General features: G+C 49.8%; 37 protein-coding genes and 3 non-coding genes across 40 annotated transcripts in view; 19 read left to right on the top strand and 21 right to left on the bottom strand.

The window, feature by feature from the left end:
- Positions 1–422: 422 nt before the first annotated feature.
- B0T23DRAFT_t199 lies at positions 423–550 on the bottom strand. The gene has a single exon. It is a non-coding gene; the product is annotated as a tRNA-Met (tRNA).
- A 559-nt stretch (positions 551–1,109) lies between these two features.
- On the bottom strand, positions 1,110–1,198 carry B0T23DRAFT_t198. Its single transcript has one exon. It is a non-coding gene; the product is annotated as a tRNA-Tyr (tRNA).
- A 986-nt stretch (positions 1,199–2,184) lies between these two features.
- On the bottom strand, positions 2,185–4,834 carry B0T23DRAFT_316727 (uncharacterized protein; the record flags this gene model as incomplete). The annotated part of the gene is made up of 2 exons (XM_062834950.1): positions 2,185–4,395; positions 4,454–4,834. The coding sequence occupies 2 exons, from the start codon at positions 4,832–4,834 to the stop codon at positions 2,185–2,187; spliced, it is 2,592 nt and encodes an 863-aa protein (XP_062693153.1).
- Positions 4,835–11,805: 6,971 nt separating this feature from the next.
- B0T23DRAFT_147949 (ABC transporter CDR4) lies at positions 11,806–17,036 on the top strand. The gene is made up of 3 exons (XM_062832477.1): positions 11,806–12,797; positions 12,868–16,594; positions 16,685–17,036. The coding sequence occupies exons 1-3, from the start codon at positions 11,999–12,001 to the stop codon at positions 16,800–16,802; spliced, it is 4,644 nt and encodes a 1,547-aa protein (XP_062693154.1). The 5' UTR covers positions 11,806–11,998; the 3' UTR covers positions 16,803–17,036.
- An 850-nt stretch (positions 17,037–17,886) lies between these two features.
- On the top strand, positions 17,887–18,325 carry B0T23DRAFT_147936 (uncharacterized protein). Its single transcript, XM_062832476.1, has one exon. The coding sequence runs from the start codon at positions 17,957–17,959 to the stop codon at positions 18,251–18,253; it is 297 nt and encodes a 98-aa protein (XP_062693155.1). The 5' UTR covers positions 17,887–17,956; the 3' UTR covers positions 18,254–18,325.
- On the bottom strand, positions 18,325–19,454 carry B0T23DRAFT_147925 (UBC-like protein). Its single transcript, XM_062832475.1, has 3 exons — positions 19,287–19,454; positions 19,151–19,230; positions 18,325–19,084 (listed from the first exon to the last, which is right to left on the bottom strand). The coding sequence occupies exons 1-3, from the start codon at positions 19,311–19,313 to the stop codon at positions 18,397–18,399; spliced, it is 795 nt and encodes a 264-aa protein (XP_062693156.1). The 5' UTR covers positions 19,314–19,454; the 3' UTR covers positions 18,325–18,396.
- A 600-nt stretch (positions 19,455–20,054) lies between these two features.
- B0T23DRAFT_147965 (mitochondrial outer membrane beta-barrel protein Tob55) lies at positions 20,055–22,300 on the top strand. Its single transcript, XM_062832478.1, has 4 exons — positions 20,055–20,189; positions 20,270–20,383; positions 20,465–20,651; positions 20,759–22,300. Exons 1-4 carry the CDS (start codon positions 20,157–20,159, stop codon positions 21,988–21,990), a joined length of 1,566 nt encoding a protein of 521 aa, XP_062693157.1. The 5' UTR covers positions 20,055–20,156; the 3' UTR covers positions 21,991–22,300.
- B0T23DRAFT_338400 (Aldo/keto reductase family-domain-containing protein) lies at positions 22,140–24,020 on the bottom strand. Its single transcript, XM_062835843.1, has 2 exons — positions 22,360–24,020; positions 22,140–22,300 (listed from the first exon to the last, which is right to left on the bottom strand). The coding sequence occupies exon 1, from the start codon at positions 23,874–23,876 to the stop codon at positions 22,575–22,577; it is 1,302 nt and encodes a 433-aa protein (XP_062693158.1). The 5' UTR covers positions 23,877–24,020; the 3' UTR covers positions 22,140–22,300; positions 22,360–22,574.
- Positions 24,021–26,676: 2,656 nt separating this feature from the next.
- On the top strand, positions 26,677–27,556 carry B0T23DRAFT_404725 (uncharacterized protein; the record flags this gene model as incomplete). The annotated part of the gene is made up of 3 exons (XM_062838928.1): positions 26,677–26,740; positions 26,799–27,072; positions 27,223–27,556. 3 exons carry the CDS (start codon positions 26,677–26,679, stop codon positions 27,554–27,556), a joined length of 672 nt encoding a protein of 223 aa, XP_062693159.1.
- A 205-nt stretch (positions 27,557–27,761) lies between these two features.
- B0T23DRAFT_380296 (major facilitator superfamily domain-containing protein) lies at positions 27,762–30,098 on the bottom strand. The gene is made up of 2 exons (XM_062837198.1): positions 29,808–30,098; positions 27,762–29,723 (listed from the first exon to the last, which is right to left on the bottom strand). The coding sequence occupies exon 2, from the start codon at positions 29,685–29,687 to the stop codon at positions 27,906–27,908; it is 1,782 nt and encodes a 593-aa protein (XP_062693160.1). The 5' UTR covers positions 29,688–29,723; positions 29,808–30,098; the 3' UTR covers positions 27,762–27,905.
- Positions 30,099–31,334: 1,236 nt separating this feature from the next.
- Positions 31,335–33,383, top strand: B0T23DRAFT_442379 (general substrate transporter; the record flags this gene model as incomplete). Its single annotated transcript, XM_062840819.1, has 5 exons — positions 31,335–31,432; positions 31,575–31,898; positions 31,986–32,069; positions 32,118–32,676; positions 32,786–33,383. The coding sequence occupies 5 exons, from the start codon at positions 31,335–31,337 to the stop codon at positions 33,281–33,283; spliced, it is 1,563 nt and encodes a 520-aa protein (XP_062693161.1). The 3' UTR covers positions 33,284–33,383.
- A 100-nt stretch (positions 33,384–33,483) lies between these two features.
- Positions 33,484–35,168, bottom strand: B0T23DRAFT_396024 (putative rhamnogalacturonase; the record flags this gene model as incomplete). Its single annotated transcript, XM_062838226.1, has 2 exons — positions 33,484–33,513; positions 33,576–35,168. 2 exons carry the CDS (start codon positions 35,166–35,168, stop codon positions 33,484–33,486), a joined length of 1,623 nt encoding a protein of 540 aa, XP_062693162.1.
- A 277-nt stretch (positions 35,169–35,445) lies between these two features.
- B0T23DRAFT_148056 (uncharacterized protein) lies at positions 35,446–36,665 on the bottom strand. Its single transcript, XM_062832479.1, has 2 exons — positions 36,586–36,665; positions 35,446–36,559 (listed from the first exon to the last, which is right to left on the bottom strand). Exon 2 carries the CDS (start codon positions 36,419–36,421, stop codon positions 35,723–35,725), a length of 699 nt encoding a protein of 232 aa, XP_062693163.1. The 5' UTR covers positions 36,422–36,559; positions 36,586–36,665; the 3' UTR covers positions 35,446–35,722.
- A 2-nt stretch (positions 36,666–36,667) lies between these two features.
- On the bottom strand, positions 36,668–37,082 carry B0T23DRAFT_404729 (40S ribosomal protein S28; the record flags this gene model as incomplete). The annotated part of the gene is made up of 3 exons (XM_062838929.1): positions 36,668–36,729; positions 36,813–36,896; positions 37,022–37,082. 3 exons carry the CDS (start codon positions 37,080–37,082, stop codon positions 36,668–36,670), a joined length of 207 nt encoding a protein of 68 aa, XP_062693164.1.
- Positions 37,083–37,944: 862 nt separating this feature from the next.
- B0T23DRAFT_148146 (glycoside hydrolase) lies at positions 37,945–40,110 on the top strand. The gene is made up of 9 exons (XM_062832480.1): positions 37,945–38,089; positions 38,277–38,380; positions 38,438–38,622; positions 38,694–38,929; positions 38,987–39,145; positions 39,199–39,306; positions 39,377–39,610; positions 39,665–39,921; positions 39,977–40,110. Exons 1-9 carry the CDS (start codon positions 38,050–38,052, stop codon positions 40,019–40,021), a joined length of 1,368 nt encoding a protein of 455 aa, XP_062693165.1. The 5' UTR covers positions 37,945–38,049; the 3' UTR covers positions 40,022–40,110.
- Positions 40,111–41,145: 1,035 nt separating this feature from the next.
- Positions 41,146–43,030, top strand: B0T23DRAFT_404731 (ABC1-domain-containing protein; the record flags this gene model as incomplete). Its single annotated transcript, XM_062838930.1, has 2 exons — positions 41,146–42,912; positions 42,986–43,030. The coding sequence occupies 2 exons, from the start codon at positions 41,146–41,148 to the stop codon at positions 43,028–43,030; spliced, it is 1,812 nt and encodes a 603-aa protein (XP_062693166.1).
- Positions 43,031–43,853: 823 nt separating this feature from the next.
- Positions 43,854–45,461, top strand: B0T23DRAFT_148199 (cytochrome c/c1 heme-lyase). The gene is made up of 3 exons (XM_062832481.1): positions 43,854–44,190; positions 44,284–44,978; positions 45,070–45,461. The coding sequence occupies exons 1-3, from the start codon at positions 44,095–44,097 to the stop codon at positions 45,317–45,319; spliced, it is 1,041 nt and encodes a 346-aa protein (XP_062693167.1). The 5' UTR covers positions 43,854–44,094; the 3' UTR covers positions 45,320–45,461.
- A 947-nt stretch (positions 45,462–46,408) lies between these two features.
- On the top strand, positions 46,409–48,703 carry B0T23DRAFT_148218 (uncharacterized protein). The gene is made up of 2 exons (XM_062832482.1): positions 46,409–48,355; positions 48,461–48,703. The coding sequence occupies exon 1, from the start codon at positions 46,514–46,516 to the stop codon at positions 48,347–48,349; it is 1,836 nt and encodes a 611-aa protein (XP_062693168.1). The 5' UTR covers positions 46,409–46,513; the 3' UTR covers positions 48,350–48,355; positions 48,461–48,703.
- Positions 48,704–48,952: 249 nt separating this feature from the next.
- B0T23DRAFT_396028 (uncharacterized protein) lies at positions 48,953–52,244 on the bottom strand (the record flags this gene model as incomplete). Its single annotated transcript, XM_062838227.1, has 2 exons — positions 48,953–51,932; positions 51,988–52,244. 2 exons carry the CDS (start codon positions 52,242–52,244, stop codon positions 48,953–48,955), a joined length of 3,237 nt encoding a protein of 1,078 aa, XP_062693169.1.
- Positions 52,245–54,357: 2,113 nt separating this feature from the next.
- On the top strand, positions 54,358–56,780 carry B0T23DRAFT_442405 (Cupredoxin; the record flags this gene model as incomplete). Its single annotated transcript, XM_062840820.1, has 7 exons — positions 54,358–54,546; positions 54,601–54,676; positions 54,891–54,942; positions 55,037–56,072; positions 56,155–56,211; positions 56,333–56,557; positions 56,622–56,780. 7 exons carry the CDS (start codon positions 54,358–54,360, stop codon positions 56,778–56,780), a joined length of 1,794 nt encoding a protein of 597 aa, XP_062693170.1.
- B0T23DRAFT_380317 (uncharacterized protein) lies at positions 56,690–58,427 on the bottom strand. Its single transcript, XM_062837199.1, has one exon. The coding sequence runs from the start codon at positions 58,233–58,235 to the stop codon at positions 57,066–57,068; it is 1,170 nt and encodes a 389-aa protein (XP_062693171.1). The 5' UTR covers positions 58,236–58,427; the 3' UTR covers positions 56,690–57,065.
- Positions 58,428–58,873: 446 nt separating this feature from the next.
- B0T23DRAFT_317173 (glucosidase II beta subunit-like protein-domain-containing protein) lies at positions 58,874–60,871 on the top strand (the record flags this gene model as incomplete). Its single annotated transcript, XM_062834983.1, has 3 exons — positions 58,874–58,970; positions 59,205–60,149; positions 60,213–60,871. 3 exons carry the CDS (start codon positions 58,874–58,876, stop codon positions 60,869–60,871), a joined length of 1,701 nt encoding a protein of 566 aa, XP_062693172.1.
- Positions 60,872–61,143: 272 nt separating this feature from the next.
- B0T23DRAFT_316807 (Rtf2 RING-finger-domain-containing protein) lies at positions 61,144–62,050 on the bottom strand (the record flags this gene model as incomplete). The annotated part of the gene is made up of 2 exons (XM_062834959.1): positions 61,144–61,164; positions 61,217–62,050. The coding sequence occupies 2 exons, from the start codon at positions 62,048–62,050 to the stop codon at positions 61,144–61,146; spliced, it is 855 nt and encodes a 284-aa protein (XP_062693173.1).
- Positions 62,051–63,614: 1,564 nt separating this feature from the next.
- On the top strand, positions 63,615–71,494 carry B0T23DRAFT_316394 (phosphatidylinositol 3-kinase tor2; the record flags this gene model as incomplete). Its single annotated transcript, XM_062834927.1, has 5 exons — positions 63,615–65,157; positions 65,310–66,199; positions 66,239–67,639; positions 67,698–70,943; positions 71,003–71,494. The coding sequence occupies 5 exons, from the start codon at positions 63,615–63,617 to the stop codon at positions 71,492–71,494; spliced, it is 7,572 nt and encodes a 2,523-aa protein (XP_062693174.1).
- A 421-nt stretch (positions 71,495–71,915) lies between these two features.
- Positions 71,916–73,222, bottom strand: B0T23DRAFT_315976 (uncharacterized protein; the record flags this gene model as incomplete). The annotated part of the gene is made up of 4 exons (XM_062834895.1): positions 71,916–72,386; positions 72,462–72,723; positions 72,812–72,928; positions 73,023–73,222. 4 exons carry the CDS (start codon positions 73,220–73,222, stop codon positions 71,916–71,918), a joined length of 1,050 nt encoding a protein of 349 aa, XP_062693175.1.
- A 13,919-nt stretch (positions 73,223–87,141) lies between these two features.
- On the bottom strand, positions 87,142–88,775 carry B0T23DRAFT_442424 (uncharacterized protein; the record flags this gene model as incomplete). The annotated part of the gene is made up of 2 exons (XM_062840821.1): positions 87,142–88,474; positions 88,583–88,775. The coding sequence occupies 2 exons, from the start codon at positions 88,773–88,775 to the stop codon at positions 87,411–87,413; spliced, it is 1,257 nt and encodes a 418-aa protein (XP_062693176.1). The 3' UTR covers positions 87,142–87,410.
- Positions 88,776–91,158: 2,383 nt separating this feature from the next.
- B0T23DRAFT_404741 (uncharacterized protein) lies at positions 91,159–95,750 on the bottom strand (the record flags this gene model as incomplete). The annotated part of the gene is made up of 8 exons (XM_062838931.1): positions 91,159–91,535; positions 91,636–92,707; positions 92,775–92,903; positions 93,049–93,387; positions 93,444–93,637; positions 93,676–94,024; positions 94,123–94,268; positions 94,328–95,750. The coding sequence occupies 8 exons, from the start codon at positions 95,748–95,750 to the stop codon at positions 91,159–91,161; spliced, it is 4,029 nt and encodes a 1,342-aa protein (XP_062693177.1).
- A 1,571-nt stretch (positions 95,751–97,321) lies between these two features.
- On the top strand, positions 97,322–98,345 carry B0T23DRAFT_283949 (uncharacterized protein; the record flags this gene model as incomplete). The annotated part of the gene is made up of 2 exons (XM_062834244.1): positions 97,322–97,711; positions 97,959–98,345. Coding segments are annotated over 2 exons (777 nt in total), but the record flags the coding sequence as incomplete, so codon positions are not given.
- Positions 98,346–99,613: 1,268 nt separating this feature from the next.
- On the top strand, positions 99,614–100,825 carry B0T23DRAFT_404744 (uncharacterized protein; the record flags this gene model as incomplete). Its single annotated transcript, XM_062838932.1, has 1 exon — positions 99,614–100,825. The coding sequence occupies one exon, from the start codon at positions 99,614–99,616 to the stop codon at positions 100,823–100,825; it is 1,212 nt and encodes a 403-aa protein (XP_062693179.1).
- Positions 100,826–101,169: 344 nt separating this feature from the next.
- Positions 101,170–102,720, bottom strand: B0T23DRAFT_380327 (S-adenosyl-L-methionine-dependent methyltransferase). Its single transcript, XM_062837200.1, has 2 exons — positions 102,280–102,720; positions 101,170–102,176 (listed from the first exon to the last, which is right to left on the bottom strand). Exons 1-2 carry the CDS (start codon positions 102,478–102,480, stop codon positions 101,376–101,378), a joined length of 1,002 nt encoding a protein of 333 aa, XP_062693180.1. The 5' UTR covers positions 102,481–102,720; the 3' UTR covers positions 101,170–101,375.
- A 201-nt stretch (positions 102,721–102,921) lies between these two features.
- B0T23DRAFT_148340 (uncharacterized protein) lies at positions 102,922–104,424 on the top strand. Its single transcript, XM_062832483.1, has one exon. It carries the CDS (start codon positions 103,152–103,154, stop codon positions 104,235–104,237), a length of 1,086 nt encoding a protein of 361 aa, XP_062693181.1. The 5' UTR covers positions 102,922–103,151; the 3' UTR covers positions 104,238–104,424.
- Positions 104,425–105,494: 1,070 nt separating this feature from the next.
- B0T23DRAFT_315551 (PR-1-like protein) lies at positions 105,495–106,734 on the bottom strand (the record flags this gene model as incomplete). Its single annotated transcript, XM_062834865.1, has 2 exons — positions 105,495–105,658; positions 105,969–106,734. The coding sequence occupies 2 exons, from the start codon at positions 106,732–106,734 to the stop codon at positions 105,495–105,497; spliced, it is 930 nt and encodes a 309-aa protein (XP_062693182.1).
- Positions 106,735–107,759: 1,025 nt separating this feature from the next.
- B0T23DRAFT_148351 (uncharacterized protein) lies at positions 107,760–108,539 on the top strand. The gene is made up of 3 exons (XM_062832484.1): positions 107,760–107,798; positions 107,871–108,018; positions 108,088–108,539. The coding sequence occupies exons 2-3, from the start codon at positions 107,961–107,963 to the stop codon at positions 108,306–108,308; spliced, it is 279 nt and encodes a 92-aa protein (XP_062693183.1). The 5' UTR covers positions 107,760–107,798; positions 107,871–107,960; the 3' UTR covers positions 108,309–108,539.
- A 1,345-nt stretch (positions 108,540–109,884) lies between these two features.
- Positions 109,885–116,409, top strand: B0T23DRAFT_148381 (uncharacterized protein). The gene is made up of 2 exons (XM_062832485.1): positions 109,885–115,996; positions 116,062–116,409. The coding sequence occupies exons 1-2, from the start codon at positions 110,192–110,194 to the stop codon at positions 116,122–116,124; spliced, it is 5,868 nt and encodes a 1,955-aa protein (XP_062693184.1). The 5' UTR covers positions 109,885–110,191; the 3' UTR covers positions 116,125–116,409.
- Positions 116,410–117,167: 758 nt separating this feature from the next.
- On the top strand, positions 117,168–117,982 carry B0T23DRAFT_442451 (uncharacterized protein; the record flags this gene model as incomplete). Its single annotated transcript, XM_062840822.1, has 3 exons — positions 117,168–117,366; positions 117,513–117,791; positions 117,884–117,982. 3 exons carry the CDS (start codon positions 117,168–117,170, stop codon positions 117,949–117,951), a joined length of 546 nt encoding a protein of 181 aa, XP_062693185.1. The 3' UTR covers positions 117,952–117,982.
- Positions 117,983–118,761: 779 nt separating this feature from the next.
- B0T23DRAFT_148394 (uncharacterized protein) lies at positions 118,762–120,108 on the bottom strand. Its single transcript, XM_062832486.1, has one exon. It carries the CDS (start codon positions 119,927–119,929, stop codon positions 118,949–118,951), a length of 981 nt encoding a protein of 326 aa, XP_062693186.1. The 5' UTR covers positions 119,930–120,108; the 3' UTR covers positions 118,762–118,948.
- A 952-nt stretch (positions 120,109–121,060) lies between these two features.
- Positions 121,061–121,155, bottom strand: B0T23DRAFT_t197. Its single transcript has one exon. It is a non-coding gene; the product is annotated as a tRNA-Ser (tRNA).
- Positions 121,156–121,787: 632 nt separating this feature from the next.
- Positions 121,788–126,546, bottom strand: B0T23DRAFT_380340 (uncharacterized protein). Its single transcript, XM_062837201.1, has 3 exons — positions 125,801–126,546; positions 123,918–124,993; positions 121,788–123,856 (listed from the first exon to the last, which is right to left on the bottom strand). The coding sequence occupies exons 1-3, from the start codon at positions 126,237–126,239 to the stop codon at positions 122,126–122,128; spliced, it is 3,246 nt and encodes a 1,081-aa protein (XP_062693187.1). The 5' UTR covers positions 126,240–126,546; the 3' UTR covers positions 121,788–122,125.
- Positions 126,547–127,580: 1,034 nt separating this feature from the next.
- On the top strand, positions 127,581–128,853 carry B0T23DRAFT_380344 (mitochondrial import inner membrane translocase subunit tim-17). Its single transcript, XM_062837202.1, has 4 exons — positions 127,581–127,888; positions 128,056–128,176; positions 128,246–128,481; positions 128,552–128,853. The coding sequence occupies exons 1-4, from the start codon at positions 127,820–127,822 to the stop codon at positions 128,591–128,593; spliced, it is 468 nt and encodes a 155-aa protein (XP_062693188.1). The 5' UTR covers positions 127,581–127,819; the 3' UTR covers positions 128,594–128,853.
- The window catches only part of B0T23DRAFT_380345 (putative 20S proteasome subunit alpha type 2), a 1,827-nt gene continuing 91 nt past the window's right edge, over positions 128,854–130,589 (bottom strand). Inside the window, exon 1 of the mRNA XM_062837203.1 lies at positions 128,854–130,589. This exon is cut by the window's right edge and continues 91 nt beyond it. Within this exon, the coding sequence (XP_062693189.1) occupies positions 128,953–130,419 (1,467 nt within the window). The 5' untranslated portion in view covers positions 130,420–130,589 and the 3' untranslated portion in view covers positions 128,854–128,952.

Below are 130,589 nucleotides of genomic sequence, written 5' to 3' on the forward strand. Positions count from 1 at the left end.
TCCTTAAACTGTCTCGAGATTGATGACCTATTCAAAACCCCATTTCATGCGTTCGTGTCGATACGGAAAGTTCTCAATCTTAACTCCAGCGGCAGCGCTTCGACCAACTTGGAAAAAAAAATCTGAAAAAAAAACCAAAAATTTAAAAAAAAATTGAAAATAAAAAAAAAAAAAGCAAGCAACGTTAAAAAGTCAACCCTCCATCCAGCAAGTACCATAATACCTACGTTACGAAGACATGTCCTCCTAGGCAGCAACAGGACGCTACACTAATTGAGAATGAGGAATATCTAGACTAGTAGGTAGGTACTGCATGTATCTATCGCACAGCTGCAACAAATTATCCAACCAACCAACTCTCTCTGAGTATGATGGGGGAAAAAAAAAAAAAATTTGATCAAGTGCAAAAAGTGTAAAAAGATTGGGACCTGGGAGGCTCGAACTCCCGACCTCAGGATTACTCTGAAACTGTTTTTGGTGAAGTCACCCAGTCAGATCATACATGTGAGTAGTATGAGACCTGCGCGCTAGCCAACTGCGCCAAGGTCCCAGTTGATCATTTGCTGTTGAGAAAAATAAAATGGTAAAGTGGCTTATAAAGGAAAGGGAAAAGAATGAAGAGTGAGGTGGACCGGTTGGTGGAAGAAGTGATGAGGGAATTTGGAAAATGTGGTGGAGTGGAATGCGATGGTTGAAAGCGGAACCGCCGAGCCGGGAGCGGGAAGCCGGGCGATCGAGTATGAGATGGAGATCGGGGATTGGATTGGGACCAACAGTTGGAGTGGACAACGGACAATGGGACTGGAGTGAGAGTAGAGACAATGGGAAAGAAGGAATCTGGCGTACCGGCATATATGATGGATACAAGAACTTCAGCGGTGCCTAGGCTATTAGTCAAGAGAAATAAAGTTTCACTGTAGGCACCTGAGAATAGTCAAATCACAACTTGATCATGGCAGATAGCAGTTTGGAATCCATGGGCGATCAATGCACTAAAAAAAAAAAAAAAAAAAAAAAAAGGGAAAAAAGAGGGAATACCTGGTCGAAATGCGCAATAACGGCAGCCAAAGTGTAACACGACGAAAGGGAAAAAGTTCAAAAAATGAAATTCCCCTCGACCGGAATCGAGCCGGTGACCTTTCGGTATACAATCTAGACAATTACAGCCGAACGTGATATCCAACTACACCACAAGGGGTTTTATTTGTTGTATTAGCGCTTGCAAGATAGCACCCATAAGCCCTACACAATGCTTCCCGCATCAGCAACAAACAGGGCACTGTCAACGTTGCCTCGCCCATCACTCCTTCCTCCCTTGTTCTGCACAAGGAACTCATGTCAGACTACTACTTGACACAGAAGATACGGACATGTTTCGGAAAGATAATACTTCACGAGCCTAGGTCAATTATATATGACTCATTGCGTGACGACCCATCATTGTTCCTGACACATTCGAAAACACACAATCTTCGAAGCCACACAATTTTGATTGTCGCACGCTGTTGTTTGTGATATGGTCGAATCTCCTTCCCTACTGACTCACTCATTACCTTGAACGTGGTAGTTCTCCGTTCTCCTATCCATAGACTCCCCTCCCAGTCTTCAAATGGGGAAAAAAACGCAATGGCAACCTATCTAACCACTTCCACGCCAAAATGCCAAGCGCAAGAAAATCATCCCTGTTAAGTAACCATGTGCAAGACTCCAGCAAATAAATTCGTCAATGGTCAATGAGCAACCATGAAGCTCCTTATTATGTCCGTCTCTGGGTGCTGTTGAAGCTGTCCTACTAAGAAAAGAACCGAAAAGAACCCTTAGGGGTAATGTGTTTGACAACAGTGGCGGGCAAGACAAAGTTGGTAGTAGGTGGTTGTGGGATATACAAAATCAATTGGTCCTCCTAGATGTTCTTTCTCCTCCCTGGCACATACAGACAACCTTGACGAGTCAATGGTGGCATTGGTAATGGTGTTGCTCTTCCATACGCCTAACATCCTTCTTTGCTTCCTTCCTTCCTTCTTTTCCTTCTCAATGTGATCAATCTTCGCACTTCCTACTCCTACACCAAGAGCTTATTGTCTCTTGCGGTTTGGACTGTTTCTGTGATTCCGGGTGCTCTTCCTAGCCTGTGTTTCTGTGTTTGTTTTCTGTGTTTCTCTTGTTTTCGCTGCCAGTAACTGATCACAGCGTGACCTGTGTCGCATGCTCCACAGTCGTCTCGTTGCCGACATGCTTCGAGTCGCTGGCAGTACTGACGTCCCCGACCGATGTCGCTGGCGAATCGAGCGTGATAGTTAACCGGGGAGGTTGCGGGTTAATCTCCGAGTCCTGCTCCGAAATACCAGTCGTCTGCGAATCCAAGACATGCTCTACATGCTCGCCAGCACCTTCACCAGACTTCGCCGTCTCATCTTCTTCCTCGATCGCTTGCCCGTCGGCATTGATTTGACTGAGACGCTTGCCGGCGTGCTCGCCCTCGATGCTCACGCCAACTACCTCGGCCAAACTTCTAAAGTTGAACATGGGCTCAGTGCTGGTGCTTGGGTCCCTGTCCTGCTCGTCGCCGTCTTCGCTAACTCCAGAACGGCCACCTAAACTGAGACCGCTACCGCGAGGATCCTGGAGGTTAGAGGGCGGCACATGTGTGCCGCCCTGGTTACTTTCCACCGCAGACGAAGATGCAGACGAGGCACTGCTCATCTGGCGAAGATGCGACGGTCCAGCCATCGGCTGGGGGGACGGAATGGGGCGAGCAGAAGGCGAGGAAGCAGAAGCGTCATTGCTCGCTGCGCCCGCATTTCTATCAACGGCTTTACCCTTGTCCTTGGTGCTCGAGTCTGGCGCTAGCGCTCCGGGAGCTGCTGGCGTTGTCATGGCGGCACCTGTGGATGCCATAGCGCTGGCTACGCTGGCTTCGACTCGGAGGTTGCTGGCAGCACTATTTCCACGCTTCCTACCGAAACTCAGCCCAGGTAGACTCAGGCTACTTCCACTAGCCGAGCTGTGCCCACTGCGGCTTGCCTCATAGGGTCCGCCCTGTTTCGCTGCGGCTTTGGCTGCTGCCTTCTCTGCCTTCCTTTCTGCCTTCTCCCGTTCCTTCTCGCGTTTCTTTGCCTCCTTCTGTTCCTCCTTTTCAGCCTTCTTCTTGCGCTCCTCTTCCGCAGCCAAGGACAAGCGAATGGCCTCGGCGAACATCATCTCTTCTAGATCTTCCAACCGGCTACGTCGGTTTCCGTTGCCACTAGAACCGGCGGCGCGATCTGTATTGGCAGTAGCACCAGCATTAGCAGGAGTAGCTGGGCCGGTACCCCTATTCTCATCGCCGTTACCAGGAGTAGCCGATGCTGACCCAGAGCCCCCGGTATTCCGACGCCCGAAGCGACTCCTAAGCGCACGAGACTCGTTGTTGTTCATCAAGAACGCTGCTGTGTGTAAGGCTGTCGCAGCAGCAGCGCGCCTCGCCAAGTGTGCTCGTGCGGCCTGCAACTTGGTTGCCCATTCTGGCCGGACTTTATCCGTCAGAACGACATTCGGTGCGTTGGCAGACAATGACTGGTTGCGACGACGGCCACCTGGTGAAGCGACACCGGGAGACAGAGATCCTGAATTGACTGAACTTTCGGACGACATGGCTGCGCTTGTGCTTCCGAGCGCTAGGGGTGAAATGGCATAGGTCAAACCGCGACGGAATGGTGGCGGCTCATAAGTGACGCCAAAGTCGGGTTGCGTGCAGTAGGGGCAGCAAGCGGGCTCAGATACCAAGAGCCCCGCGGACTCTTCAGGATTGTTATTCGGATCGTTCTCGTTGTGTCCCTCTGGGAAATGCGGATCCGGCCGCTTAATCTGGACGAAGCATTCGCTGCAAATGGGCTGGTCGCAGCAGCGGGTGTGGTTCAAGTATGGAGGGTACGTCAAGAAGCAGATCGGACATTCGGTAGCGTTCTTGTAGAGGAAAACTTCGAGGGGTTGTCCGTTGACAAAGGGGTCGTTGGGTAACATGATTTCGCGGGGCGCAATTTCTGTACTCGAACCATTGCGACAAGATCCTCCTCCCAAGACAGCAGCAATAGCCTTTCCTCGCGTGGGCTTAAAAGGCGAACTGCTCCCTTTGCCGGAACCGGGAGAGGGCAGCGCAGAGCCCGCATTGGATGTGCTATGCTCAGAAGCTGTGGAGAGGCTGCGACCGCCGATCGGGACTGTCAGGTGGTTGGTATTCGAGCTCGCGTCGGTCGGTGAAGCAGGTGAGCGCGGTCGTGGGATCAACTCATCCGGGGGAGTTTCGCCGGCAGCCGGAATCGGCAGGCCTCGCGCGGCAGCGATGATTTGAGGCTCAGTCCAGTTCTCGTCGAAGTCGTTTAGTCCTCGCCAAAATGGAGCAAGTTTACGCTCAATCTAGAGGGATGATACGAGTTAGGAATATGCTTGATACCATGGCTTTGAGCGCACATACCATCAACTGCCTGACGATCTGTTTGTTAAAGTCCTCAGGCCCGACGTAGGTACCCATGGTGACGAGATAGCCACCGTCAACATGCTCCTCTTTCATGCTCCGCTCTCGCTCTTGTAGCCGGGCAACGCGCTCCCTCTCCAGCCTCCTGGCCTCCCTCTCCTGCTTTGTCTCCTTGCGTTCATGGCGCTCATCGGCGTGCGAGCTTGAGCCTCCTGCAGCGCGCCCCAAAAGTCCACTGAGATCGTGTCTGGTGTTGCGGTTCCTCCTAGATGACTCCCTGCCAGACTGTGTCGAGGAGCCTATACCGGCGTCAAGGGCGGAGTGGAGGCCACGGCGGCCGCTGTCATCGCCGCGGGACTCCTTTGTGTTTGCGTTCCCCATGGTGGTATTGACGACAGGCGCTAATGTGACCCGCCGGGAGCCGATGAGAGATGCAAGGCAGGATGGCGCGAAACAATGGGTGTGTAGTGTCTGTCGTCGTTGTCTTGTCGAAAGAGGTGGTGCATTCGTTCCGGCTGGCGGGGCCGCTAATCAGAATGACGGAGCAGATCAATCAAAGCCAAGCCTGCCAGCAGCAGCAGGGGCAACCGCGTGCAGTGGGTGCGCTAGGTCGATGCTCCCGGCTGCTGGGTTGTCAGATGTCAACAAGCTTCAGTGCGCGGGGCGGACCAGGTAGTGTACGGCGGCAGGGTGGAGCGCCACACGACGATGTGGTCGGCAAGAGGATAATGTTGAGATATTGGGAAGCGATCGCAGGGCTACGGGACAGAAAAAAGAAAGAGTACAAAGCAATCGAGATTCGGGGTCCAAGGTGGGATTTTTTCGCGCTCGGCAGTTGACGGGATGCAAAAGCTTGAGGGTAAGGTAGGAGAGAACGAAGCAGAAAGCAGGGCAAGGCACAGTGACGGAGGGCCGTCGTTGCCGGAGATGGCGGAGCTTGTCGGTGCGTTTAGATCCAATGGGGTGCTACAGCACGCGCGCTCATCCTGGCGGCGTCCAACGAGAACTTGCTGTCAGTCGCCCTGGAGCAGAGAGAGCGACTCTGGTCTGAGGCAGATGGAGCGATCTCCGGTCCGATGGGAGTCCGATGGGAGGTTCCAATCGAAGGAGGGGTTTCGGGTGCTTGTACGGGAGCAAGTTGAGAGAGACCCAATGCCGATGGTCACCTACTTAGCTGTCTATCAGTCTATTACCCAAGTTGGAGGGATGACGGACAGACGGGCGTCCTGCCAGCTAGAGAGGTAGACAAGGTCAAATGCTTGACAATCAACACGACAAAAAGACCGAGGCCAGCACGGTCGCTTGTCGTTCTCGTTGCTCGTTCCGATGACGACAGCGCTATGAGCGTACAGCGAGGGTATCACGTAGAGCCCGCTAAGAACAAATCAAGATGGAAGCTGAACTGAATGACAAGAAAACAGATGGATAAAGTTTGCCTGGAGAGTCCAAAAATTTGCTTGCTTCTTGCGTTGCTTGAATGAGGTCGGGGTCGGGGTCCAGACTGAGGGTTACGTTCAGGTAGGTTTTGTGCGGCATAGGATTGCCTGCCGGTGAGGGAATGGAACCCTTCCGTTGAGGTACCTTATCTGCCAGCAGCATTCAGGTCATCACTGCCGTCATCTCCTTCCATTGCTCTCAGGTGTTACAGTCATGCATTTACCTCTTCTCGATCAAGGCATCGAGCAATGAATCCTAATAACTCGATGGTGTTCTTCCACAAGGGGAGATGGCTAGATTCTCTAGTGTTGGGCGTTATTCGACGCACCATTTGATAAAGCACTAACAATCATACACCCATTTTTAGCCTGTGGACGATCTCCAACTAATAGGACCGGCAACAACACCCTTGAGCCAACACTTTGTTTTGATCATCCTGACACTTTCCTCGCATTCACGTTCTGTCTTCAAAAAACCCATAGTCATCTATTCGAAAGAGCTTGGGAAAGGTCGATTCTGTCACGCCTTCAAGAAGATATACGATATGAGGAAGACCCAGTTAGCTGACTTTTTCACGTCACGCTTCGTTCAGCTCCGTCAGCAAGCACAACGACTCAAGCTTGGAAAATGAACATCGGTTCATGGTTATCCAAACGTAAGTTTGTCCTCCAAGGGTACTAAGATATTAAGAGCATGATTTACAGGGTAAACATCGACGAGTCAGCCTTCGTCCCGCATCCTAGACTTCAACGTGCGACGGCCCTCGGTGATAGTATTGTTTCACGCGGCGGTAACAGTAGCTCAGTGACACTCAAGATAGGGTGAGCTATTAAGGCGGCTAACGAGACGATACAAACCAGGTTGTTGGCATGGCTCCCGAGATATGTTCACAAGGCGAGCATGCAGATGTTGTGTGTGTCACCAAGTGAACAATGAGTTCAAGGGCGTCAGCAGCCATTCACGATGCTTCTTTTAGAAACAAAACCAACACTTCATTTTCATCATACCTACACCATCGGCACGAGGTTGATTCCATCAGTATATATGGGCTGTCCCTACATATGGACTTCGGACTCTTGTATATTGACCATTTGCTTGCTCAATACAATGTTCAACTGAAGCTGCAGGCTTGCCGCAATGTTCTCTTTATACAGAAAAACTCTGTCTGTAAATCTTTTGCTGCCCCATGGGTAGACAACGTATCATAGCCGTCGGATTGATACAGAATCAACCATTAGTAGAGACTGAGTAGGTATGGCGCTTCTGTGAATCCTTCCACAGTCCTCCATGCCCTGCAATATCCTACCAATGCTCAACTGCTTTTCTCACTATCCCGTATAGACTCCTGGCATCCGTTTCCAGCTAAGCATTTCAGACTGCGCAAATCTCTTCCAAAACCCAAACCCTAAGGCACGCCAGTTACATTTCTGTGATCGCCATTGTGTAGCTGCCAGTTAGGCCCTGGAACCTAGAAACGGATGCCCCGAGTCTATACGGTACATATCCCAATGGGTGATGGAAAATGCGTCTGTCCCTGCTTACTGCTCATGTTAGTGCAGCTTTTGCATTGTTATGTTTCCCACAAATGTCGGGATCAACTCAGAAGAACATGCAGTGCATGTACCTAGAAGCAGATTCACTGACCTACAGAAGTGAACACGGGCATCACAGCATCTATCTCCAGATTGTCCTGTTAATGGAGGCAAGAGCTCCTAGACCGCCGTACATCATTTTCCCTCTCTTTGGAGCTTATACTGATAGAATCATCTATAAAGGTGGATTCTACTTGGAGCCGCTTCTCCTTTTTAGAAATCACCACACTGGACGACTTCATCGTGCTTCTGGACTTATTACGCTGTGCTGGTGTTGTTGCACCAGCCGTGCTAACACATCTTCTGGGAAGGAGACTTTGCAATGATTGCTTTCACCTCGTAATCTATCATTCTGCTGTTGACGGGTCCGCAATGCATGCCCGAGTAGGTAGCCATGACTGACCGTCTGTGGCTGTCTCGGCTATCTCTAGTCATGTCTATACAGTAGGGGAATCTGATAAAGCGGCCATCGAGAACAATAACTTTTTCCCCTAGTCAGCGCAAGCCACTCACTCTCTTTTGGTAATTAAGGTGACTGGGACGGTCACTGCAAGAAGCGAGGTCCATCCAATATTAACTCCAGGAAAAGATATAAGCACCACCCGCACGTGACTGATATATACAAACAGACGGGCATGGCATGCTCGATAAGTTCAGCTATATCAAGCGCAGTAACACTGATTCGGTGACGAATCGAGAACAATTGTGATTCTGTGCCTAGAATGGAAGCCGCCACTGTTTTTGCGCGATCCTCTGATGTGTGTCGCGACATATGAAGCACCCACACCACCACAATGTAGTATGACGTCCTGCAAATCATCTGGTGTGCGTGCTACAGTGCGCATGGGCGAAGGATCCGCGACTTTCGTGTATGTAGTATATCTGGATGGTTTGGACCAGGTCGTTGGTGATGTAACAAATGAGAGAATTCAAGATGCAAGATGCCCAAGGAGCGACCTAAGGACGATATAAACTTGATGTTTGCTGACTGGGCAAGTCTGATGGATCGTTTGATGTTGGTAATGTCGATGAACTTCCATTTATACAGCTGTTGGTTCAGCTGGTCAGGTTGGCACCGTGCAGCCCGGGAGCAGGCGCACTGTCTATAAAGATGAGCAAAGGGTTTTTGCTGATTTACCTACACTAAGAACTGTCTCCGTGGATGATCATCTTGTAGAAAGGTTAACAAGATCTCACCAAGCCGTCCGATTCGATCAGCAAACGTGCTGCGTGTGTAATACGTTTAGTGTAAAACGTGGCAGTCGACTCGGTTCCAGGTGTCTGGTTGTAATAATCTATGTATCCGCATCCGTATTCGGACCTAGAGCTGGATCTAGAGCTGGATTATGCTTCAATTTGTTTTGAAACCATCGAGATACGAACACTTTGCCAAACTGCCTTTGGTAGATGGAAGATTTTACGTTTTCGTTCTGGAACATCGGGGAGAGGGCCAGGTCGTTGAAACACAGCGTATCCAGGGTCGAAAAAAGAAAAAAAGTGAGCCGCAATCGACGACTTTGTGCCGACTTGGAAGAGTGCGGAAACGGTGTGGAGTTTTTCGGTTTCGGTTTCGTAATCGCTGTGCGAGACCTCGCATGTCCCTGATACATAGACTAACGAAGAGTGAACGGGAAAACGCCTAACGAAATAGGGTTAGAAGCTGTGGGGAGTTTAGTGGAGGCGACTGGCTGATCATGGATATTGTGGATTCTTAAAGGTTGAAGAGTTGGCTGATGACGAGGAGACTGTTGCCGCCGGATGATGAAATAGGAAGAGAGTCGGTGACATATCCGCGTAAAGTAGAGAATGGTATGTGTTTCCGAGAAAGATCTGTCTAGAGCTGAGATCTTCAACGTCCGGAAAAGGGTAGAGTCCGCCAGCCCGAGAACGAGCCTGCGACGCTGCCTCTGGAGGGTCCGTTACACCCGTGACGCCAAGAACTAAGCACAAACTGGGGAATCCGTCTGTCACCATGTCCAGTGGACCATCACGGCGCATCCGCAAGTTGTGGTGCCGGGGGAGAGAAGACAACGGTCAGAAAGTTTATTCAAGTCAAACGGTCAGCCAGGCCACGCCAGAGTGTCGGGATATTGCAACTCTCCGTGCGCGATATGTAACCTCTGCTTGTTTCCTATCCCCGCCAAAGGTAACGGTGAGTCCACGGGGCGGCAGATGGTTGTAGTATTGAGGGGGGATCCCGGTTTAAGGCAGGCAGTGCCAGATGCCGGATTCTCATGATGCGACGGGCAGCGACAGGGCAAGTTCTTTCCTACATAGATCCATTTTGACAGTTTGTCAAGCCTTGTGGGGTTACTCACTGCCTGGGCTCCCGCTCTGGTCCGTGCTTGTCACCGAAATCCCGAAATCCATTCGTTTGATGGCTGGTGTTAGCATATGAAAAGGGCGACTGGATCCTTAACTGTCAGGAGGTATTCCTGTGCGGTTCTTTTGTGAGATTTTAGGTACGCGTCACATCGAGGAGGGTTGGCGGGGATAGCGGCCGGGGCTGATGTTTGATTGTGGTAATTGGAGGATGTTGCGGGTTCGGACTGGTAAAAGACCCCGAAAAAATCCAATTTGAGTGTGTAGGAAAAAAGTGTGTCTGGCGGGAGCAAGGAACTGAATCAATTGTCCAGCACGTGGGGGATCCAGCGACCTAAGGGAACATTCAGCGAAGCGGGCTCTCCCCACTGGGCAGGCACTGGCGAGGGAGGGGACCCGGACGGGATTTGTTCGAATTTTAGGTTTCTGTTTCAGTGTTTGTCGTCTCCCTTCCTCCTGCTTGAATCGTTTTTTTTTTTTCTTTCTTCGGATAGCCCTAGATCCGACCCAACATGCAGGATCTGATTGGGGTGCCAAACTCTGGAGATCAAATGCAGCAAGCCCAGCAACGGACAGCCTCTAATCCGACCTATTCTAATTGACACCACTGGCTCATCTGAAGGATCGCCAGAATTATATGATTTTAGTGCATCGGTATGGACGCGCTTAGTGTGGTGTAGAAGCGTCTCTGCGGTACTGAGGACGGTGGAGAACGAGCACTTACACGTATTCGGAACCTTGGGCCATCCCGTCACCACCGCCATTCACCCTCCAACAACATGGGGTGCAAGATGGATGTATCGTCGACAAGTTATACACTACATGATGTCGGGGATCAGCAAGTCCCCTCACCCAGTTGCTGCGGCGGCGCAAGGGATCGGAGCGGAGCGGCCGCTGGGAGTCAACTACAGTACTATTGCATAGTACATTGAGCGGTGCTCGGCATCGCCAAGAAGCCCGACATCTCTGTGGCGGGAGTGGTTGAATGATTTTCGGTCAGTATGAATCATTTTCCCGTCATCACCATGGACGCTAAAGTCTTCTAGCCAACAAGCTCTAGAACAAATGCCCGACTCCGTTTCAGTAGGGTCGGGCTACTATGCAGTAATTCTAAGTACTTACTAGTGGTGTAGTCCTCAGGGCATGCTCCACATGGCAACTTGAGCGGGCTGCCTTTGCTGCTCTTCGCGACACCATTTGTGCAGGCGGCTCACTTACAATGATGGATGGCCCTCTAGTGTATTAGCCCAGAATGACGAACGAGAAGGGTAAATATCCATTGGCTACTCTCCCTAGTAGTATCCTCGTATACGGGGCTCTCTGATTGACGGGAGGACGGGAGCGGACGGGCTTAACGGGGTCGCTGCCATTTTCGTCCACTTCTCCAGATGTCGAGAACCCCAAAAATCCCGTACAAGGCAGCTGTACCGGGTACTTCAACTTGGTAGCAGTGTGAAGCTCGAGACGAGGTACCCAAGACTCCAGGAACGGGGAAGGCCCTCCAACAAAGAGTAGACGGCTCCACTCTCTCAGACCTTCGGAGCCTGCGAGGACCCCGTCTCCCCTTTAGATTCCCAAAGGCCCGGGTTCTTCGCATTCCATCTCTGGTCGTCTCTTATAGTCCTGCGGTCCGGCGACATTCTGACATGTTGCCGCTGATCTCTGGACCTGCTAGATCTCGACCTCTTCTTTTTTCGCCAGCAGATCCTCCCTTCCATCCGCTCCAGGTCTCCCGGTCTAAAGGTTCATCCGATCTATACGGAGTGAGGTACGTACCCACGGCTCTGTCGCTACTTATACGGCAATAGAGAACAGTCCGGGGTGCTACACACACTTTCTTTTACACTATCAATTCCTCCACTTCCTCAGCTCCTTCTCTCCCTCTTTCTGGTTTAGTGGACAATTGTGAATCTTCTTGTTTGCGTACATATAATTTCTGGACCGCCCCCTCTGCCTTGTAAGTCCTCTTTCCGTTCAGTCTCAACTTTCTTCGGACGAACCCCCCCACACCACCCCAGCCAACCTAGACATACCCGACATTGTCAAAGAGTCCAACTAAACATAAGGCACGGACCGACACTTACACCAATATCTTCGGGGTTAGGGCACAAGTTGAGACCATCTCATCAGCGATTTAATACATAACCGTATTGTAATTGGAGCAAGTCCTTCGGACACAAAAGAAATCACCACCATGTCCTTCATGGTGGGCACTGGTTCCTTCGGGAACTATGACCACACAGCCCGGACTTCTGGAGCACCTCTTGGGCGCCGGCAGACACACGACTTGGAGGAGGAATCTGTCGCCGCCAACCCTTCCGGACCTACTCATCCCGAGCCGGGCTCTTCACATTCTCATAACGACCAGATGACGGGAACAGGGGCCACATCCATGACCGATGTTGACGGAAGCACCGCTCGTTCTGAGAAAGAGAAGGACACCCAGCATGCCAACGACAGCGACAGCACCTGCGAGGAGGACGAGGACCGTATCGAGGAGAACCGCCGCGCAAGCCAAGTCCTCGCCCTGGCACGAAAATACACTTCGCAGTCCCACGCTGCCGTTCCCGAGGGAAAAACTGTCTTCCAGGTCGACGACGAGAACTCACCACTCAACCCCAATGGTCCCAACTTCAATTCTCGTGCTTGGGCCAAGGCCCTCGTTGAGCAGATCAGTGGCGATGGCCTTCAGTTCCGTACCACCGGTGTCGCTTTCCAAAATTTGAACGTTTTCGGTTTCGGCTCTGCCACGGATTACCAAAAGGATGTTCTCAATGTTGGCCTTGAAATCTTCAGCCAGGTCCGCAACCTCATTGGTATGGGGCGACAGCGCCGCATCGACATTCTCCGTGACTTCGATGGTGTTGTGCGCAAGGGTGAGATGTTGGTTGTTTTGGGCCCCCCTGGTTCCGGCTGCACAACCTTCCTCAAGACTATTGCCGGCGAGCACGACGGCATCTTCATCGACGACCAGTCCTACTTCAACTATCAGGGTATGTTGTGCATAAATTGAGCCATGTCGTTTTGTGTCGAGTTGGTTTCGCTAACACGACGTCTACCTAGGTATGACCGCCAAGGAGATCCACACACATCACCGTGGTGAGGCCATCTACTCTGCCGAAGTCGATACCCATTTCCCCCAGTTGACGGTGGGTGAGACGTTGACCTTTGCGGCTCGCGCTCGTGCTCCTCGTCACATCCCCGATGGCGTCACCAAGACCGACTTTTCCAACCATCTCCGAGATGTCGTCATGGCCATGTTCGGCATCAGCCACACCATTAACACTCGTGTCGGTAACGAGTATATCCGTGGTGTTTCGGGTGGTGAAAGAAAGCGTGTCTCCATTGCCGAGGCCGCGCTCTCTGGTGCTCCCCTTCAGTGCTGGGATAACAGCACCAGAGGTCTCGACAGTGCCAATGCCATCGAGTTCGTCAAGACCCTCAGACTGCAGACTGAGCTCTTCGGAAGCACTGCCTGCGTGTCCATCTACCAAGCCCCTCAGAGCGCCTACGACCTCTTTGACAAGGCTGCTGTCTTGTATGAGGGTCGCCAGATCTTCTTCGGCCGTGCCGACGAGGCCAAGCAGTACTTCGTCAACCTGGGTTTCGAATGCCCTGCTCGCCAGACCACTCCCGACTTCCTGACCTCTATGACCAGTCCCACAGAGCGTATTGTCCGCCCCGGCTTTGAGGGCAAGGCTCCTCGTACACCCGACGAGTTTGCTGCTGCCTGGAAGAATAGTGCCGAGTACAAGTCTCTCCAGGCTGAGATTGAAGAGTACAAGAAGGAGCATCCCATCAACGGACCTGATGCTGAGGCTTTCCGCGCCTCCAAGAAGGCTCAGCAGGCCAAGGGTCAGCGCGCCAAGTCTCCCTTCACACTCTCCTACATCCAACAGGTTCAGCTGTGCTTGTGGCGAGGATGGCGACGCCTGGTAGGAGATCCTAGTATCACACTGGGTTCTCTTATCGGTAACTTCATCATGGCTCTTATCATCTCCAGTGTCTTCTACAACCTGCAACCCAACACGGACAGCTTCTACCGGCGCGGCGCTCTTCTCTTCTTCGCCATTCTCATGAACGCTTTCTCGTCGGCCCTCGAAATTCTGACCCTCTACGCTCAACGTCCGATTGTTGAGAAGCACGCTCGTTATGCTCTGTACCACCCGTCCGCCGAAGCTGTCGCTTCCATGCTCGTCGATATGCCCTACAAGCTCGCCAACTCCATCGTCTTCAACGTTACGCTGTACTTCATGACGAATTTGCGCCGAGAAGCGGGTCCGTTCTTCTTCTTCCTGCTCGTGTCCTTCGTCACTGTACTCGTCATGTCGATGATCTTCCGTACCATCGCCAGTTCCTCGCGTACGCTGTCTCAGGCCATGGTGCCCGCTGCCATCATCATCCTTGCGCTCGTTATCTTCACCGGTTTCGCCATTCCCACCACTTACATGCTTGGCTGGTGCCGCTGGATCAACTATATTGATCCCATCGCATATGCCTTCGAGTCGTTGATGCTAAATGAGTTTGTCGGCCGCAAGTTCCATTGTGAAGCCTATGTTCCTAGCCCTAGTATTCCCACGTACGCCAACGTCGGTAACTTGAACCGCGTCTGCTCAGCCGTTGGTTCCGTCGCGGGCCAGGACTACGTTCTTGGAGACGACTACCTCCGTGAGAGCTTCAACTACGTCAACAGCCACAGGTGGCGCAACTTTGGCATCATCATCGCCTTCATCTGCTTCTTCCTTTTCACCTACATCGCTGCTGCCGAGGCTGTATCGGCCAAGAAGAGCAAGGGTGAGGTTCTTGTCTTCCGCAGGGGCTACAAGCCCGCTTCCTTCAAGGAGAACAAGGGCGATGCCGAGTCTGGTGGCGTTCAGGTTGCCGGCAAGGGCCACGTCAGCGATGGCAACACTTCCGACAAGGAGGCTGGTTTCTTGCAGGCCCAGACTAGCGTCTTCCACTGGAACAACGTCTCCTACCATGTTCCCATCAAGAAGGAAATTCGCCAGATTCTCAACAACGTTGATGGCTGGGTTAAGCCTGGTACTTTGACCGCTCTCATGGGTGTCTCGGGCGCCGGAAAGACCACGTTGCTCGACTGTTTGGCTGACCGTATCAACGTCGGTGTGATCACTGGTGAGATGCTGGTTGATGGCAAGCCTCGCGATACTTCTTTCCAGCGCAAGACCGGTTACGTTCAACAGCAGGATCTCCACCTCGAAACCACTACCGTCCGTGAGGCCTTGAACTTCAGTGCCCTCCTCCGCCAACCCGCCCACGTTCCCCGCGCCGAGAAGCTCGCTTATGTCGATGAGGTTATTAAGCTCCTCGATATGGAGGAGTACGCCGACGCTATCATTGGTGTCCCTGGTGAAGGCTTAAACGTCGAGCAGAGAAAGCGTCTTACTATCGGTGTCGAACTTGCTGCCAAGCCTCCTCTTCTTCTCTTCGTTGACGAGCCTACTTCCGGTCTCGACTCTCAGACTTCGTGGGCTATTCTGGACCTCCTCGAGAAGCTGACCAAGAGCGGCCAGGCTATTCTATGCACTATCCATCAGCCCTCGGCCATGCTTTTCCAGCGCTTCGATCGTCTGCTCTTCTTGGCTAAGGGTGGTAGGACCGTTTACTTTGGTGACATTGGCAAGAACTCCAAGACCATGGCTTCTTACTTCGAACGCCAGAGTGGTGTCAAGTGCCCTCCTGATGCCAACCCGGCCGAGTGGATGCTCGAGGTAATTGGTGCTGCTCCTGGAACTCACTCCGAGATTGACTGGCATGATGCTTGGCGATCCAGTCCCGAGTACCAGGCTGTCCAGGAGGAGTTGCAACGTCTGAAGAACAACTCCAATCACACGGACGCTTTGGAAATGGATGGTGACGCTGGTGGCTACCGCGAATTCGCCGCTCCCTTCTTCGAGCAGCTCAGAGAGGTTACCTACCGTGTCTTCCAGCAGTACTGGCGCACGCCGTCGTACATCTACTCCAAGACCGCCCTCTGCATCTCCGTCGCCTTGTTCATCGGTTTCGTCTTCTACAACGCGCCCAACACCATCCAGGGTCTCCAGAACCAGATGTTCGCCATTTTCAACCTGCTCACCATCTTCGGTCAGCTCGTCCAGCAGACCATGCCTCACTTTGTCGTCCAGCGTTCGCTTTACGAGGTCCGTGAGCGCCCCTCCAAGGTCTACGGCTGGAAGGTTTTCATGCTCTCCCAGATCATCGTCGAGCTTCCGTGGAACGCGCTCATGGGTGCCATCATGTACTTCTGCTGGTACTACCCCGTCGGCCTGTACCGTAACGCCGAGCCAATGGGCCAAGTGACTGAGCGTGGCGGTCTGATGTTCCTGCTCCTCCTCGCTTTCATGTGGTTCACTTCAACCTTTACCGACTTTATGATTGCCGGTTTCGAGACCGCCGAGGCCGGTGGTAACATTGCCCAGCTGCTTTTCTCCCTCTGCCTGATCTTCTGCGGTGTCCTCGCCAGCCCCGAGGCCATGCCCGGCTTCTGGATCTTCATGTACCGCGTCAGCCCCTTCACGTACCTGGTCAGCGCCATGTTGTCGGTCGGCGTGGCCAACACGGACGTGCATTGCTCGGATGTCGAGTTCCTCAAGTTCAACCCCCTCAACGGCACTTGCGGGGAGTACATGTCCGACTACATCAAGGCCGCTGGTGGTTACCTCCTCAACCCAGACGCCACGGACGAGTGCAGCTTCTGCCCCATTGACAAGACCAACATGTTCCTTGCTAGCGTGTCGTCCGACTATGCCGATAGATGGCGCAACTTTGGGTATGTTTTTTTTGTTTTTTTTTTTCCCGCTCTTTCCTTTCCCCTTGTCATATTTTCAACAACGGTTACTAATATACTCTTCAACAATAGCATCCTCTTTGCCTACATCGCCTTCAACATCCTCGCCGCCCTCGCAGTCTACTGGCTCGTCCGCGTCCCCAAGAAGAACGGCATTTTTGGCTTCCTCAAGAAGCAAAAGAAGGAGTAAACTCTCTTTCGCCAAATCCCAAAACACCAAAAAATAACGAAAAAAAAAAAATAAAAGCTTATAAAGTAAGGCACATACAACATACTTTTATAGACCGCCCCCCCATATTTACACCACCACTTACGAGGAGACGATTGAGGATGGGATAATTCACGCGTCGAAGAAGAGAGAGAGGAGAGAGCGACCTCGTTTCGCAATGGGTTTTTTGAAGTTGATGGTCATCATGCATTGATTTTACGGTGTTCCGAATTTTCACATCTCATCTCTACTACACCTTTGTACTACCTACACTAGGTATACATCTAAACACCCCCCCCCTCCACCTTACACATCTTTTCCTCTTTTCATTTTTTCTTTCTTTTTCTTTTGGACATACCCTCCGCGGTTCCAATTGGCTTTTACCTACCTACCTACTTGGCATTTCTCAGCGATTTGTCCTTTATTTTTGATATCAAGGCTCTAGCGATATGCACCATTTTATCTTCTTCTTCAAGACTTGCGTTACCAAGCTCGACAATTTTGTACAGATGACATGTAATGTTTTTTTTTTTCCCCTCATATATAGAGAGATAATGATGTTGGAAAAAAAAAAAAAGGAAAAGCGCATCGATGCGGGCGGCGGGGACGGGAAACTTTTGGAGGGGGCGGATGATTGATTTTTTTTTTTTTTTGAGCAGTTGATGAATAGAATAGAATATGAATACCTATTATTCTTTTTCTGGGGAAAATGTCTGTTTGCTATGGCTAAAATGGCTAATAATCTTGGACATGTGCGCGTATGAACTTTGGATATAGAAAGAAATGCCCTGCGCCATGCAACTTCGAGAGATTTGGGATGGAGAGGATGAGAGACAGCGAGACGTCGACTTCTTCGCTTGATTGGTTGGTGTACTATCAACGCTCAAGTTCATGTAATTAGGTAGTATGATTGTTGATTGGGAGAATATCTGTGTGAGATAAGATAGGTCGAGGAAGCTGAGACACTTGATGAAGGAACGACGTGTCCAATTCCCCCGACTAAGCTGAATTAGATAGGGTATGTCCAATGTGACACATCACTCATCGCATCGGTCTTTTTGGGCAATCCATTCATTCAATCCTATCCCACCAATCCTCTCGTTATGCTCAAGTCACACACGTGATGAACTGCGCCCATGCTCCAATTCTCCAGTCCAACTCCGGTACATATTTGCTCTGGAAACCCTGTCACTTTTGCTCTTGGTTTTGGTCTTGGTTTTGGTATTGTTGGAAATTGCAATTACGTTGTGGTCTCTTTCTTCTCGCCTTGCCTGCCTGTATGTCCAACGCTGATGATGCCCGTGATAATCACGTACGCTAACGATCCTGTCCTCGGCCTGCATTGCCCCCCCCTTCTCCCGAAACGCCGATGCTTGTATATATATATGAAAGAAGAAAACCGTATTCCATATGGCAATAAATGGACGTCTTGACCCCCAACAATCCACTGACTGACGGCCGCGACTTGGGTTCGTTTCGGATGTTCGGTGGTATTGTCGGATAATGCAGGGTATCCTTCGCTGATAGTGATCGTTCCTCCTGCTTGCTGGTCCTTCCTCCCGGGATTTCTCATCCCTCAAGCCTCGCCAAAGATCCTCACCATCAATACGTAAAAGAAGAAAAAGGATCCCGCCAGCAGCCACTTATGCCTCGACATCCACCCCTGACCCGCATCTCTTTGCTGCATAACCACGTCCACGACAGCGTGAGCCTGACCACCGCTGCTGCCAGCGATACCTAGCTGAGGCCCGCATGACGACGCGTTCGCCGGCTCCGGCCTGTTCCCCGTCGCTGGGTCAATGTTGTTTTCCTTGATCCACCTCCAGTTCTCAGCGTCCACCTCGGGCCACTCCGACCTGAACTTGGCGCCCCCATCGCCAGCCTTCACGTTGCCTTTTCCCGCTGCGCCGTTCGGTCGGAGATGGGAGCCGCCACCCGTCGAGTTCCACCACCGTGAGCGCGCGGCGTGAAACTTGCGTTCCGTTTCGGTGGCCGAGACGGAGCCCGTTGTCATCTCTTCGGAGGTCATGAATGATAGTAGGCCGATGAGGATCGTCGAGACTTCCCAGGCCGGGTTGAAGGATTTGGGGTGGAAATCCGAGATGGAGAGACATAGTCGGCTCGAGGGTGTGAAGCGGCCGGAAGGAGTGTGCATACGGATCGCAGGAGGAGCGAAGGGGTAGTTGGGCGGGAAGATGAGCGTGCCCCAGTATTGACCGCCGTGGTAAGGAGTGTTCTCGGGTCCTGTGATGATGTAATGCCATCTGGAGAACTGTATGTCAGCCGCTGACCACATATAAGCGAAGCTGGCAGTGGTAGTAGATGCTTACTCCAGGATGTTGGACTCGGAGGGGTGGGCAGTGATGTACGGCGGGGGGTTCTCGGTGATGGATTTGTATTCGCGCGTCAACTAGAAGAAAACATTAGTCCATGTTCAAGCAAGACCATGGAATTTGGTGGACTTGCGCGCTTGTGTGCCGCACGTGTAGCCATGGTGAATTGCGCAGATGGCGATGTCTCGAGATGGTATTGGGCCGCGACTGTGTGGCAAAGAATGAAAACACAAGAAGGAATCGGCGGCCGTGGGACAAGGGGAGTGAGTGCCTTGAAACGAGCGATCGAGAGTCGGGTTTACTGCGACTTTGTAGACGGCGGAGCGACGTGATTCGAGTCTCGGGTGAGTGACGATGGCGATGAGTCGTACGTTAAGTTTGGAGGTGGATGGATTGGTAGTAGTTTGTTATTAAGTAGGTGGATGTGGTGATGGTGGTCTGTTTAGTTTAGTTCTAGGATGGAAGGTGGAAAGTAGTGGGTAGGTCCAGTCAAGGTTAGCGACAGAATGTCAGTGAGAGCAGTGCAGTGACGGACAGTCGGGTGGTGGCACGGCACGGGGTATGGCATTCATTGTGGAGTTGGGGGAACACACGGCAAGCGACCTCCCCCAATCTCCATTTCCCAAAAAAGTGAAACCAACAACTGGACTGGACGCTGGACCCAATCGGGGTCTAGTCCAGTTACAGTGGGTCTGCCGCAATTGTGGTTCTCCCCCGGAAAGGATCTCCACGGCCGTCGGCTTTCCATCTCAATGTAGAGGTACAGTAGTGTACGTCAGCCACAGCCTGCCGTTCGAACTTCGGCAGTCCGCCAGCAGCACTAGCCACACCGTTACGTAGGTAGTGACGACGGTAAACTGATGGATCCCCCGATAGCACCCGAAGCCGAATTGACGTTGCAGTCAGTTCGGGACCAAAATATTGGCAAGAGTAGAGAACATCCCGACCTCAACAAGTCGCCAACCTGTGATCGGGATCCCGCCAACCCAGGCGAGAAGCTGCAATGGCCTCCTCTTCAAGTGCCCCCGGCAATCCGGTAAGAACCTGCCCCTCGTGGCCGTCTCAATTGCGCCAATTCGAGTGGCCAATTCCTGATCCAAATCTTGGAATCTTCAGGTCGAGGCTGCCACCGCGAAGATCGACAAGGCCGCTGCCATCGTCCACCAAAAGGCCGCTGCCGTCGTTACCGAGCCCAAGGAGCCTCAACCCTACCAGGTGCCGAACCCCATCGTATGGGATCCAATCCTGAGGTAGCCCTGAATACAAATGCCAGTCATCGTCCCGCTAACCTCTCTCTCTCCCGCAACCCAGATCGAGGACCACCTGCTTACCCCCGCTACCGTCAACTCCATCGAGATCCATGGCGCCAACAACACCCGCCGCGGCCTTCTCGACCACGTCTTCAAGCCCGTTGTCGAGGAAACCACTAGCCCCGCGACTACCCTAGGCGATGCCCTCGCTCGCATCAGCACGGCCACCCAGAAGCTTACCCGTTTCGGTGCGCGCCCACTCCTCCTCCATCTCCTCTTCCCACCCGAACAGCGACCGAATATCCTACATTCTCCACAAGTCAGCGCGCTCTAACATACGCTTTACGCCCAACAGGCATCTTTAAGGAGGATGGATTTGGTGTCTTTATCTCGGATGCCCGCCAGCAGCAACAAGAGCAGTTCCAGTCCCCCACCGACCGCACCGAGCTCGACGTCTCCATCCGCGTCAAGGAACAATCCCGCCTCGTCTTCAAGGCCGGTACTGATTTTGGCAACGCTGAGGGCTCCGCTTACACCAATGCCGTTCTGCGCAACATCTTTGGTGGTGCCGAGACCCTTTCCGTCAACGCTGCTGCCGGTACCCGTACTCGGTCCGCTTACAACGCCGTTTTCTCCACCCCGGTGAACGGCAACCCCGATATCCGTCTTGCGCTCGAGGCTCTGCGTTCATCCACCCACAAGCCCTGGGCCTCGCACGACGAGCACCTTACCGGTGGCAACCTCCGCCTCGCTTGGTCGACCGACAATGGCGATGACCATGCGCTCACTTACTCCGGTGTCTGGCGCCAGCTGACTGGTCTCTCCGCCTCCGCCTCGCCCACCGTCCGCGCCGATGCCGGTGACTCCCTCAAGAGCTCCATCACCCACACCTTTACCCGCGACCGCCGTGATAATCCCATGCTCCCCCAGGCTGGCTACCTTGTGCGCACCGCCTCTGAGCTTGCTGGTTGGGGTCCTCTGAAGGGTGACGTTTCCTTTGCCAAGTCCGAAGTCGAACTCTCTGCTGCCCAGACCCTCCCACTTCCCGGTGTCTCCGTCGGCGCCGGCTTCCGCGCTGGTCTCCTCTACCCTCTGCCCATGGGCTACTCCCTCTCCAGCGCCTCCGTTGCCCCTAGCCGCATCAACGATCGCTTCCAGCTCGGCGGCCCCACCGATGTCCGCGGTTTCAGCATGGGCGGCCTCGGCCCTCACGACGGCGCCGACTCTGTTGGCGGTGACGTCTTCGCTGCTGGATCCGTCAACATGCTTCTACCGCTTCCCAAGGCTGGTCCTGCCTCCCCCTTGAGGTTCCAACTCTTCGCCAACGGTGGCCGTTTGGTTGCGCTGCAGGGAAAGAAGACAGCTGAGGGTTCGGTGTCGCTGGATTCCGGCGCTGTTGCGAGTGGCATGAAGAGTGCGGTGGCGGAGTTGGCGAACGGCCTGCCCAGCATCGCGGCTGGCTTTGGTCTGGTGTATGCGCACCCCGTGGCGAGGTTTGAGTTGAACTTCAGCCTGCCGTTAGTGGTAAGGAGAGGCGAGGAAGCGAGAAAGGGACTGCAGGTCGGTGTTGGTATTAATTTCCTGTAAAAGGTTTCGATGCATGTGTAGGAAGTAAAGGATAATGGAAGGATCAGGCATCAAGAGGTTTGACGCGTTGTCTGCCTGTGTAGTATCTATGTATAAATGACAAGCCTTGCTGTAAGAATAAAATTGCGAGAGGACGCCGAATTCTTCCCATATTGCCCTTGAGTTCCCTGCCGGTAGTAGGACATTTTCCACTGTGCAGTCGGAAGCCCAATTCCGCAGATTTCACAGTTCGTTTGTTGCTTAAGCGCCTCACATGGCTAACTCCCATCTTGCGCATGTCAGATCTGCATCACTCAAGAGCTTCGGAGGCCTGCGATTAATGTCAACATTCCTTGTCCTTGGACGGGTGATAAAGATGGGTTTACGTACTGACTGTGCATATATCTCGCTGTCGCATGTGGACTTATAGATCTTGTATTCGCTTGCGTTCTACAGCATGCTACGGATTGCTCGAGTAACTACGCCTGAATCTAGTCTGAAAAAGTCCGAGTGCGGGAGAGAAACCAGCTTGTAGCTCATCTATTGATGACATGCCACTCACCTACCCTCTTTTTTTGCACCACATTTACATCCAGACACAACGGTTACTGCTTGTGCTTGATCCTCTCCTCATGCGCAGCTATTACGCCATCATTGGGAACCCTACCCTTATCTTCGGGCCGCCTGGTATTGACATAGCCATCTCCTGGGCTGGCCCAGGCAAAGTCAATCCATTTACCCAAGGCTGGCCACATCTCATCCTCCACCAACTTCAGGATCTTCTCCTGGCGCTCTGTTCCGTATACGCGACCGTCTGCCTTTCCATCAGCAGCCGCCACCTTTTTCAATCCTTCCAACACGTCATTCCACTCGGTGACTGTCTCCTCCAACTCGGGAATGGATGAGACACCGCACACCGTTGCGCCCACCTTCAACGGGGACCCAGGTTCAGCATCAACACCAACCTCCGCCTCCGCGCCCACCCTCGCCCACTCCTCCAGCGCCCAACGGATCGCCACACTCTCCAGCCTCTCGCCCTTAGCCGCCGCCAGCTCGCCCAGCTTCTTGCATGCAATCCTCAACTCTGGCGGCGACGGATGCCACTTGACCAACGGGCTCTCCTTCGATTCCGGGTTAGGCGGGATTCCCTTTTGCGTCAACAACCCCATGCCCAACATGGACGCATTGAGAATGACCTCCACCCCCGCCTTCTTGAACCTCTTCAACACACTGCTTTCCTCCTCCTCCTCCTCCTCCTCCTTTTGCTCCCTCTTCTTATCATCAGAAACGTACTCCTCAACACTCAACAGCCGATTCTGCACCGTAAAATGCCCATAACTCAAGACCGCATCCAACGGCTCTCCCGTTTCCTTGAGAATCATCTCCGCCAGCTCCGCCAGGACCTTGACGGGGAACCCACTTATCCCCACATGTCTAATCAACCCTTCCTCATCCCGCAACCGCCTCAACTCCTGGACCGCGCCCAACACTTCGGCAGGGGAAACGAACTCGACGTCATGCATGTACACCAAATCGAGATAGTCCGTGTGCAGCCTTTGCAAGCTCCGGTAAATGCTGTAGCGCACCCAAGAGGGGGAGTAGTCGAATTCGTCGCCGGCGATGCGGCCGGCTTTGGTGACGATGAAGACGTCCTCGCGCGGAAGCGGGTTCGTCTCAGAGGTGAATAGAGTGTGGAGGGCGTCGCCGAGGAGAATCTCAGAGGGGCCGTAGTAAGGCGAGGTGTCGAAACCACGCACGCCCAGGGAGAGGGCGCGCGCGACGATGGAGCGGTAGGGGAGCGAGTGAGGGTCGGGGACGTATTGCGTGTTGAAGGTGGCGGTGCCGAGGAGGAGCGGGGGGAGGGTTGATTTGAGGGGGGCCTTTGGGGCGGTTGTGGATGGCGCCATGGTGGTGATGTTTTTGATGAAGAGCCGTTTATGAGTAGGTTGTTGCTCTAGGGCGAACGGCTTCTTCTTCTTCTTCTTCTTCTTCGTATTTTCAGATTGAAAATGAAGTTGGCGAGCTGTCGGGCTGAAAGTGAAGTAAAGCTGAGAAGCTGTTATGAGTGGGTTGTCACTTGGTGAAGAGAGGGGGAGCTTCAGTCACTTTTATTGCGGGTCTCTCCGGAGCTGTCGGGTCGTGGCCGGTGGTACATACGGGAAGTGGGGTTTCTGTTCGTGAAACCTCCACAATCGGTGATGCGCGAGCGCCGCGAGGATCTCGTGGATCACCAAATAGCTTCATCGTTCTAGCCCCCATTTGGCCTGGTGTCCGACGGGTCTGGACCCAGCCGGGGAGGGAGGATCTTTCAACATGCTCCCTAGCATGATGTTGGAAGGATATTGGCGGACTAACATAAACTTTCACACTCGTGAAGTGCACACATACATGTTGGACTTTCAACTGATGTTATTGTTACGTTGAACCAAACAACTGGATCGAAATTTCTTGAATCAGGGATCAAAGAATGGTGCTCTCCTCCTTCGTGGTTTGTAATTGTCTCTCATTCTTTCTCTTAGCAGTGCTTACATCTTCTTCATAGTAATACAACTTCATTGCACAAGGTCATATCGGGGAATGGAACGGCATTGTTATGGTTGGGAACGTTTCAATTACTAATAAGCCACGGTAAGAATCCATTGCTACTATACGCGAGTGCCGGCATTCGTGAAAAGGGCTTCTTTTTTTTAGTGGAGTGGAGGGAGCAGAAAAGTGAAGTGGAATGAGTGGAAGGAGCGGCAGTGGTGGGTTCAACGTCCAAAATGTACACTATCAGCAGAAATGAACATGAACAAGTACTGTAGAACATGATTTAAACTCCAACAGAGTCACGAAGACAAATTGACAGAAGACCATCGATTGGGAAATTGATTCTTCATCCATCTTTTACCTTGACAGACGTCCAAGAAGCAGGTGTTCGTTGTGATGAGAACCTCCTCCAACCACTCAAGAAATGCCCCTGCCTGAATTGGGGAATCCTAGGCCCCCAGTTCCCTGAAGAATTGGCGCCAAGTGGAGTGGAAATGCGGAGGAGCGTCCGCTGTTGGAGATGCCCCGCCCTCGGGCACGAACCAGGCACACACAACCTGGCTTTTGGTTGTATGGTTTCAAAACGGCAACCGATTTCTCCCCTCTTCACCTTCGACCACTTTTGGTGCTTCTTCACGCCTTTCCACCCGAAACCTTCCTAACGCGATGATCTCATGTCAGCCACAAGCTCGGTCTTATCATGCTCTCACATCATTTCCAGAGAGACGCCCCCGTCTTAACGTAGTGTCTCTCGTCAACATCGTCTCCGATTTGGCTTCGCTTCACCACGACGAGAAATCTGGATGTTGAGATTGATGACAGGCCGAATTTGGGAATTTCAGTGCCGATTTTCTTTTATATTGGCAATAACATGCCCTTTTCTATCTCTCTTTTGTTCTCCTCTGGCCTTCCACTAACGCTGGATTCGGGCAACCCTTTTCGTTCAGTGCCCGGACTGCGACAGTTCCTGTCTATATCTGACGAGATGTCATTATTGGACACTCAACGATACCGACAGAACACTCGGGAAGACGACAAACTTTGCACCCATGTCGTGATCCAGAGAGGAATATTCTCACATATTCAAACCAACAACTGCTTGCCCTGTCCGTATTGGACTCTGTCGCTAACGAAAAGCCAGCAAAGAAAATGGATGCCACTGCATCTTTTGTCCTCCGGGGAGCTCGGCACTTTATTTCGAAGCAATGCCAAGATGTTATACGCAGTAACTCCTTGCATCCCGCCTTCATGTTTCCCTACTCGGGCTATATTAGAGGCTAGAGGTACTTCATATATCGGAACCTTCTTCAAGAACCGCATTCATTAGCCTAAACCGGGTGAAGATCCCCATACGGCTACATCACTTCCTCTCGTCCCGCGTCTCATGGCTCAGTTGCTTGAAAGTACTGCTCGACGCAAATCGAACGAAGTTGAGGTCTTTCGTCCCGTCTCTGTCTATTCACGGCATGATCAAAATTCATCTATATCCTGGAGATAATCACTTTATCCTTTCCATTCCACACCGAGTCATATCAGTTTCTTTAAGTAAAACCTAATTTTCTCACGCTGACGTGTTGAAATTTTCTCAAAATATTCATGTGAAAGTGATGTCGAGTATGGGTTGTGATAGCCCAAGTCTTCAAGAGGCAAGCTTCAAAGGAGTCAGGAAAAGGAATTCGTTCATTTCCTGAACCCGGTGAACAAGTGGCAGACTATACATGGCGACGAGCATGTTGATGTCAGTCACGCTGCAAACTTCTCAACCCTTGACCGAGAACCACATCTATCAATCTTACTGTGTCAGCCGTCTAAACTGAAGTATCCTCCGAGTCTGGATCAGCTCCTCCCTTCATATTCCGCATGGCCTCGACGGTCTGGGTGTCCGGTCACAAGTGCATGCTGAAGTAGCAGCTCCAAGCCGGGCTTGTTGTCTCGGTAGCATCCGGACATGGTTCATATGTCACATTTTTTATGCCTTTTATATCAACGGAAACGATCCTCCAGGCTTCCAAACACTTTTCTGCCTGGCGTTGTGGTCTTATCACTCGGCCGTTGATCTCTTAAGCGCACTACAAAACTTCCATGTGGCCTCGATTCCCACGTCTCTTCCACACCTTACTCGATGTCCTCTTCGCTTTTCCTAGGTGAACTGTACGTAAGAGGACCATCGACTCCAACATGCATCTTCCACGAGTAGCAACGAGTCTGGCTAGTCTCCTGGGAGCCAGCAAGCCAGTTCTCAGTAGGATTCCTCATCTCGAACCTTTTACTGAAGAAACATATGTAACCTTTGCCGAAAGCCCCCAGACAGTTCGAACCAGACTCCAGCGTCTACATAGATGCCGACACAGGCCTGACCTTCGCCTCTTACACCAGCGACCGCAGCATCATCTTCCGCGTCGCCATACCCGACATCATTCCCGCCGACCTCATTTACGACACCGTCCTCCAGATCGTCGCCCCCATCGACGTCGGCTGGGCCGGCTTTGCTTGGGGCGGCCACATGACTTACAACCCGCTCGGTATCGCCTGGGCGAACGACAAGGAAGTCGTCCTCTCTCCAAGAATTGCTTAGTACGTTAGTCTACGATCACCTCCCCATCCCATCCCATCCCATCCCATCCCATTTCACCAACAAACCAAGCCCCTTTCTGTATATCCTCTCCCCCATCATCATATATATCTGAAACCACCCACTAACACCACACTGCACACAAAAAACAGCGGCTACTACTCCCCGCCCGCCTACACCGACTCGCACTACACCGTCCTGAAAAAGGGCACGCACGTCAACGCGACGCATTTCCAGGTCACGGCCAAGTGCACCGGCTGCTCGTCCTGGGGAGATGAGTCCACGGGTATCAGCAACATTGACCCGGAGTACCAGACCACGCTGGCGTATGCGTACGGGAACACCAAGGTCGATATACCGGCGGACGTACAGTCTACGTTTGGCATTCATGATAGTTTGGGACACCCGATTTATGATTTGGCGGTGGCGAAGAATGCGGCCTTTGCGAAGAAGGTGGCTGCGCTGGTTGCGGGTGAGGAGACTTGAGGGAGTGATGATGGAGGTTTGTCAACCTGAGTCTTGAAAGGGGCTTTTTTTTTTTCGTCAAGAGGGTGGTGGGTGATGTGGGAAGGGTATATTATTATACAGGATGTGAAATCACTGTATTGGTGAGTTGAATGAGAGGACAAATCTGTACAGCTGGCGACTTATAAAGACTTAAACTTAAGCTATGTCGCTTATTGTTCTACTATCCTACACACGTTCCCGAGTCGTATACTGCTAGTTTTCGTTATATATCAGAATGAAAGCTGGACTCATCCATGAGTTAGAAGTGAACCAAATCCCAGCCATAAACCCCTATTCAATGCTTTCACACATCCAAAGTCACCGATATCTACCTCTTTTCATCATCCACGGGCTCCTCATACACTCTCCCTTGAAAGCATATACACCACACCGCCGCCGCAATCGCCACAACGGCCAGATAAAACCACCAAGCAGCACCTACTACTCCCTCTCGCACCCCTTTCGCATACACCACTCCTCCAACAACCGGCCCAACCACGCTCGCCAGGCTCGTCACCATATTTCCCACCACCTGTACCTTCTCCTGCACCCCCTCCTCCGACGATGCCGACCCAGCAAGCAGAATCTCAGCACTAGGCACCGCCATCGTCATTGCCAGCGTCTGTCCCCCTATTACCACCCCCAAAGCAATCCACTTCATGATCTCGGCGCACCCTTCTGTGGTATCCTGGTGACCCCAAGAGAACAAAGAAAGGTAAGGAGTTACCAAGTACACAAAAGGAAAGATGGCCAGCGAGAGCTCGAACAAGCCCACAGTGTTGAGCCGGTTCTGCCACCGGGGGTAGATGAACCCTCGAAAAAGGAGGCCGAGATACCCAAAGAGGGAGAGGTAGAGAGAGATCACCAGGGGTGGGAGGGAAAGTCCCCCAGTGAAGCGGAAGAGGGTGGGCACTAGGGAGTGGAAGGAGTTCGACAAGAGGGGACTGTAAGGTGAAGAAGGGGTGGAGATGTGGAGGGGGAGAATGAAAGTGAAGGCGGAGGTGTGGAGGGTTAGTAGGAAGGAGGAGATCAAGGGTGGGAGAGTACGGGCTGTGAGGGCGGAGAGAATGGAAGATATGGGTGTGGGCTTTTCAGTGCGGTGGAAGGAGAGAATTGTAGAAGTGTTGCTGAGAAGGATGTATGGTGTCTGTGGAAAATGCTCAGTGCCATCTTCGACCTGGTCTTGCTCAGGCATCGTCTCCCTCAACCATCCTGTAGTTACCGCCGTCACTACCCCAATCAACAGGGCGTTCACCACCGAGGGCAACGCAAATGGGTATTGAACCATCCACCTCACTCCCTCCTCACTCCCATTCCAGTTAAACGTCCCTTCTGCACCAAAAAACCCCGGAAATGCCTTCACCGGCTCGGCCAAAAGCCCACCCATCGCCAGCCCAGCCACCATTCCTAGGCTGCTCACCATTGACAATACTCGGTGTGCCTTGTCTCGGTACTTCGTCTTCCTGCTAGCAAATTTATCCGCCATACTCCTCAGCATGCCTTCATTCCCACTCGCCAGTCCCATCACCATTCTCCAAAACAACAAAGCCCAAAACGATCGACTAAGCCCAAACGCCAGGCTTGCAACTGCCGAGATGGCTAGACTCCATATGACGGGTAGTTCTCCCCCATGTCTCTTCCAGGGAAGAAATGAAGCAAGTAGTTGAGCCAACGGAAAACCAGCCACTAAGATGCCGGAGTAAGTCGACACCAGGGCCGTGGTGGGGATGGCAGTGTAGTAAGTTACTATGTCATCGTTTCCCGCGGCTAAGCTGGGAGTACTGGATGGGGAGACGGCGGAGTGGACGAGGCGAAAGAGGTAAGGGAGGAGAAAGAGGTTGGATAGAGAATCGGAGAAGCGGCAGAGGGAGAGGATGAGGAGCTGGCTTTTGTTGGGGAGGTCGGTCCAGGAGATGGATTCGGTTTCCTTGGGGGTTGGTAATAGAGGTAGAGCCGACTCGGGGTCGTGATGGTCGTTGACATCATGTTGGGAAGGGTGTGCTATGGGGTGGTTAGTGACTGGGGGCGCAAAAGGAAGAGAATATGTGAATGGGGTAGGTAGGTGATGTACTGTATGGTAGACCATGCCGGGATCTATCTCCATCTTCATGACTGAAGTCTATATTGGAGAGCAGGCATGATTGTTCTGACAATGAGCGTGAGTGTGGCATCTTGGAAACAGCAAATCGTACAGCCAGTCGTATAGCAACTTTGGGATGACAGAACTCACAGAGCTCATCAAAGGAGAGGGACGAGGCTCATGATGAGTTTTGTTAAACCTGTCCCGGCCATCCCTTCCCTTTCACATCTATTGTACCTGAGGATGGGGGAGGGAATAACACACAAAGAAGAAGAAGGGGTGTTGGAGCGTTTGTTCCTGACCTCCTGCCTCCTGCCGTATCCAACAATGTATCCTGCTTCAGTCCACTTTCCTTCATTGGTGACGCCATCCGCAAGCCATCAACCAACATGTGTACCTGCAGCAGTGTTTGACTCAGGTACTCGCCGTGCCCGGCTTGCCATCACGCCTGAGAACTAAAACATCCTGGACTTGGCATTGTGCCTTGGAATGCAATCTTCCGAGACCGCGAACTCGCAAAAACTTCCCGTCCCAGACATGCCCCACAAACCTTGTTGACGGATGCAGGTACCGAACCGACACCTGTCCGTCACAGCATCGTGAAATGCACGATACATATGGGGCGAGCCAGGTAAACCATTGGTTCCAGTGCCTTTTCCGGATTGTAAATGGCGTGAGCTTGCGAAGCTGCCAAGTGGATGCCTTGAGCAAATGGAAAGCATCAAGTATAAGCGCCTCCCCTCACTCCAATGTTGGTGATAGTTATCGAGGGGTCTGCATGAAAATTCTCTACTTTTCCCCGTTCAGTTTGGAAAAGTTCGTTGGCTGTGATGCATAGTGGGCTGATGCTAACTGGACGTTGTCATTGCCGCCGTCACGTATCAAGTTCACAAAGCGGGACAGAAAAACATCGCGAGTTCTCCTATGAAGAGGTGCAAACATCACTTTTCGATTCGGGAATGAAACCTGAAACCAGCCACTCATCAATCAACCAAGGCCTGGCTGGAACTCTTGCAAACACAAAAAATGCGGGGAGCTGTCCGGAACGGGATTCCGCACGTCGTTCAAATGCGAGTCCTATTACAATCCCCAAGTACCAACTGCTTGTCGATGAGATGTGTCAGTCAAAACCCCCCGCACCTTTCGTTCCGATGGATTTTTACAGACGTCGTCCCAATCGGTTCGAATCAGCATCTTCGTCAGCTCAACTACCTACCAATCCCGTCGCTGTGGCGGCACACACGGTGCGCGGGGATGAGTTGCATTCATTTGATTCAGGTGACGCAACTAGGGGCGCAAATCCGGGGGAAAAGCTCATGGCAGTGCGCAGTCTCGACAGTGTCACCAAGTGGTGCCCCCATTCCCCGTCCAGTGCTCATATTGAAACCCCACGAGTCTTATGGACAAGTCTCGTTGGTAAAAAAGCTACCCGGCCACTCTTGGAAATCAAGAAGGAAGTTGGCAGGCCTTTTCTTCTATCATCATTCAACAATCTCATCACGGAACTACCATTCCGATTGTTTCAGGTTTGAGTTGCCGCAGTTTGTTGGTTTCCTCAGAGATAGGAAAGGTACCAGTGCCGCCAACCATCGAATCGGGTCTTTGCCCTGCTCCCAGACCACTCGGCGGCACACAACAAAAGGAGTGCATTCGGAGGATAGGAATTCGTTGTCGATCATGAACGGGATCAAGGGCCTGGGCTTGGGCTTCTCCAAAGCCTCGTCGCGCTTGCATTTCTTTAGTCTGTTGCTTGCTCTTGGCTCATTTGTCTGGGGGTAAGACTTTTCGAGTTCCAGCTCTCGCCAATACACGCGAACATCGTGGTACCACATAGATCAAGTCCCTTTACGACGTGAAGTTCATCGATTTGGGGATCGGAGAACTGGCTCCGGAGTTACACTTACTGAGACTGCACAGATACAACGTTGGCGTTCTCGCCTCGGTCCTCGCCCATCCAGGCTTCCGCGAAACCATCCCTGGCTATGGTCCGTATAGGCGCGGCCTCATCACGGCCATCTACTACCTCGGCACATGGCTGAGTTACGTCTTCTTCTCCCGTCCCGCGACGGACCTGCTCGGCCGTCGCTATGCTGCCATGGTGGGCATGTCCGTGCTATGCGTAGGCCAGGCAATTCAGGCTGCTGCATCGGGATCGGTGGCGCTTGGTATGGTGATATTTGGACGGGTTGTTTCTGGCTTGGGCACCGGTATCGTCTCGACGAGTGTGCCGCTGTATCAAAGGTATGTGACAGGGATTGTCTTGTTTGAAATTCATCACAAGCGAGATGATCTTCATGTCATAGGGCTGACCCGTGGTTTATTGCATAGTGAAATTGCCCCGGCCCAACAGCGAGGCAGACTTGTTGTTTTGAACCATGTCGGGTTTGTAGCCGGACTTGCCTCTGGATTCTGGTAAGTAGTATCCATCACAACAACGTCGAGTCACTCTGACATTCCCAGGGTCGGCTACGCCATAACCTTCTGGAACGACTCACACGGCTACCTCAACGGATGGCGCCTGTCCGTCTCCCTCTCCTTCATCCCCGCCCTCTTCTTTTTCGTTGGTGTCCCCTTCCTGCACGAGTCTCCACGATGGCTCGTCGAGCACGGCCGCCCTGACGAAGCCCTCAAAGCCCTGCAGTTCTACCGCGAAGGATCCTTCACCCCTTCGCAAATCCAAAGCGAACTGACAGACATCAAGCGCAATGTCTCCGCCTATCAGGCCACTAGCCTAAAGAAATGGACCTCCCTTTTCACCAACCCCAGCTGGTTCTCGCGCCTGTGGCGAGCTGCACTGCTCCACTTCATGGCGCAGATGTGCGGCGCTACAGCCATGAAGTATTATCTGCCGGAACTGTTTAGGGTGTTGGGACTGAGCCCGCGCGTGTCGCTGCTGGCGGGCGGGATCGAGAGTACCCTGAAGATTGGGTGCACGGTGTTGGAGATGTTTGTTATTGATAAGGTGGGAAGGAGGGTGACACTGGCTGTTGGGGCGGGGATTATGGCTTTTGCGTTGTTGGTGAGTTGCACGTTTCCAATTGCCTGTTGGACCTAACTAGGACTTGGACTGGGACAAAGAAATGTGAAAGTAAAGTGTTGACTGCTGACTCCAAACCCCGGGCATCAAGATCAACGGCGCCCTCCCCCTCGCTTACCCCAACAACACCAACCGCGCCTCAGACTACACCTGCGTTGTCTTTATCTTCATCTACTCGCTTGGCTACAGCATGGGCTTCGGCCCGGCGGCTTGGGTCTACGGATCTGAGATCTTCCCCACTGCCGCTCGCGCGCGTGGGTTGAGCTTCGCTGCTTCTGGGGGCGCTGTCGGGTCAATTATTGTTTCCCAACTGTGGCCTATCGGGATTGCAGAACTTGGCTCAAAGATTTACTTTTTTTTTATGGCGGTGAATTTGGCGTGCGTACCGATTATCTTCTTGCTCTATCCTGAGACCAAGGGACGTCCGCTAGAGGATATGGAGGTGCTGTTTGGCGGGTATGAGGGTGGAACTCCGTCAACTACGTCTTTGCTTTTGGCTGATGACAGGGAAGATGGGAACGAGGAGGACGAGGAGAATGAGACACTGGGTAGGCCTTTGCTTAGTGATGGAAGTGGCATCGCAAGGTAGGTCTTGTTACTCCGCAATTTGTTACTTGATTATGATTTGAATAGGCTGCGGGACCCAGGAGTCGATATTGTATGTGTGAATGAATAAAGCCTTGTGTACATAGGAGGCTGCTTTTATGCCAAAAAAAGAGACTACAGTTGAAGGATGCAGAACCAACTTGTAGTAAGAAGACAAAAGGTTGCTGCCACTCCGCCACGACTCTAGTAAAAGAGCTCAACGGCATCGAAGATCTGAATTCATCATTAGCAAACGCCCAGTGCGCAATCAAGCAAGCCCGAAAGGAAATACTCACAAAGTTAGGACTCAAAAACGTGGCCCCACTGCTCCCCGATAGCGCACTAATGGTGATCGTATTCGTCCCACTAACCAGCTTACCCGCCGGCACCGCCACATCGTAGACCTCTCCATACCCCCTATACGCGCCTCTGGTGACACCACGGCTATCAATCTTGGCAGGAGCAGCGGGAGCGGGCGCCGACCACCCATTCACCACCACCTGCGGGCGCGCACCAGCAAAAGCCAGAGTAGTGGCGATCCTCAGCGTGGTCGCCTGGCTCGGCGCGCTGCCCAGGTTGAACTTGATTGTAACGGGGTTATTAACGCTCTTGAACACGGCCATGGGGAAGTCGTTCAGCGAAGAGCTACCGACGGTGTACGTCAATGGGCCCCAGCTCGACATGCGGCTGTCGGAGGGGTGCATGCGCAAAAACTTGTCGGCGTTGCGGAACCCCGTGGGCTGGCCGTCGTACTCGCCGATCTTGAACAGCGTCGTGTGGCTGGTGTTGAAGGTGCTGGCGATGCTGGCGACGGTGGTCTGACCCGCGGAGACGGTCACGGTCGAGGTGGCTACCTTGAACTCGGTCTGGTAGAGCACCATGGTGTAGGTGCCCGGCTTCATCTTGGGCGAGGTGAAATCTCCGTTGGGGGCCGTCCTGACCCAGTACTGCGCCGCAGCGTTGTACCAGTGCACGACGCCCTCGAAGCCGGAGGGGATACCGGAGGCGCGCCCGATGACGGTGCCGCGCTGCGAGTCGGGCACGTAGCCGGTCACGCCGAGCTCGCCGAACCAGGAGACGTCGACGGTCTTGAGCTTCGGGATGCCCGAGCGCGAAAAGGTCATCAGGTACGGACCGTGCAGACCCATGCGGCGGTCTTCGGTCTGGACGTGCCCGCTGTTCATGTAGTTGTACAGGTTGGTGCTGTCGCCGGCGTTGTTGGAGTCGATGTCGCGGAAGAAAGGGCCGCCCGAGGAGGATTCCTGCTGGGGCGTGATGATGCAGACGTGCGTGAGGTCCGAGCCGCCGTAGACGCAGTGTGAATCCTCGTCGATAAAGCGGGTGGAGGAGTAGAACTTGGAGCGGGTCTGGCCGTTGACGACGAATACATCGGAGCCCTCGACGGTGGAGGACGATCCTTTGGTGGTGGAAACCTCGCCATAGGGGTACTCGTACGGGAGTTTGTCGGACAACAGGCGGGCAATGAAGCGAAGCTCGCCGATCGCGGGCTCGGCCGTGATGTATGTGGCCATGTAGATGGTGCTGTCGGCCTCCTTGACGATCATGTACTGGGTCAGGGTCGAAGTGACGCAGGTCACTTTGATGAACTTGGACTTTGACCCATTGATCTGGCTGACAGAGACGGTGGCCTTGCCGAGGCCGGATCCGATGTGGGTGCCCTGCTTGCTATACTGGAGTTCGGTGCCTCGGTACTTGATCGAGTTGATGTCGCAGCTGGACTTGCTCACGGAGAAGATCAAAGGGTTCGCGGAGCCGGCATCAATGATGAAGTTGTTGCCGGAGGTGGTGTACCCAAAGGCAGCAAGTGCCCCCGAGATGAAGAGGGAAACAGCCAAAAAGGCCATATGAAAGAGAGTGAGGAACCCCATGTTGCTCTCCTGTTAACTGCAGTAACAGAGACGATAGAGCTGGCACGTTCAAGGTTGCCGTGAGTAAAAGGTAGCACAAGAGCACATCGGAAATGCTGGTGTCATGTTATATAGGTCTGATGGGCTCGGCGGGGACAAGAACTGGCACTCGTATGCCGTGCCATGCCTCTCCCGCGATCTCGGTTCTCGGAATGAAAACCGTTGTTCCCAGTCATATCGACAGTCATAAGAAAGACTCGATTGGCGGAACAAGACTGGAGGCCGTATGTCCATGGCCGTTGATGGCAAGCTGGCTGCGTAGCGAGAAGGTAGGCTGGTCAAATGAGGTTACATTCAATGGCTAAACGACAGGAATTTCCGAGAAAGGCGTGTGTGTTCATGCTGCCAAGACGGTGGATTTGCGGTCGAAACCTCGAAGCGGCGGTTTCAGGTACCGAAGACCAGAATGGTAAGTGACAGGGGAGGGCCTAAACCCCTTTAATTCAGGAATACAGTACCTCTGTGGAGTATGTGTCCAAACAGAACAAATGCTGGCTCCTTTATCCCCGTTCGCCTCATCCTCGCTTAATGCCCAAATGCCTGATGATCCCAAGAAATATCACCAGTTCAGAGGGGTCACCTCCACGGCAAACACGAGATGTGTGCGGGGTTCGTGAACTCTCTTCTAGACTGCATGTCTTCGATTGTTCGGTGTAGTAACAAGATATTATGGATAGCGTTTGGGATACCTGTTTGGCGGTTAGCGAAAGGCTTCGAAAACGAGATTTAGCGCCCAATATCATTGCTTCACGACGACTAGCACAAGGATCAAGCAGTCCCAGTTGGCTACTACAAATCTCTACGACCCTACCACATTTGTCATGATGCAATATCAGAGGGCCCACGGTCGTTGTACCTTGACGCCTCTCGTCTTCATGCAAGGCAATAACCGTCTGGACACAGGAGCCCATTCCGGACATGGTAGGACGGAGGGATTGGACTTCGGTCGCAGGGCATGGCGGACGGATTGGAGCTGACGTTGCCTGAGGGTATGGCATTGCTTGACTAATGGGCGCGCGAAAAGGCGTTGTTGCTGATCGGAGTCGGATCTCGACTGCCACTGTTGGCGCTGGAGCAGGACCTCGGAGGCCTCGACAATTCGAGATAGAGCTGCCTGTAGAGATCCTCAAGTCCATGCCCGCTTGAGTTTGTGTTGTGCTGAAAACCTCCGTCCTCCTGAACCCCCAAGAGAATATCCCAAGTGCATCACCCATTTTCCTTCACGAGAAAGAACACGATTGCAGCGAAATGGAGCGGTCCAGAATCAATGCAACGTCTGCGCCGAGCAGATTTTTGGGGAGGAAATAATCATGGCAATGCCGTTCTACCGAGCTCCCAACCCAGAATGTTCCGTAATTCCCTGGCCGCAAGTCATGATGTAATCGTTCCTCGTCGAGACAGGCCAAAACCGAGGTCGCGCTGTAATTCTCATTCCTCCCTTTTTCGTCACATCGAACTTCTTAACGGAGACGGCGGGCCTCACGCTCGGACTCGAGAAGGACAAGGATGTCGTCCTCACGGACTGTTGGGCAAGTTGTTAGTTTTTGCTGCTCTCGCTGTCTGTTTGTGTTTGTGTGTGTATGCTCGGAATGGGCTATTATTTACCAGGGCCCTTGACGTTACGGATGATGGAGCGGGTCTGGTCGTCCATGAACTCGACGCGGACCTGGGTAACACCACCGCGAGAGCCTGCAGAATTCCACCATGGTCAGCATTTCCGTGTTGTTGTCATCGCAAGAGTTTTGCCCGTCACATCGCCTTTCCTCGTGGGGAAAAATCGACTTTGACAGCATTTCGGCGGGGGTTTCGCATACCGGTACGGCCGAGGACGCGGGTGACCTTGACGAGCTTGACGGGGGCCTTAGAGGAATCCATTGTCGCGACTGATCGAGTTGATGGGTCGACGTGGGTGGGTTGTGTGTGAAGTTGCGGAAGATGCGAAATTTCACCAAAATTGACTGTGTGCGGAGCCGAAATTCGCTTGGGCTGCCGGAAAATCTACCCTCCGCCCTAATCGTGGCCTAGTCTGCCCTATCCGGATATGCTTGGGGAACCTTAACGGCCAAGGCCAGGTGCCCCTCGCCTGTGCATTTTAGGGTGGAGGTCTGTGCTCAGTCTTGCCTTGCTCCCAGCTGCGGGCCGGGTGGTCTGGACATCGAGTGGGCCTCAGCTGAGCTTCTCCAACTGCAAGGGCGACTTTCACGTTCTCAACATCGAGTCAGAGCCAAGTGAAAGGCACGACGGTCCATGCTCCACCATGGGCTCTCCAATATCAACCAGCAGGTGATTTACAAGAACACGATCTGTCACCAGAATAGGACTTGGATGATTTGTGGCAGATGATGACACTCGCTGCTTGCCAGGATGATTTTTTCAATTGTTGACTGTCTGTTGGGTTCAGCCAATCTTCATTCCAATGTAAGGCATTGTTTGTGTCACAAATTCAGAGCTTCGAAGTATGTATCACGGCTAAAAACCGTGGCTGATACGTGGGACCTTTTTCCTATCAGTGCCCTCATAGTATTTCTCATCTTTCCTCCAAAACATCCGTTCGAAACCCTTACACAACATCCAAGTAGGTGGTCTGGCGAATTCGCATCCGATGTTGCCGACTGAGATCATCTTGTTCATCTCCCAAGAGCCTCACACATCTTGGTCCATGAGGCATGGCCGCTTGGGCCATGCACTAACGGCTTGGCACGTCTTTAGCCCCCTATTCTGTTATCGCACTTCCTTGCTACCCCCTTTCCAACCAAAACATTTAAAAGGTCAGGAACTGTTCTGGAGCCAGCTGAACAAAGGGTGATATCTACATAATTTCGGATTAGCCTTACCCGTAACAATGGTGCCATATTACAAGAGAACTTGGAGGGACTTCATCGGTCAGTTACAGCCGTCTCTATTGATGGGAGACATCCAAACCACCAATCACTCTGGGATCACCGGTTGCCCCGGAAACAATCGGTCATCATGACATTCCGGTTGTACCCATGATGAAGTTGGCATTCCCGCAATTCCTTCATTGATAGATGCAAGCCGACAAAAACACTAATCATAATTTACCTCTAGACTCTACCCGCGATGCCATCGCCGAACTTGGTGCCGAAATCGGCATTTCCGATGAGCCAGAGAGGAGGGTGAGATGCGACAAGATGGTGTTTGCTCACTACATGGTAATAGGCTTTAAGTTTTCTTTCATGAAAGGGTCACGCAGCTAACTTACTTTGCAGCTAGGACTCACCTTGAATCATACCGCCAGGGACTGGGAGGATGAAATCAGAGCCGCCAAAGAGTGCGGCATCGACGGATTCGCACTAAACACGGGCTCTCAGGATCACTGGCTTGATGAGCAGTTATCTTTGGCTTACCAGGCCGCTGAACGGGCTGGAGGCTTTGTCCTTTTCATCTCTTTCGAGTAAGTGTCTTTTGTGTGTTCCTTCTTCAAGTTCTCTGGCAAGATCAGCTGTGGCTAACCAGATTTACTAGCTTTGCGTTTGAGTGGACAGTTCAGCAGGTGGTAGACTTGATCAACCGGTTCAAGTATTCGCCCGCGCAATGTGTAGTTGATGGGAGACCGTTTGTATCGACGTTCGAGGGCCCTCAATGGGCGGAAAACTGGGCCTTAGTCCGTCAAGCGACGGGCGGTATCTTCCTCGTTCCGGACTGGGCCAGTCTTGGACCTCATGGGGTTGCCCAGAAACTCGACATCATCGATGGTGCCTGTAAGTTCCGCTGCGGTGTCATACTTTGGATTTTTAGAGTGGGCTAACTGTCTATAGTTTCTTGGGACGCATGGCCAAAAGGATGCAATCACAAGATGGGCCCGGATGAAGATCATCTGTACTTGCAAGCCCTTCAAATCGAAAAGCCAGGTATCTTTGGGACACCAAACAACAAGCATAAGTACATGATGGGCGTCAGTCCTTACTTTTATACGAGTGAGTTTGAGCCTGCCTGTGCAAGCTGAAAATTGTGCTAACCTTGAGTATAGACCTCCCACAGTGGAACAAGAACTGGTACTGTTCTAGCGAATCTCTCTGGTATGACCGTTGGCAACAGATTCTAGAGGTCCAGCCGGACTTTGTCGAGATCATCACTTGTTCGTTCCCCTCCTTGGCCGGTGCTAGTCTTGGGCTGGTGCCAGAGACCGAGAGCTAACAACCTTGCAGGGAACGACTATGGTGAATCCAGCTACATCTACGACCCTCATCGAGATGACCAGGTTGTGCCAGGAGCAGACGCTTACGTCAAGGGCCACTCACACGACGCCTACCGTGCCATTCTGCCTCATTTCATCCAGGCTTACAAGGCAGGAAAGACCAAGGCTAAGCCACGAGAGCATCTGGAAGACGTGGCAATTGCATGGTACCGCAGGACACCGGCCAGTGCAGGTCACCATGGTGGTAAGTTGTTCTTTGGCCGACTTTTTAGAGATATTGCTAACACGACGCCGCCAGAAACCGTATGGGGGCAAGGAGGCGACGCCTTGGCAGCACATGGTGCGAAGGACGTCATCTCCGTCGTCGCCATCACCAAGGAGGAGAACACGGTGACTGTGACGCTCGGAGATGGGCAACCGAGGGAGTTCCAAACGGCACGGGGATCTTCGTACTTTGAGATTCCGTTCGATGAGACTACCCTTGGCCTCGTGAGACTGCAGTTGAACGGCCAAGTCACAGAAGGACCGGATATCCATTGCAACTGTGAGGACAAGGTGAGTTTCAACGGCAACTTCAGTAGCCCAACTCCATACTAACGGTTGTGCCTAGGTCAATTTTAATGCGGTGGTCATCCAAGTTCCTGCTAAAAGGTGATGTGGGGCGCGCAACTGAGGGTGCAATGGGTTGAGTCAGCGAGGGGGTTCATGAAGCGATGAACCGAGGATGTAATGGCAGCGAGGGTCGAGGCAGATCAAGATTGGAGGAGACATAGTGCTCGGTCATAGACGGCCAGGATAATCCTAAGGTAATTTACCCATGATTGCGTAAGACAATGAACCTTTCGCGTCTCCCAAAACAGAAGAGAAAAATTTATACAAAAACCAAAATCTGCGGATCAGGAGTAGAAATGAAGAAAGTGTTGGGTTTGTTGACTTCACTTGGAATCTGCACCGGGTCAGGGGCATCGTGAAAAAGATGATGGGACGGATGGTTTCCCGTCTGTCGGGTGCCCTTCTTTATAGTAGATCGGCTACTGTAGATCCGTCCAATCAACGCCCGGAAACGCTGGCATGCCCCTCTGGCGGGCGCGCGTTGCCGGGAAAGCCTGTCTGCTACGTCACAGGCGATCTTTCTGTCAATCCGGGCCACAGTCCGACAGGGCACATCGACCAAGCAACAACTTCCCGCCGATTTCCGCCAGATCTGAATCATGTCACTTACGACAACAATATCAACAACGCCCGCAAGGACCTGCGCATTCCCCGGACATTGGGATTGCCATTGAAGCGATACCGACAAACCTTTTTTTTTTTTTTCCCCACGCAAACCGACCGTTCTTCGTCTAGACAGCGGCCCGGCGCCGACGGAGTGACCCCCTCTCGCCTGATCACATGCCCGCCATGCGGCTGGCAGCCGTCGCCGTTGGCCGGCTCTCTTGTCGCGCGCAACCGCCACCGTCACTCTCGACCGCAACAAGGCGGTGTTCCGGCCTTCTTTCACACCACCTTCTACGGACATCGTCGAAACAACCGATACGCCCTTCTTCTTGTTTTTCTACTGCAACCCGGTCAATACCACGTGCCCCGCGACCACGACTATCACAGACATGGCAAAAGACAGGAGGAGGAGGAGGAGGAGGAGCAGGGAAAGAAGGAGCAGGATATGGTCGGTATTCTAGACCAAGGGTAATGTTATTGGCAAAAGCTGCCAATGGCGTACTGGCGACCGCCGCCTTCGTGTCGCTCTCGGAGGAGGATAATACCGGGACGGAACTGACGATGGAACAGCGGATGCTTCAAGTGTCGCGGGAGGAGATTGAGAAGAAGGTCGGGGAGGACGTCACGGGGCTCAAGAGAATTGGCAAGAAGATCGTCCTGTTTTTGGACTTCTACATCTGGGAACCTCTATGCACAGGCATACGGTTCCTGAAACTGGTCGCCATTTTCGCGCCGGTGATCATCACGGTACCAGTGATCTGGTTCGGAGAGCGCCAGCCGGATCGTGACGATGAACGATCAGGAACGCTGTGGTGGTATGGGTTCTTGGTGCAGGCTATGGAGTGGGCTGGTCCTGCCTTCATCAAGCTTGGACAATGGGCCGCCTCGCGATCAGACATATTCCCCGACGAGATGTGCAACATCATGTCGAAGCTGCACGACGACGCCCCGGCTCATTCCCTCCATGCTACAAAACGTATCGTGGAGGCGGCATTTAATGGTCGCCACTTCGACGAGATCTTTGAGGAATTCGACGAGAAGCCTTTGGGTGTTGGTGCCATCGCGCAGGTCTACAGGGCCAAGCTAAAACCAGACCTCACCATGCCTGCTGATGCTGACCTTTCCAGCTCGACTCATCGGTTTGTCAAGAACGTTGGGACCGTTTTGAAGGCTACGCCAAAACGGGTCCCATCGTCCCACGTCGCCATCAAAGTGCTGCATCCTGGTGTCGAGCGGACTGTACGGCGCGATCTCCGGATCATGCGATTCTTTGCTTCCATGATCAATGCGATTCCTACCTTGGAGTGGCTCTCCCTCCCCGACGAGGTCGATCAATTCGGTGACATGATGAAGCTACAACTCGACCTGCGGATCGAAGCCGCCAACCTCTCCAGGTTCCGCAAGAACTTCAAAGACCGAACAACCGCCTGGTTCCCCTACCCCTACACCGAGTTCAGCACTCGCAACATTCTCGTCGAGGAGTTCGCGCACGGCGTCCCACTAGCGGACTTCATGGCCAATGGCGGCGGCGTCTTCCAGCACGACATAGCTAGCGAAGGTCTCGACGCTTTCTTACGCATGCTCCTCCTCGACAACTTTGTGCACGCCGACCTGCACCCGGGCAATATCATGGTGCGCTTCTACGAGTCCGAGAAGCCCCCCCTCAGCCTGCACTGGGACAAGCCTAGTGACGCGCACCCGACGGGTAAAAATGGAGATGTCACAGAGCATGTCCTCTCGCGCCTGCGGCCATACAGAAACAACAAGGAGCTGTGGGTCGCCGAGCTGGAGAAGATTGATGAGGAAGGGTACCGCCCGCAGCTGATTTTCATTGATACCGGTCTGGTCACGGAACTCAACGCTACCAACCGCCGCAACTTCCTCGACTTGTTCCGTGCCGTGGCCGAATTCGACGGGTACAAAGCTGGCCACCTCATGTGCGAGCGGTGCCGGCAGCCGGATGCGGTGCTCGATAAAGAGGTGTTTGCGCTCAAGATGGAGCATCTCGTGCGGGACGTCAAAAACAAGACGCTGGCGCTAGGGAATATCAAGATTGGCGATATCTTGGAGAAGGTGTTGAATATGGTGCGCCAGCATCACGTCAGGCTCGAAGGCGATTTCGTCAATGTGGTCATCAGCATCTTGCTGCTGGAGGGTATTGGGCGTGCTTTGGATCCTGATGTGGATCTGCTGAGCAGCTCGCTTCCTATCTTGCGACAACTCGGTGCGCAGGGCGGCAAGGATATGTTGATGGAGGGGGATGTGCATATGATGGCTGTTTGGCTCGGGTTGGAGGCCAGAAGGTTTATGCAGGCTAGTATCGAGGATGTGAGTATACCTGACCCCAATAACGAGGTTGAGATTGATTTGCTAACATTCTTTGTTTTTTTTTTTTTCACAGGTTGAACGGTGTGTCAAGTATGATTTGCTATCGCCAAATGTGTAATGGAGGACATGGGGATTTGTGATAATCTAATCATGGTGTTCATACCTACTTGTGCCGAGGAGACTGGCGTCATGGAGATTGAGAAAGGGATGCATCTAGACGGAGTTTTGCCAGAAATGGATGTTTGACGGGATGGGTTTGTGATGGTCTTTTCGTCGGGTTTTTTTGTAGTGATATCCTCACTTTACCACTCATACTAACAGCTTGCACATTCATTCCTTGGGGTTTCTGAGTCCCTCAACAACAACGATTTGAGTCGGTACCTTGACGCGGTTGCGCCTGTACACAACCAAAGTTGAGATCTCGATGGAAACAGCGGACGACAGGAACTGACTGGAACAAAAACCGGGCAACGTTGAAAATGGAGACTTTTCTTGCTGGACTAACGACTTGAGCTCTGTAATTCTGGCGATATCATTGGATCAGCCGGACGTGTCAGGATCGTTTTTAGTGGACTCTCTTCAGCCTAGAGTCCAGGTTCGAACTGTGCGATCCATGTCTCCCCTGACGGTCTGTTAGTGGGAGACATTGAGGTATCAATTACCAATGTAAGCAGTACGAAGGAGCCGGCTTCGTTGGAGCCTGGGAAGTTTCTTGGAGACCATGAATATAGGGAAGGTTTCGTAAGACACTTTCTGTTCATTTACAGAGCTTATATAGCCATAGATGGCTGTATAAGTAGACGGTGAAAAAACCACATCGAAGTCTTAAGCTAACAAACAGACCGATCTTGCGTGCAAGTCAATCCTGGTCGGGCGGGGCAGCCATCAAAGAAACGATGGCCCCAAGCGCGTCATGCCCGTCCGGCTTTATCCGCTCATATCGAAATTTCTCTTCGCCCATATTTTTTTTATCTTCCATCCTCTTCTTGTTATTGACGGAAGCTTACATTGTTCTCGCGCTATCCTTAGACTTTTTCCACTTCTGTTTGATATTGAATCTACATAACCCTAACTGTTTGTATATATCATCAACCACTCAAAGCAGTAGCCGGACTGCTCTTTTCTGCCCGACATCTACGGACATTTTACTTCGTCAACGACATTTCTTTATAATCAGTTGCAATGGGTTGGTTTTGGGCTGACGGAAACGCTTCCGCCGCTGCGCCGGTCGTCCCTCCGTCGCATAAGAATCTTGCCGCCAGCGGTGCTGTTCCTCCTGTATGTCATCGTCGTCTTCGAACCTCGCCCTCACCGGGACCCTCCCCACTGCCAGTAGAGTCTAATCTAACCTCTTTGTCGCAACCATGTTAGCCTTCCTGCCCTATGCACAACAAGACCATGGACGCCTTGAGCGCCCACAAGCCCGTAACACCAGCACCCGAACCGACTCCCGCCGCCGCTCCCCCTTCCAAGTGCCCCGTCAACCATGGCGCCAAGGATACCCTCGCCGCTGCGGCCGCCGCCGTTGCGCCCAAGCAGCCCCAGCCAGAAAACCATCAACCCGCCGCCGCCTCCGAGTCTTCCTTCTTTTCCAAGCTCAACCCCCTCAACTACATGTTCTCCTCCATCTCCCAAGAGCCTGCGCCCAACCAGGCCATCGCTCTCCCGACTGAGCGCGACCCTTCCTCCATCCCCAAGGGCACCGGCGACGGCAACTGGGAGTACCCTTCTCCCCAGCAGATGTACAACGCTCTCCTGCGCAAGGGCTACACCGACACCGACATTACCGCCGTGGAGAGCATGGTGGCCGTACACAATTTCCTGAACGAGGGCGCGTGGAACGAGATTGTCGAGTGGGAGCGCCGGTTCGGCAAGGGTCTCATGCGCGGCTGGGAGATTATGAAGCGCGGCGAGGAGAACGCGCCCATGATGTTGCGTCGGCTGGAGGCGCAGGAGAATGACCCCGAGCCCCAGCCGACGCTGATCCGATTCCAGGGCAGGCCGAAGGATATGACGCCCAAGGCGGCCTTGTTGCAGGTTTTGGGCAGGATAAACTCCAAGTATGCGTAAGTACAGTCCTTCCTTTGTTATTTTCTAGATGAGGTTGGAAAAAAGAAGCTTTTTTTTGCTAACCAGGTGATTTTACACACTATCTAGCACCGAACCTCCCTTTGATCGCCATGACTGGTATGTCTCCCGCGACGAAAACGGCCAGAAGAAGGAGGTCCGCTACGTGATCGACTTCTACTCTGCTCCTCCTGAGCCCACTGGCGAGCCCGTTTTCTACCTCGACGTCAGACCTGCCGTAACGGTTACTGGTGCTTGCGAGCGCTTGTTGAGGTGGGGTGGCGATGTGTGGTGGAAGGCTTCCGGCGGAGAGGTCCGGGAGCGGGAGAGAAGCAAGTAAAGACGCAAGTCTGTGGTTAAGTGAGTAGTGACAGCTCAGCTTTGCTGCGCAACACTCAAAGACTTTTGTGGAAAAAAAGAAAATGAGTTGGGTGGACGGGCGTGGGTGTCGGCGTGGGCGTGCAAAGGATGTGATGGTGGACCAAGGCGGTTTGGATTTTCGGTTTAATCATCTGTTTTCAACGGCATATCATGCATATCATGGACGGCGTCTTGGGAACACGGGACACGGGTACGTGCTTTCAAGCCGTTCTTCTCTTTTACCATTATCAATGTGGATCTATACTCCCCTCATTTTTGAAGACCAACTTTGTGTGTTATTTTGAACTTTGGTATGTTTCCGGGTATTGTAGGAGTCTTTGCACGTATGTGACACATTCTTTTCACATTCCCAGCCATTCAATTTCTGTCACACTGACGACGAATGTTACCTGCTGATGAGCAGCACCATCTTCCATCTTTAATATCCACCACTTTACCAGCCTGACCCAACCTTGATGACCAGTTGGCAGGAAAGAAGAACATGCACGTTAACCGCACACTATCACGAGCGGCGGCAAGGACAAAGGAAACATGGCGCCCGTCGGTCTTGTCGAGCGTTATGCATGAAAGCCGTACATATAATGCTGGTTGAATTTCTGTTCTGTTTCCGGTGTTCCACTTGATGACCCTGAGCGAAGTCTAGTTGCCAGAAATCAGAAATCAAAAAAAATAAAAAAAAAAAATAAAAAAAAATAAAAAAAAATAAAAAAAATAATAGAAAAAAATGGTCAACATGATGCTCAAGTGGCTCTTGTGGTCATGATACAAGCTTATAAGAGGCTCAATGAAACTATTGTTGTCACTGTATTTTGACGATGGACAAGTCCTGTTCGTGGTGGTCATGTTTCGCTTTCAAATGCCATTACATGTCCAGGCCTATCACTGATATCGGGCCAATCAGCATGCTTCACCAGTGCCTGCCGAGAATGCAGCTCTCTGTGTGTGGGTTGTTGGGTCCAGACTCCTGCCCCCCCTGTCACTGTCGCATTCCAATCCGACCCGCTGCTGCAAAGAGCTTTCAGTTCCCTTTTGCTGCCATCGGTTTGGCGGCTAAAACACGCTAACAAAACATCACCAAAAAGTTCAATTGGCGACCGTCCCATCGCATGGCACTTTGGTAACCGCTCTGTTTCAAACGGTCACACCAACAGAAATGCCCAACCAAACCCCAGTTGCTGCCGCGACACCTGACAGCAGCAGCAGCAGCAGCAACGCCTACGTCCGGCTACACGTCTCTCCTCTAGACGCCGAACTTCTCCCCGTCGTCCTCAACTCGACCTTGCTTCCCAAGGCTCGCAACGTCTCGTTCCATACCCTTGAAACTTTTCCCGAAAAGCGCTACGGTTTCGTCGAACTCCCCAAGGAAGACGCCGAAAAAGTCCGCAAAAAGTTCAACGGCGCCGTGCTGAGAGGAGCCAAGATGAAGGTCGATCCCGCCAAACCAGACAAGAACCCCGCGCCGTTGGGCGAGGAAGTCGCCCTGGCCGATGAGAAGAGCTCCAAAAAGTCAAAGAAGTCGCGTGATTCCTCCTCGTCTTTGGGAGAAAAGAAGTCCTCCAAGAAGCGCAAGCGCGACAACGCCGAAGAGATCACCGGAGTCGTGCTACCGGAGGGCAGACAGGTCAAGCGAGGATGGACGTCTGCCGACGAGCCCAAGAAGGAGAGAAAGGACAAGCGCGACAAGAAGGGCGATAAGAAGGATAAAAAGGACAAGAAGGACAAGAAGAAGCAGCGGGTCAAGTCAAAATACACAGAACATGACGAGTGTCTTGTCAAGACGGTGCTGCCACCAAACAAGGTCGCGAACACGGAAGGCATGGAGGGTATGGTCAAGAAGAAGAAGAAGAAGGACAGCAAGCGCGAGGTGGTGGTTCATGAGTTTGCCAAGACGACCAAGTTCCCGACGTTCCTAAAGGCGGCGGCGACTTCTGGCTCAAAGAAGGCTCCTTCACATTTTGATGAGGAGAAGAAATGCTGGGTGGATGAAGATGGTAATGTCGTTGAGGAGGTCAAGGCTACGCGGAAACCAACAACTGGCCTGCTCATGCTTGACGCTGAGCCCCAGCCCGAGGACGACTCTTCCTCGTCGTCTGAGGATGAAGGTGAGACGCGGATTATCAAGTTGTATCACGAGTCCAGCAGTGAATCCGAGGAGGAAGACGACGAGGAGGAGAAGAAGAACGACAAAGAAGAGGATGAGGACGGGAACGAATCGGGAAGTGAATCTGAAGAGAAGTCAGCAGACGAGGAAGAGACCGAGAGTGCTCTCGAACTCACAAAAGAAGAGTCAGCGTCCGATGCTGAATCCAGCGACAGTAGCGACGACGAGGACGCTTCTTCTCCCTCAGACAAGAAGAAATCGACACCTCCACCAACCGAAAAGGCGGCCTCCTCTTCCAAGGTCACCTCCAGCCCCGGCAAAAATCTCTCAATCAGGATTCCTCCTCCCGCAACTCCAGCCACCAAAACCGAGGTGCACCCCCTGGAGGCGCTCTACAAGAAGCCTAAGGACGGAGGAGAAGCCGCAGAAGCCCAGCCTACCACCGGCTTCAGCTTCTTTGGCGGCAATAATGACGACATCGAAGAGGAGGAGGAAGACGTTACTACTACCGCCACACGCACCACCTCTCTCCAGGTGCCTCTGACTCCCTACACCGAAAAGGATTTCGAGTATCGCGGCCTTAGAAGCGCTGCGCCCACGCCTGATACGGCTCACCCGAGCCGGAGGTTCAAACCGTGGGAGGACGATAATGAGGATATCCAGGAGGAGGATGAAGATGAAGATGAGGATATGGTGGATGCCGCCGCGGCAACGGGAGCTTCCGAGACTGGTGCGGACGGAGAGAAGCCCACTAGCACCAGCGACTTCCAGAAGTGGTTCTGGGAACACCGTGGTGACCTTAATCGGTCGTGGAAGAAGCGGAGGAAGTTGGTGGGTAAGGAGAAGAGGTACAGAGAAAATAGGGCGAGGATGGCGAGGGCTATCTAGGTCGAGGTATTTCTTACCTTTTCTGTTATTTTTTGGTTCTGTCTCCGTCTCTCTAAATCACTTGATTTTGTCAGAGTAGCTAGCTGATCGCGAGTATCGCTATGGGAAAAGGCTTCGTGTCAATACATGGTTCAATAAGCGTCCCTATGCCGGCCGATCATCTCGTTCCTACTTCTTGAACTCTTTTACACCTGTAGGTGTCTCTATGCTACTCTTTACATCATTATTGACCTATGTGGTCCTCCTTCCTTTCTTGATTATTGAGCCAAGACTATAATGGCTCTATCCTGGCAGCAAAACGATCCCTATGCGCCCAAACCGTTACACCATCCTTTGGGTATCCGCTGAAAAGCAAGTGTATGGACAACGCCATGATGCAAAGCTAATCCGGTGAGGTATTATCTCCCCTTCCTATTTCCTTTTGCTTTTCCATGTGATCCCTTCAAGTTTCCCTGTTTCGATATCATGAATGACCCCTTAACCGTGTGGAAGCCGTTATTCCATGAGAGCGCATCTTGCGCTGCAACACATGCCGACACACCCGTACAGCAAACACAAACACAGTATACTCCAACACCATTACTCAAGCAACAACCCAGTCTTTCAACGACCTTCACCACCACCACCACCATTGTTAGGATCAGCAAGAAACTCCATGCCCCTTACATCCTCCCTCCGGCTAGGCATCCTCCTAAACGTGCCATAATAAGCTCTCTCCTTCTCGTTGCTCGAGGTTAGCTCTGGGCTAAGGTACTGCCGCCGCCGCTGCTGCTGCTGCTGCTGAGGTCGCGTTGCCGCCATGTCGGGCATCTGATGATGCATCTGCGGCGGAATCTGCGGTGGCATCGGCTCCTGATCCTGCTCGTGGTCCTCGTGCTCTTCTTCAGGAGCAACATCACTTGCCGTGACGGCTCTCACCCCGCCCACCATTCCCTTCTTTGGTGGCATTCCGTGTTCCGTTCTGATCCTATCACTCTCCGCTGCTCCTGCTCCCGCGCCTGCTCCCGTGCTCGCAGACGACGAAGTCCCCACCGAAACCGGCACCGGAACCGGAACAGATGACCCCAACGGCGACTGCGAGGGCCTGGGCGAAGGCGAAGGCGTCACCCTGTTATTGCTGCTGCTGTTGTTGTTAACGCCCGCCTTCCTCATCGCTCCCGAAATCTCGTCTCTACCAAGCGGACTATAGCCCTCAATCCCACCGACTTGGTTGGTGCTAGAGCCAGTACCGGAAAGACCGGAAAGGGTCACGGCCTCGCAGAGCTCGGTCAAAATGCTGGATTGGGTTTGGGAGATGGGGACGCCCATGGTGACTCCCGAAGGGGTGGTCATTACGTAGGCAGTGTGGGTGTGGGTGTGGGTGTGGTTGTTGGGCAGGATGTGGTCGCCTTGGGCGTTGTGGTTGTGGTTGTTGTTGTTGCGGTGGCCGTGGTTGTCACCGTTGCGGCTGGGGCTGCTGCAATAGCCGTGAATATGCAAATTCAAAGACGCAATGGTCCCGCCGCTGTTACTGGCTGGAACACCTAGACCTGTACGTTGGAAGTGGCCGGAATCCAACTCGGAAGGGGGGCCAAGGAGACGGTGCAGGGACTGAGTGGCTGTGCCGGTCGTGTTGGAGCGCGGGCGGCGACCGCTCGTGTAGTAGGTTGGTTTGTTGTATGCGATTAGGGAATCCCTGGGTGCGGTTTGTGTTGCTTTGGAGGCTTTGGGCGTAAGGGTGATGTCTTCGTCTTCGGAGGGCCGGTTGCTGGGGCAGTCAGGGCAGTCTTCAACGGTGGGTTGTTTGTAGGAATTGGATTTGGAATCGGGCGTTTGGTCGCCGGTGGAAATGGCGGTACCGATGGGATGCAGCTCCTGCTGCTGCTGCTGCTGCTGCTTCTGCTCTTTGGCAGCTTGTAGCTGCTGTTGTGCAGCATATAGCACACCTTGCTCCTCTTCCCGCTTCTCTTTGATGTCCAAGATCTCCTGCTCCAACTTCTCGACATACTTCCTCAGCTGCTCCTGATCATCAGCAAACTTCTTCCACGCCTGTTCCGTCGCAGCCTTGTCCTCTTCCGCTAACGCCTTGCTCTTCTTGTTGGCCTTGCTGTCGCCCTCCTTTTCGGCAGGCGGGCGCGGAGGAAGAGCCCGAGCCAGACGGTGCATCTCGATCCAGGGGTCTTCGCCGGTCTCCTGCTTCCTCAGACGTCCGACAGCACAGGCGCCAAAGAGAAACGTGGCGAGGGAGGAAATAAGCAATACAGCGCTGATGCTGATCCAGACGATGATACCTGTAGCATTCGTGGTCGATGCAGAGGACCGAGAAGCCAAGACGGCGATGCTGGCTACGAAGGAGATGATGGACACTTGGAGCACGCCGAAGGAGACGGGGACCAGCCACTTCTGAAGACGCATGACGCGCCGAGTCTTTTCTTGCTGGTCCGGGTCTTGTTCTTCGAGGTCGTTCAGTTTGTTGCCACTGCCGTTCCCGCCAAGGATGGCTAAGTCTGCGAGGGTGTTGACGGGCGGGATGATGCCGCTACGGGCAGGGGCTATGCCACCGGGACCATTGCCGCCGCCGCCGCCACCACCAGGCTCCGGGATAACGCGGTGATGACGGATCTTGGGGCCACGACGGATCGAGTCGATGTTGGGGAGGGGTGTCCACATGCGTGAGCCGGAAGTGACCCGCGAGACGTTGTGGTTGGTGAGATCGGCGGTCACATTGGGATCTATCAGCATGATACCGCGGTCAGGGGTGCCACCGCCTATGTCCACGTTTTCATGGAAGCCGAAGGGGTTGCTGCTGGCTCGCTTTGCGCTCACGACGCTTTCGTCTTGTTGGGTAGAACTGTCTAGGGTGATGTTTTTGTCGGCAAAGGTCTGGTCATCTGAGCTGTCCCGAACAAACGCCATGGTGCGCTCCAGGTCGAATGTGTTCCGCATGTCCATGCCGTGGTCGCCATCTTCCTCGTCAACTTCGTGGACGGTTGAGAAAGTGGAAACCTGGCGACTACCTCCGTACATGGCATCGGTCGAGTCGCTTTGCGTGACGGAGAGACGGCGAGGAGGAGTGAGTGGCTCGGGACTTGGCGCATGATCGTGGATGCTGATGGTTTCGAAATATTCAGCGGTGAATCGTGGATCCTGCAGCGCTTCAGACTGCTTCGCCAGGCCGGCGTGGGGAGTAGGGTTCGTGGGCCGTTCAGAGGGCATGTCATCAGGGACAGAGAAAGGAAATGGGGTCTTTGGGCGGCTGGCGAGCGAAGAAGCAGAAGCTCGCGTGAGAAACTCCGGGCGCTCTTGACGAGGCTGGGGTCTCTCTTCACCATCGTTCATCACCACCCCGTTTGTCTGGGATACATGGATAGTGCCATTGCCAGTCTCATCAGAATCGCGCTCCTCATCTGGGGTCGAGGACTCCCGGCCGTTGCGGAAGGTCTCATTGCGCAGGGAAGACTCGTGAAAACTGCCCTGGCGAGAGGGGGCACTCGCTACCGCTCTCATTACGGATCTCTGAGCAAATTTGCGTGTCGGAGAAGTCTCTCTGTGAGCCATTCTCACTGGGCTACCGTTGTCAACAGGAACACTGCGCATGGATAACCTGAGTTAGCTGGATAGACGACTGGGTGATTTCGTACAACAACAGATAACCTTACGGCAACTTGGATTTGCTGTTTTGCCTGTGGTGGCCTTTGGGAAATGGCCAGCTGGAGGGCGAATAACTGCTGGTCGATGCGCCCGACAAGGACGGCGCGAGGGGCAGGCGAGTGTCGGTTGGGTCGTAGGGAACCGCGCGAATCGAACTCTTGCGAGCAAGCGATGCGGAAGGCGGGCGAGGAATCGAGTCCGTATCGTATTGTTGAGTGGACATTGAAGGCATGCTACGCGCGCTGATTGAGTACGCCGCTTCCATCTTTGTGCGTTCACGACTGAGTCGTGGTTTTGCGCTTTTCTCAAGCGATTGTTCACGGAAAAGGAGGGGCTAGTTGGGAGAGAAGCCTTTCTGGCGGAACGAAAGACTATCAGGACGAGCAGCCGCCAAGAAAGAAGACAGACAGAAATATTTGCCAGTGCCCTGGCTGACGGGAAACAAAGTGAGCGCGGACACGGTCAGGTTGGTTGCGCCAACAACGAAGGCGGGCGGCAATTTGGCGGTTCTCATCCCAACTTCACCTCCGACTCTGCTTGGCATGTCGCGTACCTGGATATCAACAAGTGGTCCGCGATAAGGGTCCAACAATTGTAAAACCTTTGGCTCCCTTCCGCCCATCTCTTTGATCACACCAGCTTCTGAAGTCAACCTAGTAAATGCTGTCCATTGATCTCCAGCCATTCTTGATTTGAGGCTACATCCAGCCATTCCTTCACGACAGCCGCCAGTGCCCCGTGATTGGGGCCCATGATAATTTGGATATAGGTCCCAGCACTTGGACTTGACGTCCTGGTTGGATGACTTTGTATGGCGAGGAAAACAACGAAAGAAGTATCCTTGTCCTTCCATATGGATTCATTTTGTTACAAGCATTTACAGGTTTCGGACGAGCAATCTTGATCTCCTCCACCTCTTTCTACTCTTTGTTCTAGCATCCTCCCAGCATTCTTCAACGGATTTGGCTGGTGTCTTGGAAATCCATGTCTCCATGTCTGAGAGGCTTTGAAGTTCAAGTGTCTTTGGAGGACTACTACGTACTGACATTCCAATTCATCACGTGAAACGCCATGTAAGTGCTTTTGACGCTTGCACGATGTGAAATTCGATGCTCCTTTCTCAACTCGGCAATTGTGCTTAGAAATTTCCTCCTGCACTGACATACATGCTGAGAAAGCCCGATGCTTAGCCGACTGTCTGACAGACCCCCCCACGTCCCAAAATCGATACAACGGGGGACCAAACTCGGATGTAATGATGGGAAGAGTTGTTAGAACATTCAAGCATTCATACATGCACACCAATTGAGGATCCCCTGTCACAAGCTTTGAGGTAATAAAGCCAACCCATGGACTACCAACAAGTATCATGTATGTCTGCGATGTCTTGAGCCTGCACCTTCTGCGCTCTAAACATGGAAACCTGGCCAGCAATACTTTGAGGTTGTTGGATAACTTGGTTGCTGCCTTTTGTTGTCCACCCGGTTGCTTCCCTCTTCCATGCCTGATTTCTAACTCAACTAGCTGCGTGCTGTCCTCCAGTTGTTCTTGGCCTATCACTGCTTTTCCAGGGATGTTGTTCTTAGACGTACATATTCCCATCTTTGTAAGTTCGCTGCATTCTCTTCTTGGTTCTCCTACAGTTCCAAGATGGATAGATCTTCTGCCAGGCAGAACCCCAGATATCTAAGCACGTATCTAGTTGTTTGCCTCAAACATTGGTTAGTATAGCCGTATGCTGCCATGTATTAACCTAATATCACTGGGTGGTCTGTCACGTTTCTCTTTACCGCATCCCGAACTCGAAATCCCAGCTCTATTCCCTGTGGCCTTACTCAAATTAGACACTCATCACGCCGCCTTGTTATCTTTGAACCCTACGCCCCAAGGGGACGGTATTGGTATTGCTCATGCATTGCCAAGGACTTCCCGACCAGGAATAGGGCATATTGCCATGTTCTCACAACGTATTTCCAAAACTTCCTTGTTTTTACATGAGAAATTACAGCGGCACCTACAGCTTCACTAGGTATTTACCACATTGCTTCACGCATCCTGCCTCCAACATGCCGGGCATCTTGGTTGCTATGTTCGTGCCTGGGTAAGGTGCGGTGAGGGAAGCTGCAAGTGGTAGTTAGGAGTCAGTCAACCGGTGTAGAGACGCCGTTCGAGACACGGACAGACTTATTTCCCGTCATGAACTTGTTGATATTCCCAGGATTTATTACCCCGACGGCACCCTCAGAGACTTTCTCAACCACCATCATAATTTTCGAGCAGCTACTTCTCTCAAAGAGCAGTGACGGCTGTTGGCTCTCCTTATACAAGTTGACCTAGCTGGTTGAGAGCCTGGTTCACAGGCCTCTGCATCTTTAACCATGTTTTTCAGGGTCTCAATCATCGGCTTCCTCCAAGCACTGACGGTCTTTAGTGCTGCCACTGCGTCTTCTTTGGTGCAGAGAGACTCATCATGCAATACTCCAGACAATCGGGCGTGCTGGACAGATGGTTTCAACATCACGACTGACTGGGAGAAGGAGGTACCATTCACCGGCCGTACCGTTAATGTAAGACACACAACTTCACGAAGATGGAACTTGACTCCGACTAACAGATGTCAGTATACGCTTGTCCTTGAGCAGTATGACATAATTGGCCCGGATGGTGTTCTCAAGCATGACGCGATGCTGTTTAATGGTGAGCGCCAGAAAAAAAACATAGATCCAAAGTGTCAAAGCATAACTAATCTTTTTCTAGGCTCCTTCCCTGGTGAGTTCTGACATTGATTATTTTGATAGCGCACTAGACTACTAATCTTTCCATGCAGGTCCAACCATTACCGCAGGTGCGTTATCATGGCATGCCCGATTCTCAAGACATTTCTCAGGATCTAAAGCTGATTAGAACACAGATTGGGGTGACTGGGTCAACGTCACAATTATCAACAAGCTTTTGTACAATGGGTACGTTTCCAGCGTTTGGTTTCGAAAAAGAAAACAAAGCCATTCACGAATTAGCAGTAGGAATATCTTAAGGATCTGTACTAATGGGGCATAGTACATCCATTCACTGGCATGGCTTACAAATGGAAGACAACAACATCAATGATGGCGTTGGTGGTGTCACTGAGTGCCCGATCCCACCGAATGCAACAAAATCCTACCTGTTTTTGGCCGAACAGTACGGAACTACCTGGTACCACTCTCACTACTCATCACAATACGGCAACGGTGTTCTTGGCGCTATAGTATTCAATGGGCCGGCAAGTGCCAACTATGATGTTGACTTGGGCACCTTTCCCATCAATGATTGGTATTACGAGTCAACAGACCAGATCTTGGCCCAAGTACAAGCCCCTGGAGAACATGGAGGGCCAACCATTCCGCCCCCTCCCGACAACATTCTCTTCAATGGTACCAATGTTAATCCGGCTGATATCACCATGGGAGAGTACGCGAGGGTGGTATTGACTCCTGGGCTGAAGTATAGGCTTCGGTTGTTTAACCCCAGCGTGAATTATGCGTACACATTCTCTATCGTAGGACACAACTTCACCGTCATAGCCACCGATCTCGTGCCTGTTAATACCACCGACCCAAGCACCACGGTCTCAAGCCTCTTCATCGCCGTAGGGCAGCGATTCGATATCATAATCCAGGGAAAGTCTGAAGAAGAGATTGCTAGTGACCCCGGTAACGGCAACTACTGGATTAACGCTACCCAACCCATCAGTGGATATTGTGGGAATTTCTATGGAAAGCCTGCGGCCATCTTGAGCTACGACTACCCGGACGCAACGGACGAACTTCCGATTATTGATGGACCGGTACCAGAAGATCTACGCTGCGAGGATACCACCGACTTTCGGCCCGTTGTGGTCCGCGACGTTCCCCCGAGCGAGTTCAGTATCTCTCCATATAACACGCTCCCGGTTCATCTCATGCGCGACATGAAACAAAGCAAAGTTTTCTGGACTATCGATAACGTCGCCATCAACGTCAGTTGGGAGCAGCCTTTGCTGGAATACATCCGAGAAGACAGCACCTCGTGGCCTTATAGTGAGAATGTGCTGGAAATTCCTCCCGAGAGCGAGGTGGGTCGCCCCCCTTTCTTTCCCCCCTACTCTTTCAAAGCTATGATATATGAATATTATCAGAATGCTAACCTAGGTCTAGTGGAGCTTTTGGCTCATTGAGAACGAATCCAAGATTCCTCATCCCATGCACTTACACGTAAGTAGACCCATCCCCCCTTACGATCCAAGCATCTGGGCCCCAGGAGACCTGCTCTTCTCACCATACCATTTACACAAGCTTGTGTATGCTTACACACGACTGTGCAAAACACCTGCAGGGTCATGACTTCATCATCGTCGGCAGGTCCCCGGCACCCGACGGCCCAGGCCCGTCCGACGCCATGATGCCGGCCAGGCATTTCGACCCTGTCCTTGATACTTCCTCTCTGAACTTCACGAACCCGGCACGGCGTGATGTCACAATGTTGCCCGGTAACGGCTGGCTGATTGTGGCCTTCCAAAACAACAACCCGGGTGCTTGGTTATTCCATTGCCACATTGCCGTAAGCAACTTGTCCACTCCCTCCTCTCCAAGTCACCGTGCTAACATGAATGTAAAATGAAAAGTGGCATGTCAGTATGGGCTTGAGCGTGCAGTTTCTCGAAAGGAAGAACGAAATCAAGGAAAAGATGGATCTGAACTCGCTCGTGGACAACTGCAACGCCTGGCAAAGCTACATTGATACTAACCCTCTTTATCAGCCAAAGAGCGATTCTGGTGTCTGAGGTAGCTGAAGGAGCCGTAGCCTTACTCACACCACTCCAGATGACTTGGTAGAGTAAGGGGCTTGGCAGGTGGAAAGTTGGCTAGACACAATAGGATGTAGTTGACGCGCAAGGGTATAAAACCGGGCAGGATATGAAGCCAGAGACGCGACCCTTTTTTTTTTTTTGGTTGGGTATTTCTTTGGCTGCCATTCACTGGCAATGAAAACTGGGTATATAATACTACACCGTGGTACGAGAAATATACGCTCCCTCTGCCTCTCAAACGGAACCTCCCTCAAAGCTTCAAGCTTTCTTGACCTCCGCCTGGAACTTGACTACCCAATCCGAGAACTCGTCCTTCTCGCCATCCCATGGCTTGATCAGCAGCTCAGCCACAGCAAAGCAATCGAAGAAGCACTGATCCATCAACTTGTCGATCTCCACAGGATCCAACTCGTAAAACGCCAGAGCCAGGCTACCGAACCTCTCGGGGATCTTCTTTAGCAGAACCATGATCTCGTCCAACCGCGTCGGGAGATCCGAACCCTCCGCCGGCGCAGTCTGCGGTAGGCTCTTGAGCCTGCGCTTCGCAACGGCCTGGTACAACAGCGTCACCAGCCTCAACCGGCGCAAACAGCTCTCCAGCCGCTCGCGGATCTTGTCTGGGTCATCGCGCGGGATGTAACTCGACGAGTTCATCAGATCGTCAAGCATAGCTTGTGTATCCGCAATCTTTGTCGCCTCCAGTGACTGTGTAACCTCCTTCACCCCCTCGTCTTCTTCGTCTTCGTCGTCGTCCTCTTCTTCCTCATCCTCATCATCACTCCCCGTCTCCTCCCCCCACTCCTTCAACTCCTCCATCACATCCTTGACCGTGTCCCTCAACTCCTCCGTCTTCTTTACCAGGTTTCCCCCAAACCCCCTCTTCGCGAACGCAACCAACTCATCACACGCCGCCCACAGCGTTCCCGTGTTGGCAATGCTTCCCCTCCCACCCTTTGCCGGCCCATCCTTCAACGCCTTCCCATCTCCCGGTATCTTCCCCACCAACGCCCTCGTCTCCCTCAACACCCTCGAAATCCGGTACCCCAGATCCTGGCTGATTGTCTTTGTCCATTGCGAAGCAACACAGATTTGCGCGGCGCTGGCGAGTCCCGGAAGCGGACCGGAGGTCAATTGGCGGAGGATGGAGATGATTGCTGAGGGCGTGAAGGGCTCGTTGATGATGAGCAGCGAAAGCTTGGTGGCGTGGGCGCGGAGGAGGGTGGCGGAGTCGGAGGCGAGGGAGAGGGGGTTGATTTCGGGGTGGGGATTGGAGGGCTCTTCTGTAGAAGAAGGGGCAGAAGTGCGCTGGTTTTCGGCGGTGATGTTGGCGACGACGGTTTCGAGGCGGGTGATGAGGTCGAGGGTGGAGGTGATTAGGTTGTTGAGGGCGTCGAGGCCCGTGGGGTTGGTGGTGGTGGAGGAAGACATTGTGATTATTTTCTGTATTCGCAGTATCAAGTTGAATGAGGGTCGGCTGGGATTGTGCAGCCAGTTTGGCGCCTTTGTTGTTGCCGTCGTCGTCGTCGTCGTCGTCGCTGACGGTTGATGATGCTATTCGCAAAATCGCGGGGCAGCTTTGGGACTTTTTTTCTACGCTCGGTGGGGTCGTCGAAACCTTGGACGTTCTGGGTGGGGTACTTTTGGCGCGGCTTGGCAGCGACCTGGGCAGTGGGGGAGGGTTTACCGCGGCGTCGTCTCAAGGTTTCTGCAGCGCGCTTAACATTTGCTGCCCGGCAGAACTTGCACGTGACAAAAGGTACACCCAAGCGGACAGCTGGCGAAGCGCCGGCAGGAGTGCAAGTTGTCCTGAAAGGTACCCGACCACGTTCCCCGCCCCTGGGCACTCAGTTGCACTAACAATTACGGGATACCCCCACTGGGCGGACAGCTATCCGTCGAGCTACAGGGGCACCTAGCATGTCAACGATCTGGTGAAGCTGTACAACTGGCAATTGTCTTCGCGATTGTTCAACTTTGGATGGTTTGATTGTTTCCTTTTCTTTCCTTCTTTCTCTCGTTCTTCTTACCAGCTGGACAGACAGTAGAGTGGTATATAGTACACGACAATGAGACGGACTGCTGCTTTGGTGCTGTTGAGCACCATTGCTCCCACTGGCACTTTCGCTGCTACTGAGAGTGTCCCCAGAGGAGTTGGGCCTGAATGTAAGTGGAAGCTTCCCATGTTGTTTCACGCACCTTGATGGTCTGTCCGAGATTTTGGTGTTGGGCTGCGATGTTCACGAGTTGGCGTGGTACCACCATTTTAACTAAGAGAACTCTCTTTACCTATTCATTCTTCCAATGCTTCCTCCATCGATAAAGTATACCAATGGCCCAAGCACATTACCCTACGTCTCGAACCCGATAGCTAACCACCCCCAACCACCTCCTAAACAGTTGCCAAGTTCTATGCCAACAAGGAAACCTTCACCTGCATCAGCAACCCCTCGATCGTCCTCAAGTCCTCCCAAGTCAACGACAACTCCTGCGACTGCCCCGACGGCTCCGACGAGCCGGGAACCTCAGCATGCTCACACCTGGACCCTCTCTCGCCCGAGCAGCCTCTGCCCGGTTCCGTGACGGGCACCACCAACACCACGCGCGCCCTGCCCGGCTTCTGGTGTGAGAACAAGGGCCACATCGGTGCCTACATCCCCTTCATGTACGTCAACGACGGCGTGTGCGACCATGAACTCTGCTGCGACGGCACCGACGAGGCCCTCCACGTCGGCGGCACCAAGTGTGAGAACCGCTGCGCGTCCATTGGGAAGGAGTACCGCCGCCTCCAGGAGGAGCGTCGGCAGAGCAAAGAGCGGTCGGCCAAGCAGAGACGGACTCTCGTCAAAGAGGCGAGCGAGCTGCGTCGGCGCGTGGAGAGCAAGGTTGCTAGTTTGAAGGAGGAGATTGCCAACTTGGAGGTGCAGAAGGCGGAGTTGCAGAAAAAGTACGATGAGGTTGAGCGGGCTGAGAGAGGCAAGGTGGTCAAGGCGCCAGGCGAGGGCGGTAAGCTGGGTGTTTTGGTTGGACTGGCCAAGAAGCGCGTTGATGAGCTGAGGGATACCCTTGATAAGGTGCTGGATCAACGCGACGACTTGCAGGATCGCGTCGATCAGCTGGAGGACATCTTGAGCAAGCTCAAGGAGGAGTATAACCCTAACTTCAACGACGAGGGTGTCAAGGCTGCTGTTCAGGGCTACGAGAACTATGCTGCCGGCAAGTCTACTGAGAAGAAGTCGGAGGTTGTTGATGCCGATGTTTTGGAGGTCCTCAAGGAGGATGGCCCCGATTCGGGCATCAACTGGGCCGAGTTCCAAGAGGAAGAGAGCAGCGATGCCGATATTGGTATGTACCTTGTTCCTTCAACCCATCCCATTTTCACAGTCGATGACTAACAAGAAGCCCTAGTTTACAACCTAGAAGCCTACCTCCCGCCCTCCGTCCGCTCCTTCATCCACTCCAAGATCTCCTCTCTCAAAGTCTGGCTGATCGAGAACGGCGTCCTAGCCGACAACCCGACTACTGGCGGCCCTACGGAATCCAAGCTGGTCAAGGCCGCGCGCGACGCGCTCGAGGCCGCCCGCGCCGAGCACACCACCAAGACGTCGCAGCTCGCCGACGAGGAGCGCGACTTAGCCAAGGACTACGGGCCCGACGACATCTTCCGCGCACTCAAGGGCCAGTGCGTCAGCGCCGATGTGGGCGAGTACGAGTACGAGCTGTGCTGGTTCGATCGCACGACCCAAAAGAGCAAAAAGGGTCATGGCAACACCAACATGGGCAACTTTGAGCGGATCACTACCGAAATTGCCGATGAGGAGGATCGCGTGGATGGAAAGGGCCTGGGTAAGGGGCCGAGGATGGTGTTGAGGTTTGAGAATGGTCAGGGATGCTGGAACGGGCCGCAGAGACGGACAGATGTGTGGTTGGCGTGTGCTGAGAAGGATGAGCTGTGGAGGGTTAGTGAGAGCGAGAAGTGTGTTTACAGGATGGAGGTGGGCACGCCGGCTGCTTGTGAGGATGTGGGCGAGCCGGGGGTTGGAACTAAGGGTCATGATGAGCTTTGAGGAGAGACGGAGGGGGAGTTGGGTAACATGATTGTTTGGCAATGTTGTACAGTTGGTGAAAAGTTGGTTTGTTTGTTTGTCTATATGTGTGTGTTGGTCTGTATGTAGATCGTTTTGGGTCAAGCAAGCCTGCGAGGTGCTTTATGAAGAATCATACAAGATCGATTGGTATCTTAGACTATGGCGAGAAACAAGAAAATAGTAAAAGGCTGATCAGGGCTTACTACAAACATCCTGTCATCGAAGTCCAGCAGCTGCTAGTTTACGTCGCTTCATGGCTTCATCCTGGTCCGCTAATACCCTAGCAGTGAGCGCAGCCGTGGCGGCGTTGTTGATGCCACTCACCCGGCTAGATATACTCTCACCAGCACTCTTCTTGGCCTTCTTAGTCTCCTTCTCCTTGTCAGCGTCACCATTGGCCTCATCAGCCGTGCGCTTGTTCTTTTTCTTCTCCTTGCTGGCGCTCTTGTCCTTTTTCAGACTGTGCGTCAGGCCTTTCGTCTTGAGATCCTCCATCCGCTTCGATAACCGTTGAATATCCGCCTTATCGGTCGGCAGAATTGGAATAACGTCCTCTGACTTGAACGGTTCGCTGCACTCTGGGCACACCTCCTCTGTGATCATCTGTATCGCCATCTCCGCAAAGACGTGGCCGCAAGGGACCAGATAGACGGATTTTGTAGATGGTCCCAGCTCTTTGAGCGTAACGGGACACGCAAAGATTTCCTTTTCTTTTTTGTTGCCACCCCCGGGCGGCGTGTACCGCTTGAACTTGAGCTTGACCACGTCGCGAAGGGATTTGATGCCGGTGGAGGCGAAGCTAAGCTCGGTCGCGAAGATGGCTGTTGGCGTTGCCGTCGACTCACCGTTGCCCACGCTACTGCTATTGGTGCTGGTATCAACAAGCGCGGGAGGTGTTGTGTCTTGTTTGTTTTCGGAGGAGTCATCGTTACTACCGGGCATCAGCCCCTTGAGGATGGATTCGTAATTGTAGAGACGGCCGCGCCAGTCGGACACGACGGTTTCGAGATCAATGGGCTCGGACGAGATGGGATCATGGGTCCAGGCGTGGTTGAGCGATTCGAAGGCGGTGGCTTTAAGCTCGCTTATTGTCGGGTTGCGCGCTGCTTCTTTGACGAGCTCGCGTCGCTTGGGGATGGAGCCTCCGTCATTACCCATGATGGTGGTGATGGTGTGTAGGGGGCTGAGGGGGTAGTCGTTGCTGTGATCTTGGTTGACGGTATTCAATAATCCGTCAAGTACTGTAATTCGATAAAGAGAGTTGGTCGGGGACGGAGTGGCGTCGTTATGTACACTACAGGAGGTTGACGGAATGGACAGAGCAAGTTGCGGCAGAGATAAGATAAGAAATGAAGAAGGGGAAGATGTTGTTTGGTTGGTTGGTTCCTCCACTGTAAATTTAAAGTTCACGGCAGGGGGCACCTTCCATCCGCAGCGGGATGAAGCGCGTCAAAGCGTGCCCCTGTGCCAATAGCAGTCGTCCACTGCAACCTGTAATTGAAAGCTTGCAGATGCGTGCCTTCCACTGCCCGGCTTCCAGTTGTGAAATTCCCGTTGCGAGCCGTTGTCCCACCCAGGTGCCCGACTTTGAAGCCAAAGCCTCATGGGACGAGGCTGCAGGGGCGACAGGATCCATGCCCGCCAGCCAGGTTTAGTAGCTCCACCGTATTTCCAATTCCATCCACTGCCCTGAGCCCCCGCCGGCGACGGGGAACAACGTCGTCGACAAATTAACCAACGACCATCGGCTGCTTGGCACATTTTACGGCCCGCCGTGTTTCATCGCCGTTGTTGTTGATGATTTGGGTATACAAACCTTCTACTCGCGCATCATTCGAGAAGCAGATCACTGTAGCGGACGCACACCCAACGCCCGCGCAAACATCGATCCCGCGGCTCGAGACCTTTCCGTCCCCCGGCCCCGGCTACCTATCCAGCCAGGGCATCCACACGGACCCTCCCCCTCCTCTCCCTCCTCCCAATATCCATTGTGGTCCTTCATCCAGTGACGCAGCGTGGAACCCCTCCTTCTCGGGCTGGCTGTCGTCCACTCTCAAACTTCAACCCGACCGTTTCGTTTTCCCTCATCACCAACCACTTCAACGGCGACCCAACAGTCAAGGACCAGGGTCTCCCCAAGTTCCACCCTGTACCTTGACAGCCGGCGGTCTATCGGTCCATTCCCGACCTTCTCTCAACGACTCGTCTAAACTACTTTCCACTTCAGCTTGAAGGCCGCGATAGCTCCAAGCTTCTACGATACCCAGAACCACCCGCTTTACTTTTCATTTGGGCGCGCGTACTCACGAGTTATAACGGATTTGTATTCTATCTTCGGCCTATTCACTTCGTCTTGCTGACGGTCATTACGACTCACGAGCGTGTTACGTTGCTGGACACTACCGCACGCCCATTTGCCCGTTCCATCCAAACTATTTCAATCGCATTTGACCCCAACATCACCTGCTCCCATATCGATCAACCTCAAACCAACCACTGCAACCGACCTCGCGATTGCGCTCAGCCCACGACCCGCGACACGCTTGACGACTGCGACAAGAAGGCGCAGCTGTTACACACGCGCCCTTCGCCTCGGCCGGTCAACCGGCTCTTGAAGCACGTTGCCCCCGCCTACTATGGGCCAGCGACGACAGGCCTAGTTGCAGACGAGGCTGTCCGACATCTGAAAGAGATCAAGACATTATAGTCGGACAACACCAAGATGTCGCTCACAAAGGAGCAAGCAGCGGCAACGCTGGAAACATACATTCGCGATGTGAGGAATCGCACCTCTAGCGACGACGCGCGGAAGCGCGCTGCTCGGCAGATCAGAGATTTGGTCAACGTTGCGAAGCAAGGCAAGTCCACAAATCCTGAGTTTCTCCTCAGATTCCTGTCAGATATTGGAACCCATGCTAACATACAACGCTGTATAGAAATGGGCGCGGAGCAGTTTACGGCCTTTTTCAACACAGTCAACCAAAGGACCATGGCGCTTATACAAGGGACCGACACGTGTGACCGGATGGGCGGTGTTTACATCCTCGACGCTTTAGTCGACTTCGATGGTATCGACCTAGCCCTCAAATACAGTCGCTTCGAGCAGCACATTGGCTACATCCTCCGCAGCAAAGATGTAACACCAATGCAGCCCGCCGCGGTCGTCTTGGGAAAGCTCTGCAAACCCGGTGGCTCTCTGATCTCAGAGCTTGTTGATGCCGAGGTCAAGCTTGCTCTGGAGTGGCTCCAGTCAGAGCGAGTTGAAGAAAGGCGATATGCCGCCGTCCTCATTCTACGCGAGCTGGCACGCAATGCGCCCACTCTCATGTACCCGTACGTCAACTTCGTCTTTGAGCAGTCCTGGATCGGCCTCCGAGATCAGCGACTGTTGATCCGGGCCACTTCTGCCGAGACAGTCAGTGCCTGCTTCAAGATTATTAGGGAACGTGATCAGGCCATGAAGCAGGAGTGGATGGACAAGATGTTCCATGAAGCCGTCAGGGGACTCAAGACCAACACTGTCGAGTCAGTCCATGCTTCTCTCTTGGTTCTCAAGGAGCTGCTAGAGCAGGGTGGCATGTACATGCAAACCCACTACGGCGAGGCATGCGACATCGTCTTCCGTCACAAGGACGCCAAGGACCCGGCTATTCGCAAGACGGTGGTCCTCCTCATCCCGGACTTGGCCAACTACGCACCGAACGACTTTGCATCAACATATCTGCACAAGTTTATGATTCATCTTTCTCATATGCTTAAGAAGGAAAAGGAAAGGAACGATGCGTTTCTCGCTATCGGTAACGTTGCCAACTCAGTCAAGAGCGCCATCGCTCCCTATCTCGATGACGTCCTCATATATGTCCGGGACGGCCTAAGTATACAGTCGCGGAAGCGAGGCTCGGTCGACCCCGTCTTCGATTGTATTAGCCGTTTGGCCGTGGCCGTAGGTCAGACCTTGAGCAAATATATGGAAGCGCTCCTGGATCCAATCTTCGCCTGCGAGCTCACTCCGAAACTAACCCAGGCTTTGGTTGACATGGCCTTTTACATTCCCCCAGTCAAGGCTACCATCCAGGAACGGTTGCTCGATATGCTCAGCAAGGTATTGTGCGGAGAACCATTCCGGCCGCTAGGAGCACCGCATCCCAACACACTCACTTCGATTCCGGCCATCCCAAAAGATCCCAAGGACCCATCGGTGCAGGAGCGAGGAAAGGCCGAGGTCAAATTGGCTTTGAACACCCTTGGCAGTTTTGATTTTTCAGGTACGTTACTTTTCAGTTTCCTAAGAAGCCGGACTGGCCAAAGAAATTCCAATCTCGGTTCGATGCTGCCAGTCACGAAGAAGGCCAGTCATCGGGATGTTGGCCGGCCTACACTGATACCCCATTGGAGCGAGAACTGACCGTAGCTGCAGGACATGTCTTGAACGAGTTCGTCCGCGACGTTGCGATCAAATACGTTGAAGATGACGATCCGGAGATCCGTGAGGCAGCTGCTCTCACCTGCTGTCAGCTTTACGTGCGCGACCCCATTGTCAACCAGACAAGTTACCATGCTCTTCAGGTGGTCGCAGATGTTATTGAAAAGCTCTTGACAGTCGGCGTCTCGGATCCGGATCCCGGCATTAGACGCACTGTTCTGGCCGCCCTCGACGAGCGCTTCGATCAGCACCTAGCCAAGGCTGAGAATATTCGGACCTTGTTTTTCGCCCTTCACGACGAACAATTCGCCATCAGAGAGGTTGCGGTTTCGATCATCGGGCGTTTGGCTCGTTACAACCCGGCCTACGTCATTCCACAGTTGCGTAAGACCATTATTCAGATGCTAACGGAATTGGAATACACGGATGTGGCCAGGAGTAAAGAGGAGAGTTCCAAGTTGCTGAGTCTGCTTACGCAGCATGCCCAGGACTTGGTCAAGCCCTACGTGAACTCCATAACCGAGGTTCTCTTACCAAAAGCGCGTGATCCCACGCCTTCTGTGGCTGCAACGGTCCTTCAGGCGATCGGCGAGTTGTGCACGGTCGGCGGTGAATCCATGCTTGCTTACAAGGATACGTTGATGCCCATTATCATTGACGCCCTACAGGATCAGAGTGCTCCTATCAAACGGGAAGCTGCTCTCCACACACTCGGTCAACTTGCTAGCAACGCTGGCTATGTCATCAAACCCTATCTCGAATATCCCCAACTTCTGGAGATTCTCCAGTCAATCATCCGCGGAGAGCCCCAACACGGCACATTGCGACAGGAGACCATCAAACTTATGGGCATTCTAGGCGCTCTGGACCCTTACAAACATCAGGTATAGGATACCCTGAGGTCAATTCCAGACGAAATCAAGCACCTTCGGCATTTGACCGATCATCTACATGAAATGCTCCGGGCTAGTCCTGCAAAGGACAGTGTGGCCAGCCAAGTGGCCAATGTTGCGAGTGCGAGGAGCGGAAACCCCTCAGACAAGACCCCTGATTCCCTCAAAAACGCGTTGACTAACTTGATGCAGGTCGAAGAAAGGACTGATGACAACAAGCGGAACAATGAAGCCGCCCAACTGACTGATGTCTCTCTGATGATGGGTGGCCTAACACCATCTAACGAAGACTACTATCCGACCGTGGTGATCAACGCACTGCTTCAGATCTTGAAGGATCAGTCTTTAGTCCAGTGGCACGGAAACGTTGTCGATGCCATCATGAGCATTTTCATCACTCTGGGACTGAAGTGTGTACAGTTCCTTGATCGTGTGGTCCCCGCCTTCATATCAGTCATCCGTGCATCGAGTAACGCCCGGCTTGAGTTCTACTTCAATCACTTGAGCAGGCTGGTCAGTATCGTTCGCCAACACATCCGAGTCTATCTCAAGGACATCATCGATGTTCTTCAGGAGTACTGGCACACAACTCTTGCGCTTCAAAGCACTATCCTGGGATTGATAGAATCAATCTCGCGGTCTCTTGAGGGCGAGTTCAAGATCTACCTCGCCAAGTTACTCCCACTTATGCTGGGCGTGCTCGAGAAGGATGTTAGCACGAAGCGGCAACCTAGCGAGAAAGTGTTCCATGCGTTCCTGGTATTTGGCTCAAGCGCCGAAGAGTACATGCATCTGATAATCCCAGTTATTGTACGCCTCTTCGACAGTCACAGCCAGCCATTGTTCCTTCGGAAATCCGCCATCGAGACGATCGGCAAGCTTTCGAGCATGGTGAACTTGAATGACTACGCGTCAAAGATCATCCATCCTCTGACTCGTGTGTTGGCTAGTGGCGAGCCGAGTCTTCGGGTTGCGGCTTTGGACACACTTTGCGCCCTTATGCTGCAACTAGGACGCGACTACTTGCATTTTGAGCACACGGTCGACAAGGCGATCTCCATGTATGCCATCCAGCACTCGAATTATGAAAAGGCTATCGAGAAGCTAAAGAAGGGCGAGGCCCTCCCACAAAATCTCGCTCCTCGGTTTGAAGATATCTCCATGGAGGGCTTTGCTGCCGAAAACAACCCGCCCAAGAAGTTGACCCTGAATCCGGTGCATCTCAAGCAAGTGTGGGAAACCAAGGGCAAGTCCACCAAGGACGATTGGCATGAGTGGTTCAGGAAGTTTAGCACAACTCTTCTTACCGAGTCGCCGAACCATTCCTTGCGTGCTTGTGCCAGCTTGGCCAGCAACTACCAGCCTCTTGCGCGTGAGCTCTTTAACTCGGCCTTCGTGTCCTGCTGGAGCGAGCTTTATGAACAGTTCCAGGTATGTCAGCGCGGTACTTATAGTGATCCGAGCCGGATACTAACAGCTTCTTAAACAGGAGGACTTGATCACCAACATTGAGAATACGATCAAATCGGAGAACGTGCCACCGGATCTCCTTGGCCAGCTTCTCAACCTTGCCGAGTTCATGGAGCACGATGATAAGGCGCTGCCTATTGACATAAGAGTATTGGGACGTGAGGCCGCACGTTGCCACGCATACGCAAAGGCTCTTCACTATAAAGAGCTTGAGTTTTTGCAGGACCATAATAGTGGTGCAGTGGAGGCTTTGATTGTCATTAACAACCAGCTTCAGCAATCCGATGCTGCCATCGGTATTCTTCGTAAAGTAAAGACCTACAGGGAAGGTATTCAGTTGCGCGAGAGTTGGTTCGAGAAGCTCGAGCGTTGGGACGAGGCCCTCAACTTCTACTGCCAACGCGAGCGCGAAATTCCCGAAGACCAGCCTGTTCCCGTTGACATTGTGATGGGCAAGATGCGTTGTTACCATGCTCTTGGCGAGTGGGATTCCCTAGCTACGCTTGCTGGAAAGACCTGGGCCAATTCAGCACCTGAGATTCAGCGACGCATTGCTCCATTGGCCACAACCGCTGCCTGGGGTCTCGGCAAATGGGACTCGATGGACAGCTACCTTCAGTCAATGAAGCGCTTCTCCCCAGATAGAGCCTTCTTCGGTGCAATTCTTGCCCTTCACCGCAACCAGTTCAGGGAGGCTATGGCGTGCATCGAGCAAGCTCGCGAAGGACTGGATACCGAGCTTAGTGCGCTTGTTAGCGAGTCTTACAACCGGGCTTATCAGGTTGTAGTACGCGTCCAGATGCTCGCGGAGCTGGAAGAGCTCATTGTCTACAAGCAATGCGACGGAGAGAAGCAGGCAACCATGCGCAGAACCTGGGAGACTCGTCTCAAGGGCTGCCAGCGCAATGTCGAGGTATGGCAACGCATGCTGCGTTTGAGATCGCTTGTCATGACTCCGCAGGAGAACATGCATATGTGGACCAAGTTTGCCAACCTTTGTCGCAAGTCGGGCCGCATGGGACTCGCCGAAAAGTCACTCAAGCAGCTTATTGGAACCGACTCGCCGTTGGACTCCGTCATTCCTTACTGGCATGATCGCCATCCGGGCCCAGTCGGCAACAGAATCGCGTCTCCGATCTTGTATGCGGTTCTGAAGTTCCAGTGGGAGATTGGACAGTCACCAGGATTCCGCAATTCGGAGCACAGGGTTGCCGAGAAGACGCTGTACTGCTTGCAGAGGTTCACGCAGGAGACTGCGCACCGCGTTGAGACCTCGCGTATGCACATGGCTGCCCATGCACAGAACGGCATGGAGGTACAAAACCAGCCAGGGTTTGCTGAGTTTAATGAAGAGATGTTGCATCCACAGGCACAGAAACACTGGCTTGAGCAGACTGTCTTGCTTGCCAAGTGCTATCTACGCCAGGGTGAGTGGATGGTCTCGCTGAACAAGGACGACTGGCAGCAGAGATACCGCGCTGAAGTCCTTGACTGCTACTACAAGGCTACCCACTACAACAACAAGTGGTATAAGGCTTGGCACGCATGGGCTCTGGCCAACTTCGAAGTCGTTCAGTACCTGACAGGAAACCGTGAGGTTGATGTGCGCAACAATGGGGAGCAGAATTACATCATTCAATACGTGGTGCCTGCTGTTCGCGGATTCTTTGAATCCATCGCGCTGTCCTCTGGCAGCTCTTTGCAGGACACTTTGCGCCTCTTGGCCTTGTGGCTCACCCACGGTGGCCACATTGATGTCCATAACGCCGTCACTGAAGGATTTACGCGTGTCAGTGTTGATACCTGGCTTGAGGTCATACCCCAGTTGATCGCCAGAATCAACCAGCCTCACAAGAGGGTGCAGCAGTCAGTCCATGGGTTATTGGCCGACGTTGGTCGTGCTCACCCCCAGGCGTTGGTGTATCCGTTGACAGTCGCAAGAAAGTCCTGGCACAACACGCGTAGGGTACGGTCGGCCAACCAAATTCTTGAAAGTATGCGTCAACACAGTCTCCGGCTTGTTGAGCAAGCGGAAATTGTCAGTGGTGAGCTCATTCGCGTCGCAGTGCTATGGCACGAGTTGTGGCACGAGGCCCTCGAGGAAGCTTCGCGCTTGTACTTTGGCGACCACAACATCGAGGGCATGTTTGCCACTCTCGAGCCGCTTCACGAGTTGCTGGAGGCTGGCCCGCAAACCCTTAGGGAAATCTCTTTCGCCCAGACCTTTGGCCGTGATTTAAGCGAAGCGCGGGATTGGTGCCGTCAGTATCAAGAGACACAAGACTCCAATGACCTTAACCAGGCATGGGACCTTTACTACACGGTGTTCCGTCGCATCACCCGTCAACTTCCGCAGATGACCTCCCTCGAGTTGGCTTACTGCTCGCCTAATTTGCTAAACGCCAAGGATCTCGAACTTGCTGTGCCCGGAACGTACCGCAGTGGCCAGGAGGTTGTTAGGATCATGTCTTTTGACGCCACCTTCAGCGTGATCAGCTCCAAGCAGCGGCCTCGCAAGCTCGATATCGTTGGCAGCGATGGCAAGACATACACTTTCCTTCTCAAGGGACACGAAGATATCCGCCAAGATGAGCGTGTCATGCAGCTGTTCGGTCTTTGCAATACTTTGTTGGCCAACGACTCGGAATGCTTCAAACGACACCTCAACATTCAGCGATACCCGGCTATTCCTCTTTCACAGAACTCTGGTCTTCTCGGCTGGGTCCCCAACAGTGACACTGTCCATCAGTTGATTCGGGAGTACAGAGATTCCAGAAAAATTCTCCTCAACATTGAGCACCGTATCATGTTGCAGATGGCTCCCGACTACGACAACCTTACGCTTATGCAAAAGGTTGAGGTCTTTGGATATGCTCTTGATAATACCACTGGCCAGGATCTGTACCGTGTCCTGTGGCTGAAGAGCAAGTCTTCTGAGGCCTGGCTGGATCGGAGAACAAACTACACACGTTCTCTTGGTGTCATGTCGATGGTCGGCTACATCCTCGGCTTGGGCGATCGCCATCCGAGCAACTTGATGCTTGACCGTATCACGGGCAAGATCATCCACATTGATTTCGGTGACTGCTTCGAAGTAGCCATGAAGCGCGAGAAGTATCCTGAGCGGGTGCCGTTCAGACTGACTCGCATGCTCACATATGCTATGGAAGTTAGTAACATAGAGGGTAGTTTCCGTACCACTTGTGAGCATGTGATGAGGGTGTTGCGCGAGAACAAGGAGAGTGTCATGGCTGTCCTTGAAGCTGTAAGTATCCTTTGCTGCGTTTCTTTCTAAACAGGATTGCTAACTGATACGCGAATTAGTTCATTCACGATCCTTTGCTCAACTGGCGCTTGACCAACCCTACCAGTCCGCCCGGTCCCAACTTCAACGCCGAGCGAGAGGTCGCCATGCCGGGTGGCCCTGGTCCGCGCGCCCGCAGGCCATCAATCCTTGACGCTCCCGTGGCACCCACCGAGTTCCTTGCCGCGCAGGCTGCTCCTGGCGCAGATGGGCATGGAATGGGGATGTCCGCTAACCCCGGACGCTCCCGTGCCCGCACCAATTCGTCTGCCATCTATCCGACTGGTAGCAGCATGGTTAATGGCCATGGAAACAACCAGCAAGAGCAACAGGAGGTTCAGAACGCGCGCGCCCTCGAGGTTTTGGACCGTGTGCAGCAGAAGCTCACTGGTCGCGACTTCAAGCCTCATGAGGAGCTCAACGTTACTGATCAGGTCAACAAGCTGATCATCGAGGCCACCAAGCTTGAGAACTTGTGCCAGCACTACATAGGATGGTGCAGTTTCTGGTAAACAGTCTTTAGGGAGATGAAAACAGGACGTTGGGATATGGTTCATCGAAAGCTTTGGTGGCTGGTGGTCCTAGACTTGCTATAACTTTGCTATAACTTGCTATAAAGGTGAAACAGGGGGATTAGAATACTGGTTGAAATGGTGCTATCGGTGAACTGGGGCGGGTTTTGATGGGAACAAGCGAGATCATCAAGTTGGCGTTGGGGAAGTGGTTACAAAGGCACTTTTGCGTTGTTTTGTCTGGGTAGATGTTCATTTTATGTTTTTAATAGAGCGCGTATACAAAAGCCGGCTGTTTGCCTGCGGTGAAACACGAAGTGATCTCGAACTGCCTCAATGCTTCCTGAAGCAACTTTGTTCATCCTCGTCCCTGGCAACTAGGGTCATATTAAACAAGATATTGGCCGATGCACACCTCATTTCAAAGAATAGGGAGCATGAAGCCAACCATTCCTAAAACCGCAGTTAGAACCAGCCCGACCGATACCGACAGCACACCAGCTCCTCCCGGCTGCGTAACATCTCCCGCCGAAAGTCCCGTGGACTGCGCAGCCCGCGTCGAAGTCAAAGTACTTGACGTCGTGGAGCTCATTGGCGTGCTAGACGGTGTAGTCACATCATCAGTCCCATCATCGACGCTGAGAGTTGGACGAACCGGCATCGTCGCTCCCGGGTGACCACCGTCACTAGCAGAATCCTCTGTTTGCACTGGTGGCGCGGCGACGGAAGAAGAAGAAGAAGACGATGTCACCGCCGGTGCCTGCGTCCGAGTTGTCGTGGGCGCGGGATTGGAACCACCGCCACCGCCACCTCCGCCAGAGCCGCTGCCTCCTGAACTGCTGCAGGTCCTACCGTTTCTGCAGCAGCCGGTTGCTGTGCAGTAGAAGCCAGACTGGATGGTTTATTCCCGTCAGTTGCTTTCTATATGAGAAGGAAATCGACTGGCATGTCAAAGGGGTCAACTCACATCGCAATACCACCCTTCGCCGGTAGCGCAGCAGACACTTCCCAGCGGCATGCACCAGCCGACATCACAGTTTTCCTTTCCGGCGGCACTGCAGGTGTTGGAACCGCTACCACCACTTCCTCCTCCTCCTCCTTCACTACCGCCCCCGCCTCCGCTACCTCCACCACCTGAACCAACAGCGCAGGTTCCGTGGTCGGTACAAACTTCGCCGGTGTCACAATAGCCATGGTCGGGACAGCAGACGGCGCCCGCGGGCATACAACTGTTGAGAAAGAGAACAAAGAGTCAGCACCAGAATTGACTTTGCCTCTGATCGCAAAGGACCGGGGAAACTACAGCTGGTTTCTTACCCATTGCCACAAAGTACCTTTCCAGCATCACACCCACCACCTGGCGAACAGGTCTTGCCAATCGGACAACAGGTATCCCTTACGGTGCAGTATTCGCCTGGGTCGCAGTATCCTTTTCTAGAATATGGTCAAGAACCGTCAGCCCATCATCGTCCACAAAGCAGCACCTTTTGGTTTTCTGCCGCAAGAGTTGGATGGATCGATCACATACCCAGAGCAGCAAGTACTAGCCAAAGGCATACACCCGATTCCACAAGTCGTCTCTCCTATACCACAACCCGCCGTATTGCTACCTGTACCAATGGCAACGAGACCTTGGTTTGGGTTGGGTGAGGTACCAGGCACGGTGGGAAGTCGTTCGTAGACGAAGCCGCCTAGAAGAGCGCGGGTGGCTAGAGTTTGCATGCGCATCTTGTGTCGTTTTGTCGTTTCGGTTTCGAGAACAAGGAGATGGGAGTGAGAAAGTCGATATGGAGCTGAGCTCACGCCGGAGCGAAAGGTTGATCAAAAAGTTCGAAACTGAGAGTGAGAACACCAGACTTATAACCACAACCAGGAAAGGTGTATAGCCCAACCGCAAGTCTGGACGCGATGAACTATTTATACCTTCTTTTCCATCTCTTCATCACCCCGACCACCACACCGCGTCCAGCCGTCCATCCATCCACTCATGGCTTTTGGTGACTCCGCGAAATTTCCACGTCAACTAAGGCCGTCCACGCCATCCACGCCATCAAGTATTCTAGCCCGCATCATTTGACGAAACAGAGTGTCGACCACTGCACGGTTCTGCACCTAGCACCGCACCAATCCAGGCTTGCTATGGGCCATACCACTTCAAAGGAACAAGATCAACGGTCCCCAAGCCTTGAACCAGGGGACTCCTAGCTCAACTCTGTGCAGTGCAGTCCATACGCAGTATAGTCTAACACAATGCAGATCATCTCCAAACAGTGGGTAGGTAGCTTCAAATTGGTCTCTATGAATCTTTTGCATTTACTATTACTGAACCACTAGTATAGTTCCCTGCCTAGTCTAGGTAACAAAGAGCTACTTACTTACTTAGTTGACAATCCATCACTTTTTTTTTGTTTTTTTCCAAGCCATCCAAGCCACACTTATTTTATGCCCCAGCTTCACCATCCACTAACATCACATCTCATCACAAAAGCTGTCATTCACTTATATAGGTACATCAAACATCAGGGTTCCAAGGGAAATTACAGGACCAGGTACCTACCTACACTAATAAGACTGGAGCAAGCCCAGCACATGTCACATGTATTCAAATCAAAGAAGAGCAAGCAGTACGGTACCTCTATGTACCCCGTCAATTAACTTCCCCCCCCCCTGTGGTGGCGTTCAACAATCACCTTTCCTCAACTCAACTGGGGAAGGGGGGCTCTCCTCCTCCTCCTCCTCCTCCTCCTCCTCCAAATATATGCGGGTACTGTATCTGGGGAAAGAGGATGGAAGCTAGGATAGGGGTCTTAAGGGTGTGACACTAAGGTCTAAGGGTCCATCACAGTGCATGCCAAGACCTGTTGCTTACTCGTGAATCGGAGCAATTTCGTGCCGTGGGCTTTTTCAGCCCTAAAGCTTATTTGGGGTTTAGGTCAATGAAGATCTTTCTTGAAGAAACTGTTTGAGGAAGCTGAGGTTGCCGCCATGACCAAGATCTGGGAACGTGAGTAGTAGGGGTGTAACGATGGGTGCCGGGTCGATTTGTGGTTGGGAGTGATGGTGCCTGATTTCAAAATAGAACGTTGACGAGAGGACGGCAGGAATTGGTTAGGATGATATATGCAAGGGGATTAGATGTGTGATTGGTGTATTGTGGCTTGCAAGTTATTGTCTTGTCTACGGGCAACGATTAACATTTTCCCTCACTTCGAGAATGGTTGTGATGGGAAATGAATACGATCACTCCTATCCCTTTAACGGTGAAAATGTTATATTTTAGCGCGGTAGGGATTAGCAACCAATCGGCGGTTCCCCTTCTTAGCGGTTGACATTTTGGAGCATGCAGATACCTCGAAAACTCCCGCATTTGCAGTACTTTTAACATTGCAGTGAATGTCATGTGCGTGTGTGTGGAGATTGGAGTAGAAATTAACCAATATATTTTAAGCCAAAATAAAGCTATTCCTAGAATCAATTAACGTAGGTAGGCTAGCCAGCAGCGCTCTCGCTTATAGATTGAAATCTAATAGGTAGTATACTCTAAAAACGTTAAAATGCGTAATTTTTTCGTTAAGTACGAGGGTGAGCTATTGGTCTAGAAAGTAATTGATTTTCTATACTTTATCGAGGAGCATATTGTACATGTAGCTCGCTTTGAGAATTGTCCTCTTTTATAATATTTTACTAATAATTCCCTAATATTTAATATTAGGGATTTATTTATAGAAGTGTAGTATATAGTAGTGGTTTTATTGTGAAAAGCCTAAATTTTATTAATTAATTAATTTTGAAAATCTATATATATAGTTTATGTCAGGAGGCTCAGAGCTCGTACACGGAAGCACCTCAGCGGCTGCTGCTCCCCTTCGTCAACCGACGCGTAGGATCACTAACGATAACGCCCATATCGGGTCGGGCTCGCGGGAAGGATAATCCAGTATTGCATTGAAGCGCTAGACTAGTACGAGGCTTTATAATACTTATTAGCGAATAAATAGAGTTTATATAGGTATAAAAGAGGTTTAATGGAGTATAATTTATTATAATTGGTAGCTATTAATATATTTTTAAATTAACCTTTAATTTACTGTCCCCTATATATAGCTACGATTATAGTTACCTTAGCCTACTTTTAGCCTACGTTCTTAATAAATTAATAATTCTTCCTCCGGGAATTAAATTAATATTATTAAAATATATATATATAGCGGCCGGTCTATTTCTTATACTGCCGAGGCTACCCTTCGTTCTTTTTGTATTACTATTTCCGTAATTATTATAATTGAAACGATCCAACCTCCTCCGCCTTTATTGTAATAACGCTAGCTTACTGTAGAGTCTGTTAAAGAAGATAGTAATAAAGATTATTCCCTTATATTACCCCGGGCTTCCCGTTCGTATTTTTAAGTTTTGGAAGTCGATAAATTCGTATATAAATAGTAATTATTCAAATTTCGGTTCGTTATAATTAAATTCCTTTTTAATTACCTCCTTTTATATATATCTTAGTAGGAGTAGTTCGTATTTGTAAACCTTACTAAATAAAATTTAGTAGGAAATTACCCCTTTATTTCTACCGGGTTCTATTATTAGGATTACCTCTTTTATAATTAGATTTATATTTCTATTATATTTCCTTTTACTATTCCTTCGTTGGCGGCCGTTATTGTAATTACCCTTTTACTAACCGTGGTTATACTGGCCCGTATTAAGTACTATTTTAAATATAATATTACTAAATTTACTAATGAAAATTTCTTATAATTACAGAATTATTTTTATAATATTAATATATATTTTTAGGAATACCCCTATATTTCCCTCTTGTTCGTTATTAATTATATTAAAGGTAACTTTAAAAATATATAAATTAAATATATATTAGTTCTCTATAATAAATTTAAGTATAATATTATTTATAATACGTTTATATAGAGCGACCTCTGTACCTTCTTAGAGACCGAATATAATAGTAATATTTAAACTATTGAACGATCTACTTTCGATAAATTCGAACGTATGTAGTAAGGTGCTTCGGAAACTGTTTATAACTTTTATAATTATTATTATATTAAAGAATTTAATTTATTGTACGATTAATTGGAATATATTCGGATTATTACTTAAATTAACTAGTTATACCCCCTTTTTAAATAAAGTATCCTTTTAATAGTTAATATTAATATAATAAATGAAGTAGTAGCGTATGCGGAATAGTTGGAAGGTTTAGAGAGTATTAAATTGTTTGTATCGCGTTGCTAATACTAGGTATCTTTAGGGTATAATCCGTTATCTTCTTCGTTTTTGTACCCTTTTACCTCCTCTTTGAATATTCCTTTTTAATTATTCTATAGTAATAACCCTTTTAATTTTCTCTATTACCCCCTTACTACTTTTTAAATGAATTTTAATTTTATTTATTCCTTTTATTATTAGAAAGGTTATATATATAGTTAATATACCTAATTAAAGCTATTAAATATTTATTACGAGTATAGTATAATAAATTATTTTATAGTAATATACCCGAACTGAGCTTATTATAATTACGGTTAAGTTGGCTATTTAGTACGGAATTACTCTATTTCCGTAAATACCCCTTTATATAGAGTAAACGTTAAACCGATTGCAATTAGAATAGTAGTTACAACTATTTAGAATAATACGGGTAGATTATAAATATATTTAGAAACGAGGTTATTAGTAAGGATTTATAGAAATTAGCGGAATATACGAGGATTAATAGATTTGGGCGCGGAGTTAAATTTGATTAGTAGGTATTTATTTTTGTTGAATGTGAAAATTGATTTAGTACCCTATTATTTTATTAATTTTTCCCTTTAGCCTATTCTTATATATAGTATAATTATTTATTTTATTAGAATATGTAATTCCTATAGTATTAAACGGATAAAGTAAATTATTTTTATTATAATTGAATCCCCGGTTGTAGAAATTATTTTCGGTTACCTTTAATTTTATAAATAGAATTCCGATATTAATTAGTAGCGATAGTTATTTCGGTTTTATATTAAGGCCGATAATTTTGTATTAAATATAGTATTAGCGAAGGAAATGTACAATATTATAATTATTTTAACGGGGTTATAGTAGGATTTAATTTTACTATTGGACTTTTAGAAAATAGTAAGGGTAGAGGAAGGTTTTTACCCTCCTATATATACGAATATCCTATTCGAAATCCCTCCTTCTTTAGTGTTAGAATTTATAATTTTATTTATTGTAATGGAATTGGCCGAATTACTTCCGACCTTTACCCCCCCGGTTAAAACTTTTCGAATAGTATTTAATAGTATTTATTCTATTCTAATACCCCCTATGGAATTAATATTATTATAACCCTTAAAATTATTAGAAGAAATAGAAAGCGAGTCCGCTATCCTTGAACCGATTATTCCGCCGGAATATAAAGAATTCTAATTAATATTCGAAGCTTCGGTTATACTCCTACTCTAATATAATTGGTTAAAGTATTATATTAATTTAATTAAAGGGGAGTTAGTGTTTTAGGGATTAATTTATATATTGAATATTAAGGAATTGGAAGTATTATACGAATAATTAGTAGAAGTACTCTAAAAAGAGTAGATTCGTTTTTCTATTAATTTAGTAGGCGTTTTTATTATTTTTATATTAAAAAAGGGTAGAAAGTTAAAGTTCTACGTTGATTTTAGGGCGTTAAATAAGGTTATAAAAAAGAATCGGACGGTATTACCCCTTATTTAGGAAATTTTAGATCGGTTATTATTAATTAAAATTTTTATAAAATTAAATTTAAAGAATACGTACTATAGGATTTGGATTCGAGAGGGAAATAAAGAGAAGACGGCGTTTTATATAAAATATAAATACTATAAATTTTTAATTATACTAATAGAATTAGCAAATACGCTAATAATATTTTAAATGTATATTAATAATATATTAGCGGGGTTAATAAATATTATATATATTATTTACTTTAATAATATTTTAATTTATAGTAAAAATAAAGAAGATTATATTAATTATATTAAGGAAGTCTTTTAATAATTATAAAATTGTAACCTTTATATAAATTTGGGTAAGTACGAGTTTTATATAAAGTAAGTATCGTTCCTAGGATATATTATTTCTCTAGAAAGTATAATAATAGATTTAGAGAGAGTAGTAATAATTGTAGAATAGGAGGTTCCGGTAAGTATTTATAATATTTAAGTCTTCTTAAGGTTTATAGGATTCTATTAATGCTTTATAATATTATATTCTAAAGTAACTACGCTTTTAACGGAATTATTAAAGGGGGATAAACGGAGGTTATTCGAATTTATAAAGGAAGTAGAAAAAGTATTTGTAGAATTTAAAAAGTTATTTTAGGAGGTTTCTATATTATACTATTTTAATCCAGTATTATAAATTTAAATAGAGATAGACGTATTGGACTTTGTAATTAGAATAGTTCTTATATAATTATACAATAATAAATAGTACCCGGTAATTTTCTTTTTAAAGAAGAAATCGCCGGAGGAAATTAGGTATAGGATTGGGGATAGAGAGTTATTAGTAATTATAGGAGTATTAAAAGTATAGAAGTAATACTTATTATATACGGATAAACCGTTCTTAGTAATTACAAATTATTTAAATTTATAATATTTTTAAAAAAAGGAATGGACTAATGTAAGGTAGAATTAATAGGTATTAGAATTAGTAGTATATAATTTTAAAATTAAATATTATTTAGGAAAATTGAATTTAATAAATAGGCTATTAAGGAAATTATAATTATAAAGAAAAGAATAGGAGGTAGGGGGCGATTATTTATTAATAAAGGTTATTAAAGGGGGCGAAGAAAAGGGTTAGATAATAAAGGAGAATTGAATAATAAGGGTGTTAATAAAATAGATAATTTTAATTGGAAGGGAAATTTAAAGGACGGCGGTAGAAGAAAGGGAATAGTAATAGGATATAGGCGAGATAAAAGAGGGTTAAATATTAGAGGACGAAAGAATTGAAGTATAGGAAGAAAGGTAAAATTTATAGGGGGAGGGTAAATTAAATAGGGAAAGGAGGAAACGAAAGGAAATTGAGAATATTAGCGGAGAGGATAGGGTAGTAAAGAAAAGGGTGAAATTCGCGGATAAAGCTACTATTAAATTAAAGAGGGAAGATAAAGGTATTATTATAGGAAATATAAGTAGGTATATAGTAATAGTAAGGGTATAGAAGAATAAAGAATAGTTATTATTATTAGGATAATAATTATTAGAAGTGTAGAAGGAGGATTTATTTATTATTAAGGAAATATAGAAGAATAGCGAAGGGAGGAGACGGGCGAAGAATTGGAAAATAGGGGAAAATGGAATTCTATAGTATTAATATTAGGTTTATATCCTAGAATAGATGCGGGCTGAATTATTCTATATTTATTATAATATAGCGATAATTAGATACTTAGGCTAGAAGGAAACGTTAAAATATATTAGTTAATTCTATTATTAGCCTACTATTATGGCCGATATTGAATTATATATTCGTGAATATTTAGTATACTAGAAGGTTAAATTTTATAATTACTAATTATATAAGTTATTAGGGTCGTTATTTATTCCTACTATCCTTTAATAAAATATTTTGTACAATTTTATTACTGGAGTACTAAAATTATTCGACCCCGTATTTAATTAAATTTATAATATAATTTTTATTATTATCGACCGCTTTATTAAATATATTTTATATATCCCTATATAGAAAATAATTAATATTCGGTAATTTATATTCCTCTTCTAACGAAATATTTTTTAATAATTTAACTTCCCGGATTCTATTATATTAGACCGAGGTAGTTTTTTTATAAGTTAATTTTAGAAGATTTACTACGAATTCCTAAATATTTGTAAATATTTTAGTACGGCCTAGTACCCCTAAATAGATAGATAAACGGAGAGGTAAAATTAGAATTTAGAATTATATTTTTAAATTTTCTATAATATAGAATAGGTCGATTAGGTTAAAAAAATTATATTAATATAGTGGATGTATAATAATTATTTCTATACTATTATTGGAAAGTCCCCCTCGGAATTATTTTTCGGGTATTATTTTTAGGGATTAATAGACTTGGAACGAGGGCGGAGGACGGTCCTTCTAATAGTAATTACTAATTGGATTAATAAATTATTTTATAAGTAATTAGAAATTATAATAGTTTTAGAAGTTATTAATTAGGGGTATGCGAAATAGTATAATAAAATTTAAAAATTAAAGGAATTTAATATTAGAAATTAGGTTTTATTTAATATAAAATATATTAAATAATATTATTTAAGTATTAAATTAGTAGATAAGTTTTTAGGACTTTTTTAAATTACTAAGGTCGTTGGGGAAAAGAAGATAGTATACCGATTTATATTCTTCGTATATTATTGGATTTATTTAATATTCTTTATTATTTTATTAGAATTATATTATAGGGATCCTATTATAGTAGCGCTGCGAAGGGAAATTATAAATATTAAGGAGGATAATATTTAGTACGAAATTGAAGCGATTATAAAATATTATAAATTTGGTTATTAATATTAGTTCTAGGTTAAATAGAAGGGGTATTCGGATAATAAGAATTTATAAATTTTATAAAAGGATATAAATTACCCGGACTTTTTTAAGGAATATAAAATTAGGGAAATGTAATAGTAGTGTATTAGTAGCGGGCCGACTATTAAATTAATAAGGGTTAATTAAATAGTAGGAGGAGAATAATAATTATTTGGAAATTTAGAGTAGAGATATAAAACGTAGATATAAGATGTAAGATGTAGATGTAAAATGTAGATATGAAATATAAAATATAAGACGTAGATGTAAGATGTAAGATGTAAATGTAAGATGTAAATGTGAAATGTAAAATATAAATATAAGACATAAATATAAGATATAGGTGTAAAATGTAAATGTGAAATATAAATGTAAAATATAAGATGTAAATGTAAGATGTAGATGTAAAATGTAAATGTGAAATGTAGATGTGAGATATAGATGTGAAGATGTAAAATGTAGATGTAAGATGTAAATGTAAGATGTAGACGTAGGGTGTAAAGTAGGGATGTAATAATAGAAATATAAAGTAGAGATGTAAAGTAGAAATATTAAATAGAATAAGAAATAGGAAGGGAAGGTAGTTTAATTTAATATAGGATGTTAATAAGGCGCTAAGTAAAATATAACTTATATTTTCTATTATTATTTTAAATAAAAAAATCCTTAGTAGTATCTATTATTATTAATATAGGATTGGAATTTACGATTTTAGAAGGAATATTCCTATGTGTTACTACGCCTATTAATAATATTTATAGATACTATTTTATACTATTTATTTATAATCCTCCTTCGCGAATTTTAATAATTTATTTAATTTCCTATTTATAAATATTAGCTTCCTATTAATTATTTAACGCTAGGGACTTTAATTATAATTAAGGGAGGGGGTAATATAAATAGGAGAGTTCGGTATAGAAATATTTATAGGAGAATTATTATTACTAATAATAAAATTATTAATAAGGGCTATTGGATTAATATTAATATTAGTATCGCCGATATTATAGTAATTAAATTTCAAATAGCCCTTATAATCGAAGTTTTTAATTCGGAATATATTAAGTAACGTTGTAGGGAGATTATTATTAATAAAGCACGTTTATATTGTAGTTTAAAATATTGTTGTGGACTAATATAATTGTTATAAGAGGGGGGTAGGTAGGGGGCTACTAGTATCGGTAAAGTATATAATTTCGGCTATTATATTTTATATATTATTCTAGAAGTTATAAATATTACGGGGGACCTCGAGTATGTAGCGGCGTAGTAATAGCGAATACTGCGATTTCTCGTTGAATTCTAGAAGGAGAAGACGTTAGTAAAAAAAAAAAAAAAAAAAAAAAAAAAAAAAAAAATAGGAGAGGTAATAAGAAGAAGATAGCGTACTTTTAATTTGGTAAGTGTGTGTACTAATTAGATGGAATACTTTGTATAAATTTAAGGTTAGGGTACTAGTAAATGTTTAAATTAAAGCGATATTATATTCTAAATAAGTAAAGGGATAAATATTATTAGAGGATAGGAAAGGAATAGTTAATTAAAGGTTAGTTATAGGCGTAAAGTAAGAGGAAGGAGAGGATGGAATAAGAAGGAAGAAAATAGGGAAAATAAGCGAATATATTAATTAAATTTATAGGGGAGATAGGGATTAGTATATAAATATATAATAAAGATACGTATATTTATAGTAGGGGGTAGTTTAAATAAGGGGGTAAGTGAAGTGGTTATAAAGCTAAGGGAGGAGGTAGCGGATATAATTATAAAAGTGAAGTTGGGAGGAAAAAAAGAAAAGAGGCGAAGAGGGTAGGTAGAAGGGATATTATATAAATAAGGGAGGAGGTCCCTATACGAATATAAATTAAAGTAAGTAAATATAATTTAAAGTGGACGAATATAAAATAATATAGGGTAAATAGAATGTTAGGTAGTTATATAAGTAGTAGGAGGGAGTAAATAGAAGAATAAGACGAAGGTAATAGTTAGAAGGGGAAGGATAGGATAAATAGGTAGTAGGGTAATTATAAGAAGGTAGGAGAGAAAGGCGGAAAATAGGAAAGTATATAATTCGGATAGTAATAAGGAAAGTAGGGGAAAGTAATTAGGAATTATATTATTAAAATAGAGGGAGTAATATAAAGAATAAAATAAAGGTAATAAAAGGGCGATTAAGAAGGAATAATATAAATAAGGGAGGTTCGTAGAAAAAATAGTATATAAAGTTAGGAGGCGGAGGAAGGAAATAAAGGTCCCGAGGATAGAACCTATAGGGAGGGGGATTGTATTTAAGTATTATAGTAGGTTATAATTATTTATTAATATTTTTAAGTTCGGTGTAGTATTTTTTGGTAGGTAAAATGAGGTTTATTACTTTATACGCCTGCGGAATGACGGTTTTAGTAATGGTCGGGAACTTAGTTAATTTTTTAAATTTAATATTAGTTTTGTATTTATATTGGAATTTATAAGAATGGATATTATAATACCGATATTTTAGTAGGCGGTACGCTAGCGCTTTAAATCTAGTACTAGTTTTATATCTACGTTGGAATTTATAAAAATGGATATTATAATGTTAATATTCTAGCGGGCGGTATACTAGCGTTTTAAATTTAATATTGGTTTTATATTTATATTGGAATTTATAAGAATAGATATTATAATACCGATATTCTAATGGGTAGTACGCTAGTACTTTGAATTTAATACCGGCTTTATATCTGTGTTAGAATTTATAAGAATGGATATTATAATGCCGATATTCTAGCGGGTAGCTTCGTATTTATATTTGGAGCTTATAAGAATGGATATTATAATACTGATGTTCTAGTGGGCGGTTTACTGTATTTGGAGCTTATGAGAATGGATATTACAATACTAATATTCTAGTAGTCGGCTTTATATCTATATTTGGAATTTGTAAGAATAGATATTATAATATTAATGTTCTAGCAGGCGGTTCGCCGTCTTAGGGGCTTATAAGAATAGATATTATAATATTAATATTTTAGCGGCCGGTTTCGTATCCGTATTTGGAGTTCGGGAGAATAGATATTATAATACCGATATTCTAGCGGGCGGCTTTGTGTCTATATTTGGAATTTAGGAGAGGGGATATTATAAAATTAATATTTTAGCGGCGGTTCGCCGGTAGTAAAGCGGTTATAATATTTAAGATATAGCGTTGGCGGTTATTATAAGTAATAGTTCGTCCAAATTAAAGGGCGAAAATATTATACCTTTATTAATAATATAGCCCAATAATATTATAATAGTATAATATTAATACCCTTTACTATTTGATTAGGATTTATTACGAATTGTAAAAGTTCTGAAAATAGAATTTATAAGGGGGGGGATTATATTAGGAAGCTTAGAATTCGTATACGGAAGTACCTTAACGGTTATTACTCCCTTTTATTAACTAATATATAGGATTATTAACAATAACGCTTATATTGGGTCGGATTCGTAGGAAGGATAATCCGGTATTGCGTTGAAGTATTAGATTAGTATGGGGCTCTATAATATTCGTTAGTAGATAAATAGAATTTATATAGGTATAAAAGAGGTTTAATAGAGTATAGTTTATTATAATTAGTAATTATTAATATATTTTTAAATTAACCCCTAACTTACCATCCCCTACGTATAGCTACGACCGTAGTCACTTCAGCCTACCTTTAGCCTACGTTCCTAACAGTTTATTACTTCTAGTTGAAGGGAGTATTAAACGGCTTTTCCTTCTAGTTAAGAAAGAGGTTGGCTATAATGATTTTTGTATAATAGTGATATATTATTAGTATGGCGTTTAGTAAGAAATTTAATATAAATAATATATTTAAATAGAAATTAGTAAATAGTACTATAAATAATCTACGATGGTAATAATAGTTATATATATTGTACGTATATAATTAGTTACTTACATTTACCTTATTTATATAGTTATTATATATTTATATAATTAGTAGTATTTAGATTTGTTTATAACCCTTATTACTAAAGTAGTTTCTTATAGCGCCTTTGTATATAGGATAGTGGCGGTAAGTATATTTATATACTTTATCTCTAATATACTATGTAGATAAAAAATTTATTCTTTAGCGATCTTTTATATAGAGGTATATTGTTTTAGTCTTTTAATTTTTATTTGGCGGCGGTTATTTACCTTTTTTAGAATTAGGAATTGGTATATTTAATACCGTCCGATATAGCGCCTTAAAGGGTACCTTTTCTTTTTTATTGTTGATTTTTCGAAGTTTGGCGAATTGCGGTATTGTGCGGTTAGAGCGTATTGTGCTAGTAACTGCGATATTCTTAGTACGAAGGTAATGTACGAGAGCGAGAGTAGTAAAAAGGTTATTAATAAAGATGTAATAAATTAACCGGTGAGGTGGGTGGGGTAACTTAGTTATTAGCTTTGCTACTATTGTTTGAGTTGGTATTAATTCGCTTTATTGAAATATTTAATTAGTTAATTATTAAATAAATTTTAATAGAGAATATTATATATATTTATTCGAATCGATAATATTAATTATATTATTATACTACTTCTAGTTAAAGAAGTAGCCGCCGGCTATAGTAATTTAGATTTTAATACTCTGCGGTATTAGTTTATTAGGGATATAGACCATTATTATACTTTTATTAGTATATTTTACTATTTTCTCGTTAATAGCGATATATTATAGTAGGGTCCGTAGTTTGAAATAGATTCTTTGAATGTGTTTGTTGAAGTTACGTACTCTATCCTAGAGAATAAGATTGTTTTGAGTAGGATTTTATATATAAAAGCGTTTTAGAAGTATTTCGAACCGAAAAAAAGGTATTTAATTACGGATTAAGTAATTCGGGCGCCCTTTTTTCTCCTGCTAGTACGAAGGGAGGTTTATTTTTGCGTAGAGGTTAATATATAGTAAAATAGCGAATAGTATATATAGCTCTGTAGTGCAAGTGGGTACTTAGTACGTTTCGCGAAAGTAAGGATTATTCTTACCCGGTAATAAGATTTTATAAAGGTTAGTCTATTATACCTATTACTCTACTATACGGGGGGGGAAATATTAATAGAAGGTTAATAATATAATAATAATTGTAGGGGAATAAGTAATTTAATATATAAATATACCGCTATTATTCCGGACTATATTGAAGGGGAAATATTAGAAGTCGATAAGGTTAACCCGAAAGTTTGTAGGTTTGTAATCGACGGCGGCGGTTAGATTATTAAGTATATTATTAGGGATTTTACCTATTAGCTAGTAGATATATTACAAGTCCTACTAATTAAACCGAGGGAGAACCGGAAGTTCGTTACCGGGCGGCTTAGGGTAACCTTCGTTATAGTCCTTATTATTACGGTCGTTTTCAGAATTAGGAATAAAATTACCTTTATTGTTATTAGTATTTGGCTCTAATTCGTTAGAGAGAGGGAGGATATATAAAGGTAAATAATTTATAGGATTATTATTTATTAAAGGGTAGGCTAGTACTAGTTAGGTTAGGCCGGCTAGTATTGGCTAAGCGGCTGCTTTACTAGGAAATAAGTTTAAAATTACTAAAAGATCTATTTTTAAAAACCTTAATACTACAATAAAGAGTTAGTAATTATTACGGTTTAAGAATATAATATAGTAAGTCTATTTTAAACCTTAACAGACGATGTAGAATCGCTGATTTTACTAGCAAAAATGATACTTTTGTCATCGCCGATCTAATGCATGGACATGCTGGCTAGCTTGCTTGGCGGTATTAACAAGTCTCTAAGTACCATTGGTAGATTGTGGAGGCCGCTAAAATGTAATATTTTCACCGTTAAAGGGATAGGTAATGTTTACGCTAGTTGGTACCCAATGTTAGGTACCCAAAGGATTCTAACCTTATTTCTTGAAACTTCACAAACGCTAACGCATGTCTGAATGCTCCAGTGAGAACATGAATCCAACTTTCTTCTGCCCCCGTTGTGCATTATGCCGCCATTTTCCCCCGTTGAAGAATTTTCTTTCACTTTTTGTAACCCATCGCAAAAAGCCCATCAGCACCGATTTCATGAATCATTCGCTTTCTTCCTTAATCAACTAACCATATAATCACTTCTTCGAAAGTGCAGAGCTGTGATTTTCCTTTTTCCCTTCGCTGATGATATCAAGATTTTCCCAACACCGAACACATGCGTTTTGCCGTTCATCTCCGCCTCCCTGCAGCAAAAGTATCGTTTTGAGAGTGCTAGTATTCCCGTGAAGGAGTGTTAGCGACTACTACCTGCCATCTTTGCTGCCCTGGTTTCCCCCTTATTCTTCAGGGTAGCTTAAAATCTACCGTTACTGGAGCTTTTCCGAATTCTTCTCTCCTGTTTCCCTTCTTGTTGGGCGGCATTAAAGTCTTGACGTCCTCTTTTCTGGTTTTCGGACCTTCCCATTCTCTTAGATCCCTCGAAAACTCCGTTAGTCGAGAATCCGAACTGGAAGTCCGCAGAGGTGGGAACTGATGTCGGCCCTTGTTGATGCTCTTTGAGCCCTGAGTGCTGTTCAAAGCTGTTCCCTATTCCGTTTAGTTCGGGGGGAAAGGGTACCGACTGGCAGAAGTTCATCAAGTGTTTATAACATTGCTGGGGCGACTCCATTGGGGGGTGCAGGACTTGGGGTTGCAGGACTTGGGGCTGATGGGCTTGGAATTGCTGGGCTTGGAGTTGCTGAGCTTGCATATGAAATTGCTGAGCTTGGAGTTGCTGAGCATGGAGTTGCTGGACTCGGCGTTTCTGAGCTTGTTGGAGTTGCTGAGCTCGGATTCCTTGAGCTTGGAGTTGCTGAGCTTGGAACTGCTGGACTGGCGCTCCTTGGACTTGAGGTTGCTGTACCAACTTGGAAATTCGTTCATTCAACTGCTGGCAAACTCGTAACAACCTCTGAACCTCCAACTTTAATTCGATTATTTCCTGCACCTGTTTTTGACAGTTCAATTCCATCTTTCGGCGGCGTTCTTTTTCCTGCACTAGTTCACACTCTACTGCCACTGCAGCAGACGATTTTCCTTGATTGGGAGACTCCTCCATCTGTTTTTTCAGGTCTTTGAACAGGACTTCGAAATACCTTCTGTTGTCTTGTAGTTGTTTGAGCAGAGATTGGTAGTGGGTGGTCGAGTGCAAATGGAGACCTCCAATCGCTTTTTGAATACATATGTTGCGTTCATCCAGCTCTTGCCATTGGGCTTGGTCAAATTTCATGCCGGATCCCTCAGCCGAGTTGTTGTCGTTTCGAACTTGATTATCCTCAACAGACGCTTTGGTATCCGCGGTACACGCTCGATCAAAGTCGGTGGATGACATAAGTTGCCCCTGCTCTTGAGCTCCCTGTTGTGTCGCCTGTGGCTCAACTGCGTGAGGTCAGTCTCGGATTACGGAATAGATAAGAGTTGAAGGGCGATTGCCTCTGGACTGGCTTTGGAAAAACTCGCTGGATGGGGTAGGCTGCTGAATCAAACCTTCATCTTCCAATCCCAACTCCCTCACCCAGTCCATATTCTCTGACTTGGATGGGTGAAAATGGTCCGTGTCATTGTCAACAAGGGGGCCCATCTCGATCGAAGAGGTATGCGAGGTAACAGGCGCCATTGTCAAGTTTTCTCCATTAGGTGGCCGAGACTGCCCCATCCGATTGTTGGTATGAGGTCCCATGTTGTTGGGAAAGATATGTGACTTGGAAGGCACCATGACTATGATTAGATAGGCACCTTCGTGATATGAGTAAGCGAGTATGATTAGCAAGAGATATTGGAGACAATACAAGAAGTAATGTGACTGATGGTCCTGGTTTTGAGAGAGTCAAGTAATGGTGTGAAGGGGGGCAAAGCAAAAAGAAAAGGTTTGGGGGCGATGGTGTTTAAACGGTGGCTTTTCTTGTTTGGAAGTGTAGAGATACCGTAGCTGGAGATGGAGCAAGAAGCACTGTTTTCTTTAGAACAAAGGGGGAGCAATGGAAGCTCTGTTGGAACGCCGAGCTTCAATTCCTGGCGAGGCGGCTTCCTCTTTCCTTGCTCTTTTCTTGCATGCTGCTCGTTCTCCTGCCAATTGCCTACATCTCAGCTGCACCCCAACCATCTGCGGGCTCTGCCATGAAAAAGCAGCAACATCCGGAAGTCTTGAAGCATAAGAGAACATAGAAAAAACCAGTCACAATACCAAGTCCAAATCGAGCATGCAACTTGCTCGATCCTTTATGTCGCCGCTCACATTACTGACTTGCTGGGATGTGCCAGCGCGCGAGCATGGAAACAGAAACCACTCACCATTTAGAAAAACCACCACCCCCCCCCCCCCCCCCCCCCCAAATCTTAAGAAACTCCGAGCTGTATTCCGCTGTACTAAGACCACCCTGACCATTAGCAACTGAACGTACTTTCAGACCATACATAATTGCCTCTATCCTCCTCTATCTACCTCACCGCCACGGTCATAACATCCACTTACAAATCATGCGTAATCCATCAAGCAAGCACCGCAGTGATCATCAGTCCAGGAATAGTCACCAACACAAACCAAGGTACCTAGGTACGCACCCGAATGTCCTAAGCTTAGGTCAGTTCTCAAGCAATCCCTCCTAGGTAGACCTCCTTTTCCAATACTGTCACCAACCCAGCCTGCACCATCTCCGCCACCTGCACTGGGTCCCGCTCACCACACAACGAACCTGCTTGACCACCCAATCCCCTACCTACCGTATAGAACTCGGGCCGTTGATACCTAATTAGGTTCCCCTGGAAATCAGGCATAATCTATAAGCATACTGCCTGAGTGTGTGCATTTTGTGCTCACCAAATAAGTGAGGGAGTCGTGCTGCTAGATACCCTGGAGCACAATAAATCCAATGCTTCATCTAATATCCTGTCTTTTGCCACCTACCTATCTTTTCAAAGGTGTTGGATGATGATGACATCCAGAACCACCATTTCCCATGCAAATTCTGATGGGCATGAATGTTGCAGTATGGTTGAGAGACTATGCCTAATTTCCAAGAAACCTAAAGGTAAATATCAACGGTTCGAGTCCATACGGTACACATGTGGGAACTACAAGTTTGACAAAACGGCGTACTTCAGTTAGGTCATGCTGCCCCCTCTATCCCCACCACCATTCCCTCCGCCTGCTGTTCCTGCTACTGCCCCAACTACTCATTTTACAGATGTCCTTGGGGTCCCTGAGGGAGGCGAGTAATGAATGGAAGAAAGAGTCTCGTATCCCCCGTTCCGTTGTACAAATTGGTGCAAACGGTGTTAATGATGCAATCGGTGGTTTTGCTGGGGGCAGTCCCGGGGGCAAATTGGAGGACGATGGGCGGGAGATGATGTTGGGTTGGGTAGCTGTGTTGAGGATGGGGGAGATGAGGAGGAGGAGGACGCCAAGGGGATTGATTTGGGGGTGGGAAAACAGGAATTGAGAGCAAACGTACCTATGATTGACTCAATGACAATATATCTTCCAGTAATCAGCAAACAGGTTACCCCTTTTGACTCCAAACTATGAAGATTAATGTCATTGACGCAAAAGGATAAAAAAAAAAGAAAGAAAAAGGAAAGAAAGGAAAAAAGACAAAAGTCGGGACTTTGCAAGAATGACAGAAGATACCACTTAAAACGCCGTGATACACTATCTACGTGCATTTCAATCATATTTCGACACTCAGTATACTAACAAGATTACTTCTAGCTCATACTCAACACAAGACACAGTACTACTGGTTTCATAATGCATGTTCTCGCCAATTAGCTTGGTGTTGCTCATTTCCTTGACCCTTTATATTTGTCCTAGTCAACTCGTCCAAGCTAATCCCAAACAAAGCGTGCGAATCCGCTTGATGGGTGTATTGAGCACAGTCGCTATAACCGGGCATCATGACCTTTTTCAACATGTCGACTCATACACCCAGTTCAAATCTTCATATACTCAAGACCATCAAATGTCATGTACCCAACGCAAGTGCTTGACCTTTCATAACCACACTCAACCAAACACACCGTCAACCAGCCGTCTCTTTCCAATACTCTTCCAAGCAAAAACTCACCTACTCTCCACCAACACCAACGACCTGCAAAACCGCCTCATTATACCCCCAATTCTCAAACTTACACTCTATCTCCTTTTCCAACTTCAACAAGCCATGCACTCCAATATTGAACTCCATACCATCTGCGTCATCCTCCAATGTTTTTATCTTGACTCGCAACTTGCCAGCTATAACAGTGCACATACGAGTTTGATGTTGTTGTTTTCGGGAAGATGATGACGGAGACACGTCTGATGTGGCTGGGAGTTCATAAGAGCCTCCCGCGGGGATTTTTATGACGTGGAGAGAGAAAGATGAGGAGGCACAGATTTGGATGGAGGAGGTGGAGGAGTTTTGGTGGGTGGGTAAATTGTAAGAGGAGGAGAGGGCGAGGTCTTCGAGGCGAGAAGGGGTTAGTAACTTCATAAGAGAAAAGAAGAAATGGAGGAGCATGAAAACCAAGAGAAGGACGGGATGGTTGGTCAAAGCACTTACTGTCGGAAGGACCGTTTTCTCTGGGAATAGCTTTTGCTTCCCTTTCCCAATCCTCTACTTCCAGGGATTCTTGGATCGCGCCCGGTGTAGGATCTTGGCGAGGAGCGTTTTGCGTGCCGCGAATTCGTTTCGAGCCTCGCAGAGAGCTCGAGTTCTCTTCCCGTGTAGTTGAAACGGCCTGAGAGGCCGCAGACGCCATATCTGTCGAAGCGAACGGCCGTTTCTGTGACTCGGAAGGCGTGGTTTCAGCTAGTGACCTTAGACGCCCAGATCGTCGATAGCTAAAGCTGGTTGCATCTTGACGATAGAGGTCAACATCCTTATCCGCCTCATCGTCCACAAAAACATGCTTCCGCTTGACCATGGCTGCAGGTCGTTGTGGAGATATCATCCATTGTTTTATGTTTTCTTGAACTCTGCCGTCTTCCGAACGTTCCAGCATAGAAGCCTTGAGACTGCACGTTGTGGCCGACTTATTGAGTACACAGTTCATACAACACCAGCGATTGGTGGGCGATGTCACCAACTGTGGACTCGACTCGGCTATCTCATGGGCAAGTTCCGGGCATATGCTGACACACTCGTAGAAAGGACCATCTCCGCGGCGGCATGCTGTGCATTGTTTTACCAGCCTTTCCACTCCTGTTACTTGAATAACCAAAGCCACTCCTAGCGCTGAATGTTTCAGTTGCTTTGGGTCCAGTTTTTTGTCGATGATGTTTAAATCTCGAATTCGAGGGAGGGCCATGAGATGGTTGAAGCTCGGATGACTCGGCCTCGTGAGATCGCGGTCGACCATGCTGCATAAGTACTCCCAGAGTTCTTCTGCGTCCGTGGCAGGTTTTTTTGTGGTGGATTTGTGCGTGGAACTCTCCATTTGACTTCTTTTTCTTTCCTCCTCTTCGATCTCTACCTTCTTAAGAACGGGAAGGCATGCTTCGACGACTGGATCCTTATGAAGACTGACGAGGCGCTTTGATACCACACGAGGTGCTCCATATTGGTGCGTGCCTACAATGGAGAACGTGCCGTCCTTGTTATCGTTTAGGCTAACCGATGAATGCATTTTCGTCTGGTAAGGTTCAGTGTAAGCGCCTTGCTTAAAGTAATGAAAAAGACATGAGCCATATTCAGCTTACAAAATGTAATCCTAAACTCCAAGTGTTCTTGCAAACTACTCGACAAGAGCGAATAGGGCAGATCCATGGTCGGCCAGGCCAAGTCTTATCCAACTCATACCCTTCTGGGATCAAGGCACCACGTGTTTCCTTGAGGTTCCGATCCGCATCTGTCGACAAGAAAAACGTGTTAATTCCTAATCAGAGACAGAATATACCACGAAGATGACTTGCCCCACCAAAACGTGTATTTCCGATCCTTGCTGGCCATAATGAGTTCCCCGTCAGACTGAACCTCTGTGACCAGTTTCAATGGGGTCTCCCTCGGTCCTGGTTGTACAATTTTATTTTTTGTTGGGACAGAATAGGGTGTGGTATTTTTGACAGCTTTCGCATGCCCTTTTGTGGTTGACTCCATATACAAGCTGAGGCTGAACCAAATAGGCTGGGTACCTGATGGATCTTTGACTCTGATCTTTGGCGATTGGATAGGTTCAATGTCCCATGGCTCGCGTGAGACGACAGCTGAGGGTGTGTCGGTATAATCCTTATCATCCAGCTGAGCTTGAGATGGGCTGCGGAGTATGGTAAACGTCCCATCAAGGTTGTCATTCATGTGACAGCCGCGATGGGTCTGAAAGCCTTGTTAGCAAAGGCCGTCCACGACTAGGTGAGTGGACGTGTACTGACCAAGAAGTGGCGGCCAAATTGATACCGGCTCTTCGTCAAGCACTGGCATGACCGGATTGGACATAGCCACTGGCGCTTCGGATACTCATAGTACGGAGTCCATCCAGATGGAAGCAGGCCACCATAGAGTTGCTCAAGCTTCCCTGTCGCATCTATGACAGCCCTAGAGTTAGTGGCGCTGCCCCTTTGCCGGCCTATAATGATAGTAAGGTGGAGAAAAAGAAAAACATACTAGGCCACATGTTGTAAGGACGATCTGGGTCGGCCATAGTCAAGGTCTTTTCAGGTTTCGGGAGGAGAGAATCTCGAACGGCAACAATAGCCTGGCCAGATACAAGCTGATTGCTCTGTGACTGACGCCTCTGCGTGTGCTCATTCAACTTGTCTCCAGGAAGCCCGGAAATGAACTTGTAATGGTTCGCTACTGTATGCGACGGCTCGAGCATTGGCGAGTCATCAAGACTCATGGCTTTCTTGCTAACAATGATCGGAGGTTGCTTGTTCAGCATTTTGGTATACTGACCCAAGAATGTCAAAGTACCATCCAGGTTATCATTGTAACAAGCTCCTTTGTGTCCATGCTAGAGAGTTGAGGCAGGAAGTTAGCACATCAGCAGGTCTCTAAATGTAGATTGGTAACCTAAGAAACAGCGAAGGTACAGGAGACGGAACGACGCACGCTAAAATGGTTCCCCAGGGCCTTGATGGATGGGTGCAATGTTCTGCAGGATCGGACAGGACATATCCACGGAAAATCGCCATCAAAGAATTGATAGCCGATGGGTATTAGTGCACCTTCTGTCTTGGTTATGTTACCGAACTGATCTGTTACACATGTTAGCCGGCGTCATCTGAAACCTCAGTGGCATTGACAGAAGCATTACCTTTGCAGACTTTGTACGGAGTATCATCAAGGGCCGAGTCTTTGGTATGTTTAGTATAAGGACAAGATGTATTCGTAGCAGATACAGTGTTGTCAGGTTGGTCCGCAAAAACACCATCGTCCCGGCTAATGTCGTTCTTCTCAGCATCGTAAAGAACCCGATCGTCGTCGTCGTCGTCGTTGTCATCGTCGCCGTCGTCACTATCGACGATAACGAGCCCAGGAAGTCGACCCAGGGTACTGGCGGTGGTATTGGAGCTGAAGGACCGAGGATCAATACTCTCGACGTCAGACAGTTCCGAGTCTTCTGAAGCTCGGTCATCCCGTAATGTTTCTTGGGTATTCTCCGAAGGATCGGGGTCTTTCGATATCTTGTGGAGCTGGTTCAAAGAGCTGGTAGATCCGTAAATCTCAGAGTGGGCTTGCTGACTTTTCTGACGGGGGTCCATGGAAGTGAGAGCAGAAACTCCAGGGACGGGCTGAGACAGTTGGGATGATAATTCCAGGTGGCCCTTTTCAGACGACGGGCGTAGTTTAGATTCCGTGTTCGCTGTACCGTCCATTGAACGTTTGGAGGGATGCTTGCTTACGCCCGGGGAATCAGAGTTGAAAGGCGTATAATAAGAGCCGTTACCCTTGAAATAGACGCTCGCAATGGTCGAACCAGATGCCTGTTTGTAGCTCGGGGCAATGGTACCCGATGATGATGATGATGAAGGTTTTGATGGCTTCTTCTGCTGATGTGCCTTCCCAGACGCCGCGGATGACAATCGATCAGGGAATTTGGGAGAGTTGGAAAAATTTGGCGGCAAACTCGTCTTCTTGGTGTTGTTGAGGATTGGCCTGGGAAGCCCAACGTTATTTGTTTTCGCCAATTGAGCCTGAAGAGTAGAAGTCCCAGGTAGCGATTTGCGAGAGGGAGCCGAGGCGTCAGACTTAGTAGACGAGAAGGCGGTGTTCCTTGCCTCTAGCATGCCATGGAACATCAAGTCGTCTTGTTGCGGAGACGCCGGCGGAGCTGGTTGGGACTGTAGTAAGGATGGCTTTGCTAAGGGTTTTCCAGACGCTGCTGTGGTTTTGGTAGTTATGTTCTCAACCCCTTTTGAATGTGTCCCTGATGCAGGCTGTGCATCATCAGATATTTCGGGGTGCTTCAAACATGCTTGCAGTCTCTCAGTGTCGCTCTCCCCTGGGACAAGTTTAGTCTCATGACCACCATATCCCTGGAGCATCGAGTCGTGATTTTGGGCTTCAGATGTGGCTTGAGGGTTTTCGCAACCAGAGCTAGAGCTACCAATTTGCTCTTTGTTGTTCTTCAAAGATGGCGATCCTTGACTAGTCGTTGTTGGACATGATTCAGTGATGAGAGGCACCTCTGAGAGCGGGCCGATATGGTCCTGCGAGGATGAGGAATCTTGGCTCATCGTGTTGATTCCTCTCCAGCGCCTCCATTCGCATAGTCCAGACGGCACATATGTCCCAAGTGTCTGAAATTCACGCGCGCGAGGATGAGCAGGAGATGAAAAAAAAAAAACAAAAAAAAACGACAAGATCAGAAGGAACAAGGGGTAAACTAGAGTGCGTAAAGGTCCGGCGCGTTGTGAACGGCTAACATTACGTACCGACCGTGAAAGAGAAAGAGCCTCAAGTCGAGATGGATGAGGGCGGGGTACAGTAAAACTGGCCGAGTGTTTCCTGCAGGAAGACGGGACGTTGACGCAGTGAGTGCTCGAGCTCTCCACGGCAGGAGCTCCCGCCCGAAACAGGGCAACGCGTGTTCCCGTGCATTGTGGATTTCCCAGATTACAAACCAAATGAATCCTGTCATCTTTTCTGAATGGAAAGGAAGGTGGGACTGTATTTCCAAACATTACACTAAAATAATGCAACTATCTCGATAAACGGTGTGGGATCTTAGCATCAACAAACAATATCGTGACGCTAGATAGGTGATTTACCGTAAAAAAGCATATTCAACAGACCTGAAAAGAGAGCAGTTGGAGTAAGAGGTCATTGTTCAGGTTTCAACATTTCTTTGAGCCATGATATCGCTGAGGGTAACAGTTGCTCTCTGAAGAACACAAGAACGACCACACCCCACGCTGGCCAAAGTTGCTTAATCAACCCGATCATGTCGGCAATCAGCATCCAGAAGGTGCCAGAGAGTGGTCTTGGCCGGAAAGATATCACGGGTTGAGAGGTCCTTTAGCGGTCCACATAAGCAGATCGCTGCTCTCTGTTCATTGGGGTACATTGTCCAATAATCTCTCGAGGCTCGCTGTCGTTCCCAGAGCACTTTCCTCTCCCTTGACGACCTATATTAAGTATTTGTATGTTTCCATACTTGCCCCTGGCGACAATCTCTGTGTATGTCCCTGTTTGTTTCTCTCCATCGTCGCCTTCCAGAAATTGTAATTATTCATGGGCCAAGCCCAGTACTGAAAATACTCTTTTCATAATCAGAAGATCCTAATGGATGGTCTATCTACCTAGCGATCAACTCCACTGACAAAGTCTGGTGGCTGCCCTTCGATCCTGAAAAACAAGCCCTTGAACAAGGAAAGCCGCGAAAGGAACCTTAAAGTAACCGATAGCAACCAATGGATGTCTCGTCTGGACCCTTCTAAAGGTGACCGTGGATCCCAAGGCAAATTATATCCCCGGCCACGTGGTGTCTAGGTGAAGTGAAGTAGGACCTGAGCTAGAACCTGGAATTTCAACCTCTATTCACCTGGCATCTTGGCTCCAAGGTTTCATATGATAGGACTATGGATGCCTTCACCTGTCCATATGTAAATTTGAGCCTCTGTTTACCAACCATGGCTTCCAAGGTCGTGTTCACCTGTCGCCATAATGTCACAAACTGCACATATTTAACGGACGTATCCCTTTGTCAACCCGACCACAATTTTTCCCTCTTACACCGTCGGTCTCCGACAAATATTGTCACTTGAAATTCACCACTAACGGCTGAGATCAACTGCCTCTTTTCACCATGTCGACTCGACCCCAACCGAACAACATTCCTCCCGATGCCGACCTTGCAATTCCCTTCCTTGACCGAGTTCTCGTCGACAGTCCCTTTCCACCCATAGCGATCCTTCTGCCCAGACCCTTTGCCCACTACGACAACGACATAAAACTTGAAGTCACTGCAGTGACAACCACAAAGGATATCCACGCCATCAAACGCGAAGTCGAACGATACCGATTCGGCCTTTCACCAGCTTATAGACCTGATGACAGAGTCTACCTGGCCATGGACATGTACGGTTTCGGACTTCCCGCCGCAGGAATCTGGCGCTTCCAGATCAAGGGTTACTCTTGGATCGACCGCAAGCGCACCGAGGTCCTGAGCATTATCCATGATGAGGTCACAGAGGCGGTTACAGCGGAGAACTAGAACTTCCCTGCTGACTCTATGAGACTGAGTAAGTAAACGAGCTGTCCTTTGTCTACGTCTTTAAAGACATGTCGTGAGCCCAGTGAACAGCTGCTAACTATTTCTTGTTTCCAAATCTCAAGGCGTGCCCCAGGAATGGCTGCTCTGGATGACCAAAACCACCAGCCGATTCCGATACAGAATCAACCCTGATGTTGCGCTGACTTTTCAACTTCGTGCTCCTGTGCAGCCTGCGGAGCCCCGTCGCCCACGTGGAAGACCGAGGAAGGTCCGTGTCGATGCCGACTCTGGAGAGCATGACGACATGGTTGACGTCGACAACGACGGATACATGGAAGATGTCGACATGGAGATGGATAAGGCAGAGAACGCCGAAGGCTGCGAGTTGAGCCTGGCTTCTTTTTTAGCGCAGGATGAGGACGACAATGTTAACTACATTGATTACTATGGAGAGAACCCCACCGATGCCAAGTTCGGGATTGGCAACGGGGCTGACGACATGGACGCTGTGCAAGATGATCAAGATGACAACCTCATGTTGGTGTGTGAAAGTGAAGATGATGCTGTGCAGCATGAACGGCCGCACGTCGACATGAAGAAAATACCTGCCTCCTGCGATATGACGCCGGCCTTATCACTGATATTGAGGATGTCACCCTTGATTCCTTTGATCGTGAAGAAGAACATGCTGATGCTGGACAGTGTATTGAAGCTTAAAATTCGTGGAACAAGTCTTTTGAAGCAGCGAAGTATCTGGAGTTATGCCAGACCTTTCTATCCTCTGCTTTTTCCAATCCCTAAGTCGTCTGCTACCATGCCTAAGGCCGATTTCCCCATCAAGGGCCGTCGAGAAAGCTCAGATCGCGCCTCCCTTACCACACATGGTTGCATTCGCCACGGAGAATGCCATTATGACTGCTGGCAAAAGAAAGATATTCAACCACGACAGCACTCAGAACAAGCTTTTTGGGCAGAAAATATTGGGCGAAATTATCACAGTCACCATAGCAAAAGGGAAAGAGTAGGTGATGGAAGCGTTCAGTTCCCCAGCTATCACCAAGGCTGCCGCATCCACTATGGAAACTTCCTCCGGCATCAAGGCGACTGATAAGAGTAAAGGTTCAGACGATGAGACGACTGCCGACGGCAATTCCGAGAAAAAGAACAATATGAGCGCTACTATCAGCACACGTCCGGCCAAGAGAAAAGAGATCAGACGAAAGAAACCTTGACACAATTCACCAGGATCCTATTCACCAAGATTTTATTCACTAGGTAGGTTCCTTTTGACTGGCAGGACACAATAAACCTGAGCGCAACAGACCTGGACACAATAGAGCTGTGCACAATCCCTGAGGGTAGAAATTCGAGTATTTCCATCAGCGACCCTGAACTCAATTTCTTCCCCCAATTACACGAATAAAAACGGACAACTGCTCAAAAGTCTTCGACAAGACGCATTTCGATGAAGACAAACCGCACGACCTAGACGATTTCGACAACATCTCCCATAATAAAAAAGCCAGCAACACCTCGAAAACTATCAACAAGACTCCCGCAAAAAAGGCTGCGCCCGAAAAAAGCTCCTACACGTTGTCCTCCAGGGCCAAATCTGCTATCCCAACGACCGACATCAAATCTTTCTCAGGACTCTCTCACAAAGCTGCCACGACAACCCCTCTAGAAGAAGACTTGGACCATCATCTAAGGCTTCAGCAACCAGTCCTTCCGCACTTTTTGGGCGGAGCTGCTTCATCAACCAACAGGGCGACGTCTTCAAAACCCGACACTATCCTTTCGAACCCCGACAAGGGGCGCGTCAATCGATCCATGACCAGGAATCCCACACCCACTTCCACTCAATCGGGCTTCAAGACTACAACCATGGACAATCATCACTCCTCTTCCGCGCCATCTTCCAAGCGCTCTTCCACCCTTTCACCGTCAGTCAAGAAAGCCCTTACTCTGAAGGAGCAGCGGGTACTATATGCTGCGAAAGCAAAAGCAGCTGGCAAAGAGGACGCCGAGCCAGCTTTCAGAACAGTGCAGGTGCCTATTACCTCAGTCACTTCGAAACATCTCAACAGGCGTGCTACCAAGCCCACATCCAAGTCACCCAAAACGGCCCCTGCCGGATATGGACCCAAGGTCGTCATGAAGGAGAATTTGCGCCCCTCTTCGAAGTTTGCCGCAAAGACTTCTACCATTTCACCGCCAGTCAACAAGAAGGCCCTGACATTGAAGGAGCAACGGGCACTTTATGCTGCCAAACAAAAGGTGGTAGTTGCCCCGGGTATCCGTCGGGTTTCTTCCAGAACTGGATCAGAGCCACTCAACAAGCGATCTGTCAACCGCAACTACTCTACTTCGCCGACAGCTTCCGCTCTTGCTTCCGCCTCCTCAGTCGGTTCTCCTACAAGCCCACCAGTCGCCAAGAAGGCCCTGACGTTGAAAGAGCAAATGGCGTTATATGCTGCAAGAGGGAAGGTCACTGCCCCAGTTCTTCGTGAGGTTCAATCCAACGTTGAGGTGGGAACGCCCACCGAGATAGCTGTAAGGCGCTACTACTCTTCTTCGTCAACCTCAACGAAAGCTTCCTCTTCCGCCTCTATTTCGCCCAAGACAGATCTAAACGAGTCTTCAGTCATCTCTCGCACAAATGCCAGCTCTTGTTCTCGGACCGCTACCAAAAACTCTGCCAGCTCGTCATCTCGGGCTAGTCTCAGGACTTCGAAACCGCCTATTTGCCCTCAGTCGGTGGTCAGGAAGGCACTAGCAAAGTTCGAGCAAGAAGAAGAGGCCGAGGCTGCACGTCAAATGAGTCCCCGGGAAACTTCTACTTCTACTCCAGTGCCCAAGACCTCGGGGGGGTATACCCTGAAAGAGCAGATGAAGTCTGCTGCGGCCAAGAGAGCCGCCCTCAAGACGGCGGATGTGGAGGATTCAGCAAAGACTTCCTTCGCAGAAGGTTCCTCTACTTCGGGCAGGAAGAAGAGATCACGAGATGAGGCTTTGTTGGATAACCGCAAGGATGATGGGTCGGGCTGCCAAAAGGAGTTTTTGTCCCGCGGAAAGAAGCGCGCAAAGTGGTGTTAGAAGCTGTAGGTTTTGTGATGCTAAGGCGCGTTGACAGTTCCATTTCATGGCAGCGAAGACCTAGGTCCCATGACAATCTTATTATCGATTGATTCTCAGACTGTTACACGGGGTACGAGATGGTTGTGGTTTGTGATGTCTCAGCTGTTCAGAGGCGGGAGTGGGGGTTATGATGGAAGATGGAATGGCGAAATCTGAGGGTATCCCCATCTAATGTGCCGGTTGTCTGAACTTAATCATGACCATAGATTCGGACTATACAGTTTTGCCAACTTGATTTCAGCTCTTTTGCACCAAATCCAGACTATAGCCTTCTACTATATTGATGAAAATAACTAAACTGTGACTTGTATACAACCCGCGACCATTTTTCAACGTGCCCGGCGATATACTGATTTGGATCACGCAACCTATATCTCACTCTCCATGTTCTGTTGCTTAACCACTTCACATGACACTTGATGTCTTTGCGAGGCTACCTAGTTACTGATACACTAACAGACACAGCTGATCTACCTCTAGACCCATAGCGATAACCGAGCTCTGCTATCTAGTTCTTGACGGCATAGATCTTGTAAGAACCCACCCACTCGTTGAGATCATCCTTCTCCTCGGCCTCGACCTCAGGCTTCGCGGCAGGCTTGCAGCAAGACGACTCCTTCTTCTCAACGGGTTTGCAGCAAGAGGAGGTAGTCTCAGCAGCCGGCTTGCAGCACGAGGAAGAAGCAGCAGCAGCAGGGGCGCACTCAGTGTTCTTGGGCGCACAGCACGACGAGGACTTCTCCTCCTCCTCCTCCTTCACAGTTCCAGGAGGAGCGCAGCACCCGCCCCTGTTGCCGTTCTCATCCGTGTCCAAATAAACATTGATATCCGCCCCGGTATCCTGAATCAGCACCTGCTCAAAGCCCGCCTCCTTCAGCCAAGTCTCGTACTGCTGCTTCTCGCTCGCGCCCGCAATGCAGCCGACGTACATGGCGATGTCATTTCTCAATTTCTCCGGCAACGGCTTCTTGGCGAGGATATCGCTGACGGCCACACGACCACCGGACTTGAGCACGCGGTGCATCTCCTTGAACACCAAAGGCTTCTCGGCCTCGGGAACCAGGTTGATGACGCAGTTGGAGATGATGCAGTCGGCGGTGCCGGACTCGAGGGGGATGGTGGTGATGGAGCCTTTGATGAAGGAGACTTGCGAGTCCGGGAAACCCCGCGAGGCTTTGAGGGAGTTGGCGCGCGCAAGCATGTCGTCGTTGAAGTCGATGCCGATGGAGCGGCCGGTGGGACCGACGCGGGTGGCGGCGAGGAAGACGTCGAAGCCGGCGCCGGAGCCGAGGTCGATTACTGTTTCGCCCTGGTTGTATGTAGAAGGACATGTCAGTCTTTTTTTTTTTTTTTTTGGAAAAAATAGAGATACGATGAAACAAAAGTGTATAGAACAGAGGGATCAACGTTACCTCGCGCAGACTGGTGATAGCCAGGGGGTTACCGCAGCTCAGACCGAGGTTGGCGCCTTCGGGGATGTTGGCGAGCTCTTCCTCGGTATAGCCAAAAGACTTGGCGACGGTCTCGCCATACTTGACGCTGGTGGTCTGGGAGGCAGCACTGTAGTGCTTGGCAACCTCGTCGTAGATTTGGGAAGTGTTTCTGGTATCCATGGTGGAGGATGATGTGGTTGTGGATGGTGAGTTAAAGACGAGTGTCAAAGAATGGTTGTTGACGCCTGTGTTTGAGTAAAGTAAAAGAAGTTGATGTTGGGAGATGTTCGAGATCTTTCATTTCCACAGTGTCAGGGCCTACCTTTATACCCATCTCCCAGCATGTCCTCCCATCTCTCCTGTTCCATAACTATATCCGTGGCCATTGAGGGTCTTGTGCCGTGACAGTCTCGTCTTGTCGTGAATCGGGGAATTGTCGTGGTGGTAGTCCCCGAATTGGGTTTAGTGACTTTTCATGTGGAGTGGGTGGAGCCACCCAAGCGAGTCGTTCTCAAGGACGACGACCACTCAGAAGCGGGACCGCAAACACCAAAGCCGGGATCGTTGTATGAGAACTACTTTGACCAATGAGCTTCGTTTTTCGTTCCTCAAACTGGCAAATTTTCAGTTTGTCATCGGTGCTTCCCTTCTCTGACTGATTCCGCCTCTTCCTCTCAATCCACTTCTGCAACCAAGCACATCCCAACGCTCAAACCACGCACCTCGGTGTTTGGCTGCAGAACCCGGAAACAAGACATCCCACCCATCCATCCAATCTCACTCACGCTCACGCCCGGATATTGCCTCTCCTTTGTTCGAGCTTGTGGAAACCATACACTCCATCGCCCAAGATGCCAACAGCAATGGCTTCCAACGAGTCCTTCAAGGTCCACAAATTCTCTTCCAAACTGCCAGAAGCAGAAGCTGCTCGGCAAAGAGAGAACCAGCGGCGTCATCGGGCAAGAGTGAAGGGTAAAATTGCCGAGCTCGAAAGCTCTCTAGCTGACACCCGCGAAAGGCTCGATGCAGCTCTCAAGCATATCCGAGAACTTGAGGCCGAGAACCAGAGACTCCGTGAAGCGTCCTCTCCTTCAGTCTACACTCCGGAATCCCGGGATGAGTCACCTGCAGAGCAGCTCCTCTACATAAGCCAAAGTGGACATGATGGCTACCATTACTCTCAGCCCCGGTCACACCAGTTCGAGCCACATCAACCGCCACGGCAACTTCAACAGCAACATCATCACCACCGACAGCCCCCCGTAAATGGTCTGGACATCCTAGCCAGCATTTCGTCCAGCGAAAGTGCAGTACCAACGCGCCACCGCACCTATCACCCCCACGAACTAGACTGTGCTCGAAATCTAGCCTCCCTACCAAGCTACGAACCCACACCCATAGCCTCTCCCAGAGACATGTCCCCCATTGCCGCTTTACTCTCCATGCCTACCGCATCCCAGAGAGGCCAGGCAACCGACTTTCATTCGCCCTCCGCCACCACCATCTCCGCCAGCTCTTCGACCGAGTCGCCAGGCCGGACCTCGGTCTTTGACTTCAACAGCAGAAGTAGTAGCTACTACCACCCGTCCTCGACCTCGAATTCACAGTCCTCAGTGGACTCACACTCAAACTTCCAGGACAAGATCGGCGAACTCATTAGTTGTCTGGATGACCATATCGAAGACGATGACGACTTGGTTCTGCCGGCTCCTCAACCCGGTGAATCCACCATGCCCTGTCGAGAGGCTTTTTCCATTGTCCGAAAGGTGCAGACGACCAGACCTGATTATTACTACGATGCGGACTGCCGTGAGGTAGAAAACGTGGCGAGGGAGCAATGGAAACCAGGGTTTCGAAGCGCTATTGAGCCTGGGTCAGGATGTCGGGTGCAGACGCATTTGGTCTATGATTTTGTTGATCACATTACTGGGCCTTGATCCCTCGACGATCGGTTGACTTGAAACCGAGGGACAGGAGGGGTGATCAACATGGTCACCTCCGGAAATGCAGAGGATCTATACATCACCGAGGGAGAACTAATGAGGGCATGACAAGCGGTTAGCTGCCCTTTTATTTTTCTCCGAAGCTTGAGGTTTTTCTTTTCTTTCTTTTGGGCACTTCACCAAGAAACGTACGCTGCAGCGTGGTCGAACAGATGACTCGCGGTTTGATCAGCTTGGAGAACAAGAAGTGCTATTTTTACACACCAGCGGACCACAAAAGATGGGATTGGTAACCTGAAGCCTAGATCTGGAGGCTGATGGATGGGATGAACTATGCTTAAAATACGCATAAATCAAAGGCGTTACAGATGACAAAACCTAGAGTGAACAAGGACCATTTTACCAGTATGTTCTTTCTGCTCTAATTGACTCTCTGACGATGCTGATCGCTAACAGTATGCTTAACCGAACAGCTATACCCTTCGAGGCTGCTCGAACCGGACAAGCAATTGACCAACAAGTTAAGAGTGAGGGAGTTAGTTGATTACAAAGATATGATAAGGCAAACATCGGTCATCCCGAATCAGCCTTCGGTTGCTTTGAAGTTTTATGTTCATACCTATTCTTGAATCTATTTTCCCCATCGTACGGTGCAAGGCTTCAGCTGTGGATTTACTCATACATCATCCAAACCTATCCACCAAGCCAAAGAAGAAAAAACTGTCGACGTATCGCCAGGGCGTGGTCTGACATTACAGATCAAAGAATACAGCACCACCAGAGCAACTATCTCTTTCAGCATCATCTTCTTTCAGCAGGACCATTGTTCACTAGGATACCCATCTTCACGCTCACACCCCCGCAGTCAGTCACCAAGGCTACCAGAACCCTCCCCCTCTCCTTTTCAGATATTTTTCGGCGACACGTCCTACAACACTTGCAAATCCTTTTGCAACGCCGTCCTCCAGCCCACAGGCCTCCATCTCGTTTTTCGACAGCGAATGCGATCCTGCCACATCCCAAAAGAAGAAGAACCACATCCGCACACTCGGCTACAGCCCCGGATAAACACAACGAGCTAAACAACTTCGCCATGCCCGGCGAATGGGCAACGCAGCCTCCATGGGCCGGGGTTTCATCTGGCGTTGAAAGCGCCGACGAGGCTGGCGGTGGTGGAGTTCCATGCCGTGGCGGTGCAGAGTGGCAGGATGGACAGTGGTCTGCCGGGGGTGAGGGGGATTAGTTCGCGGCTTATGTGGTTGATCCATATGGGCATATGTTTGAGGTTGTTTGTAAGACGTGGATCGCGGATTCCGACGGGGATGAATATGCCGTGAGCGGAAACCGAGACATCGTTGGCGACAAAGTAGGCGGTATCCAACTCGTGTCGTTATCGATACCGATGCTTCGCTGTGCTGCGGTAGTTTCAAGCGGCTGCGAAGATATCCCTTACTCACTCAACCGCTAGACTTCCCCCCCATCTTATCCCCCAAGTTCATAGAGGTAAAGATAGAAACCATGGTACCCATCCTCATTGTGACGGACGATCCCAACAGATCTGCACCCCCTCTCCTCATCCAAAAACCAGCCACCCTCCCACCATAACCCCTACCACCATCACCCTCCACTCAGCCCTCACTCTACTTCCACCCCCATTCCCCGTAACCCTCCTCTGCACCATACTCCCAAACTCCCCCACCACATTTCCCCTCGGCCAATACTCACAGACCAAATACCATCCTCCCCTTCCCGCATTCCACCCCTGGCACCACCTCGCCGCGCACCCTACATCAGTCGTATCCTTCCACACCAACTGGGTAAAATGACCCGTATCTTCCCCAAACTTTGCCTGGCTTCCAAAATCGTACTTGGCTCGCTCGTTGCCCCACATCTCCACGCAGGACTGGACGTCGGAACACCCCAAAGCGAGGTTCTCGCCGTAGGGACCTTGGGAGTGGGTTAGTTCGCATTTGGTGGTGGTGGAACTGGATTTCGATTTCGATTTGGCGGAGGAGGAAGAAGAAGAAGAAGAAGAAGAAGAAGAAGAAAGGAGGCCAAGTTTGTCGAGGTAGTGGGAAGCAAAAGAAGAGAGCGTGTCGTTGTAGATGACTGCAGAGGCGTTGTGTTGAGCACGATAAAAGTTGGTGGAGTTGAGGAGGGCGGAGGTGAAGAGGGCAGGGTTCAGGAAGGAAGGGGCGGAGGAAGAAGCTGGGGTGTTTGAAGGGGTTGTGGTTGCGGTGATGGTTATGGTTATGGTTGAGATGGTGATGGGTTCTTTGGCATGTTGGAGGGGGAGGAGCTCGGCGGGAGGTGTGGGTTTGGGTAGGGGGGGATTTAGATTGAGGTTGTCGACGTGGCGGACGTGGAAGATGCTGGCCTTTGAGGATTGCTGTTGGGGTGTTGCTTGGACTGGGAGGACATGATTGATGGTTAGGGTTGTGAAGATGGTGAAGAGGGTTGATGGTAGGCTGGTAATGGGATGAAGACCCATTTCGATCGGTGATTGTCACAGTTCCCGCTCTCGTCGTCGGAGATGGACATCAGCGCTTCAACCGGCTGAAGACGAGAAACAGAGGAGAATCAGGCTCGTTGAATCCGCCATGTTGTCTCCCCATCGCCTATGTATTGATTTCTGTATGTTCGTCCTTTCGCTTCACTGAGATGGCTGTGTCCAAAGAAAGTCACCTATCAAAATCAGGGTTTGAAGTGTAGGTGGTCCAAGAAAGATGGTTGGCTGGCGCTTCGTTGCCTTCATCCGGGGGTTCAATTGAGGTAAGGGTTGTATGGTCCGGAACAGGGGCCGATAGGCGCTGGCGAAGGGTTGATTCGGGGATGACGTAGCGCTAGCGGTTGGGCGCGAGAACGCTCACCTTTGTCCATAGTAACATATCTCTATGGAAAGACGACGGATTTTGAGATATGGGTTTGCGGAAACCCCAGACGAAATGGATGATAGTCCATTAGGGCTATTTTTACTCAAGTTTATCTCTTACTTTCTCAGTTCATCATGTGATACTGCCAGTTTTGACGAGTGTCCAGGTCATCAATGTTAGTGATGGCCAGGCCAATGAGGGTTTCGGAGAGGAAACCCAGTGCACACATTGATTGGCCTTCTGTCGACCAGATTGCAAAAGTCCCTGCCTCGATACCATAAAAAGGCATTCTTAGTCGCGCAATTTAAGCATATCATCCCAGGGAAGGATCGAGATCTTTGTGCTGTAGGTGTTCCTCCCCCGCACTCCGAAGTGAACAAGGTACCTAGGTTGTCAGCCATGTGTCAAATGCACAAGCGGGAGTGAGCATGGGTTGCTGCTGCCGGTGATCTGGTTCAGCATGCATCTCTTGAGAATGAAACATGGGACGGCTGTCTCCTTGTTGTTTCAATCCAGAGTTGATGAGATTGGCCTCGGGGGTTCTGAGACATCCCTTTCTTCCTCTTTCTGTCTTTGTACTGTAAGTCTCAACTCGACCGGTGATGTAATCGACATGCGACAACCCTGACCCTTCTTTTCGTTTGCAGTTGATGCGCAGTCAAGCAGAGAACTTCCGCAATCGGTAACCATCAAGCCAGCCATGTCATAGATGCATTACATGAGACACGTTGCTCATATATATATATATAACCAGTCCGTGCCGTACGTAGTAGATGCAAAATCCACAGAACATCCCTAATCCAGACATCAATCGCGATTCAATCACAAGTATTCCTCCACCAAGATGCCAAGCAGCAAAGGCAAACCCACTGATCCTGAGCTTCGCGAGCAGCTCAAAGAAGGTACAACGCAAACAACCCAAATACCCTTTGTTGTAGATTGGCACGGCATGCTAACAGTCTCGTGAGTAGAGATCAAACAAGAACCCAACAAGTCGGGCGGCGGCGTCGGCCAATGGTCGGCATGGAAGGGTATGAAGCTTGCCAAAGAGTACGAGGCACAAGGAGGAGATTACGAGAACGAGGCGGGCAGCAAGAACGAACCAAAAAAGGGGGCACCAAAGGCCAAGAGTGCAAAGACCAAAAGGGAGGAGGGAAGGACGCAAGAGTCTGAGCCTTCTGAGGAGGAGTGATGTCGGTTTGCGTGTGACGGAAGTGGTGAAGCCCAGTACATGTAGTAACAGATGAACGCCCAAAGCATGAAGAAGAGTGTTATACGGCATTGGGTAACGGCGAACGGGATTTGTTGTGTGGGTCCATATTTACTCGTGCGAGTTGGTGATATCCTTATAATGACTGCCCCGTGTTTGTGAAGATGGAATCGATATGCCGGCACGGCATGTTGCACGGACAAAGAGTTGATGGTGATATTGAACAACCAGTTGTGGATTATTCAGGCATCCATTATTTCGTAAGTGGTACGCCACGAGATTGGAAGGCCGGCATATGACAGCACAGAGACCCATGTTTATTCGTCAGGAGAAAAAGACATAAGCGACAGCATCATGGTGTTTGCTCTCAAAAATTGGAAGAACAGCAAAAAAAAAAAAAAAAGAATGGAGGCCCCGGAGATGGCAAAGTGGAAATGGAGCATGTCATTGTCATTGTCATTGTCCCCTGCATATCCAGCATGGTGAGGTATGTAAGCTCTTCAATGCCTGGCCGGTACGTACTGCTCGGCTCCACCAATGATTTCAGGTTGTGGAGGTTGAGGTTGTAGAGGTAACCATAGCATTGCCGATAAGATAAGAAAAGAGCCCCTCTCGCCTGCCCGCCCCAATGCAACCCGGACCACTTGGCTTCCATCAGCCAGGCCGGGGCCCAAGCTCCCTGCCCGCCGCCGCCATTGTTCACCCCCCCCCCCATCTCCCATTCCGGCATCACTGCACAGCTGAGGAGGAGCTTTGGGAGCAAGCATCCAAACCAACATTGTGCATCATCAGCCCTGCCTAAATCCGTGTCCCCTGACACGTTACTGTACAGATCGCTCGCCGCATCCATATCCGTCTGTTATTTTTGGAGTTTCCTTTTTCTCTTCACTCTTAGGTATCCAGCATATTACGTTCTTTTTGCGCGAGACTGGATCTGCCGGTGGCGATTAGCTTGTTTTTGCTGGATGGACAGGTTTCTGTTGTAAGTTCAATGGTCCATCATCCATCCATCCCCTCCAATCCCCCCCCGGCCCCATTGTCGTCCCCATGCCACCACAACTTCAAGTTTCAACCATCCATCCATCCATCCAGCCTTGAAGAACTCGTTTCGTTTGGAGACCCCCCTGTTCCAGCACCCATCAACAATACACAAGAGATGTTCACGTCACGTATGTCCCGATCTTGGAAAGACGTCCTTGACCTGCTTGCCCCCCCCCCCCCCCCCCCCCCCCCCCCCTTGTCAAAGCGTGCTGCATATTGAAACTTGGGAATTCATCTTGCTAGACATGATTGCCATCATCACCATCACAACTCCCATTGCCATACCATTACCCTCCTTTTGACAGCCAGTCTACACGTTCAGCCTCGCAACCCGTTGTTCGGCCATTGATACGCGGGGAACCCGTAAGCTAACCCCGACTTCCTGTTCTCCAGATCCTCCGAGCTTGTCTTAAAACACCGAAGGAGGTCGTAATAGGCAGTCGAAGGCTGTCGCAATCCATTTGTCTCGAACCGCTACCACTACTTAAAACCCGTCGATTCGTACCACGCCTTTTCCTCCGTGTCAATGTCGCAGACTTTCCGACCAGCTACCCTCATATCGCCATAACTGAACCAAGCTGGCCCCGAATCGATTTCCTGTCTGCGATTCTCCCACAACAAACTCCCACGATACAACAACCTCGCGACAGCCGCGTCGCAGCCTTGTGTCTGGGACCCGGTCGCGATTTCACTAGTTTGTGAAACACGGCAACTCCTCAACCCCAACCGTTTCGTGTGACCACGCCTTCGAAGCTCTTCCCCCACTCGCTTCGACGACCTAGCCTACAGGGAGCTCCTTGGCTTAGCCGACCTACTATCAAACCATGGACGAGTCTTTAGAGGCGCATCCCGGCGCCGCTGGCCACTTCGCCGCCGAAGGAGCGCATTCTGCGTTCCTCGGCGGTTTGTTAGCCTCTGCCGACACCATCTCCCGCGCCACATCGCCCGGACTGCCATGTTCCAACGGCTCAGACCAAGATGACCAGAAGCGCTACCGCCCCCGAACCTTCAGCTACTTCCGCCTGCTTCCCTTCGAAGTCGAGGAGGAGTCGCACCGGGATGCCGCTTTGAACGGCATCCTTAAGAACCTCTACGTCTCTATAATGGCCGAAGATTTTTCCCCGGGCGCTGTACACTGGACTCGCGAGCTTCAGGGATGGCTAAACCTCAAGTTTGAAATGTCGAGGGAACTTCGGGCCCGTCTCGCGCATCTCTACTTCCATTTGGCGCTTGCCCCCGGGCTTGATCCCAACACGGCCGATAGGTTCGCGAGAATGGTAGTTACCTTGACGCGCAAGCGACATTACCTGAAGCCAGGCCAAGACCTGACGCTGGACTGGCGACCACTCTGGAAAGAGCTCAAGGGCTTGGTTTTCCCTTCAGAAACGGCCCCTCATCAAGGTAGCAGAAAGCGTGCTCAAAAGCACATTATGAAGCTTTGTCTTCACGGGAGCGTCTACTTCGATCCCAAGGAGCGCCGTGCGATACTGGACGAGCTGCTGCCATACTTCAGCACCTCCGACATGTCCAATGCCTACATCGTTGCCGGCGCTATCAATACATTGCTTCCAACCGGCCCAGCACCCCCAACTGAGCCTCAGTCACAGCCGTCTGACTTCGTGCCCACCTTCTTCCACTTGTGGTCCCTTATGACGCGGTCCAAGGCCTTTGATGTGGGCTTTATTGACATCTTTTCCCGAATGGCCAGGGATTATCTAAGCTGTACACATGTCCCATTCACTGAGCACGGTATCTTTACTCGTGAACAATCCGACCTCATCTTTACAGCCATTTTACGCCTGACGGAGATCCCTGTTGGACAAGCCAACTCCCCATATGCCTCGCTTGACTACTCTGCTGGGCTGGGGATCTATCTGGAAAAGGACAAGAAAAAGTATCCAGTGCCCTACATGGTTGCTAGGTGGATTGTACACTCCATATCACCGCTTTGCCTTGACCAGGAAAGTTCCGTCATGTCCAACCTTGAGGGTCTAATGGAGTCAATAGACACCTTCTTCCATCCTTCGAACCAAGGAGCGTGGTCTATGTTTCTCGCCCAATTGACTTTCTTCTTGACCGATATTTTTGTTTCACGCTGGAATCGTGAGCAGAGCGGTGAGCTCGATATCCCCGCAGACCGTCGGATAAACGACGACCTGAAGAAGCGATTTGTGCTCTCCCTCAGAGAGGTCACCTTCATGGGCCTCTTCTCCAAGAGCTCAAAGGTCGTCAACTACTACTACACTGCCCTGCAAGGACTCGCATACCTCGAGCCAGACCTGATGCTTCCCGGTGCCCTGCAGCGATTCTACCCGAGTTTGCAAGGGCTTGTAGAAGTGCACCGAACGACTTCAAGTCTCTGCAGTCTTCAAATGATTGCCAACATCATGTCGAAGCAAAAGGGGTACCGCTGCCATATCACTGCTCTACTGGCTTTAGCCCTTCCCGGTATTGATGCCAACGATCTCAATAAAACACAGTACACGTTGAACTTCATCCAAAGTGTGGCATACAGCATCCCTTTTGTCCCGCTTGTCGATGAGAATAACGACATTCATGACACGAGCCTTGCCATGAACTGGGTTCAGGGGGAAATGGAGAGAATGGAGCGCGAGGGGCAAGATGTCAAGATCAACTACAACGACGAACTTAGTGACGAAGACGAAGCAAACATCCTTCGATCCTCCACCGCTGGTCTTGGAGAGTTTGTCATGGCTTTGCTAGGCAAGGTTTTTGCCCTGCTAGAAAACCTTCCAGACGCGAGCCATCTACGAACAGGCTCCCCAGAGGACAACGTGATCAACACGCTCCCTGCTGCACTCACGCCTTTGTTCGCATCGCTGTCTCCTCAGCTCTTTGACTCGGCGTTGGAGAAGCTGGCAAACTTTGTGTCGACTCATGTAGTGCATCAAGCTCGGGATGCCATGGCGTGGATTTGCAATGCCTTGTGCAAGGTCAACCCGGAAAAGACGCTCAAGGTCTTCATTCCCATGCTGATTGTCAACATTCGCAATGAGATCGACTACAACGGTGCTGCTTCAGATCGAAGCAGTGGCACCGAAGTGCTTCCCAGGGACAGAGCGTTGGTCTGGCATGTGAGCATGCTCAGCATGTGCGTGGTCCACGTCGGCAGTGAGGTTCTCAAATACAAGGACGAGCTTTTCGGAATCGCCAAGTACATGCAAGAAAAATGCCGTGGTCTTCCCACCATTCACATCTCCAATTACGTCCATCATTTACTGCTCAACCTTACCCACACCTACCCAATCGATAATGCTCTGTATGAGCCCGATGTAATTGCTCGCGGCATCGACGTCAGCGACTGGGGCCGTACGACTGAGCCATCTGAACTCACCATCAAGTGGCACCGGCCGTCTCCCGCCGAAGTTGCTTTTGCTGTGGAGCTGTTTGAGAGCGAGGCTCGTGGTGCCACGGAGAGACTCATGCAGCTCATGAGTGACGATCCTCCGGTTAGCAGAAAGGGAAAGAACAAAGAGTGGTCAGATGAGTTGTCGCGGAGCTTGACAGCACTTCGTCTTTTGATCTCGGGCGTCTCAACCCTTTTCGACCCTGTCCGTGCGTCAGGAGAAGCAACTGGCTCCAGCGGTAACCAGGATACCGATGCCGCCGGTGACACAATCATGGAAGAGGACAATGACCCGCTGGCTGAGATCGCCGACGATGATGAACTCAAGCGCACATTCCGGTATCCCGCTGGATACGTATTGACCACGGATGATCCTCTCTATCATCGCGTGCACGATCTTCGCGAGGAGGTGGGTAGGACACTATCGCAAACCCATTCCTTCTTGAACGCAAACCAGCAGGATGACGTTGCGTGCTTCACGGCCCTGTATAGCGCATACAGGACGTGGATTACTGACGTCGGAATTGAACGTTCTGCTCATCCCTTGGAGCGTTTGACTCGCTTGTACAAGGCAGATATTTCCCCCTTCAAGATTTCGGGTCTGCGAAAGGTTTATCCTCGGCCACTGTTGATCAAGCGTGCGGATGCGTACCAGCTCCAGCGTGTCAAATACAACTCGGCGTATCGCACCAGCAGTGAGCTGGACCGGCGCCTGCTCTTGGATCTTGCCGAGTCTTGCACGTCATCATACGCGGATGTTCGTCGGGTCGCACAAAGTGCTCAAGACTCCTCCCTAAAGGTCATCATTGGTGGAAGACCTTTAGTTATTCCAGTCATCCTCAAGGCTTTGCGTAAGGCACTGGATGATATGGATCATGACCGTATCAAGGGCGCTATGTATACCTTGTTCTTTACTACTCTGCTCAAGACGTGTATGAAAGACTGGCGGTTCGCTCCCGAGCTTATGAGGCTCTACATCGAAACCGCCAGTGTAGACAAGACGTCTATTCAGAATCTTGGCGCCACGGCTCTCTACCCGCTCATTGACTTCGGCAAGCCGTTTGAGCGTATGATCCTCTTTGATCGGTCGATCGCTGACACCATTCGACCCCCGCAAGACTTCTCAGCGTCCATCCAACGGCGTCATGAGTTCATTAAAGAACGCCGCGCTAAGGTGGAGGAGAAGAAGGCTGCATTAGGGTTGGAATTGATCAACAAGGCCAAGGCTTCGCACTGGAAGGTCGCCACGAGGTGTGCTATGTTTGCACTCAACATGTCTCTTCGTTTTGAGACACTAGCGCCTCCCGAGTTCATCGAATTGGTCGTTACTGGCACGAATGATCCTCATCCCGGTCTTCGCTCGACTTATCTGGCTGCATTCAGTGGGCTATGTACCTCCATTGACATGAGGGCAGTCTACCAGCACAGCTATGAGAAGTACTTGCTAGAGCAAGCTGTCGGAGACAATAAGTTTGAGGTTCCCGTTCCTGAGGACGATCCTGAGTGGACTCAAAAGTTCCTTGCCCAGTTCGAGAACACTGATGAAATCCAATACTTTGTCGATAGCGACTATCCTGGTTGGTTGGTGTGGGGCAAAAAGTTCATAGCCTCATCCGCGAACCCGGAGCCATTCCTAGGATACGACGAGGTCGAGACAGCTGCTCGTCAGCAAATCGGAAAGCTTTTGACCCGCGACTGGTTCAAGCAATGCTTCGAGTACCTCAAGCAGGAACCCAGAGATGCCGGCGCAGACAGATTCAGAATGTCTAATGTCGTACTTCTCATGCAAGTCTTTGACCTCATGAACTATGGTCAGACAGCCGCCACGTTTGACGACATTGTTGAATTGACAAAGGAGATCTACGGAGATGGCGGTGACAAGCATCAGCATCGTGCTACGGCAGAAATCGTCGGAGCCATGCTGTCGGGGAGTAGCGATGATCCTCGCGAGTTCCGCGACAAGGTCTGGGCTTTTGCGGCACCCTTGATGCTCAAGGTGATCGCAGACGAGTTGACGCCGGATAATCTGCAGTACTGGATGACGTGTCTCCATCTCACGGTTGATTCCAAGGACCCTAGACGTTCGAAGGAGCTCATCGACCCTCTGGCGAACTTTCGCCTTGATATGAACTCCAATGCAGCCTTCAAGGAGTCCGCCAAGATCCAACTGCTCGAGTTTATCATCAACGATGCTGGCTGGCATTTCCGCCGTGACAAGCCCATTCTTGAAGACTTCCTGGCCCATATCGACCATCCCTACAAGTCTGTTCGAGAATCTATTGGCAGAGTCATTGCGACGATTTATCGGACCAGATACCACGAGTCCTTCCCCAATGTCTGGTCTCTGCTCGAGCAAAACAAGAGTGCCTCCTCGATTGGAATTCGGCCTTACGAGGCAACTGAAGACTTTACGGCTACGATCCGTGAGGTCTTTGATCGTATCGAGAAGTGGCGTCATGAGCGTACTCCCGGACAGCAAACTCCCTCCAGCTATACGTCCGGGTCCAAGACGGTACTTGTGTGGCTGGATAGTATGCTGGCCTCGCAGGAATGCATCCAACTTGTGCCCTTCTTCCCCGAGCCGTTTATTGACCAGCTGTTGCACATGATGGACGTCAAGGAAGACCCTGAACTTATGCGGCTCGCATACCACGTTTACCGGCACATGCCCAACATCCCCTTCCGGTCCGGCGAGGATGACGCATTCATTGCCGCTCTGATCCGGGTTGGTAAGACAGCGGCATCATGGCATCAGCGCCTACGCGCTCTGGTCAACATGCAAGTCATCTACTTCCGCCGTCTCTTCCTAACCCAACCAGCCCAGCGACAAATGCTCTTTGACGCCGTCGGCGACATGTTGTCCGACGTGCAACTCGAAGTCCGCGACGGGGCCAGCGCTACGCTTGCTGGCATGATTAGATGCTCGCCGGAAAGAATCCGTAATCCCATTATCGAGCAGCTCAAGGCCCGCTTCCAGCTGCAATTGGAGATGAACCCGATGCCCAAGCGCAAGTTGCCTGGCACCGATACGCCCGTGGACGTGCAGAAGCAGATTATCAGACGACATGCGGCCGTGCTGGGCTTAGGCGCCCTCATCGAGGCGTTCCCCTATGCGACGCCGCCCCCTAAGTGGATGCCCGAGGTATTGGCGTACTTGGCGACACACGCGGCGAGTGATCCGGGTGTGGTGGGTAAGGCGACTAAGGGGATTTTGGCGGAATTCAAGAAGACGAGGCAGGATAGTTGGACGGTTGATCAGAAGGTGAGTTTTTCTGATTTTGATGTTTAGGCTACGATGAGGAAGATATGCTAACACTTAGGTTACAGTACTTTACAAGCGAGCAACTGGAGGATCTGGAGGGTGTGTTATGGAAGAGTTACTTTGCTTAGAGCATTGGACAGTGATAGTGATGATGTGGTCATGGGGAATCATGGCCAAATGAACGGTTGAGCGAAAACATGGCGGAAAGCCCAGTTTGTGTGAGGAAACCCGAGGGAGACACGTAGATGACAGATGTAGCATGCGGGATAGATTCCAGTAGAGAAGGATTTCCATCCAAGTGAACACAGGCACTTTGACTCAAATCGTCGAGGCGACATCGAAGCCAAGGTTCGTGATCACCACGATCATTAAGACCAGCTCCATGCTATCTATTATATTTCTTTGAGATCCCGTGGCCACATCCCTCTCCTGATTAAGCGCGAGTTATGGCAAGCAACGAAGCCAGCTGTTGCTCTGTCTCTGTCATTGACTTGATGAAATACGCCCCCAACTTGTTTGTTTCCCGCATGCCACTGTTGAACAACTAACAAAGAAACCTCATCACAAAGGGACGGAACGAATGATGACACAACAGTTCCTGCGGACCGATCCAATGTGGCACGACTCAACTGCTTTGGACTGTTAGTGTGTTGGTGCTGTGCGACGACGACCAACATGTTGGAGACATGATGGGGCAGGTGCACACTTCTACTTTGCGTTGTTGGCATGAGAATTGATTGATTGATTTTTGTAGTGTTTGCCGCCCGTTGGCCGTTTTTTTTTTTTTTTTTTTTTTTTTTTTTTTTTTTTTTTTTTTTTTTTTTTTTGTTTTGGTTGGCAATCACGACCGACGGTTAGTTGTGTTCAGTTCATCCCCAGTTCATGCGAAAGAAGAAGAAAAAAAAAGGAAGAGAAAATATTAAAGCATCGTCGGCCCCCCTCGCCAATTTGTGTAAAACCTAACTGGATTTTTCTTCTCGTCAGCATTAATTCATCCGGTTTACCTAAGTTTATTTCTCCTGTATTCCTCAATCACCAGAGACAGTGCTGACTATCTCACTCGTTCGGATATTTCACCAGCTCTCTCACCCAAGCCCTTCCCCTTGACACCCTTCCTGACCTGCTTGATTTCTCAAACAACCTACCAGCAAGAATCTTACCTGACATCAAAATGCAACTCCAATCACTCCCGCGCATCGTATCTATCGGCGCCGGACTTTTGAGCTACGTCCAACTAGTAGTGACAGCAGCAGCTGTAGCGCTACCTCTACAGCCCGAAGTCGGACAATCTAGCCCTTATGCCCTCGTAACCAGAGGCGGCGGCGGCGGAAGTTCCATAGAAGGAGGGTACTATAATCTTTGTCATTATTGTGAGTCACCATCTTCTAAGTTACCCATACCAATGCTTCTTCTTGTTCTTTCACCAAGTGCCAATACCTACCTGTCTACCTACCTATCTTCCTTCACAATTCCCACCCATCACATAAACACTAACACTATCATCACCAACTTTCAGACCCCACCATAGGCAAAATCGAGAACCAACTTCGCATGGAAGGACAATGCGCCTCAAACCAGACCGGACCCCTGCAAAATACTGCGGTGTTTCTGAACCCCTGCTACACCAATATCGACGGCGGTCTGTTCCCTGTGACTGATGGGAAAGGGGATTTCACCAAAAGCTGTGGGGAGTGCCACATTCCGATCGATGCAAAGGTGCCGCCGAAGTGGATGAGGTGTGTTTGTGAGCGGTTTGCGGGGGATAAGGAGGGGAAGGAGACGGAGGTTGATTTGGGTGAGTCCTTCCTCTTTTTCTGTTTTTCGTGTGATGGGAATTAGAAATAAAAGAAGAAGAAAAAGTGAGTGCTAACATACAATGAGAGGCAGACCAGCATATTCACGTGTTTGAAGATAAGCTTGGGTGTCCCGGGGCTGAGGGATTCGTGCTGACCTAGAAGATTGACAAGCTAAAATATTAATACCTACCATCCATCCCATCAGGCAAAGGTGTGTGATAAATTGGTGGTTTACTTACATTACATGCCTTTCATTGCTTCGCACGAGGGTATGGGTGGCTCAGTTGGTTAGTCGTATGGTTTTGAATGACCGCCATGACAGAGGAAAGGTTTTGCTAGAAATAGAGCCCGTCTGGATGGATTTTTGCTCGAGTACCTAGGTACGTACCCCCGTGAGTGGACGGAATTTCATGAAGCAGCGACGAAGTGGAGGTGAGAAGAAGGCGAGATTGATAATACAAAAAAGCAATCAGACAAGAAACCTGGGTCTGAAAAATGCAAATCTGGCTTAACGTGAGCATCTTTGTAGATAAGGGTAGGTAGGTAGGTAACTACTCTGGCGGGATCTGATGTCAAGAGTATGTGAGTTGTCCGTGAGGCTGAGCTTCTAATGACTTTTTGTCACTTTCTTCGTGGTGGACGGGCACCTGTGTTTTTCTTTGGGTGTTCTCGCGAGAAAAAAAAAAAAAAAAAAAAAAAAAAAAAAAAAAAAAAAAAAAAAAAAAAAAAAGAAAGAAATGTAAGTAATGGAACCAGAGCATTTATACGTGATTTGAAAACAGAGAACACAAATGAAACTGTTGTGCCCAAGTACTGAGACAATGATTTTTATCACTCGACATAGCGAGTCTTCACTGTCGTGACCATCACAAGACACAGATAATAAGAAATACGATTAGATGCTCCATTTTCGATCTACGACTCGGCTCGAAGGTTAATCACACAAATTACTGGAATACATACATGTATATACACAAGTCTATCGATACCTCACATGCCTTGTAGCGCCATGTCTATCCTGAAACTCCAGCTAACAGCAAAAGTCAAAAAGCGAGTCTTCTTTTTCGTTGGGTTTCATTCATATCCACAAAAGAACCCGACCGCTTTGCGCCTGCGCTTGCCTCTGCCCTTAACCCTCGCTGCCTCCAACACATGCTCACTGAAATGGCACACCCGGATGTCGTCCGAACCGCATCGGTCCCCACGAACTCGGCCCCAAACAGCGCGGCTCCAACGGGATTTCCACCGACGTCCCGTCCGACAAGGTTACATTATACATTGTTCTACCCCCCACACGGATTCTCCTCTGTTCCCACGTTCCATCCTCCATCGGAATCCGCGCCACCACGCAGAACCCCAGCTTCCAGATATTGTGCGAGGGTCTGTTGGGAGGCGATTGGAAGATCGACGGAGCCTGCACAAGACGGGGCGCTCCCTTTGTTGCATAAAGCGTGTTATTCATCACCATCTTCATCGGCTGCTGTTGCTGTTGCTGCTGCGCTCTATACTGAAGATAAGCAGCCCGGTAAAGCTCCGGATCACAACACCTACAGCTTGCCGGCAACAGGCCGCCCTCCCCCTTGGTCAGCGGGATATCTTGCCATTTATTATAGCTAAACGCAATCGCCTCCAGCATGCCCTCGTCAATAATGTTAAAATGCACCGGATTGGACTCGTCAAAGTTCTCCCCGTTGTCCGAGGGCCCGCCTGGTACGGGCGGACCGGCTGGCGCAATGACAAAGGGGATCACAAACTGGAACCGCTCCTGGTCGTGGTCACCCTCTACATAAGGCTTCTCGCAATCCTTGGTCAAGGACTCGCGACATTGCGGGCAGCGCGGCAGGTCTTGGTCCTCGTAGGACTTGAAATAGTTGGCGTAGCAGCTGGCCATGTAGTCGGTTAGGCAGTTGTACCCCACCACGTGGCCGCACCAGAGGATGGCCATGCGCTCGAGGTCGTTGCCGTCCGAATCTTGGGTGGCGTTGGCGCCGTGGTTGTTGAGGGGGTAGCACTTTAGCGGGTTGGCGAGGCAGATGGAGCATACCGGGTTGGGTTTGGTGGCGGCAGACTGCTGGGCGGCGGGAAGCGAGAGGTAGCGCCGGATGTTGGGCCAGAAGATCTCGTCTTGGGGGTCCATTCTGACGGATTTGAGGTTGTTGTACGCTACTATGTACTATGAGCGTGTGACTTGTGGGCGGTCTGTTTATTCTCTAAAACATGAGTTTCACGTTAACAAGGAAGTCGGGTACGAAGAACTTTATACAGTCGCCTCATAACTTTCGCTTGAACGAGTACTTTCCCGAATACTTCCCGAGTAAGATGAACGTATGCTTGGAGTCCATTGTTTGAGGTTAATTTTGTATACAATGGGTTTCTTTGGGTAAACCCTTTGTCTGACTGGCTAACCAGCCGAGTCATTGTTGGTTCAGCTTCAAGTTCTATAAGTGCACATTTCAATGGCGCATTGTCTGGATCTCTTTGGCTGGCGGACACCATTAGCTGTCTTTGAGATGTGTATACAGTTTCAACAAAGAGTTCTGTTCGAGTGTTCTCATCAACCTTGACCTGAGAGCTGAAGAGGACGTTAGTATTGGAGACTCGCGCAGTGTCACGCGGGTGAGTTGGGTAAATGAAATGTTGAATTTAGTCTGGTATGTGATGTATCTAAATCAGCTTTGCGAATCGTACGAATTCTGAGGTTACATGGATGGTAGTTGTTACCTACCAAGTTCGGGGCGGCTTGGTTCAAACCCCCTATCCAACATCCTTTTGTTGAACGACGAACAGGAGACATTGTTGTTCATGCTGAAGCCTCCAACTTTTGGGGACGGAGCTTGGTTGAGTTATTGTGATCAAATACCCAAAGTGTTGTTTGGGGAGAGGTCGGGTCACAAGAGGTCAATGGGTGCAGGTTTTGAATGGTGTCGGGGATGGAACACGTGAGGCAACTCTAGTCCTCGACTGCCCAGGTACTGATTGAAGTTGAGTGGAGCCGGGGATCAGGAGATGAAAAGCAATGTAAAAATAGCAGGCACGATACAAACTCCTGAGGGTGCAAACCTCCCACGTTCCTTCCTCATGTCAGTCTGCACGCATGCGCGGGTGTATGCCCTTACCCATTCTGCAAATTGCGTGCGAAACCACCAACTTACAAGAGAATATCACCATTCAACGTCCATTTCGACCGATATAAAAAGGAAAACATCAAAAACAACAAAAAGGGGTCATTTAGACGTCGTGAACATCCAAAAAAGGCCAAAAAATCGAACGTCGCCTGCATGATTCGAACATGCGCTCTCGAAAGAACTGCCTAGCATATTACGTAATAGCAGGGCAGCGCGTTAACCACTCCGCCAAAGCGACTAGTGCTTGTTATTGTTGAATTAGTGCTTCCACAGCGGTCCCTATGTACAGCTTGCGGGGTCTGGTGGTACAGAGCTGGAAGCTGCATGACGGTGTGGATAATGTTGTGGATAACAATGTGGACCTCCACAACGTTTCGACGGGATGTGTTATGATGTTGGCTGGAACAAGTAGTGATACCGTTGCATGAGCGACGACTTGTGTGTGCGCCGAATTGTACAGTCCAATACTGGTTTGAGGGTGTCTCGAGACCTCAAGGCAACTTCCGAGGCGTTTTCATGGATCTGCCTTTTCCAAATCGAAATACACTGTATTGGATTTTGTTAATGCCTTTCCGATTCGTCCTCAGCCATTCTATCAGTCCTTGAAAGGTTTAAGGGAATCCAAAAGACATCTTGTCAAATGTACTCGAATTGAGGACCTAGGTACCAAACGGGCAAACCAGCACTATATTGTATACAGGACAAGCGACTTGGTCACTATTTTCGAAACCAGTGATTTGTCGTAGGTCTCGAAAAAGCGTGATGAGATGTATACTTGTGATAGGCAAAGGATGTCCAGGCCCTGTGAACGGCTAGGGAACCGAGGAGGTAAAGTCTTTTCAAGTCACCAATCACACTGTACATACGAGATTAACTTCGTATCTGCTGCCTACAATGTACCTTACCTATGCGAACTGTACTTTGGGCATGTCATCCTCTCCAGGCCATGCTTTCCCAGATTCAACAGGGGCTACTTGAGATCGTCAAGATATAAACTCCTCAAAGTGAATCCCATTACCATGATATCAATCGCTGGATCTACCAAAGTGAACAGGACTAACTGGGGAACCCGTTGTTGACAGACTTCAAAGACTATACATGAGCCTGAAAGAAAATAAATCCAAACAATAAAACCATACTCGCTATAGGTTCCCTAAACACCAGCCAGTTCAATACCCTTTGACCCCATTTGCACCGCCTCACCAGTCCTACAACTTCCTAAAAACCGTCGTAAAAATCTCCCTACTCTTCTGCAAATTCACCAACCGCAACCGCTCATTATGCAAGTGCGCCGAGTCGCTCGCCTGTCCACAGGGTAAATGCGCTGCGGGCGCGTTGAACTCCTTCTCCAAAAACCTGATAGGCGGAATGGATCCGCCTTCCCGGATGTACAGCGGTTTTCTCGTCTTGGGGGCGGCGGCACCTGTGGACGTGGTTTCGCCGTTTGTGGCGTTGGGCGGGAGGGTCACACCGTTGGCTTTTTCATTATCCGACAGCGATGATGATGGTGATGATGGTGAGTCTGTGTCCGAGGGGGTGGAGGTGGAAGGAGAAGATGATGAGGAGCCGCCCCATGCCCTCATTACTGCCTCTTCGAGGGTACGAAAGATGTAATTACCCGGCACACCCAACCACGGCTCGGCCTTGTTGTCGATACGCACAGTGAGGGTATTGTCGCTATCAAACTTCTCGTACTCGGTCTTGAGGAAGGACTTGAGCTTGAAGATAATCTCCTCTACTTCCTGACCGGGCACCAGACGGATGCTGACGTTGGCGGTCGCGTGGCTACTGATCAGACTGCCATCGGGGCCTGAAACGTTGTATCGGTGAATAGTCAGGTTAGGTTCGCGCCAGCGAGCCATCAAGCTACGCTTAAGCGCGTCGACCGGTCCGGCAGTGGGGTTGCGCTTGATCAGGATGCTGGCAATGTCGTCGTAGCGCAGCTCTTCCTCTTCGGTGATGGGGAGGATTCCGTCGTAGAAGCCGGGAATGTTGACTTTGTTCCTGGGGCCCTTGAGCTTGCCGAGCAGCAGGGTTAGGTCGGTCAGAGGCTCGGAGATCATGTTGCTTCCGTCGACGCCCGAGTGCAAATCGGGGTGCTTTGAGTCGACGCAAACCGTGGCATGCAGGACGCCGCGTAGACCGTAGGTCAGGCAGGGTACCTCGTCGTCTAGCCAGTAACTGTTGGCAAGAAGCACATAGTCAATGTGTCCGATGAGGTCCTTGTGCTTGAGAATGGTCTCCTCAAAGCCTCGGGATCCAGACTCTTCTTCGCCTTCGATGAGGAAGATGATGTCGGAGTCCAGGGCCTTAGCCTGCAACAGATCGGAGACGGCGTAAAGAGCGGCAATGATAGGTCCCTTGTTATCACTAACACCACGACCATAGAGATACCCATTCTGCCCGACAAGCTTGAATGGGTCGGTCTTCCAGTTCTCACCAGCCATATCCGCGGGGACCACATCGTAATGGCCGTAAAACAGAACCCTCCTCCGCTTCTCAGCAGGCTCGAGTTTGCCGCTAAACTTTGCACATACCACTGGATTATGAGGGCCATCGGAGCTGAGCATTTCTACTTGAGCGCCCAGCCGCTTGAACAGGGAACCGAGGAAGGTCGCTCCTTTACGGCAATCCTCAGTAAACTCCGGGCGTGACGAAACGGTCTTGTACGAGACGAATTGTCGAAGGGAGCGAATCATCATGTCCTCGTGCTCACCACCCACCTCTTCAGTTTCCGCAGGCGCGCCGTTAACATGCCATATTCGGACGGTGTTATCATTGGCTCCGGTGATGAATAGCTGGTTGTTCTGATATGTGGCGACAGCTGCTGAAAGAATCTTGGCATTGTGTGCTTTCCATCGGCTGAGGCACTGATATCGCTGGCTAACATTTTGACAAGTACCATTAGACTCCTCGGTAGTGTGGGCTGCGCTATGTTTCTAGGCATTGTCAGCATCTGGACGTAAGGGTGTAAATGGACGGCATGTCGAGGGTTCTTACTGAAGCAAACCCGTCAGTAGAGGCACTCCAGAGGAGCCCGAATCTCAATCCAACAGTATTGATGTTTCCAGTATGAGCATGAATAACTCTTAACCTCTGCTTGGTGTCGAGATCCCATAGCTCGATGATGCCACCTAGCTTGCCGGCATAAAGGAAGGAACCGTCCACGAACAAAGACATGACGGACTCGGCGTCATCCTCGCCGAGCACCATGAGCTCCTGAATACTGCCCTTGGTATCCTCGTCTTCATGGTATCCGGGGCCCTTGTCGCTAAGTCTCCATAGCTTGATGGTACCGTCACCGCCTCCAGAGACAAGAACTTCCTCGTCATCGTCCACCAGGACGGTTGGGCCCTTTGCGATCTGCATGCAAAAGACCCAGCCGTAGTGTGCATACTTCTCAATGGCATATGGATCGACTTCGAGCACGGTCTCGGCTCGGGGTATTAGGGAATAGTAATCCTCGGTGCGCCTAGGGGTAGAGGTGCCGCCAACAGCACGGGAATCGAAGAACTTGTGCTGTCGCCTGTCCGGATGATTGGCCGAGTCGTGTGAAACCTTTCTGTCCTCATCCTTCAGGCCGACCCACTGTATGTACTGTGTCTGTGTGCCAAAGTATACCGTCTCGTTCTGGGGAGAGTAGACGACACTGAAGACGTCTCCAACATCGTACGTGCTGTAGATCTCATAGAGTCGCGTAAATGTCTTGGGGCACCACACGTTGATTATTGGTTCGCAGGCGGTCGAGAAGAGATATTTGCCATCTTGCGACAGGAACAGGCAGAGGACGCTTCGCTTGTGGGCTTGGATGGTCCGGACGAGCTGGTAGGTGCCGAGGGACCAGACAACGATCTGGCCCTTGCTGGTGCCGGTAAAGATGTAGTCGCCAGACACCGCGATGGAGAGGACCGAGCCGTCATGCTTCAATTCTTGCAACTGATCGGGGGCAGTCTTGGGGCCGCCATCGTCGAGCTCGGAATGTTGCAGTGTTCCGGGCATTGTGGCTGTGACTGTGGGGTTTGGCTTTGTGGAATTGGCGGGATTCGGACGCGCCGCAGTCGGGAGGGTCGATGACTCTGGACAGTGACCGGTAGAGATTGTTAGCCAAGAAGAGGGATTTGGTAAAAGGGATGATGATCCAGGTGGGAATAGAAATTTCAGCAAGATGCCAACGTCGATATGAAAGGTGATTCACGTGTGATGTCGACGTGGAGGAATGGGGTCTTTTGGACTGACGACATTCTGGAGGCCATTGTGACATTGACGGGAGTTCCGCCCATCGGCCCCACCATCTGGGTCTAGGCTCCTCTTTCAGGGGGCACGTCAGGACCCCTGAGCCCTGTGGCCCACTGCCCTGCAGCATTGCCCCACGTGCAATGCTTCCACTTTTGATGCTTAAAAGACTTCAAGTTGTCCTCCAACATGCCCGCACATTGAAGCTTCATCTCAAGACATGGAAAGAGAACCCCTCGTCTCCGGAATATCATTTGCCTTGGGATTACTTCTCTACTTTGGCTCAATGTCAAAAGGCGTGATTGGACTTTGCCTCATCGTCCAAATCCCCACTTGGAAGAGCCGACTCCAGCTCTAACGCAAACGGAACGTGGCATTGGGTGACATGAGTCTTCGATGACAAGGAGGGATTAGGGTATCCCGCGCCAGGACTCTCAGATGCAATGGATGACAACCTATTGGCATGTTCTGGTGCTGGGAAAGGGTAGCATATACAGCCTCATCGGTGAAACGTGGGGGTTCAGGGGGCTTTGTGCTCATCGATCTGTAGGTGTGTAAGACGATGATGGGGGCAGTAAACACATCGGGATCATGGGAGTATGCCGGTCAACCGGGACAGAAACATGTAAGTGAAATGGAAATTCACTCACCGTGGGAGCCGTCGCGTAATGCTTTTGATGCTCTCGCCCTCGAGATCTTGATGCAGCCTTTGCAGACTTCATCATCATCACCATCACGACCGTTGACATTCCCCTTTCCGCCTCCCTTTGGCCGTCGGGCGTTGTGTCGATTCCAGGGATCAAACGAGTCACGGAGGACACCATCGATGGGTCCTTTCGCCACTACTTCCACTGCAGCCATGGCGTCTGCTTGATCGGGCTCCGTCGAGGTGGTGGAGCTGCTGGCACGTCGTCCACCTTGCAGTCTCCAAACAAAGTTCTGGGGGATTATGGGCTGAGATGGCGTCTCCAGAGATGCTGTCAAGGAAGAAATGGAGGATCTGGGTGAGCATGGTATATGCAGAACACCATTGCTTCCATTGGGCTTCGCTTGATGCTCGCCCATGTCGCAGTAGCAGATTTCTGTCATGTTTGCTTGCGTATCAATGACCCGGGAAAGTGCTCACGGATGCCGTACGATGACGCGAGATCATGGGGTTGACGACACCATCCATCAAGTAGCTAGGGATATAGAAGTCCAGTGGTGGGATATTCGCATCCTTAAAACCCAGAACGGATGGGTCGAAAGAAGAAGGACGGAGGCATCTCACCGCTTTTCGGATCGCCAACAGCCTCGTTGTTGTCAAGTTCAGCTGAGTCACACGATTAAGCGATCAAAAGGAACGGAATGACAATGGCTTCTTCTTATAATACTCCGCTCTACCCCAGACAGCAGGCAAACATCCTGGCTCTGATGTCCACACAATCAAGGAACTTTACGCCACAGTTGGTGTCTGGGCGAGCTTCAACACTATCAGTTGCAGATAGTGATGGTCTCCTACGAATATTTTGCATGATAGCCGCGGAATCCAGCCCAGTTCCAGGGTCTTTGCTCTGTTGTGGAACAGCAAGATTGAGCCATTCCAAAGGTACCGTGACATGGGTTGCTTCGAGCTTGGGGGCTTGGGTATCACAAGCACAACAAAGAGGTACATTTTCACTTCGAGATCAAATCACACCACCACCCAGCTATGTGGTTTTGAAGACTGGTCGGAAAAATGGCTCAGTTATCTCGATGCCGTATGGGATGAAGCGACATCGGATGGTGATGAGACGCGTCGAGATTGCATATGTCGTACAATGCTGCTGTCACTTTGTGTCCCTTACTGTTGGTGAAATGTTGACTTGGAAATGCCCTGAATTCCAATTCTCAGAGCGTAGAGTCCACAAAGGCTCGCAAAGTTCAAACTCCCGAGGCAGCTGAGTTAAAACAGAAGAAGTAAAAGCGATGATCGCCGTAATGTTCGAAACAACTTTGGTTCGGAATCAGCTGAAAACAGGGCGAAGAGAAGGGTGGAAGATACCCGAAGGTACCAAAATATGAGGCAAAGGAATGTTAGGAGGACGCCGAGAAATGGCTTCAAGGCTGAATAGCACCCCGAAACTCGCGCTGATATCGAGCCATATCGGTGACTTGGCTCCCATAGTCGGCGATCAATGAGACCATCAGCAACTATCGCCATAGACTCGCCGATTTACGCTGATGTTGGCGCAAAGTGTAGGCGGAACAAGAGGTTCAATGTATCGTCAAGGTACCACCCCGCCCGAAGTGATAAGTGATATGGACTGAAACAAAGTGACGCTCGGGCCAGGAAAGGAAGCCAGCCAGGTCTTGGCACGGCAAGGTTGGTGGGCCTGCCCGGAACTGACCCCTGCAAGGCGGTCATAATTTTCTTTGGCTTCTGAGATCATCACCAAACGTCTCCGAACTCCGCGCCCGTATCTTTATCAAAAATCCATCCGCATCCGCTTGCTCCCCCGCCGACTCCCACGTAGCAACGCCACCAGTCCTCCACCACCACCACCACCACCTCCCGTCGCCTTGCGTCCCCGACGACCTCCCTTCATTGTCGCACTCCGAACTAGAACTCGACTGCGACATATTTTCTCCTCTCCGAGAGACTACCCGACCACCGTTCAATTCGCGATCCCCATAAACCACCCGCCAAAATGGATCACACTCGCGACCCTTGCCCGTGGGTTATCCTCAACGATTTCGGTGGTGCCTTCGCCATGGGTGTATGTTTCCTCTGTTTATGTTCTTGTTCTCGCACCACATGGGCAACCACCAGTGATGACACACGTCGAGTGTGGTTGGCCTAAACCCCTCGTTGTCGCCGTCGCCTCAACGTTGATGACTGCTTGCTGCATGGAGTCAGTTACTGACACAATGTCGCCGACCATAGGCTATCGGTGGTACGATCTGGCACGGTATCAAGGGCTTCCGTAACAGCCCTTACGGCGAGAGGAGAATCGGCGCCATCACTGCCATCAAAATGCGCGCCCCTGCGCTCGGCGGTAACTTCGGTTAGTCAACCCGGCCTGACACATCTCACGCGGCTCTTGCCACGGCCGATACTGACATATGGCATCCAGGTGTTTGGGGTGGTCTTTTCAGCACATTCGACTGCGCTATCAAGGGACTAAGGAACCACAAGGAGGATCCGTGGAACTCCATCCTCGCCGGTTTCTTCACGGGTGGCGCGTTGGCGGTTCGTGGTGGCTACAAGGCGGCCCGTAACGGTGCTATCGGCTGCGCTGTTCTCCTGGCTGTTATTGAGGGTGTCGGTATCGGTTTCCAGAAGATGCTTGCGGGCGCCACAAAGCTAGAGGTATGCATGGGAAGGTTGTTGAGAGATAATCAACTGGCGGTTGCTAACTCGCATTCTCTCTCACTACTAGGCTCCTGCGCCACCTCCGTCCAACGAAAAAGTCCTTGCCTAAATACAATACAGCGGTCATTTAAAAAAGCTCGATTTAGGATGCGCAAAGATTGTCGACTATATCATCTCTCTCAACTCCTTTCTCCCACCTGGCCCGTATCGGTTGGGCTAGGCTGTGTATTTGTCTACGCATTTCATGACGGTTCAGCATTTTAGGTGGCGGCGTTCCATGTAACATAGAAACGGGTTTGTTGGTTACGCTTGCCATATAAGGTGGTCGGCGTGGATGCTTTGCCTCAGCGCGGAAGAACAGCCATCCGAATAATATTTCTCTTTTTTTTTTGGAAGACAACATGCGCTTTGCGAACGTGTTACCGGCTAACGTGTTTCAAGACAGAAGGGAACCATGTAACTAATCTACTAGATCTTTTCGCCACTCCAGAACCGCGGATCTTCGGGTCTACCTTCACCGACATACGAACTGGAGATATCCTGATCCATTCGAAAGATGCGAGCATACGCGACACCTTCCTCGTCTATCCAAGCCCGAAACATGCCACCGCAGTTATAGTCTTGAAGGATGTCGGACCGTGTCTCGACGACATTACCATTTGCGTCCCGCACGACCACCAACTCCAGTCCGATAATGCCACCTTCGCCTTCGCCAGCCTTGCCCCATCGATCATCGGCGCTCTTCTGAAGCTCTCCGGACGGCCCAGCAACCTTGGTCAGGGCCACGACGGAAGGAAGGCTAGAATACCGGGCAATGGCGCCCACAGTTCTCGCGGCAGCAATGCGGAAAAATGAATCACCATTGCCTGTTCCAGAAACACCGATTGACCGGGTGGTGGTCAACCCGCCAGACGAGTCTTGAAGAGTGGGGGTATACAGAAAAGGCGAAGGCAGACAATCAGCGATGAGCCCCTTGAGCGCATTCGACAAAACCACCGCTGGTCCCGGGCTATACAACGGATTCCGCGATCCGTTCTTATGAGGAGAAGTAGGATCACCATCCTCCGTCCACTCCTCAGCCCAGAACCCAGCCCCGACAACAGGCGTATCACCAATTCTGCCCGTCAACTTATTCGTCATGCCGCCTGTGCTCGTCGCCACGCAAATCACGCCGTCGACATCCAGCGCCACCGCACCGACCGTTCCCTGCGGGAGATACTCGTCCTTACTCCAGGTCGCCGAAACGCCACTAGCAGCGCCAGTGCCAAGCATATCCTGCTGCTCCCTCTTCTCCCTTTCCAACGCCCGAACGTGCTCGTCCCACCGCTTCTGCGTAAAGAAGTAACTAGGATCCACCATCTCCAAGCCATACTGCCTCGCCAACTTTTCCGCCGTTGGGCCGTGGATCAGCGTATGGCCTTGGGCCGAGGGGACATCAGGCTCCCCATCTCCATTATTATTATCAAGCTTCTTTTCGCGACCCAGAAGATCGTCCCTCCCGTGCTCCAAAACCTTCCTTGCCAGAAGAATCGGATTCCGAACGTGGCGCAACCCGGTCACTCCCACACCCCGCTTGGCCTGACCCCGGCTGACCATGACAGAAGCCTCGAGCTCATTGATGCCATCGCGGGTGAAGACGGCGCCGTGGCCGCTGTTGAAGAGGGGGTTGTCTTCGAGAAGGGTGACGGCGTAGGTGGCGGCTTCGAGGGCTGATGGGAGTTTTGAGGAACCGGAAGGGGAATTGTAATTGGACTGGGTGGGCGTGGTCAGGTAGGTGTGCGCCTTGGAGACGATAGTCAGGAGGGAGGAGCGGTAGGCGACGTAGCGCTCCGGGCCGAGGCTGGCGGGGGTGATGTTGCCGGCGCCGCCATGGATGATTAGACGCGGTTGAACTTGGACGCGGGTAGGGGAGGAGGGTTGGGGCTTGTATTCCATTGTTGCGGTTATGTTTCTTGGTGGATTGCTTGCTGGTTGTGAACTCTCTCAATGCCTCGAAAAAGTTATATACAGACTGTCACGAGTGTGATTTGTGATGTGGTGAGGGGAAGGTAGCAGTGTTGTGTTGACTTATCTCGGGAGTTCATTGCTTTGAGCTGGGGCGGTTG

The sequence above is a fragment of the Neurospora hispaniola genome, assembly GCF_033458365.1.
Source record: "Neurospora hispaniola strain FGSC 10403 chromosome Unknown B0T23scaffold_4, whole genome shotgun sequence".
Classification (NCBI taxonomy): domain Eukaryota; kingdom Fungi; phylum Ascomycota; class Sordariomycetes; order Sordariales; family Sordariaceae; genus Neurospora; species Neurospora hispaniola.

Excerpts from the sequence above, each read along its gene's own strand:
- B0T23DRAFT_147949 (XM_062832477.1), top strand. The coding sequence starts at position 11,999 with ATGTCCTTCATGGTGGGCACTGGTTCCTTCGGGAACTATGACCACACA. Across the intron at positions 12,798-12,867 it reads GTCCTACTTCAACTATCAGG|GTATGACCGCCAAGGAGATC; the intron begins GTATGTTGTGCA and ends ACGTCTACCTAG. Across the intron at positions 16,595-16,684 it reads GATAGATGGCGCAACTTTGG|CATCCTCTTTGCCTACATCG; the intron begins GTATGTTTTTTT and ends CTTCAACAATAG.
- B0T23DRAFT_147936 (XM_062832476.1), top strand. The coding sequence starts at position 17,957 with ATGCTCCAATTCTCCAGTCCAACTCCGGTACATATTTGCTCTGGAAAC.
- B0T23DRAFT_147925 (XM_062832475.1), bottom strand. The coding sequence starts at position 19,313 with ATGGCTACACGTGCGGCACACAAGCGC. Across the intron at positions 19,231-19,286 it reads CACGTGCGGCACACAAGCGC|TTGACGCGCGAATACAAATC; the intron begins GCAAGTCCACCA and ends GTTTTCTTCTAG. Across the intron at positions 19,085-19,150 it reads TCCGAGTCCAACATCCTGGA|ATGGCATTACATCATCACAG; the intron begins GTAAGCATCTAC and ends ACAGTTCTCCAG.
- B0T23DRAFT_147965 (XM_062832478.1), top strand. The coding sequence starts at position 20,157 with ATGGCCTCCTCTTCAAGTGCCCCCGGCAATCCG. Across the intron at positions 20,384-20,464 it reads ACCAGGTGCCGAACCCCATC|ATCGAGGACCACCTGCTTAC; the intron begins GTATGGGATCCA and ends CCCGCAACCCAG. Across the intron at positions 20,652-20,758 it reads CCAGAAGCTTACCCGTTTCG|GCATCTTTAAGGAGGATGGA; the intron begins GTGCGCGCCCAC and ends TACGCCCAACAG.
- B0T23DRAFT_338400 (XM_062835843.1), bottom strand. The coding sequence starts at position 23,876 with ATGGCGCCATCCACAACCGCCCCAAAGGCCCCCCTCAAATCAACCCTC.
- B0T23DRAFT_380296 (XM_062837198.1), bottom strand. The coding sequence starts at position 29,687 with ATGAAGATGGAGATAGATCCCGGCATGGTCTACCATACAGTACATCAC.
- B0T23DRAFT_148056 (XM_062832479.1), bottom strand. The coding sequence starts at position 36,421 with ATGGGTGATGCACTTGGGATATTCTCTTGGGGGTTCAGGAGGACGGAG.
- B0T23DRAFT_148146 (XM_062832480.1), top strand. The coding sequence starts at position 38,050 with ATGGTGCCATATTACAAGAGAACTTGGAGGGACTTCATCG. Across the intron at positions 39,146-39,198 it reads CAGTCCTTACTTTTATACGA|ACCTCCCACAGTGGAACAAG; the intron begins GTGAGTTTGAGC and ends CCTTGAGTATAG. Across the intron at positions 39,922-39,976 it reads ATTGCAACTGTGAGGACAAG|GTCAATTTTAATGCGGTGGT; the intron begins GTGAGTTTCAAC and ends GGTTGTGCCTAG.
- B0T23DRAFT_148199 (XM_062832481.1), top strand. The coding sequence starts at position 44,095 with ATGGGTTGGTTTTGGGCTGACGGAAACGCTTCCGCCGCTGCGCCGGTC. Across the intron at positions 44,191-44,283 it reads CCAGCGGTGCTGTTCCTCCT|CCTTCCTGCCCTATGCACAA; the intron begins GTATGTCATCGT and ends CAACCATGTTAG. Across the intron at positions 44,979-45,069 it reads AGGATAAACTCCAAGTATGC|CACCGAACCTCCCTTTGATC; the intron begins GTAAGTACAGTC and ends CACACTATCTAG.
- B0T23DRAFT_148218 (XM_062832482.1), top strand. The coding sequence starts at position 46,514 with ATGCCCAACCAAACCCCAGTTGCTGCCGCGACACCTGACAGCAGCAGC.
- B0T23DRAFT_380317 (XM_062837199.1), bottom strand. The coding sequence starts at position 58,235 with ATGTCTTCCTCCACCACCACCAACCCCACGGGCCTCGACGCCCTCAAC.
- B0T23DRAFT_380327 (XM_062837200.1), bottom strand. The coding sequence starts at position 102,480 with ATGGATACCAGAAACACTTCCCAAATCTACGACGAGGTTGCCAAGCAC. Across the intron at positions 102,177-102,279 it reads CTATCACCAGTCTGCGCGAG|GGCGAAACAGTAATCGACCT; the intron begins GTAACGTTGATC and ends ACATACAACCAG.
- B0T23DRAFT_148340 (XM_062832483.1), top strand. The coding sequence starts at position 103,152 with ATGCCAACAGCAATGGCTTCCAACGAGTCCTTCAAGGTCCACAAATTC.
- B0T23DRAFT_148351 (XM_062832484.1), top strand. The coding sequence starts at position 107,961 with ATGCCAAGCAGCAAAGGCAAACCCACTGATCCTGAGCTTCGCGAGCAG. Across the intron at positions 108,019-108,087 it reads TCGCGAGCAGCTCAAAGAAG|AGATCAAACAAGAACCCAAC; the intron begins GTACAACGCAAA and ends TCTCGTGAGTAG.
- B0T23DRAFT_148381 (XM_062832485.1), top strand. The coding sequence starts at position 110,192 with ATGGACGAGTCTTTAGAGGCGCATCCCGGCGCCGCTGGCCACTTCGCC. Across the intron at positions 115,997-116,061 it reads GTTGGACGGTTGATCAGAAG|TACTTTACAAGCGAGCAACT; the intron begins GTGAGTTTTTCT and ends CTTAGGTTACAG.
- B0T23DRAFT_148394 (XM_062832486.1), bottom strand. The coding sequence starts at position 119,929 with ATGGACCCCCAAGACGAGATCTTCTGGCCCAACATCCGGCGCTACCTC.
- B0T23DRAFT_380340 (XM_062837201.1), bottom strand. The coding sequence starts at position 126,239 with ATGACAGAAATCTGCTACTGCGACATGGGCGAGCATCAAGCGAAGCCC. Across the intron at positions 124,994-125,800 it reads ATTACGCGACGGCTCCCACG|AGTCATCGACCCTCCCGACT; the intron begins GTGAGTGAATTT and ends GTCACTGTCCAG. Across the intron at positions 123,857-123,917 it reads CTACTGACGGGTTTGCTTCA|AAACATAGCGCAGCCCACAC; the intron begins GTAAGAACCCTC and ends GACAATGCCTAG.
- B0T23DRAFT_380344 (XM_062837202.1), top strand. The coding sequence starts at position 127,820 with ATGGATCACACTCGCGACCCTTGCCCGTGGGTTATCCTCAACGATTTC. Across the intron at positions 127,889-128,055 it reads GTGGTGCCTTCGCCATGGGT|GCTATCGGTGGTACGATCTG; the intron begins GTATGTTTCCTC and ends CGCCGACCATAG. Across the intron at positions 128,482-128,551 it reads CGGGCGCCACAAAGCTAGAG|GCTCCTGCGCCACCTCCGTC; the intron begins GTATGCATGGGA and ends TCTCACTACTAG.